At 40.9% G+C, this 144,179-nt stretch overlaps 1 protein-coding gene across 1 annotated transcript; it reads right to left on the reverse strand.

Annotated features, from left to right (window-relative positions):
- Positions 1-60,385: 60,385 nt before the first annotated feature.
- IRS1 (insulin receptor substrate 1) lies at positions 60,386-119,687 on the reverse strand. Its single transcript, XM_089672581.1, has 2 exons — positions 115,656-119,687; positions 60,386-61,451 (listed from the first exon to the last, which is right to left on the reverse strand). Exons 1-2 carry the CDS (start codon positions 118,912-118,914, stop codon positions 61,447-61,449), a joined length of 3,264 nt encoding a protein of 1,087 aa, XP_089528707.1. The 5' UTR covers positions 118,915-119,687; the 3' UTR covers positions 60,386-61,446.
- Between the last annotated feature and the right edge of the window lie 24,492 nt (positions 119,688-144,179).

Raw genomic sequence — 144,179 nt, forward strand, 5'->3', positions numbered from 1 at the left:
AATACAATGATCAGGAAAAACCCAGCAAGCTGGCTGTGCAGAAGTTGATCAGTAGATTGACTTCTATAGAACCAGGATGCCCATACATGGATCAAAATTCCTCTGATCCCTGCTGAACCGGCTGAATTTCGATCCATAAATGACTGGTAAATCAAGGACAGGCAGCAGGTACATAAGTAGGGGTCTGTGCTGTGGACAGAAGTTGCCAGCGTAGAGCAGCAGTGTAGGGAACTTTCAACCTTAAGGCTCCATGCACACCGGGCATTTTGATAACGCTGGTAACATTAGCCGTGTAAAGTCACGTTAAAAACATGAGTTTTTTTGTGTTTTTGCATTAGCGTTTTTGCTGCGATTAGTGGTTTTTCCACGTTTGCGTTTTTTTGGTTAAAAAAATTTTGAAAAATGCCGGTTTGCTGCATTTTACTGCGTTTTGCCACGTTTTTCAGCGTTAGAGCGTTTTTACAGCTAAAAAAGTCCTCTAGAAACCAACTAGTTCTGGGGGTTTTTCCAGCCAAAAAACATTGATTACAGTCAATGTGTGCATGGACACATAGGATAACATGCTGGGGGGTTTACTGCCTGTTGAAAAAAAAACATCAAAAGCCAAAAACAGCAGCTGTAAAAACATCCAGTGTGCATGAGGACTAAACATCAACTGATCTTCCTGGGAGCATAAAATAGAGGTTTGGTGTCATTTCTAAGCCTTCCCACCCTTTTTACTACCTCAACCAGAAAGTTCTGTAGATTGTGGTTTAGTAGTCAGTAAACTAAATGTTATATTATTACATAATTGTTGGTACTCCTATGCAACATGTGAGTGCATTTCCTTTGGGTCTTATTCTATTCATCTCATTAAAGTGTTTAACTGTGCAAGATCATGCGCTTCCCTGTTTTTTCTTTCTTTACCCTCCATTCACATCAAACCCGACTTTGAAATTGTGCGACTTACAGTGAAGTCGCACGATTTCAAAGTCAGGGGACATGCCGATTTCAAGTGCAGTTTGCAAGACATCTGATACAGATGTCTCTGCAAATCACACCAAAAGTAGTGCATGTACTACTTTTGAAATCGGTGCGGCTCCGACCAAGTCGGAACCACACCAATATGACCGCTCCAATTGCGGACAATAGGGTGCGAATTGGCATGCAATTTTCAAGTTGCAGGGCATGCCAAGTCACATCCATTGTGAACCAGGGCTTAGATAAGTAAATCACAGATGCAAAAGAGGTCTGTAGCTAGCAACGGCATGATCCCAAATAATGATCCTGTGCCTCTGACTCAGCCTTCCTGAGACTCATCGGACAACCTCCCTGGTGGGGTCCTCTTCCCATTTTTGGGCCCCATTGCAGCCAAGCGGGCTGATATGACTATAGTTACGCCACAGCTTTACTGCAAATAGTGCCCTTTTAAACAGCAGATTGCTTTTTGTTATTGTTACAAAAACCTAGTGAGCCGCTGAGACCAATAGAGCGTCCTGGTAATGTATAGGTAAGAACCAAAAGGTGTCTCTATGTAAAAATTAAAGCTGGAATAGTTGTTGAACGTCAAGATCATACTGTGTACCAGCACAGAGATTAGGCTTCTAATCTGGAACAGATGACAAAATACTAAAGCACTCACACTAAAATGTAATGAAGGAGAGAGATTTCTAATAGAATTCTTAGATGTTGTGCATGCTAATGCAACAGAAGCAGTGAATCCACACAGGGAAAGACCTAGATGATCAAAATTCTGAAGAACAATTAGCATTCATGTTCTGTTACTAATGGCCTTGTCCTCAGCTGAACTTGATTCTTTAAAACGGCACATGGAAACCCTACTATAATTTAAAGGGCCCCACCGCCCATCTGTATTTTGACATCTGTTCTGAACTTGCTAGCCTAAGGGTTTGGCTGACTGAACACTTCCGTTCCTAAAAATCGTAAAAGTCTGTTTTTTTTTTTCTTTTTAATTATTTAAAGGTATAATCTTTTCTCAGCAATTTCATGAACAAGACTTTCTTTCTTTGGTTGCACATTTGCAGGGTGCACGCAAGTTTCCATTCTATGCCTACATGCTATTGAGATGCATGTCACAAAAAAAATCTCATTTTAATTACGAACATATCAATGTACTTTATAACCTAACACAACCCAGATGTTGAATACCATATTATGTCATAGTTAGCCCTTTAGAAATCCTTTTCTTGTTTTGAGTATACAAAATGAATAGTTCTGGTTGTTTAATAGGACAGAGAATACGCAGATTTGTACTACTATGTTTAATCTATAATGCCAGTAATTCGATGGAAAAATCAACTGCTGTATATATTTATGTTAACATAAATACAAGTTTCCTTTAATCAAACCAGAAAACATTTGAACACAATTAAAACAGAAATATGGTTTCCCTTTAAAAATATGCACTGCAGTACTGAAAGCAGAGCTAAATTTACCTTTCCTTCAACGGTCTCCATCCCTCGCTTCATTGCCTCCATTGTCTGGCACAGGATGACATCACTCTTGCGCATACACACGTGTCGGTCATCCACAGCACACAGGAACCATGCCGGTGATGTAAGCTGAGCTGCGCATGCACACTAAAAGGTCAATATTGTGACAGAGAGGTTATCAAAAAAAGATCCTGTGTTAGTGCAGCACCCTTCTAGTTTAGCTAGGGGGGGCTACATCCTAATGGTTAGTCAGGAACTGATAAAGCAGTTCAGGTGAGATAGCCAGGGGGGTCCAATTCTGGTCCGGGCTGAGAGACTTTGCAGGCCAGCCCCTCTGGAATTTGCCCCCACTCTGAGGCTTTCGGGGAAGAGCCTTGGAGGCAGTGGGTGGATCTGATGAGTTGCAGGCTAAACTCTTGAGGGACCTAAGCCAATCCCCAACAGTAGGCTTGACAAGGGGCTGGAACACCCTTAAAAGTGTAAGAGCCTGCTCAGTGGCAGGAGTGTGGTGGTGGAGAGAGGAGTGTAGAGCATGAAGATGGCGGAGAAGGCTGCCAGAAGGCCTAGCGGGATGGGGCCTGCCCGCGAGCCTGGAGTTAGAAACGAGGAAAACTCAGGTCTCACTGGCCCCTTGAGCGAGGATCACCTATATGGCAGGGAAGTTGCAGCCCAGCTGATAGGCCTGGTAGCAGCAGCCATCCCAAAAGCAGTACAGGAGAGGATCTGAGTGAGTACACCTGCACCTCCTGGGCGGATAGGGGAAGGAGCACCTTATTTAAAGGAACAGGAGCTAGATCCCCTGTTCAGGAAGAAAGTCTCCAGATTGCTGGGTGAAGAGGATTTCATCAAGCATCTGGGGGGGGGGGTACAACTAGCAGCTGCTGGCTAGCACTCCAACAGAGACTGTAACAGAGAAAAGAAGCTTGTGAATAGTTCAGGAAGTTGTCCTCAGCTATCGGTTCCCTTGGGCATCCTATACACCCCTTACCCTATCCAAGTTTTAATCCCCGCAATAAAATAACAAAACAAACACTCAAGAACTGAGTTCTGTCTATGGATGAGAGTTTGTGTGAAGAAGTGCTAAATGACTGGATGTGCAGGACTATAGGGGGACCCAAATTCATCAGCAACATTTGGTTACCACAAGCAATGGTGCAAAAGTATATTATGCACAGGCCCTTTCTTTGGACATCACAAGCCCATTGTAGAATGGGTCATTCGATCCTCAACAGGAATTACTGCTTAAAAGTTAGAATATAACTTTTATAACTTTATGCAGAGCCATACAAAGCAGTGTGCAGGAGCTGACAGGGGAGAGATCTGTATTGTATACATAGAGGTCTCTCCCCTGTCGGTGATACACAACGATGGCCGGGCACCAGCAGGGAATCACCGCCCGGGACCCAGTGATTGACAAATAGCAACGCGTTAGGGCGCACGTAGTGTGTGCGCGCCCCCTACCCAGAACTGTAAAATCACATATATACGTGATTTTGCGCACCCGTTCCGCCCTGTAGCAGTATTTCTGCTATAGGGCGGCACGGAAGTGGTTAATCATATTATGCGCAAGATGGGCAATGAATCAAACCAACTTGGTAAAGTGAAAGAGTATGCACACAGCAATTATTTTATTGCTACGCTAATATATAGCGGTATGTACTGTGTATACATGATATCTGAAGAGTAAGCTTGTGGGTGGTATACTATTCCTTTATGGCAGAATAAAATAAAGTACCCACTGCCTCTCATCTTTAAACAGTTACTTTTCACTGCTCACAGTTTTTTACTAGCTTATGGAAAAAACACACATTAGGCTTCTATGCACAGGTGCAGGGAATATCTTGGCATCAAAAGACGTTTTATGAGTCACTTGGCTGACTTTCCTCTAAATGTTTGAAATAATGTTTCATACTCGGGAGGAAGAGATCAGTGTGACCTTGTGTGAAGAGAAATTCTAAGGTAACACTTTGTCTCTTACCTGCTTGTTTTAATTATGATGGCAAGGCTACATATGACTTAGAGACAATGCCAAAGAATATTACAAGAAACCTGTCATCAAATAAAAATGTAAAAGCTGCCATTGCTGGCTCTTTTTTGAAAACACTGGGTGTCTGGCTTTTTCTGGCAAAACTGGATCACTGTCAGGCTCGGTTCACACTACTGCGAGCTGAAAGTCATGTGACTTTGTCAGGTGACTTCCTGGCAATTTGCTGGCGATTTGAGTATGACTTTGATGCGACTTGATGCGCGACATTCATGCCATGCAACTTTGCCTGTATCTTCCTGTAAGGTTGGATCCAAATCACATCAATATTCTGTAGATGAGCATCTCACTTGGAGGCAACTTCCATTAAAGTCTATGGGCACAAGTCGGATAGAAGTCGCCTTGAAGTAGTATAGGAACCTTTTCTATAGTCGAAGCAACTTCAGTAGTGCTAATTAAGACAGCTCTCATTAGCTAACATGGGATTTCACATGTCAACCAACTTGGGGTCTCACAAGTTCGATCCCAAGTCTCAGTACAGTTGCTGAAGTCAAAGGGGAATCAGAACTTATTTCTGGTAAGTGAACCAGCCAGCCAGGGAATAAGCATTTCCAAAGGACTATGGTATCATTATGGAAGATATAAATGTAATCAGTCAAATCAAATAAAAGCTTTAGCATGCCAATATTATATCAAATGGTATTTTTGTTTATCATTTTAAATCTGCAGCTTTCATTAAAATAGTCTCTGGTCATTCTACAATAAAACCACTTGTTCTTTTAGGATGACAACGCTCTGCCACTGCCCTATTTGTGGTCCTGTGTTGTCACCCTGTCACATGAGTTCCCAATGGAGACTACATGTGGCTGTTTCAACACACGTTATGCAGGTATGGTCCACTTCTGTCACCGTCAGGAAGCCTACCCTGAGGAGATCCATGCAGCCATCACTGTAGTACATTTATGAAGGCAGAAGGTAGCTGGAAAGAGGCTGCAGGAGATCAGCAGCTCTGAAATGCAACCAAGGTTATTTATATTTAAGATTTAGATACACTAACAAATCGAAGCCAAACTCCAGCTATTACTTTATAAACAGTTACAACAAATAGTTTTTCTTTCCTTTTGGGATAAATATTTTACATAAATAAATACAATGTGATCATTGTATGCACTTCTGTTAGTGATAAATGGTTTGTCTCATCCCTCTAACTGCTACATCTGCAAGAGAACTTTTTGTTTTAAAAGACAACAGACTTACTGGCCAGATCACGATGTGAAAACAAGGGAAAGGAAGAAAACTTATGCAAGGAACACATCAAAGAATTGGTAATCTGCAAAATAAGAAACATTTGCTTTTGGATATAATACTGCTTTAAGCTCTTTTATTTTCATTTTCTTAAAAAAATATCTTCACCTACTCTATGCCCTCGACCCGCTTTGTATGGGCATACAGGTATGTAATTCTAGTAGTTTTTTCAGGGAAATGGGCAATATTTTTTATGTAAATCGTTCCTATGGTGGAACTGTACATATATATATAAAACATTTTATCTACTATATACTGTATATATACTACATATATATCTACATATACTTAACTTCATATCTAGGAAAACATCATTTAGAATTTTATAAATGTAGACAGCTGTCAATATTTTTTCCATGGAAATGAGCAAAATCTGAAAGGCAGTATAAAAAATATTAAACTAATAACAAAGTTTATTAGTCATACCCTTTAGATATGTGGACTGGAAAAATTGTCCCTGCGTACACACTTGAAAAACAAAATGACTATAACATGACCACATGATCATTCTGGAAACACTGCCACACTTTCTGTGAAAATAAGCAAAGTAAATGTAAACCTGGTCACTAAAATCTCATATACAGTAACCTTTATTTTCTATCAATTCAGCTGTTATTTTAGTAGTCAATGGGCCTTGCTCAGGCGCTTCATGTTATAGGGTGAAAAATATGCAAATTGAAAATAAATGGCGAGCACTACAGAGTTGGGAGCAGGTTGCACAAAAAGAATGTGATAAAAATCTGAATACATACATAAATAACAAAACGGTGCAGCGCATAAATATATGTCCAAATAAATGATATTCCAAATCAATAAGTGAAAATATACAAATAAATATTGTGCAAAAGTGCCTAGTGCAAAACAACAATAAAAATTATATATAATAGTCCTTCCAATATGAATATGTATGCTTGCAATGCCAACCAAGACAGACTGTGTTCAGTCCCACCAAGTGCTCCTTTCCAGTGCGGGGTCCTCCACCACCATGCACTCACCAGAAAGCTACTTGGTCAGTAGCATGTAACTCCTCACCAGAAGATCCTAATCATCCACTCTCCAGTGCTGTTACAGACCTGGCTCGGATTTTGGAAAAAGATGCTCACCACAAGGAGCCCCAGAATTTGTATATAGTGTAGTAATTTAATGATCATAAAAGTATTACATATAAAATATTCTAGGTGGAACAATTGCAATTACACATACCAAAATGGCCACCGCTCCAATTCACGGACACGGAGGCGTGACAACAGCACGTAGGCTCCACCCAATGTGTTTCGTGCACTCACACGTCCTCAGGGGCAATGGCCGTGCTTGCCCTCAGAAGTACCACACAGTCATTGCTGGAATGCATGCATGTAGACAGAAGGGGGTTGATTTTCTAAAACTGAAGGGTGCAAAATCTGGTGCAGCTCTGCATAGAAACCAATCAGCTTCCAGGTTTTATTGTCAAAGCCTAATTGGCCAAGCTGAAGTTAGAAGCTGATTGGATACCATGCAAGGCTACACCAGATTTTGCATTCTGCTGTTTTAGTAAATTAACCCCAAAGTGTCTGCAAAGAGGCTGCAGGAAATAAAAAACATCAAGTTGCAGCAAAAGACAGTGAAATAAGTAATTTATTTTTTTTAAAAACAGCAATAGTTTAGGTTACAAAGTGATTAAGCAAACTAAATGTTAGTTGGGTTTACATATACTTAAAACCATTTCTACACCCAATACAAAATATAATATACTGCAGTTTACCAGTCTGGTGTGGTGGCTCCATAAGACTTCTTTTCTTCAGTCTCCTTTTAGCTTAACCCCTTCACGTCAACACCTCCTGGACCTTTAAGAGCTTCTAGATGCCAGGTGGTGATGGGCATTCAGGTCATGTGATTTCCAGTGCCCCAACTACCCCGAGTGGTCTTATTAAATGAACCAGTGGAGGGACAGCCCCATTCGAAACGAAGCTTAATCCTCTTTGTGTTACCAGCTGCCAAACTTATCCTAGCTCACTCATGGAAAAAGTCCTCTGTATCAGTCTCTGCATTTAATAATGCTCAATGAGCAACTTGCCAACAAGCTCAATGATACCTCTAAGCATACTGAGTACATATGGGGCCCTTGGGTGGAATATGTCCATGCTGACCTTTAGTGCAAACTATGTACCTTAGTGCTTTTACTCTACTCTGTGAGGCTTTTAGGCTTCATTGCCGCTGCTCCAGGTCTTCCTCCCCTTTCTTCTTCTTCTCTCCTTTTCATCCTTTCTTTTTCTCCATTCCTCTTTCTCATGAAAATTTTATAATTTATCTTATTGTTAAGGTCTCTTAGTTGAGCTCCCATACTTTATGTTATGAGGGGGCAAAGAGCTCTGGTTTGGTTCACTTCTGATCTGACTATACAGAAATAAGTGTGCCATCTGACATACTCCTCATTGGTGCAGAGCCCTTCCCTAGTTGGTAGCCTATGTAATTTAGATTGCCATGCTGATTTTGTACTTTTGGAACTATATACAGCTTACTGAGACCTTTTTCTATAATGTTTTGCCAATGTGTTGGCCTATTTTTGTATGTCTATTGTGATTGTACTCCCCTTGAGGGTTAGGGACTGATGTGAATGTACAATATATATGTAAAGCACTGCGCAACTTGACAGCGCTATATAAGAACCTGAAATAAATAAACGATACTCTGAAAATAATAACAAGATTGAAAGAAAAAAAAAGGACAAGGAATGATGCTAGACGAGAGGTGGTTCAATTTTAAACTGCATAAGGGGACCTTTACTGTTGAGCGGTAAGGATGTGGAACTCCCCTCCACAGTTGGTGGTGTCAGCAAAGAGTGTGGATACATTCAAAAAACTTTTAGATGTGTCTCTCAGTGAGCACAAAATACAGGGATATGGAAATTGGTAGCGACACACACACACATACTGAGGCTGAACTGGATGGACCAGTGCCTTTATTTAACCTTACCAAATATGACACTATGCAACTGTAGCACACCCTTGGGTGGAACTTGGCTAGATATATAGGTTCAGCTCTCACCTGAATCTGGTGACACCTCTGATTATACCCAGAACACTCCGACACTCTGAAAATATTTTATATGGGTTTTATTGAAGAAACAAACCCTGAAAAAGAATCAGCTGATTTAACACAGGTAATGTACATAAACCACAGATACCACTTTGCATAACACAGTTAGTAAGAAATCACTCTTCACTCGCCAAAGACTCCAAAAACTGACTAGTATCACACTGACTAGGGTGGCACATGAGAGTGACATTGACACATGAAACAATAACCGTTAATGAGGTTAAGCAGCTTATTGACATTTGCTATAGCAGTACTATCTAGAGCAGAAATGTCCTACCTAACCACTGGCCAGTGGAATGAAACTTAAAGTCTCTCAACATTGGGGCCCTTTAATCAATGAAAGAATGCTCATTCTCTGCATGGGAGAGTATTTGTAATCCAGGGGTAGCAGGATAGCACAGTCTCCTTTAAGCAGAATCTTCCAGTGAACAATGCAATAGAAAACAACACTTCAACAAAGTCTTTGTTGATGTATTAACACTTGCTCAGTATATTTAAAACAGCAAGCTTTTGTGGAGACTTGAAACTAACCACACTCTTCAGCCACAGCACAAATCTTGAGGAGACAATCACCAGTAATATACAGAGATAGAGTTCTCTCCAATCAGCAGCAGGAATAGCTAATGCTGAGCAGCTTGGGCCTTCCAAGATCTGTGTCACTCTGAGAATTAGAGAGCAGGCTTTCTCATGACCATTCTCCAGAGATGAACAGCAAATGCAGCAATTTGAAATCCCCTTTCATCACAGAGTACTCACTGTTTCTGGATTGTCCTCTAGATAGCATTAGACAGCAGTAGAAATCCTCTCTCTTTCAGCAGCTCCAGACTTTGAGAGACACATGCACTTGAGTGGCTGTAATCCTCAGTGTCAGGCAGGACAATCCTTGATTTGCACACTGTCCTCCTGAAATAATTCCTCTGCTACACACTCCCAGCCTATGGCCTCTAGCAGCACAGAGAGTGAGACTCTGTGACTTTACACCAGGAGCCCTTGCTCCATGCAGTCCCCTGAAAATGTCTTTCCTCCCCACATGTGCTTCTTCTTCCTTTTTCCTCTCTCCTTTCCTTTACAGCCAATCATAAGTTCAGCTGCAAGAGTGCTGCTATGGGTGGATCCTTCTCAGCTGTAGCAACAACCAATCAGAGCACAATCCTGCTTTCCCTGTCTGTCACTCACAAAGAGGAAAAAGAAAAAAAAAATGCTTTGCAACTGCTGTTTAAGATTTAAAGCAAACAGCACATCTCTACACAACCCTTATATCTGTGGGGTTTGGGCCACTTCTTTGAAAAGCTGAGTAAGTATAAATCAGGGCAAAAAACTCAAGTGCCATGATACACACAAACCACCTCTTTACAATATGTACACCTGCCATGAAACACTGTAGTGGAGGTGTGGTGGGCACAGACACAACATTTTTTAGGGTATCCAAATCTGAACTGCAAATTGGTTGCTTTGTTATGTTTGTGATCTTGCCCTGCCTTTCACTTAGACTAGAATTCTTTATTAAGCAGTTCTTCAATATTTGATACCTGCATTAAAGAAAGACAACTTTTATTTCTGTTTACTTTTTCCTCTTAAGATGGCTGATGTACCTATACTGAAATAGATCTGACCGAGTGAAGGAACAACTGCTAGCTTCCCAACAACTAGTCTTTGGCAATACCTGGCATGAGGTCAGCTGTGAGTACAGTTAATCCTACCTAAACAAATACCTGCTTTTGGAATACAGCTGTTAGAGACAAATATTTACTCTAAACTGATGTACAAACCTGCATTTACCTTGCTCACATCTGGAAATACTACTTTGTATGTAAGTAAAAGTTGCAATCCCACAGCACAGACTTTTTTTTATTATAGAAGCCCTAGTTTAAGTCCTATTTTATTATGCATTAAATTGTACTTCCTTCACTTCAACCTTAATAAATTACTTTACATTCATTTTGTTTGTTAAATTGTGGAGGTTAACCACTTAAGCTCTGGAAGATTATACCCCCTTCATGACCAGACCATTTTATGCTATTTAGCACTGCGCAATTTTAACTGGCAATTGCGCAGTCATGCAACGATGTACCCAAAAGAAAGTTATATTATTTTTTGCACACAAATAAAGCTTTTTGGTGGTATTTGTGTTTTTTCTTTTTTGCGATATAAACAAAAAAAGACCGAAAATTTTGAAGAAGAAAAACAGTATTTTTTACTTTCTGCTACAAAACATATCCAGTAAAAAAATGTTAAAAATCACATTTTGTCTTTGATGTCTTTGTCTTTGTGACATGTCTTTGATAAAGAAAAATCCAAATAAGTGTATATTGTTTGGTTTGCGTGAAAGTTATAGCATCTGCAATCTATGGTATATACTGTATACTGGAATTTTCTTTTATACTAAAAATTCCGGTGATCAGCAACTTATAATGGTACTGCGGTGGGCAATCTGACACTAACTGAAGCTGGGGGAACTGATTAACTGCTACTGAAATTACCAGTGACTTTAATACAGGGATCAGAAATAACACTATACACTGTCACTGTATTAATGACACTGGCTGGGAAGGGGTTAATATGGTGATCCCCCTATTTGACAACCCCCGCTCTTCCTTAGGGGTTGGGCTCTTCTACCATTGGTACCTTTACATGCTCCTCCTCTCGAGACTTTATTTGCCCCCAATCGGGTCTTCCACTCCTTCAGGGTGGGCCTAAGGACTGGTTGACCACTTTACATTTATCCTCATTTTGCAAACACTTCCTCCTACACTCATTGTCCATTCTCTGAGTTTGAGCGGTTGTGCTCCCTCTCTGAACCGCCAAGACATGTCCTAGCCTCCCTCTATAAAGTGTTACACAATGCTCTTCTTTCCGATCTCCCTCCCTACACCAAGGCGTGGGCTTGAGACCTAGGTAAAGACATATCGGCTGAAGACTTCACTCATAAACCATATATTTCTTGTTATTCACAAGAAAAGAACTTTAAGCTTCTTTCTCGATGGTACAGAGACCACCTCTCTCTACACAAAATATTTCCTTTAACAACTAATCTCTGCTGGTGCTGTACTAAAGCTGTTGGTACACAGCTCCACATTTGGTGGGATTGTGACCTAATACAACCCTTCTGGCGACAGGTGTTTGTTGTATGTGACAGGATCTATGGTGAGTCCTTGGCCCCTTCACCAGAAATTGCTCTCCTCTCTATTTTACTGGGCTCGCTGGCTGCGCAGAAGAAAAATTTGTTGCGTTTCTATCCGTGGCCCGCCAATTGATACCTCTCTTTTTGAAAACGGCCACTCCCCCTCCTCTTCCGATGTGGGTTTCTGTGCTTAATGATACCATGCGTATGGAGGAAATGCTTGCATTTGCCAATGATACCTATGATAAACATAAGTTACTGTGATCGGTCTGGCTCCATTTCTCCTCCTCTTTGACTCTCCGAGATCTGTGTTCCCCTGTCGTGCCTTAAAGGAATTTAGCCTTGCTCCCCTGATTCTTTTTCATTCTGGCATGTTCCCTGGTTTGGTCCCGTGGCCCGTACCAGAATGCCGGCAGCAGGTCACTCCGATGGGATACTGGTGGGTGGGGGGGCCACCTTGACTCTGCTTTTTGTCGTATCCGTTTCCTGACCCTCTCTCTCTTCTTCTCCTTCACTATCTTTACAACTGGCTACACTTTTTTCTCTTCTCTTTAGACTATTTTCTCTCTTTTTTCTCTGTTTCGGTTTATATTCTTGGTTATACAGAGTTATCTCATTTTTGTTTAATACATCTCGCCTGGGGATTCTCCCCTTTCATGTTTTTTCATATCTCTGTAATATGTGTTATCGATCCCTCCATCCTGCTGTTGTTTAGAATCATTTTCATTCATCCACATGGATCATAATCACACCTGTGATGTTTTTCTGTCCACTTACTTGTCTATGTTATCATTATTTTCATGCTCTGTACTGTTAAATTTGATACAAAATATAATAAAGACAAATTTCCATTTAATATCTAAGGTGATCAAGGATTTAAATGTGTTTCTAACATCCTTTCTTTGCAGAAGGTTGGTTCCTCTGTACAGAGCTCTGTGTTGATCGTCAACACAGAGCTCTGGGCTGTGATTGTACACAATTGATCAGCAGGTCACGGCCGTGAATCATTGGCGACAGGCTGTATAAGCATGCACCTCTCCCAAACCCCGAAGCAGGCAGTGATGTATGGGTACATTGCTTTGCCTGTGGGGACCGCCAATCTGCAGTACATTGCGGGCAGGTGGTCCGCAAGTGGTTAAAGAATGCAATAACATAGTTTAACAATCAGTGTTTAAGACTTTGTTTAGCATGGCCTTCTTTTCCTGCAAAATATCATGCTCAGGTGCTGGGATTTCAGAGCTGTACAATTTCCGTATAGGGCAAGTGGAGTCTGGGGTAAAATAGGAGTTCATTTTTAAGGAGATCTTAAGTGTTAGTTGCTCTCTGGGGTTAGGTTAAGTGTTATGGTCATCTGACCATAACACCTTTTCCCATGTGATCTCAGAATCTTCAAGATGCGTTTTGGCAAAGCTCAGTAGTGAATGAATGTGGCCTTTCGTGAGGAGTGGCTTTTTTCTTGCAACCCTCCCATACAAGCCACATTTGTGGAGAATGTGTGGTATTGTCACATGCACACAATGACCACTTTTTGTCATCAATTCCTGCAACTGCTTCAGAGTTGCTGTTGGTCTTTTGGTAGCCTCTCTGACCAGTTTCCTCCTGGCACTTTCATCCACTTTGGAGCGACATCCTGATCCATGGAGGGTCTGTGTTGTACTAAATACATTCCATTTCTTAATCATATACTTCACTGTGCTTCTAGGCATTGATAAAGCCTTTGAAATGTTTTTTTATGCATCTCCTGATTTGTCCTGTCCACAATTTTATCCCGGAGATCTTTTGACAGTGCCTTGTCACCCATAGTTGATTATTTGCTTCAGTTGCACTATCAGGGACTGAAATGCTCCAGGAAAGCTTTTTTCATGCTGAACACAGCTGATCACAGTTCAAACTCAAATGGCTTTGTGTGTCATTGAGAAAGTGATTAGCTACACCTGATTGAGTTTACAAGTCATTTTTAGGAGGGGGTGATCCTTTTTCCAACTTAGTGATTCTGGTTTTTTTTATGACATTGGTGTTATATCTTTTCACTAAGATGTTACAAGATGCACTGAGTAAATACAGCTGGATAAAACAAAACTGTGTCTGTCTTCATTTCAGGCTGCAAAGCAACAAAATGTGATTATTGTAAAGGGGGGTGATTCTTTTCTATACCCACTGTATATTTGAAAATTAATCAATCCTGATGTACTGGCAGCTTATCTCATTTCTCAAGGCCCTTAAAATGCCAGGAAATCACAAACACCCACCAAATTATCCCTTTTTGGAATGTAGACAGTTTGAATTATTTAGTAATAGGCATGGCAAGTGTTTTTGAAGTTGTAATTTTTTGTCACAATTTTGGGAAAATCACATTTTAGCATATTATGAAAGACTTACCTTAAAACAAAGTCCTCTCACAGTGTGCTGTGACCACTGACAGGGCTTCCATCTTGACCCCTTCTTTCTGGGTTCGCAGGCTCCAGCCATTTGAATGGTCGAGCTGCGATACCGTCATTCCCTCGCATTCACACAGGAGTTACGGCTGTGGCACAGAGCTCTGAAGGAACGGTATACTCGGGCAGTTAAAGAAGCACAGAAGGATGAGGTTATGTATTTTTTTTAAAGTATGAAATGTATGTTTAAATGCAACTAGTGTAAATACCTAAATGTGAGCAGATGTTAGCCTCTTGTAACCCCTATACAGCAGATTTCTGATTGGGAGAGGGGAGAGCAGGGAGGTCACCTAGCTGTGCTGTTTAACTGCAGTACAAAAAAGTCAGGTCACCCCATGCAGTCTCAGTTTTTTGGTAGCAATGTGTAATCCCAGGACTGGATGAACATATATACATATCCTTTGGCAGATAACACAGTTCCTATAATGTAAACTTGTGTATTTAGTGGTTTGCTTTGACTTCAGATTTAAGGAATAGGTTAAAAGTTTGGAGGTTTAAAGTGCAAGAAAAGACTATAACTATTCTTAAAAGTAATCCCTCCCCCCTCCCCACCCATTTATCCTGTCTAACTTGTATAAAAAAGATCTGTGTACTTACCCAGGGGCGGACTGACAACTCATGGGGCCCCCGGGCAATAGGGATCATGGGGCCCCTGTGTCCTTGCCCAAACTCAAAAAAGCCTATGAAAAAGGTACCAGGGGCATCTCATGGGGCCCCCCACTGACCCCGGGCCCTCGGGCAGTGCCCGAGTTTCCAAATGGTCAGTCCGCCCCTGTACTTACCTATTTTAGTTTGGTCATGATCTTGCAGCTCTGGCTCCCCTGTGTCTGTGAGTGGCTGCTCCAGGGGCAAGGAGGGAGTGCTGCATGTTGAGTGCTCTCTTATATGGAGCTACAGGATCACGTGACCAACCCAGAGTGGATTAAAAATAGATAAGTATACAGATCTATTTCATACAGGTTACACAAGTGTAGCAGGCTCCTTGTACAAGAGGATTCAGAAGGAATCACATGGTGAGCAGTCAGTCCTTCCTCTCTCTCCCCTATTTGTAAAACCTGGGCATTCTGCCAAGTTGATGACTCATCCACTACACAGCAAAGAATGCTGGGAAGGGGAGGAAGCAGGAAGTGAAGGGGAGAACAGAGAGACAGGAGGCTGGAGAAAAGACAGGGACACGTGGAGCCCGTCCAAGCAGAGGAGGAGGCACTACAGCACTCAGCGCAGATAGAGGGACCCTGCTGTGTGTTCAGAGTCTGGTGAGCTGTCCCACTGGAGAAAGTAAGACACACCATTTACACTTTGCATATAGACTGGGACATCCGCACCCCACTGCTGGGATCTCACCCATCCGGGGCCCTGTGCAAGCCACAGATCCCTCTGCCTGCTTTGTCCCTCACCACCAGTGTAATTGAGACTGTCTGCCCCGGGGACTGACACATACTGGGAGATTGTATCCTGCGACTGCCCCTGGTCTTGGGGTGCTTTGTGTTGCTCTAGACACTGAGATTGGATTCTCTCAGCCCAGAAACCTAGTGAAATCTGATGTAACCCACACCAGCTGAAACTCCAAAGAAGCCTTCAGCTACTATTTACTTCATTGTAAGGACTAAACGTGCACCAACTAGAGCTCCACCGTTACAAGGACTAGAGTGGGGAATCTGGCTTAGTAGCATTATTAGAGGTACCTCTTTATTGCATTCTGTTCTGACTCTGATGTGATTTTTGGCTAACGCCCCTCAGAAGCAGAATCATACACTGGTGTGGGTAATACATTTCATTGATAGAGTATAAGTAAGTTTATTTGTTTGATATCAGTTGTATTCTGCTTAAAGTGCAACTCTGCTATCCGGAGACTCTTGGCTGTGAAGCCCTCTAGTGGCAGACCAAATTTACTGCATTGCATAAAAGAAGAAAAGTAGGTTTTGAAGTTGAAAGGGGAACCCCACCCCTCTACACTGCATTTCATTCTCCATAAAATTGTTCTTGTTTCATTTAACCCTGTGTCAGCAAATTTCTTGGCGGGGTATTTGCTATTCATTACCAGTTGTGCCAGAGGGATTGGGTTTGCTTAGGGTTGGATCTATTGAGCGCAGGACCCATAATATATTCCAGCTTGTCCCAAGGGGCAGTGCTACACGTGGGGGCTCGTCCGGGATTCTTGCTGCTCAATTACCCAACAACCACTCAAGCAGTGCCCTATACCAACTACTAAGATGGACGTTGTCAGGCTCCGCCCAACGGGATCTCTAGTGGTCCACGGCACGGGGTTTCCCAGGACGCGGAGTCTAAGTCCCAGTCTGCCTTTTCACCAGGGCCCCTGATGATGGGGATGGACTTGGTGCAAGACTGAAACCAGGTCGCGTTCCTGGGCACCCCCGGCGGCGGCAGAGGGGTCCCGCTGAGGGTATGTGCCCGGGTTGAGCCTGCTGTGAAGGGGACGACAGATCCCGATCCGAGCGGGATGGATGGGATGACAGATCCCGATCCGAGCGGGATGGATGGGCGACTGTCAGGAGTAGGCGAGGTCAGACTAGCCGGGTCGGTATTGTGCGAGCAGCGTGGTACAGGGGGAGTAAGCGGAGAATGGTCGGGGTCACAAGCCAGGTTCAGCAGGTAGCGGGCAGCGTGGTACCGAGGGTCAGGCAGAGGGATGGTCAGGAACGAGCCGGGATCAGAGCAGGAGAAGGTCAGCATAAACAGAACTGGCAGAGTTTGGCAACAAGGAAGCGTACTTACAGGACAGGAAACAAGACCTTGCGGCAACTTGGAGATGCACAGGGCAGCTTTAAATAGAGCGACCTGCTCTCCCATTGGTGCGGCCGCGAACGCTACTGTGCATGCGCGGCCGCCGCGATCGCTACTGCGCATGCGCGGCCGCCGCGATCGCCAAGGACTCTGCGCTCACTGGCTGGGATGGATCGGCGGTCTGCGCATGCGCGCGCCGCCGAGGACCCGGGATCCCTGACATTGCCCCCCCCCTACGGGCAACCTCCGGATGCCCAACCGACCCCTACTCAACGGCTGGTTCCGAAAAAATTCCCGCACGAGCCTAGGGGCGTGCACATTTTGGGCCGGCTCCCATGAATTTTCCTCCTCCCCATATCCTTTCCATTTAACCAGAAACTGAGTTTGGCCTCCCCTCTTCCTGCAATCTAAGATAGCTTCAACTTCAAATTCCTCCTCCCCATCCACGTCTACTGCCTCCGGTGGTTTAGACCTTCGACGGGAAGGGGTCTGGAGTTGCTGGTTTCAACAGGGACACATGGAAGACCCGATGAACCTTCATAGATTCGGGCAGTGCCAGCTTGTATGCCACCTCGTTGATCTTACGTTTGACCCGGAAAGGCCCCAAGAACTTGGGAGCCAATTTCTTCGAAGGGCAGGACATTTTTAAATTTGCGGTGGACAACCAAACCTGGTCCTCTGGCCGCAAACTCAATTCCCCTCTTCTTTTCCTATCAAATGCCCTCTTATTGTCATCCTGGGCCTTTGCCATTGCTTCCTGCAATACCTTGCTATTGGTTGACAGAAAGGTCAACATATCCTGCGTGGCTGGGACTGCGACCTCCGGGATTAGATCTGGCAGGAATACAGGGTGGAACCCATAGTTTGCGAAAAACGGGGACTGTCTAGTAGCAGAGTGACTTGCATTATTATATGCGAATTCCGCAAGCGGCAGGAGAGTAACCCAGTCATCATGGAGGAAGGTGGTATAGCACCTGAGGTACTGCTCTAGGGTTTGGTTTGTACGCTCCGTCTGGCCATTGGTCTGTGGGTGATAAGCTGAGGAGAACGATAACTTAATTCCCAGGGTTTCACATAGAGCTTTCCAGAACCTGGACGTAAACTGAACCCCTCTGTCAGATACAATGTCCCTGGGAATTCCGTGGAGTCTTACCACTTCCTTAATAAACACACGTGCTGTCTCAAGGGCCGTAGGTGTGTCCTTTAGAGGTACAAAATGGGCCATCTTGGACAGGCGGTCTACAATCACGAAGATTGCTGTGTGGTCCTGAGAGGGTGGAAGTTCCACGATAAAGTCAATGGAAATCATGGTCCATGGCCTGTCGGGTATGGGTAATGGGCGCAAGAGACCCCAAGCTTCAGGTTGCTTTTACTGCTGTCTTTGGAGGACCAAAACTTCTCTGGTGGGGGGAGTGTGTAGCAGGCTCCTTGTACAAGAGGATTCAGAAGGAATCACATGGTGAGCAGTCAGTCCTTCCTCTCTCTCCCCTATTTGTAAAACCTGGGCATTCTGCCAAGTTGATGACTCATCCACTACACAGCAAAGAATGCAGGGAAGGGGAGGAAGCAGGAAGTGAAGGGGAGAACAGAGAGACACGAGGCTGGAGAAAATACAGGGACACGTGGAGCCCGTCCAAGCAGAGGAGGAGGCACTACAGCACTCAGCGCGGATAGAGGGACCCTGCTGTGTGTTCAGAGTCTGGTGAGCTGTCCCCCTGGAGAGAGTAAGACACACCATTCACACTTTGCATATAGACTGGGACATCCGCACCCCACTGCTGGGATCTCACCCATCCGGGGCCCTGTGCAAGCCACAGATCCCTCTGCCTGCTTTGCCCCTCACCACCAGTGTAATTGAGACTGTCTGCCCCGGGGACTGACACATACTGGGAGATTGCATCCTGCGACTGCCCCTGGTCTTGGGGTGCTTTGTGTTGCTCTAGACACTGAGATTGGATTCTCTCAGCCCAGAAACCTAGTGAAATCTGATGTAACCCACACCAGCTGAAACTCCAAAGAAGCCTTCAGCTACTATTTACTTCATTGTAAGGACTAAACGTACACCAACTAGAGCTCCACCGTTACAAGGACTAGAGTGGGGGAATCTGGCTTAGTAGCATTATTAGAGGTACCTCTTTATTGCATTCTGTTCTGACTCTGATGTGATTTTTTTGGCTAACGCCCCTCAGAAGCAGAATCATACACCGGAGTGGGTAATACATTTCATTGATAGAGTATAAGTAAGTTTATTTGTTTGATATCAGTTGTATTCTGCTTAAAGTGCAACTCTGCTATCCGGAGACTCTTGGCTGTGAAGCCCTCTAGTGGCAGACCAAATTTACTGCATTGCATAAAAGAAGAAAAGTAAGTTTTGAAGTTGAAAGGGGAACCCCACCCCTCTACACTGCATTTCATTCTCCATAAAATTGTTCTTGTTTCATTTAGCCCTGTGTCAGCAAATTTCTTGGCGGGGTATTTGCTATTCATTACCAGTTGTGCCAGAGGGATTGGGTTTGCTTAGGGTTGGATCTATTGAGCGCAGGACCCATAATATATTCCAGCTTGTCCCAAGGGGCAGTGCTACACAAGATAGGTAGAAGGAGGGGGAGGGAACATTTTTAATATTAAAGTTAGACTTTTCTTCCATTTTAAGAGCTTATTTTAGAGATTATATTTTTAGTGTTTGGGTGGGGGAAGAATCACTACTTGGTGGTACTTTAGTGTAAGGGTACTTTTTATCTTACTTTTAGGGGAGCTGTAGAGTTTTCCCTTGTGCAAATAATCAGTGCTGGGCTGCAGTGGCTGAGACCAAATACAGTATATTGTCTCTTTTCTACTGATTTATCCAGTTCAGGTATTGCTAGTAAAGATGCACAACTTACCCTGTGGCCAGGTATTCAAACCACAGAGATAAATGGATTTTCACCATCCTACTTGTTTATGTCTTTTCCAGTATGCAGAATCCGTGAAGGACTCACTGATGACCTGCTTCATCAGCTGCTGTTTCTAAATCATGAATTAATTAGCTCAACCTATTCCTTAATAAGAAGTGCTCAGTGCAAGGGTTAAGGAATTAATGACAATGAGTATTCATGAGAGGAGAACATCAAGATCTTCCCTCTTGCTAGAAAATGGTATATTGATGTAGAGGTCAAAAACAAATTAGCTCAAGATGGCAATAAGAAGTTTGGGTGGGTGGTGATCTTGATAAGGAATGACAAGTTTTTTCACCACTTATATCTCCATCTTAAGGGTTCCTCCACAATTCAAAAGAAGCCATGTTTATCCTTGTTTATATAGTAAGCCTATCACACCTACTCTTGGTGGTGTGATAGGCTTGGTGGTGCCATCTGACCTATCCCTGAATTGCCCATGGCCTAGAACAGGGGCAGGCAACCTGCGGCTCTCCAGCTGTTGCAGGATTACAAGTTCCATCATGCCTCTGCAAGTCATTGCTGTAACTGTCAGTTTTGTAATGTTGCAATGCCTCATGGGAAATGCAGTTCCACAACTGCTAGAGAGCTGCAGGTTGCCTACCCCTGGCCTAGAACAATACTTGTGTGGGACTGTTTAGGTGCTTTTTTACCCTCAATAACTTTACTCAAGGTATATATAACAACACATTTGATTTTATTACAAAAAATCATTACAATTTAGGGATATACCCATAAAAACAGTACATTGATGATATTACACACAGTAAATTCAGTACAGTGAACCCCAAAACACCTTCCTATGTCATAAATGTCTGTATATTGTGTAATAATTGTAAGAATAACATACTGCTTTGTAAGATTCAAGAGGAAGGTGCTGTCAGGGTTAAGGAATTAATGACAATGAGTATTCATGAGAGGAGAACATCAAGATGTTCCCTCTTGCTAGAAAATGGTATATTGATTTAGAGGTCAAAAACAAATTAGCTCAAGATGGCAATAAAAAGTTTGGATGGGTGGTGATCTTGATAAGGAATGACAGATCTCAGGAACAAACTATGTCAAGTTTTTTCACCACTTATATCTCCATCTTAAGGGTTTGATATACTGTACCTTTCCTCCACAATTCAAAAGAAGCCATGTTTATCCTTGTTTATATAGTAAACCTATCACACATACTCTTGGTGGTGCCATCTGACCTATCCCTGAATTGCCCATGGCCTAGAACAATACTTGTGTGGGACTGTTTAGGTGCTTTTTTACCCTCAGGAAAAATAACTTTACTCAAGGTATATATAACAACACATTCAATTTTATTACAAAAATTCATTACAATTTAGGGATATACCCATAAAAACAGTACATGGATGATATTACACACAGTAAATTTAGTACAGTGAACCCCAAAACACCTTCCTATGTCAGAAATTTCTGTATATTGTGTAATAATTGTAAGAATAACATATTGATTTGTAAGAATCAAGAGGAAGGTGCTGTCACCCGATGCGCTTTTACCAGAGAGGCTTCTTCAGGGTTTGGAAAGGATGCACTGTTGATGTAAAACATACATTAAAATATGTGTATCACCCCAATTTAGTGAATACAAGTGGCGCATACACTTCAATGTGTTATAATTGAAACATTAGTGATACATTTCCAATCATCACCCATGCATTTTATATCCTTCACTAATACATATCCTAAGTATTATCTCTGTGAAAAAAATAAATTGTGTGTAGAAATTAACAAACACAGCACATGATGTGATATCTCAAAATAAAAGTCCTGTGACATAAAATATATATATATATAACAAATGATAAAAATAGTCCTGTGATAAAAGATGAAAAACATATTAAAGTCCAGTGAAATAACTTCGTGTGAAGAAAAGCTTTAAGGTATAGAAAGCCTTGTGCAGTGCCCATGCACCCCCACTCAGGTGTGCACTCACCAGATATTGCCTTTATTGAAGCATATTCAAGAGGATATCCACTAATATGACCAGGAGGTTCCTCCAAGGACAGCCAACTTAATGATTGATTGCCAGGATAAATCAAAACTCCATTCCACCATATCATGAAAAGAGAAGAACAAAGAATCCACTCCAATAGTATATTACCCAAGATAGATAGATTTATTTACTCCAAGTAATGCACTTACAATGTTAAAAACATAAGCAAGCCCAAATAGTGTGTATCTGTGACCAGCAGATACCGCATGGTGCTCTCACCACCACCGGAACTGTCGGATAGAACGCTGCCATGTCACTTCCGGTTATGGATCTGTGTCACTTCCGGTCTGCCGCACTGTCACGCCCTTCTTCACAGGTTTGGAAAGGATGTACTGTTGATGCAAAACATACATTGTAGTTTGACAGATAACTAATTTTGCCTTCACGTTACAGCTAATGCTTTAGATTTACAATAGAATTAAAGAAATATATATAAGTTTTAACCTTGCTGACGATCATCCCAGCATTGCATGACCATATATGGAGAGGAACGCGTAAATGGAGGCCATCACAGGGCCCCACCCAGGAGATTAGAAGACACCAATGAGTGGGGGAACTGCTACAAATGGATATACTAACTCAATCAATAGTATATACTATAAGCTGAACAAACAGGCACCATATAGAGGTAATTTTATTAAATGATGATGCACGGCTCAAAAGGCAGGGGGCAGGGGATATACAACATATCAACATATATAACACATAAAAGACACATAAGTGGAAAAGAAACACCATTTCATAACTACCATAATATCATTGTCCCCTCCTCATGACCAATCAATAGCTATGCATGGCAGGATAAAATAAAATATCTAATGTATGCTTAATGTATCTTATGTTTGAGACCATGGCCAGCCCATAGATGGTTAACAAACACACATATGGCAGTGTAGCCAGGTACCTTTTGGTAAAATAATCCAAACTTAAAATATTAACTTCCTATGTCCTTTAAATGCCTAGCCCCTCATAGAGACATACACCTAACAAAACATTACACTACCTTGTAGGGCTGGTCTACTTGTTAAAGCTTATGATGGTAAATAGTATTTTGGCTAAATTGCCAAACTCCAAATAGTAAATGGTACTATTACTTCAACCAAACAGGTTAACCTAAATCAAACAGCCAAACAAATACATGGAGTTAGCTGTTTGATAACATTAACCAGTTCAGTTTTGGACACCAATTCACAAAAATAACATTGGGAAATGGAGAAAGTACAGTGAAGGGCAACCAAACTGATACGAGGCATGGAGGAGCTCAGCTATGAGGAAAGATTAGAGGAACTGAATTCATTCTCTATTGAGAAGTGGAGATTAAGGGGGGATATGATCAACATGTATAAACACATCAGTGTTTCATATAGTGAACTCGGTATAGAGTTATTCACCCTGAGGTCATCACAGAGGACAAGGGGGCACTCTTTACCTCTGGAGGAAAATAAATTTAATTTCCAAACACGGAAAGGTTTCTTCACAGTAAGAGCTGTGAAAATGTGGAATACACTCTCTCAAGAGTTGGTTCTGGCCAGCTCAGTGGATTGCTTTAAAAAAGGCCTGGATTCTTTCTTAGATACACAGAATATAATTGGATACTAACATGTATAGGTAAAGTTGATCCAGGGAATATCCAATTGCCTCTCGGGGGATCAGGAAGGAATTTGTTTCCCCGCAGGAGCAAATTGGATAATGCTTTGCTGGGTTTTTCTGCCTTCCTCTGGATCAACTGTGGGTATAGGTATACATTTTCTTAAAGGTTGAACTGGATGGAATTTTGTCCTTTTTCAGCCAGATAAACTATGTAATAAGCTAAGCAAGCCAAGAGTGTAAATTCTAGCTACATACCACAATATGCCAGCCACAATGACATCTCCTTCAACCAAAATGGACAGCACATTGAGTGTGATTACCTGTGGGTTATATATGGGCAAGATGGCATCCATTTCCCCTCCTCACGCTGCATTCGGCGTGTATGGCCGGAAATCCATGGTGCAATAGATGTGCCACTACGAACATACCACACTCCAATGCGCAGTGTGTTAATATAGATCACATATGGGCAAGATGGCACCCACCTCCCAACCCCCTGCTGCTATCCAAAAGTTAGCAGATGCGAATTAATGTGCCACTGTGCATGTGGTGGTGTGCGGGGCGGGCAGGACCATACATTACGCTCCCATTTATGGGGGCACCTAAAATGTCCCACACATCTTGATTCTTTTTTTCCTTGAATATATGCTAATAGGGATGTGGTGCTAATGGATCAGCCAGTCCTTCTATTACTATAACAGTACTTTCTGTTTTGGTCACAAATTCATACAACCTACAGTCAAATGATTTACTAGAATATAAAACTATTTTACAGATATTAGGCTATTAAAAGCAATTCACCTGGCATGCTACATGCAAAGGATGAGATGGCTTATAGACATAGAAAGACTACCAACATTTTTAGCAGCAAGCAACTTGTCTCTTGATAGAAACAATCAACACTGCATTCCTTCACCATAAATACTGTACTCAGAACATAATTCACTGAGATGTTGTCATAGGGCAATTTTATGGCACTGCCTTGTGACCACAGATCTTTATGTCCACAGAATTCCATAAACTATACATCAGTGCATATTCTATGTAATGAAATATTAATTGCTTATGACCCCACAGGTGTTACAAGGAAGATGAGAGGGAGACCTATCACTCTTACTAGGTAGTAGGATTTCTGTGTAAATGTGTTTTCCTTTAAGCTGGCTCTATGTGGACTGATGCAACTACTACGTATTAAAGCAATTGCAAATGTATTTTTTAAAAATAACAAATATGGTATACTTACCTGCTCTGTGCAAAACCCAATCCTCCTCTTCTTGGGTCCCCAGCCAGCACTCCTGGCTCCCCTCCACTGAGTCAATAGAAAACCACTTGCTATGGAGGCACTCCTGTGGGCTGGCTCCCGAGCTGTGTTGAGTGAGCAATGACAAATACAGCGAGGTTCAGCCCCACTTCCTCCTCACTGGCTGTGATTGACAGCAGCAGGAGCCAATTGCTTCCTCTGCTGCTTCTGTGAGGAGAGAGAGCAGTGATGCTGCCCTTGTGCGCAGCGCTGGATCAGGTAAGTATAAGGGGAGGAGGGGCTGGGGGGGTGGAGCTGCACACCAAAGGTTTTTTACCTTGATGCAGAGAATGCATTAAGATGGAAAAAAACTTTTACCTTCATAACCACTTTCAAGTAAACTAATGGAACACATAAATGTCAGGCCACTTAAAAAGACTAGAACATTGGGCAGACCTGCCTTGGAGGTTAGAATTAGTGCTGGTTGTAAAAGCCCTAAACATTTGCTATATTTTCTGTTTTCTATTGTAAAAAATATGGGTTTATAAGATTTGCAAATCATTGCATTCTGTTTTTATGTAGTGTTTACATAGTGACTCAATTTTTTGGAGATTGGTGTTCTATCACATAGTACTTTACTGTGCCAGCCCCTTTTACTACTTCTTTACTGATTAACACCGCAGTTCAGGAATTAGGAATGACAAGGACAAATCCAACTGGATTATGGGAAATCATTTTTGGTTCAACCTTCTATACTGAGGATGAGAAGTGACCACACACTAGAACAAAAGTATGTGCATGTCCTTGTAACTAGCTTTTAGAAGAATAAAGAGGATTAGCAAGTGTGCTTTAATTAAAGAAAGACTTTCGGGGTCGTAAACTTTCTTTTATTATAGAGTGTTATTGTTACATGGCAACTTTAGACAAGTTGATTTTTTTTTGTGTATGTTCTTTAAACAATGCAGCTAATCTTTGAGCATTTAAAAACAAAGAAAATGTAAACACATTTACAGGGCCTCTTTATATCAGCATTGGGTGAAGTTCAGTTTTATCATACTGTATTGTATTAAATGTGCTAAGTTGCTGTCTAGGTGCGTCAATGGTTTTGCCCTTCGACTCCACAATCATTAGGCGGCTCTTAAGTGAGTAACATTTTTATCACTGATACAAGTAATGACAAGACTGGAATTCTTCCAGGAAGCAGTGTTTCATGATTGCTTTGAAAAAAAATACTGCCTTCCAAATTAGCCCCATATCTTTCATAAAACTGTCCAGGATTCAAGCCATGTAACTTTTCTAAGAAAATGACTCTCACAATGTTCTGCGTAATGTCTTGGATAATTATTTAACAGAAGGGTGATATAGGAAGATGCATACTTGTGTCATGTATGCACCATGCTGATTTTGCCTAAAGGAACAGAAAAACAGCTAAGTACTGTATACATACATAATGGAAAAAGGAAGAAGGAGGGACCCATGACACTCAGCTGAGTTATGAGTAAAACATGTGTATGATTGTTTACCATGGATATTAAAAGAAAGAACAGAAGGTGTAAAGAAAGGATGCCTGTGCCATTTAGAGGAGCAGGTGGCACATGAAAATTGCCAAGAAAAAAAACAACAAATATAACTTTTATTTTTTTTCCATATTTACATAAGCATCAATATATTACACAGTACTTAATATATTTTTATGCCACTTTTGCACTTTCACAACCACAAATCTCTACACCATCTTTTATACAGGGAATAAGTGCACTCTCCTAGTAATGAAATATTAATTCCTTATTCCTGCTGTTGCTTACAGGGAGAACAGGCCAGGGAGGGGGGAACTCTCACTATATACCATTTTGTAGATAGAAACTGGAAGGGAATCGTTTGCAGTGAACTTGAAATGGAAAAAAGTGCTGTCACTACACAGCAAGCACCTCCAGGTTGGCACACATCAGGTTCATTATCCATTATAGCAGCCTGGGTTCCCTAGACCACTGGGCAACCGGATAGATTTGCCCCACCCCATTCATCCTCCTCAACCTATATATCTGTGAGAACCCCTGTATAAGCAGTAAGGGGGCAGACTCTAAAACTAGGTATTGGGATTGATCTATGTATATCAGAGTGCCCAGGGTTTCAGGGTACCAGATGCATTGAATTGGCTAAGAGATATGACCTGCAGAAAGCTAGAGGTGCTGCATGCTGCAAATGGATTTTTTTTAAGCTGACCCTGCACAGACTGATCTGGTTCCCCCACTTGATCTGAACATTAAGCTGTCTTCATTAATGGATTACATAGCTCTTTGGCCAGATTTAAAGATAGAATGTCCTGGCAATTATGAAGGTGTGGCTGGATTAATGCTGACCTAACAGGAGGCAATCTTCTTTTGATTTTAATCAGTTTGGATCAAGCCTTAAAGGATAAGTTCACCTTTAAAAAAAATTATAAATGCACATCTCTTTGCAGGTAAAAATAATATGCATTTATTGTTTTTTCATTTATTAGGAGCCTGGAAAGCACTGCACCTGCGATCAGCAGATCGCAGGTGCAATACAAGGCTCTTGCAGACTGCCAGCATAAGCTGTCTGCTCATACCTCTTAAAAGCAGCCAGCTACACACTGATAGGAAGCATAAATGAAATACTTAGAGCACTCAACAGTGCCCGGTAGTCCACTGAGAACTGCAAGTCAACAGCCGCAAAGACTATTTGTATTTGTAGTTCAGTCATTCACAGAACTCTGAATGATGTGGCCATGTGGGTGGAGCCACGCAGGCTGCTCTCTTTTAAAACAGTGACAGCAGTTACAGGAAGAAGATCGCTGACCTGCTGTCACAGGGAGTGCAGGGATCAGGGAGCACTTGCAGGAGCAGGAACATGTTACATGTTCCACCCTAAAAACGGGTGGAACATGTATCATGTTCCCAGTGGTGAATTTATCTGTTAATTGAAAAAAATGATTGTAAGTGAATTATCGAACCAGGGAAATCGACATACACAATTGTAAACAAAGTGAAAAGAGAACTGAAAGATCATAATTCTAGGGAGAATTGCACAGTATTTCACAAACCATATTCTCCTGGACAATCTGCCATTCTATTTACTACATCGTTACACATTCCCCAAATAGCCATATATAAAATCCATCCTACCCCACCTATTCATTGCCCCCAGAAGCTGCATTCCAAAACTATGGAAACAACTCCTCTCCTCTTCCCTTGCAGTATGGATGGCTAAGGTAAATTAAATCCACAGACTGGAAGACCTTATTGCCTCTGCCAAAAACACCCAATAGACCGAGTTTACCACTGCAGCAGATCATGACACCTTTTGCATTAAATTCAAATAGAAAGGAGACAAGCACTGGCTGAAAGGAGATTTCAGGAGATTGAGGAATCCTACACATTTCCTATCCCGTTACCCGCTCTACCTTACCCTATACTCTGCACCCCCTACACCCTTTCTCTCTTCCTAGACAACAACTGTTACCTTACTTGAAATCAGACAGATCATCACGTTACATGTACCTTTAAGATTAGCTTGATGCTAACAAAGACTAGTAACAACATGCACAAATGTTTTTGACACATTTCAAATATGTACAAAATGGCAGCTTTTTCCTGCTTCGATGTGCTTTGGTAGAGACTAGCAGGCTGGCTTCTCCCTGTCCAACCATTATTTTCTTCCCTATAGAGGGCAGCACCAGGGATGATTGTAGAAAGTTAATTTCCCCTCTTTGTATTCATGTCTGCTCAATAAAACACTTTCCTTTCAGCATCCAGATCCTTGGAAGGCTACCATCTCAAATATATAGACTTCTTTACATCTTTACAACAGTAATCAGAAATCACTGATCAGCTGACAATTTTCCACCTAGTTCTTTTGATTTTGAAATCAACTTTTGTCGAGCCAGGTGGTGCTAACAGAGCCATACACGGATTGAATTCAGCCGGAATCTACCAAAATTCTATATGTTTATGCCAAGCTTAGCAGTTGTTGATAGTTTGCTATTGGAGATGTGCCAATAATTGCACTGTCCTAAAGGCGTACACACTGCTCTTCACCCTTTTCATATATGCTCCAATATATAAAAACACTCCTAAGAAATATGCTAGAAAAATATTTCCGTATGTCAATGTAAACTTTCCAGAACAGTAGATCACAGCACAGTAAGTCTTCCTAACATGAAAGGTATGTACAGTTGTGTTCAAAATAATAGCAGTCAGACATCACTAACCTGATCAATCACTGTTTTTGGTAGAAATGATATTTCTACATGGCAAATAATTTACTAGCAGGTGTAGTAGAGTAATAGAAATCCAACAGATCCAACAGGCATGACATGCATGCTGCTGATTCTGTGTAATTGAATCACTAATTGAAAGGGGCATGTTCAAAATAATAGCAGTGTGGAGTACTGTTACAATTAGAAGATGCCTATGTGAAGCCAAGCTATCTGCAAGAAGCCCCCGCAAAGTCCCACTGTTGAAAAAAAGACATGTGCTGAAGAGGTTACAATTTGCAAAGAGCACATTGACTGGCCTAAAGAAAAAATGGCGCAACATTTTGTGGACTGATAAAAGTAAGATTGTTCTTTTTGGGTCTAGTGGCCGAAGACAGTTTGTCAGACTACCCCCAAACACTGAATTCAAGCCACAGTACACTGTGAAGACAGTGAAGCATGGTTATCCAAGCATCATGATATGGGAATGTTTCTCATACTACGGTGTTGGGCCTATTTATCGCATACCAGGGATCATGGATCAGTTTGAATACATCAGAATACTTGAAGAGGTCATGCTGCCTTATGCTGAAGAGGAAATGCCCTTGAAATGGGTGTTCCAACAAGACAATGACCCCAAACACACCAGTAAACATGCAACATCTTGGTTCCAGACCAACAAGATTATGGAGTGGCCTGCCAAATCCCCGGATCTTAATCCAATAGAAAACCTGTGGGGTGACATCAAAAATGCAGTTTCTGAGGCTAAACCAAGAAATAGAGAAGAACTGTGGAATGTAGTCCAATCATCCTGGGCTGGAATACCTGTTCACAGGTGCCAGAAGTTGGTTGACTCCATGCAACACAGATGTACAGCAGTTCTCAGAAACATTGCTTATACAACTAAATATTAATTAAGTGATTCAAAGGAAAGCAAAATCTTCAAACATTTTTCAGTTTATATAGTGAATGTTTGAGTTTGTAAAGAAGAATACAAACACTGCTATTTTTTTTTTTGAACAGTCTAATATTCACTTTTCTTCAATTTTTTTAGAGGAACAACACAAATTTGATCTATTTTTCTTCATGTTTTGATTTGGAATAGAATGTGTCGTGTTCCCAATGCATTTGTGTGTATGGAAATAAAAGCTATTAGAAGGATTTTGAGCTTTATTCACTTTTTTCAACACACTGCTATTATTTTGAACACAACTGTACATGTTTGCACTTAGTAGACAAATTAAAAAACACAGTGCATGTACTTTACAGTGCTTTAGAGGAAAAGGTGTTTGAATCCTATTGGTCTGTCATTCCATAGGCTAACCTGCTATCCCAATAACATCAGATCAAAGTGAAATTAACTATTTTTTTTTATGATAAGGCATGCAGCTCACTGGTAGAGATAATTACTAATTCAAAAACGCCTTCTATGTCATAACAGCTTAACTAATAGATACTCAATAGTGACAGCGGCAGCTGTGCAGAATGATATAGTAAAACTTCTGATCCTCTGGCTACATTCACTAATTTTGAGCGCTGTTTCCTGAAGCTGTATATTATATCTAATTGAAGGTGTTACTTCAATTGAAGACTAGAGATGAATGTACTCCATGATTATAAAGATAAAAGTAATAAAAAAAGTAAATCAATAGGGTTCTAAAAACTTCTCTTGGGCTATCTGCACACCTCTGCATGAGAGGTGTTGTGCATTTTAGGTGTAGTATGTTTTGGGTGTGTTTTACAGACATTACAATTTATCCTTATCAAAGGGATGTGTAGATAGAAATTAAACCACATATGTAGCAAAAGCATACAAAAACTCCAAATCTGGGCTGTAAATTCATCTTTGGCCATTTAAGCAAGTGACAAAGTGCAGTGCAAGCCAACACATATTTAACAGACAATCCACCAATTGAGGCCCATCCCTGTCCCTGACATCATCATGACGTCATAAGCCTGCCATTACTCCCAGTTTAAATTAGTAATGGCGGGCTTATGACATCATGATGATGTCAGGGGGCGGGGTTGGGCCTCAATTGTCTTCAATGATTGGTGAATTGTCTGTTAAATATGTGTTGGCTTGCACTGCACTTTGTCACTTGATTAACAAAGGGGCCCTTCGTGGCTCCAAAACATTGCCTTGTGTTTACCATGTGACCAAAATAAACCCATTTTGAGGAATCCTTTTGGTCACTACAGCACCCAACAATACCGAACAGCCATTCTGAAGAACATGTACGTTGGGAATATTGTGTTTGGCTATTTAGGATCTCCACATAAATTGCAAACAATTCACCAAAGTGGATACAATAATGCCAGAAGGGGCAGCCCTGTTGACATCGATTTCCAGCTCCAATCCAACAAATACTGTCTACATGAATCTTTTAGGATCACCTTGTGTTTGCTCACAGAGTTTACTACCTTCTGCCCATCTCTGCATGAGTGTGTGATTTTTGTGTGTGTGATACAGAGAGGAAAATATTACACAAATAAATCTAAATAACATACATGACATAACATCCCATCTTACTTTCCTCACCCTTCTTCTCCTAATCTCTGGGGATATTTCCCCCAATCCTGGCCCGCCATTTTCTAACTGCAAACCCCATATTCAGCATCCTTCCTCCTTTGGCAACAGATGCAATCTACTCAGTTTAATTTCTATCCGCCTGCTCCAAAAAACCAGACCCCCAATCTCACTTGCCCTCTGGAATGCCAAGTTAGTCTGTAATACGTTCACATTTGTGCACAACCTTTTTATCTCCCATTACTTTAACACACTTTTCATAACTGAAACTTGGCTTCAAGATTCTGACTCAGCTCTACCTGCTGCCCTCTCCCATGGTGGCCTACACTGAACCTACTCACCCAGACCTAGTGGACGGAAAGGAGGTAGAGTTGGATTCTTTCCAAAACTGAACTCTTAGTATTCCCCCCAGCCCGTGCCACCTCCACTGACTTCACCATAAATATTGATAATACAATCATCAGTCCATCCCCTCATGCCAGGGTACTAGGTAGAATCCTAGACTACCATCTGTCCTTACAGCCCCAGATCCAATCGCTGACAAAATCATGTAGACTTCACCGTCGCAACATCTCCAAGATACAACCGTTCCTAACCCCGGAAACCACTAAGCAACTTATTCACTCCCTTGTCATATCACGCCTCGACTATTGTAACTCCCTCCTCATTGGCCTACCTCATCGCAGGCTATCCCCACTCCATTCTATCATGAATGCTGCTGCCAGACTCATTCACCTTACTAACCGTTCTGTATCTGCCACCCCTCTCTGCCAATCCCTCCACTGGCTCCCAGTTGCCAAACGGATAAAATTCAAAACACTAACAATGACATATAAAGCCGTCCACAACACTGCCCCAAATTACATAACATATCTTATCTCTAAATATCACCCAAACCGTACTCTCCGCTCCTCACAAGACCTCCCACTCTCTAGCTCCCTTATCACCTCCTCCCATGCTCATCTCCAGGACTTCTCCAGGGCGTCACCCATCCTCAGGAGCTCCCTACCCCAATCTATCAGACTATCACCTACTCTACTTACTTTTAGGCGATCACTGAAAACCTATCTCTTCAGGGAAGCCTATCCCGCCCTCTGCTAATACTGGAATCCTCTACTTTTCCAACCATTCCATCCCCCACAGTTATTACCTATTGTACCATTAACCCCTCCCTCCTAGATTGTAAGGTCCAAGGAGCAGGGCCCTCAAATCCCTCTTGTATTGAACTGTATTGTTACTGTACTGTCTCCCACTATAATGTAAAGCGCTGAGCAAACCGTTGGCGCTATATAAATCCTATATAATAATAATAATTCCTTCTATCCCCACAGAGCACATTCCAAGTCCTTCCTATCCTCCCTCTCATTCCCTCCCTTCTTTCGAGACGCATTGTGCTCCTGGACCAGTACCACGCTTTTTGACGACTTCTCTGCCTGCCCACCCTACTTTCTGTCACCTGAAATACCCACTATTATTCTTGGTGACTTTAACATCCCTGTTAATGTTAACAGCCCACTACTGCTCAACTTCTCAACTTAACATCATCACAATGGATACACACTTCCACTCACTCCAATGGTAATACTCTTGACCTTATATTCTCCCACCTCGGCACTCTTGGCAACCTTACCAACACCCCCTTTCCTCTCTCTGATCAGAATCTCACCACTTTCACAGTATCCTTGTCTTCAACCACTTATCCCTCCAAGCAGAAAATGATTACTTGTAGAAACCTTCACCAGTTTAAGCCTTCCCTTCTCTCTTCTGCTACTGATCCCCTCTATGACAAAATCTCTCCCGTTTCCTGTCCTAACCTGGCCACCTCAGTCTACAACAGTTCAATTTCATCATCACTGGACACACTTACTCCTCTAACTACGGGAAGAATCAGCCCCGACCGTTAAAACACAGGCAAACTGACAACACCAGAAAACTCAAGAGATATTGTCATGCTCTTAAATGCCTGTGACGTAAGATCAAATCCCTGCAGTACTTCACCCTATATAAATCTGCCCTCCTAAAATACCATTCCTCTCTCCATGCTGCCAAACAAACCTACTTTGCCTCTCTTATTAACACCTTGTCATCCAATCCACGTTGGCTCTGCACTACCTTTAACTCTCTGCTTTGTTCCCCACCTACTTTACCCACTAACTCAATCACTGCCCAAGAGATTGCCAATCACTTAAATGACAAGATTGATGCAATACGCAAGGACACATCCATTGTACAGATACTGTATCTTCCCCACATAATGTACCTTGTCCAACAGCACAGTCAACACTTTCCTCTTTTGACCCAGCTACTACTGAAGAGGTTACCAAACTGTTCTCAGATGCCCACCTAACCAATTGTCCCATGGATCCTGTTCCCTCACAATTACTATGGTCACCCTCCTCTTCTATCCTATGCTCTCTCACTCACATTTTCCTTTAGGGGGAGCACCTTCTCTTCCCCCCTAAAGCATGCAAAGATCATTCCCATACTTAAAAGCCCTCACTGAACCCCACCAACCTGAATAACTGAAGATCTATCTCCTTGCTCTCATTCACCTCTAAACTAGAATGCTTAGTCTACAACTGTCTTAGCACCTACATCCCTGTAAACAACCAACTGATTGCTTACAGTCTGGCTTTCGCTTGTAGCACTCCACAGAAACTGCCCTACTAAAACTCACTAAAAATTTACTGACTGCTAAAACCAATGGCCACTACTCCTCACCTCACCTCACCTCACTCCTTCAGTCTCCTCTCGCATTACTGACTTACTGACATATCAGCATGGATGTCTCACCACTTCCTTATATTAAATATCTCTAAAACCAAGCTGAATATTCTCTCCTCCTCGTGCACTCCTACATGACTTTTCCATTAAAATAAATAATACACTTATCAGTCCCTCCCCTCAAGCCAGGGTACTAGGTGTAATCCTAGACTCTGACCTATCCTTTCAGCCCCAAATCCAATTGCTGTCAAAAGCCTTTAGACTTCACCTCCGTTAACATCTCTAAAATGTGCCCCTTTTTAACCAATGAAACCACCAAGCTACTTGTTCACTCCCTTGTTATCTCTCACCTTGACTATTGCAACTCCCTTCTCATTGGCCTACCTCTCCGTAGGCTATCCAATCTTCATTCTATCATGATTGCTGCTGCCAGGATCATCTACCTTACCAACTGCTCAGTGTCTGCCACTCCTCTCTGCCAATCCCTCCACTGACTTCCATTTGCCCAGCAAATTAAATTCAAAATACTAACAACAACATACATAGCCATCCACAACTCTGCCTCTAGCTACATCCCCAATGTTGTCTCCAAATATCACCCAAACCATCCTTTCTGCTTCTCTCATGACCTCCAGGTGTCAAGCTCCCTTGTCTCCTCCTCCCATACTAGTCTCTAGGACTTTGCCAGGGCCTCTCTCATCCTCTGGAACTCTCTACCTCAATCTGTCTTACTATGCCCTACTCTGGCTGCCTTTAGACGATCTCTGAAAACTCATCTCTTCAGGGAAGCCTATCATGCCTCTGAATAGACATTTATCACTTCCATCTGTTTATCCCCCACAGTTATAACCTTTTGTACCACATTCCCCACCCTATTAGATTGTAAGCTCTTCTGAGTAGGGCCCTCTTAATCCTCTTGTTTTGACTATTGTAGCTGTACTGTCTTGCTTTATATTGTTAAGCGCTGCTCAAACTGTTGGTGCTATACATGTCCTGTATAATATTAATCATATAATTTTAAATATTGGATCATACTGTATGTAATGAGACAATAGTTAAACATACCCTTTGAAATCATTATACAATTTATAGTAAACTTCAACTGTATAAACAGCATACTCTGATGTCAGATGTCTGACACCTGTCAAATATACAAATTTGGCCCTGCTCACACTATAGTAGATTACAATCCCTGTCATAGCAAGCCCTGTCCACTCCTAAACCCCACTAATTTCTCATCAAATATCTTGAAAGCAGGCAAAAGTTTAAGAAGTATGTATAACTTATACTACTGACAGTGCCTAACTTTATATAATTTACCTTGATTGATTTACATTTATTTTTACAATATTTAACTGGTATTTCCCTGACATTTAATAAATACCCACATATCCTTTTAATTAGTCATACTTACTTTATATTATACATGTTTTATGGAGTTCTGGATTCATCTATGTATATGTACAAAAATTCAAAGCAGAGGAACATCCAAAGAACCTATGTGATACTCACACATAAACATGGTGACTGTTTATATTTACATTGTTTAGCAGAACCTAGTGAATATATCTAAAACGTAATTGATTTTACAGAACAATGTAAAAAATGATAAGATTACACTCTTATGCAGGCCATAGACGGGCCGAACATCAGCTGTTTAAAAAAAAAAAAAAACGAAAAATCAGTCGTTTGATCGGCCGACGTTACCACCAACGTTAAAAAAATTGGCCGATTTTCGTCCCGTCTATGGCCAGCATTAACCCCATAACTTCTGTCCCTTGCGGAGACAGAGGAGCGCACCATACAATGTGACAGCAAGAAGAATAAGAATTCCAGTCCGCTATTATATTTGATATGAAAAAGTCTTGCGGTTGCAACAAATGTATCCATACCGATGGTTTTTATTTGGATACAAATGGATACATTTGTTGCAACCGCAAGACATTTTCATATAAAATATAATAGCAGACTTTAGAATAAAGAACAGAGCCGCCGTTCAGTGACGCCTGTACATTCCATAGCGCAGTACAGAGCAGTCACAGGGCAGTCTTTTTCTTCTTTTTCTTCTTCTTTTTCTGCTTCTTCTTTTTTCTTCTCCTTCTTCTCCTTTTGCATGTGTAGTCCGATACGTAACTAGACCCTCCCTCTGCTCCATTCATAAAAGCTGTACTATCCCTTCCCACAATGAAAAACACTCTATGAATGGTGGAGGCAGACCTTTCATTCATTTGCCCATGTTCATTCAGAAAGCACTTTTCATTGTGGGAATCATTAGTACAACTTCTATGAATGGAATAGGATGACAGAAAGGGCAACAGGTCCAATGGCTCATTTTAACCCTTGCAGCACTGGAATATCACAGCTGTGGGGATATCCAGGAGGGAAAAGAATGAAGATTTCAATAAACACAGCAACCACCAGCACAAGGGACACATTCATTGTAAATACTGCCCCCCGAGCTGATTTAAAAAGAATAACCAAAGATTTAAAATGCAGTCCAAAAAAAAGTCCCTGTCTGCTGAGCCCGTCTGTTCCACACTGGTGGCTCACCCTGCCTTTAACCCGTGCCATGCCAGAGCCCACACACACAACTTGCTCAGCCATTCAGACTGATTATCATTAAAGAATGGAGTTAAAATCATTTTTATTTTAATAAATAAAATGCAGTATTCCAGTATGTATGTCCTGCAGACACATTCATCAAAAGAGAACATTCCATTTGTGAATGGGGATCAAATAATTATTTTCTTATCTTGTATTTAGTTTTGGTTTAATAACAATATCCAGGTTTTTTTAATTCTTCTTCTTCTTCACGGCTCATGCGCAGATTTTTTATCGGTAAAAACGATCGGCCGATTTGCCCATCATTGCCGGGTAAATTGTCCGATCGTCAAAATCGCCTGCGAATTTTCCAACATGACTGATAAAAAAAATGTGCCAAAACCCAGAAAAACGTCCGACCACATAACCCACTAACGGTGCGAAAATCGGACGATTTTTTTTCGGCTGAAAAATCGGCCAATTTTTTTTTCGGCTGAAAAATCGACCGATTTTCAAACCGACTATGGCCGGCATTAGGCTGGCCAAACATGGATTATTCCTTTTTTGATCAACCAGCAACCTGATCCAATTAAAATGGATAGCTTCCTCCATCCACATAAGTGAGCTAGATAGAGGAATCCTCCCCGCTGTGCTATTGTCTTCTGAACCTCCAGCATGCTTCATTGTTGCCTGCAGACGTCATTATTGTAGAGCTCACCAGCCCTTAAATGAAAGAATTGCATCCTGCAACAGACAAATATTTAAAGTTTTGACTCATTGGTCCAGAGCACCTGCTGCAATTTTTTCTATACCAAAGTTCATATGTTTTCGTGCAAAGTTGAGTATCTTAGCCTTGTTTCCACATTGGAGGAATTACATGTTAGCTGCAAGACTTCTCTGGACAGTAGATGGGTGTACCTGAGTCCCACTGCTTCCTGCCAGCTCTGTACTGATGGCAATGCTGGACATCTTCCGATGTCAAAGGGAAGTAAGCATGATGTGTCTTTCATTTGCTGCTTTAAATTTCCTTTTCTGACCACTGTGTCTATGGTTCTCAACATTGCTCATTTTTTGTGCTTCTTCAAAAGAGCTTGAACTGCACATCTTGAAACCCCAGTCTGCTTTGAAAACTTTATCTGGGAGAGGCCTTGCTGATGCAGTGTAATTACTTTGGGTCTTGTTGCTGTGCTCGCTCTTGCCATGGTGTATGTCCTGTTACATGAAACTGTCTTCCAAAACCTCACCTTAATAGCAAAGTCTGGCTGTTCCTGACTTTGTGCAAGTGTAAAAAGTGTGCGAGTGTAAGAACTGATACTGGTTTGAAGCCAAACGGTAGACACATCACAAATTGATTTTGATTTTTCTTCTGTCTGCTCACTTTGCATTTTGTAAATTGATAAAAATATACAATTAAAATATATATTTTTACATTCTTTATGGCATTTCTTCACACCTTCCTAAAACATTTTCACAGTGCTGAATACTATGGCCACATTGCATTAACAGTAGGCTGGGCTTAAAAGGGTATGTTTAAATAAAAGCTGAACTTAGTCTGCTATGGGTCAAGGTGCACAGAATTCAAGAGTCAGGATTAGGTTCAAGGGTCAGCAGAAAGAAACAGAGCATTCAAGGATCAGGATTAAAGTGTTACTAAACCCACAACAGTAAAATCAGTCTTTATATGCAGTAAAGCATGCTTGTTATGCTCACTGTTGAACCTAAGGGGTTATTCCTCTGCATTGTGTAAAAAGGATGTTTGATCCTGTCTTCTCTGATCCTTCCCTTCTTCCACAGTCCCCAATCCATCTGCTGATGGAACAATGCCTTGGGGGCAAGCTGCACATGCTCAGTTTGGTGTGTATTGCTCAAGAGTTTTTCTTTTGCTTGGCAAAGTGCATGTGATCAGCACAGGGCCAATCAGCGCTGTCCAGATAGAGCAGTGGTTCTCAACCTGTGGGTCGTGACCCCTTTGAGGGTCGAACGACCCTTTCACAGGGGTCACCTAAGACCATCGGGAAAACACATATTTCCGATGTGTAATGAGCAGCTATTGTGCAGAAAGCAGCTACTGTGCAGAAAGCAGCTACTATGTTGAAAGTAGCTACTCTGTTGAAAGCAGCTACTGTGTTGAAAGCAGCTACTGTGTTGAAAGCAGCAGTATTGGAGGTAAAAAGACACTTCATGAATTATAATTACTGGGTAAATAATTTTATGGTTGGGGGTCACCACAACATGAGGAACTGTATTAAAGGGTCACAGCATTAGGAAGGTTGAGAACCAATGAGATAGAGGGTCAGCCTCATAGGACAATCTGGGTAGACTGAAAACTCCTCCTACAAGCTTTACCATTGCTCTGCTGGACACTGAAAGAAGTCACAAGACTGCTCTAACTGCTAATGAGAAAAGGTATTTAGCAGTTTATATTTACTAAAATAATTACATTTCCATGCTTTGTGTACTGTGGGAGACAATATATAGTGAATGCAGGGCCATGGGTCTAGTAACACTTTAAGTAATGCAGAGTTCAGTGGTCAGAAGTAGGTAACACAAGGGGTTTATGGGTTAGGATTATGTAACACACAGAGTTCAGAGGCCAGGAATAAGTAACACATATAATTTAGGCCCCGAACACTGTGTGTTACCTAATCCTGACCCCTGAACTCTCTGCATTATTTAATTCTGAACCCTGAACTTCAGGGTTCAGGGCTAAGTATCGCAGAGAGTTCAGAGATTCCATATTAAGAGTTCAGGAATCATACAGTTAAAAATTGCGTTTATTTTGTCTCTCAACCCTAGGAATTGATTCCCCTGCAGGAGCAAGTTGAATCATGCTTTGCTGGGGAATTTTTGGCTTCCTCTGGATCAACTGTGGGTGTAGGATTATAACTGTTTTTTTTTTTTTAATGGTTGGCTGAAAAAAGACAAAAGTCCATCCAGTTCAAACTAACTATGTAACCCTAGTGTCCAGCATCATTTTGGGAAGCCTAGTAGACTGTAAAATTCACAATGCATAGTCTCCAAATCATCACACTGTGCAAAACATCATTAAAAAACAGCACTGCTGGAGTGGTCTGCCGCAGCATGAATTGCTACACATGCATAGACCATTCTACTGGCACCATTTTTGAACTGATACTTGTGCAGTGTTATAAGTTGGAGCCTGTGCACTGTAAATTTTATGAAGATTACAGTTTCAGCTCCCAGGGACAAATCTAGGATCACTTGTTTCATAGAGACAGACCCTTCACAACAGGGATGGATGGTAACCCTATACTATCCAAGGTGCCCATGACATGGGAACAGTTGGGAGCTATCAAAAACCATACATGGTTAAAGTAGAACTCCCATTTTGAGGACAAAGTAAAAAAACAAAAAAAAAAGAAAGTCATCTAGGTGCACTCTATACATTGCAGAGCTTACGCTCCATGCCAACTTCTGGTACAAGTAGTGATGGAATGACACTAGCACTCTGTGAGCACTCTGTGTACACTAAAGTGCCAAGAGGGAAATACTGCAGCTGAATAGTCCCATGTGCAAGAGGCCTGAAGGTTAAGAGTACACAAGTTTAAGGCACACAGGACATTTTAAAAGTGCTACTCTTTTGGCAGCAGCGTTTTTACGCCTGATGCTTGTAAAAGTAAGAATTTAGGCACATTTACAGGCGTCAAACGCTTGAGTGTTAATTCATTTAAATGGCCAGAATAATAATTTATTCTGGCCATTGAAATTGATTTATTATTTATTTATTACAGGTACTTATATTGTGCCGTCAATTTACGCATCGCTTTACATCAGTCCCTTGTGCATTCACATCAGTCCCTAACTCTCAATGAGCGTACAATCTAAGGTCCCTAAATCACATTCACACATACACAGACTAGGGCCAATTTAGACAGGATCCAATTAACCTACCAGCATGTCTTTGGAGTATGGGAGAAAACCGGAGTTCCCAGGGGAAACCCACGCAAGCACAGGGAGAACATGCAAACTCCAGGCAGGTGGTGCCATGGTTGGGATTTAAACCAACAACCCTAGTACTGCCAGCAAAAGTGCTAACCATTTAGCCACTGTGCTGCCCATTTAATGCTTAAGCGCTAAATGCATCTAACGCACCTAACACGTTTAGGCACATTTACACATTTTGTATATTTTTCTGCCAAAACGCTGCTGCTCCTGGATGCACTGGCCCTGGGTTTTTTTCCTGCCTGTAAACGCCCCTGCCACTAAAAGCTTCTAAAAGCCTATACAGTATGTGCATGGGACACATAGGATAACGTGGAGGGGCATTTACAAGCAGTGAAAAAACAAGCCTGACGCCCCTAAAAGTGACTGTAAAAACACCCTGTGTGCATGAGGCCTTAAACTCAAAAACAAAGTCAAACAGTAAAATGGCTTGTAGTTGATGAAAATGTTGAGTTAAGTTTGAAATGAATTTGGGACACGCTTAACGAGCATTCACTATGGTTTGTAGGCAGAAATAAAAGCCAAGCAATGCCATGCATTGCAAAAGCAACAGTGAACACAAGTGAACACTGCTCTCTAAAACCTCATTTAAAATTCAAACACTGCATTATGTGTCCATCAAAAAGGCTTCAAACTGATATCAGAAGTAAAATGTAAATACCACTGTACATTAGCCTTTCGAAGAGCATAGCTGGCTACAGACCAACATTTAATAACATTTCATGTACTTTTTAATAACATAAAAGTAGAAAAATGACCTGTACAAAGTGTAGCTTTTATATACTGTATGTTAAACCAATTTTATTAGCAGAAGTGGGCTTTATTTTTGTGGACTTCAGACTGTGGCCATTAAGAGTACAGAAAAAAATGCCCAGCACCAAAGGTCAGTGGGTGTAATAAATGCCCCCACATCATTACTCAGTAAGAGTAATAAATGCCTTGTTGTCATTGGTCAGTAGGAAAAATAAATTCTCTCCCCTTTCATCAGTGGGAGTAAAGCTAATAGATTGCTAACAAATACCTCTATTCACATAAATAATATTGATGTACAAATCTCCTCTGCAGGGGTATTGTATTCTCACCCAAAATATACCAAAACAGTGTCTGCAGTCGATTGACTGAAGGCATTTTTCAGGCTAACAATTTTCAGCCCTGCTCATTCAACAAAAATTGATTGAGTAATCTACATTTGTTAAGCCAGCAGAGCCACCCATTGTTAGATTCAGTGGAATTGGCCAAAATTCCAACAGTTTATGACCAGCTTAATAAATGCCTGAGCATCAGTGATAGTAATAAATACCTCAGCATCATCAGGAGGAATGATGCCCCATCATTGGTGGTCTATTGTACTTTGTAATATGCTGGTAAGACACCATGACTTTATACATAAGGAATAACAAAGTAATACTTGACAAATGCAAATTACCCCTTCTGTCTGTCCCCCATCTTCTATTAACTGCACATATACAATAATTCTTCAGGGCATGTTCATATCAACAAGCCTGGGATAAATATACGATTGTAAGCTCGAAAGAGTAGGGCCCTCTAACCCCTCGTGTACTGTTGTTATTGCTGTTCTGTTTCTTGTATTGTCCCCCCCTATATTGTACAGCGCTGAGTAAACACTTTGGCGCTATATAAACTCGATATAATAATAATAATAATGTTAAAATGTGTTGCATTTTTTTAAAGACTCAATTTAAATGGATTTGAATGGTAAACTGCAGATCAGTGTATCCAAAATGCAAAATTTAGAACTTTATTCCAATGCAATGCAGTAGTGGGAACAGAAACCTGAAAACAGTACATTTTCTCATTTCTGTGCATTTTTCATTTGCCACACAATGCATGAACATATACATCCAGTAAAAAAATCACAATGGCTAGGTAGTTAGCACTTCTGTCTGGCAACGCTAGGGTCATCGGCTCAAATTCCAACCACGGCATTACCTGCCTGGAAATCACGTGTTCTCCCTGTGACTGCATTGGTTTCCTCCCACAGTCCAAAGACATGCTGGTAAGTTAATTGGCCCTAGTATGTGTATGTATGAATGTGAGTTAGGGACCTTAGTTTGTAGGCTCCCTGAGGGCAGGGACTGATGTGAATATACAATATATATGTAAAGCACAGTAAAAATTGGTGCTATATAAGTACCTGCAATAAAGAAAATGAGCCTTCAATGAAGTATCACTTGAAAAAATGCAGTAAACATCTTATGACCATCATGAATGATCAATGAACATCAGCTAACGTGAAAATGTCAGTGATGACATGCATACGGAATATCTGTTCCTGAACACAGAAATAAAGATTACATAGCATACAATAGTTTCTTGTAAACTGTGAAAAGGAAAGAAAGCATCAACTAAATGAAGAGTTCAATGAATGAGTACTTTGTTACCATAGTATGGTCAGTATTCATCAGGTCCAGGTTTGGGAAGCAGGAAAAACAACATGGAATAATCTGACTAGTTAGTGAAGGCATGATTTCAGCCTGGTCTGAAGGATGTTGCTCCCCACGCATGGGCCTCTCCTGAATATCTAGTCTTGTAGCTGATCACATACAGTATGCCTTCCTCTGCAAAGTGCTGCAACAACCAAAAGAAAGATATATGTAGACCTTCAAGAAAGACATGAGTAGATTCAGAGTTAGTTCACACCATAGAAACGCAGTCCGGATGCATTTCGGCATGTGCGTTTTTGACACATTCCGGTGCATTTTTTATGCGTTTTTGATGTGCTCTGGTGAATTTTCCCCCTCTTTTTTTCTTCACCATAAATAAGGACATGTGCATTCCAGTGCAATTTTGGTGTGTTTCGGTGTGTTTTTGATTAATTTTACCACGTTCCAGGACAGTTCAATGCAGAAAAAATGCAGCATATTTTACTTTTTTTTCTGGAACACACTGGAACTGACTGCACTGGTGTGAACTATGCCATTGGAAACCATATAACCAACTATCCATGAGTTTTTGATGCAGAAAAAAATGCGCTGGACTGCATGTGGTATGAACCAGCCCTCAATCAGAAAAAGAGAAGGGCGGTGGGGGGTGAGAGAGAGGGGGGGCAATGAGAGAGGGGGTTGAGAGAAAAGCAGAGAGAGAGGGGGGTAAAAGAGAGAGAGAAGGGGCGATGAGAGAGAAAGGGGGTTGAGAGGGGGGGCGAGAGAGAGGGTGGGGTGAGAGAAAAGGGGGTGGGAGAGAAAGAGGGGGATGAGAGAGAAAGGGAGGGTGAGAGAGACTCCTAGCTCTGCCCGTCTGCAGTCCCTCCTGTGCCCCCATGTCCCAGTCCCTGTCTGTGCGTAGGTCTGTTTGATACCTAGTACCTACCTCCCACCCGTCCTCATGCTCTGGGCCCTGGTCAGCCTGTCCTACTGTTGATGTTGGAGCTGAGAGCAGACAGGAGGTTAAAGGAGTCCACCAGGCTCTGGGAGGCACCACTGATGCTGTATCTGCTGCTGCTCACCTCTTTGGGGGTCAGGGAGGCAGCGGAGGTCTTCTCCCTCCCAAACTCTCGGTTCTAACCAGCCTTGCCCTTCTCCGTGGCCTTGTCCCCAGGGCCACCCGCTCACCGTGTAATGATATACAGAGCAAGGAGCTATCATCCTTCCTGCTCCCCGAGGATGCCGCTCTTAGCCCTGCTGCGCGCGACCACCAGACTGGGACTCTCTATGACAAGGGGCTCAAGGGGCAGTCACTTTGTGCCCCACAACAATAACTGGGCCCGAGACAGCTGACCCTTTTGCCCTGCGTTAAAGGCCATTAGAAATCTAGGTTTAGAATTTTGGAAGGAATTCACTTCCCATTTTAATGCATGTAACTCAAAGGTGTTCTGCAGAAGTTCTGTAGAAAATACAAAGAAAACAAATGTAATATGCTCACGTACCCTGTTATCTGGGACCTGCATTTTCTGAGAATATAAAATAGCACCAACAGTTTGCACAACACTTTAAAAAATAAAGGGAGACATCTACAGTTACAAGACAAGAGGGTTAGGGAAGTCCTGGTTTACTTATTCTTCACAAGGATAGATGTTTTTCTTTCCTCATACATTCACTGAAATAATCTTGGCTAAAGCATATTTAAAAATCACTATTAGTAACACTGACACAAACAGGATTAGACTGACACTTTGGGGTTGATTTACTAAAACTGGAGAGTACAAAATCTGGTGCAGGTCTGCATAGAAACCAATCAGCTTCCAGGTTTTTTTTTAAACAAAGCTTAATTGAACAAGCTGAAGTTAGAAGCTACCAAGCACAGCTGCAGCAGATTTTGCATTCTCCAGTGTTAGAAAATCAACCCCTTTGTATATCAGGTCCTCCAGCACCTTGCCACCAAGCCCTTTGCGATAATCGGTGATCTCATTATCATGTAAGGCACACAAGGCGAGACCAGAGCCAGTAATCGAGGAAGGTTGTCACTACTTGCAACAGAAAGCACCCCATGTCTAAGGGCTGCTCTACAGGGGATCAGATTAATATAAAACCACAACCCTGCTCAAAAGTCTACTTTTTTCAAAACCAGTCAACTGCACAATATAAGACTAAGAGACAGTCGTGTTATAGACCATGACCACAATAGGCAACTGAGGACTGCTTTATGTCTTATGTCAGTCTTATGTTCTATTGCAGATTTTTGCTTTTACTTCCTGTCCCAGAGAAAAATAAATAAGAAATCAGAAACTACTTCCAAGTGAAGGGACATTCCTCTTAGCACTTAACATAAACACAATATAAGGTCTATAAGTCTGTCCACATTCTTCCTTCTCAGCTGGAAAGCTTTTTAACAACCTGAGAACTTGAGTCCCAGGTTGTTACAGTTGAATTGCATTTAAAAGATATTCTAGGTTACATCAAGCAAACCACTAGAATTGCTCTTCTTTGGACCCTTTTATGTTTGTCCTGGCCAAACCTAAGCTAGATCTAACCACACCCCAGTCACAATAAATTATCTTCTCTCAGGAGCATGTTGTTCCATCTCAGCCAGTTGGAAAACCCCATAATTTCTGGACAACTCAGAAAACAAAGGAAAGGTTTGTTTTGACTGATCCAAATAACTTTTTCGATTTCTATAAAGAACATTTGTAATGCAAATGTGTTCTGTGAGAAATACAGGTGCTGCTATTGCTGACTTCCTTCTAAAAATTATAGCTGCATGATTGCCATGCTGATCACTTGACTTTAATATGCCTAATACAGGCATGTGACAAGAGCTCACATATGCCATTGGTATTTTTGGAATAATACCCCAAGACACATTCTGCTACTTCTCCCAAGTATGGGGATACCACATATGAGAGACTTTTTTTGGCAGCCTAGCCACATACAGGCCCCCAAAATCCAATGACTACCTTCAGGATTTTAAAGGGCATATTTCCTCATGTCACTGCCTCACTTCCTATCATAGTTTTGGAGGCCCTGAAATGCCAGGATAGGAACCCCCCCCCCCCCCCCCGCCCCAAATGACCCCATTTTGGAATGTAGACACCACAAGAAATTGAATAAGAGTTTTTGCAGATATTTTTTCTCACAAGGTTTTCAAAAATAAAAAAGAGAAGGAAAAAATACATTTTTGTTTTCTTTCTTCATTTTCCTAAAACTTGTGGGGACAAATGAGATCTGCAAAATACTCACCATGCCAGTTAGCAAATACCTTGGAGTGTCTACTATCCAAAAAGGGGTCATTTGGGGGGTGTTTGAACTGTCCTGGCAATTTATGCTCAACATTAGAAGCTTATGCCACACATCACCCATTCACTCTTCAAACCACTTAAATATTAAGCCTTTTCTGACCCTTTTTTAACATGAAAAAGCTGTGATTTTTGCTAGAAAATAACTTTAAACCCCCAAACATTTTATATTTTTTAAAGAAGAGGTCCTAGAGAATAAAATGGTGGATGTTGCATTTTTTATTTCACACAGTATTTGTGCAGCAATTTTTCAAATGCTATTTTTTTTTGGAAAAAATACACTTTATTTCATTGAAATGCACAAAAACACAATCTAGTGCCCATTGCTTGGAGCTTCCAGTTTCTTAGACCATAGAGATAATTGGAGCCATCCTGGTCTCTGACCAGCTCTATGAACTACCAGCTACATTCTGGGTAAGAATGTAGCTGGTAGTTCAGAAAGCCGGGGAAGGCAGTGGGTGGGGGGATAGAATAAACAGATCAGTGGTGCAACTGATTGGTGTTCCTGCAAAGCAAGCAACAGTTAACAATAAAACAGCAACGATAGAACAATAACTCAATAAAACAACTTTTTTTTAATTGAAATCTGTGCAAACATTTTTTAAATATATATGCCGAAGTATAGGAGCGATCCGCCCACTGACCACCCCAGGTCCCATGCTTGGGCATATACGTTTTTTTTTAGCTGCAGATGAGAAATCTCCTCCAGCAACGCACTGACGTATATTTTATAGAGCAACACCCTGTTGCTGTCACAATAAACAGATCGGTGCCACAGCTGCATGGTGTTCCTGTACAGCAAACAACAATTGTTAACAATAGAACATTAACTCAATAAAATGACACCTTTTTGGGGTTTTTTTCATTGACTTTTTTATTTTTACTTTTTTTTTTTAATCTTTTTTGTAACTTTGAAAAGCAGCCTCTGATTTTAGGGTCTCTCAAAATGCAATAGACACTTTCCTGACTATCTAACATCTTTCAAGACCGTTGTGTGAGAATTGTGAATATGTTCCCTGAACTGTGCCATGCTGTACCGTATATTAATACTCCACTATTGTGTGGTAGCGACGGAAGCAGTCCTTGATGCAGAGACCAGGTTGGTCAGGACAGGAGGGACAAAAAAAGCGAGTGCCGTGTCTTACTCTGTGTCTGCTACAGACACAACATCTTTTTAGGGGGACCTTTGGGTTGAAGTACCAGAGAGGACATCCGGAAAATGCCTCTTATCCAGCCGGCTCAGTGCATCTGGAGATTGGGCCACAGCACCTTCTGGATACAAAATTTAGGAAGGATCCACTTTGTCCAGTTGCTTTGTAAATTATAAAAGTGTTCTATACTCACCGGCCACTTTATTAGGTACACCTGTTCAATTGCTTGGTAACACAAATTGCTAATCAGCCAATCACATGGCAGTAACTCAATACATTTAGGCATCTAGACATGGTGAAGACAACTTGCTGAAGTTCAAACTGAGCATCAGAATTGGGAAAAAAGGGGATTTAAGTGATTTTGAACATGGCAAGGTTGTTGGTGCCAGACGGGTTGGTCTGAGTATTTAAAAAACTGCTGATCTACTGGGATTTTCATGTACAACCATCTCTAGGGTTTAAAGAGAATGGTCCAAAAAAGAGAAAATATCCAGTGAGCAGCAGTTGTGTGGATGAAAATTCCTTGTTGATGTCAGAGGAGAATGGGCATACTGGTTTGAGATGATATAAAGGCAACAGTAACTCAAATAACCACTTGTTACAACCAAGGTATGCAAAATACCATTTCTGAATGCACAACATGGAAAACCTTGAAGCAGATGGGCTACAGCAGCAGAAGACAACACCAGATGCCACTCTTGTCAGCTAAGAATAGGAAAAAGAGGTTACAATTCGCAGAGGCTTACCAAAATTGGAGAAAAGATTGGAAAAATATTGCCTGGTCTGATGAGTCTTCATTTCAGCTACGACATTTAGATGGTAGGGACAGAATTAGGCATAAACAACATGAAAGCATTGATCCATCCTGCCTTGTATCAATGGTTTATGGATGTACAGCCGACAAATCTGCAGCAACTGTGTGATGCTATCATGTCAATATGGACCAGTCTCTGAGGAATGTTTCCAATACGTTTTTGAATCTATGCCACGAAGAATTAAGACAGTTTTAAAAGAAAAAGGGGTCCAACCCGGTATTAGCAAGGTGTACCTAATACCCGGTGAGTGTTGTCGCAAACGCGCGCATCCGAGATGGACGCGGTTCAACCATTTTGGTTTCAGACTGATTCTTGCTAAGGGTATCCATTTCTCCCTCATCCTTCTCCTTCCCCCTCCCTTCCTGAGAGGCACAGTGCCAGATGTGTGTGTAATGGTTATGGGTCAATGACAGGCCAAGGCACCTAGTTCAGTGCCTAACAGTCTGTGGAAGTGTAGCCTTTCTCACCTAGGCCAGGATAACTCAGCTGTCCTAAGAGAATTGGAGACTCACTGTCCCAGAAGCTGTAACGTTTCACACCTCGTAAGGAGATAAGGCAGCTCTCCCAGGAATTGAAAGAATTGTAACCTCATAAACCTAGCTCAGCGTAGGTGGCAGGATCAGATAACTTCTGGTAAAATCAGTTTTTCCCCTATGTTTCATATCTTGAAATATGGAAGACTTACATAGAAACCGGGCACCTCGTCAGATGGCCAATGCGCAGACGAATATTTTGATGGGTCACTCGTCCACCTCAGATCATCAGGGGAGCCAAAACATAGAACTTGTACACCGTGTAACGTACAATTTCATAATTCATATCTACATGATCCTTAGACTTATTTGCATAATAAAATACCCGCGGAGAGATTGTCGCTTGTGCAGCTGGGAAGTTATAGGCCAGAATATGAATTATGAAAGATGCTTGTTCTTATTTTTGGGTTCCGCCTGCCAATCCCTCCCTAAACAGAGTATTGGTCAGTTACTCAGAGCCACCCCCCTGCTGGGGGACTTTAAAAAACAGGCTAGCAGGCCTAAAGAAGTAAGTTGAAGACATCTCTTATCTTTCCATCGTAACATATGGAGATCAAATCCAGGTTCTGCTCTGCAGCTTGGATCGGCTGACCCAGGACTTTGGCAAGTACTTTAACTCTTCCCTTTCTCTCTGATATCTCTTTGCTGTGCTGTTATTCTTTGTGTGTGTGTATATATATATATATATATATATATATATATATCTTAGTTACATCTTTTTTCTGTAAGTATTTTTATTGCACCGTTTGACCTTTTAGTAATAAATCTTCCTTTATGAAAGTGTTGAACTGTTTCTATAGCTTTTAATTGCAATTTACGAATCCCTTCCTTTAAAGAGACGCTACTGTTTGTTTAACTCTCTTTATAAAAGACCTGTGTTATGATCGTTTTATACAGACGATTATATCGACCATTATAGTGTCATAGCTGAAGCTGAGTTTCCTCTTGCTCTGTACCAAAAAGGAGGTGGTGGCAGTGAATGGTTAATTGCGTGATTAACCTGAACCAGTAACAAGCGCATTCAGGCTGCAGGCACAGATTGTAGTCCATTAGCTGGAAAATCGCTGTGCAGGGTGCAGCTGGGTACGTTACGTACGTCACATCACGTTTTCCGATTAACCAGTCCTTCGGTCACGAGTTTGGTGAGAAGGTCTGGGTTCTGACGCCGCGATCGTGACAAGTGTATATTACCAATTGAAATAATTAGACACCTTTATGTACCAGAGTCGAACTTTGCAGGAAATTAGGTACAGATTCCTTATTTGGTTGTTGAAGTCCACCCCTCCCATGTTAAGGTTATAGTCATGGACACAGAGGGGTTTCTCAACAATGCCAGATGCCGTGCTAATTTGGGCCATCGTGTCTGCGTGAATGGAAGACAAGATGAAAACATGCTGTTTGTCCTTCCACTTCACTGCAAGCAATTCATCATTTCTAAAGCAGGGTTTCTCCCCCTTTCTAAGTCGGGTGTTTACAAGGCATTGGGGAAGCCCTGGTGATTAGGTCGCACTGTGCTATATAAGCCAATTCCAGCATTGTGTAAATGTATAAATAGTGGCATGCTTGTATAGAAGTTGTTCACATATAAGTGGTACCCCTTGAGATACAAGGACTACACCAAGTCCCTTACTATCTTGCCACTGCTTCCCATGTAGTTTGGGCAGTCGGAGGGCTCTACTTCACTGTCTTATCCCTCATAAACCCTAAAATTACATGTATAGCCTGTGGCCTTCTCACAGAACTTATACAGTTTGACCCCAAATCTGGCATGCTTACTGGAGAGGTACTGGTTGAATGCAAGGCGGCCAGTAAAATGCATGAGAGACTCATCCACGCAGTGTTTTATCACTTAAATGTTTGAATCGCATTATCGTCTCATATTTATGCCTAGCCATTGCAGCAGAGAACATGGGCATATGATGAATTGGGTCTGTGGACCAGTATGACCGCAACTTATTCTTTTTTGTAATGCCCATGTTGAGGGTTAGGTCCAAAAAAGGTTGGTCACAGGACATGGTTCCAGTAATCCATGTCCTTAGTCTGCAGCAAACTGGTTGCGGGCTTTCTTGTGCATCATCTTTAGAAGAGGCTTCCTTCGGAGACGACAGCCATGCAAACCAATTTGATGTAGTGTGCGGCATATGGTCTGAGCACTGATAGGCTGACCCCCCCACCCCTTCAACCTCTGCAGCAATGCTGGCAGCACTCATACATCTATTTCCCAAAGACAACCTCTGGATAGGACGCTGAGCACATGCACTAAACTTCTTTGGTTGACCATGGCAAGGCCTGTTCTGAGTGGAACCTGTCCTGGTAAACTGCTGTATGGTCTTGGCCACCGTGCTGCAGCTCAGTTTCAGGGTCTTGGCAATCTTCTTATAGTCTAGGCCATCTTTGTGTAGAGCAACAATTCTTTTTTTCAGATCCTCAGAGAGTTCTTTGCCATGAGGTGCCATGTTGAACTTCCAGTGACTAGTATGAGAGAGTGAGAGCGATAACACCAAATTTAACACACCTGCTCCCCATTCACACCTGAGACCTTGTAACACTAATGAGTCACATGACACCAGGGAGGGAAAATGGCTAATTGGGCCCAATTTGGACATTTTCACTTAGGGGTGTACTCACTTTTGTTGCCAGCGGTTTAGACATTAATGGCTGTGTGTTGAGTTATTTTGAGGGGACAGCAAATTTACACTATTATACAAGCTGTACACTCACTACTTTACATTGTAGCAAAGTGTCATTTCTTCAGTGTTGTCACATGAAAAGATATAATAAACCATTTACAAAAATGTGAGGGGTGTACTCACTTCTGTGAGATACTGCAACTACACTGCACAAAAAAAATTAAAGCAGTACTTTTAAATTATAGTATATCATCAAGTCAGTTAAACTCCTAGGATATTGATCTGGTCAGTTAAGTGCAGAGAGGGTTGTTAAGCAGCGTCACCTGCTTTGGTGTTAATGAAATTAACAACAGATGCACTAGATGGGCATAAATTAGAAGACCCCCAAAACAGGAATGGTTTTACAGGTGGAGGCCACTGACATTTTTTTCCCTACTCATCTTCTCTGTTTTTTTACTAGTTTTGCATTTGGCTAGGGTCAGTGTCACTAACGGAAGCATGAGGCAATACCTGGATCCTGCAGACATTGCACAGGCAGTCCAACTCCTCCAGGATGGCATATCAATACGTGTCATTACCAGAAGTTTTGCTCTGTCTCCCAGCACAGTCTCAAGAGCATGGAGGAGAATCCAGGAGACAGTTACTCTAGGAGAGCTGGACAGGGCCGTAGAAGGTCCTTAACCCATCAGCAGGACTGGTATCTGCTCCTTTGTGCAAGGAGGAACAGGATGAGCACTGTCAGAGCCCTACAAGATGACCTCCAGCAGGCCACTGGTGTGAATGTTTATAACCAATCAGAAACCGACTTCATGAGGGTGGCCTGAGGACCTGACATCCTGTAGTGGGCCCTGTGCTCACTGCTCAGTACCATAGAGCTCGATTGGCATTTGCCATTGAACGTCAGAATTGGCAGGTCTGCCACTGGCGTTCTATGCATTTCACAGATGAGAGCAGGTTCACCCTGAGCACATGTGAAAGACATGAAAGGTTCTGGAGAAGCTGTGGAGAACATTAGGCTGCCTGTAACATCGTTCAGCATGACCATTTTGGTAGTGGGTCAGTGATGGACTGGAGAGGCATATCCATGGAGGGATGCACAGACCTCTACAGGCTAGACCAGGGGTCTGCAACCTTTAAGACATAAAGAGCCACTTGGACCCGTTTCCGAGAGGGAAAAAAAGACTGGGAGCCGCAAAACCATTGCAACATTTTAAACAAATCCGACACTGCATATATTGCAAAAAACGCTCTGGTCATGAAGGGGGTTTAAGGGCCCAGTAAGCAAAGGGTTAATCAGGGCCACAGTGTATCGTCATAATCACAATCCTAGCCTTAGGTCAGTGGTGGGCAACCTTTTTTTTCGACTGAGCCAAATCTCGCCAAAACCACGATTGAAATTTATTTTGAGAGAAACATTTTTAAAACTGAAAATACATCCCCCATATAGTAATTCATCCCCCATATAGTAATTCATCCCCCCTATAGTAATTCATCCCCCGTAGTAATTCATCCCCTATAGTAATTCATCCCCCCTATAGTAATTCATCCCCCATATAGTAATTCATCCCCCCTATAGTAATTCATCCCCCATAGTAATTCATTCCCCATATTGTGTGAATTCACTTACCTTTGCTCCGCGCGTTCCTCTAGCTGGGTTCCCGCGCCGTTCTGGTCTTCAGGGCGGACTGTGAGAGGAGAGGAGTTCGTCACGCTGCCCCGCCTACATCCGGGCTGCCCCGCCTACATCCTGACAGCCAATGTTTGCCAGCGGGCGCCCGGCACACAGAAGATCTGCATTAAAAGAGCCGCGGCTTGCCGACCCTATTGCCTGTCACCTGGTGGGCAGTGTGCTCCGGAGCCGCAGGAAAGGTGAAAAAGAGCCGCGGGTTGCCGACACCCGGGCTAGACAATGGCACCCTGACTGTTATTAGATATTGGGATGAAATCCCATTGTCAGACCCTACGCTGGTGCAGTGGGTCCTGGGTTCCTCCTGGTGCACGACAATGCCTGGCCTCATGTGGCGTGAGTATGCAGGCAGTTCCTGGAGGATGAAGAAATTGATACCATTGAATGCCCCTACGCTCGACTGACCTAAATCCAATAGAACATATCTGAGATGTTTCGAGCCAACTGACTCTGCCAGGTTGCACCTCAGACTGTCCAGGAGCTCAGTGATGCCCTGGTCCAGATCTGGGAGGAAATACCCCCAGGACACCATCCGTTGTCTCATTAGGAGCATGTCCCAACAGTGTCAGGAATGCATCCAAGCATGTGGGGACCATACAAACTACTGAGTACCATTTTGAGTTGCTGCAATGAAATTTCAGCAAAATGGACTAGCCTGCTACATAATTTTATTCACTTTGATTTTTGGGGTGTCTTTGAATTCAGTCCTCTGTAGACTGATAATTTCCATCAAACTATGGGACATCCTTACGTTCCTAACACATTATGCAGGCCATATCAGTATAGATATCCAGCGTGGTATTTTTCCACATTGAGATTCAATGTGTTTTCATAGTGTCCCTTACATTTTTTGGAGCAGTGTATAATGACCATCAGATAGGATATTTGCCAGCACAATGATATTTTTCCCTTTGCTTTGCTGCACAATTTGTCAAAGCCAGGTGAAGAGATGTATTTTTGACATTTGATTATCATAAACCTTTGTCTGTAAACTAGGCAGATAAGTTAGAAGCTGATGCATGCTATACTGGACAATCTTCTATAAGTTAGTCACCACCTGGCCAATACCATCCCTACAGTGAAGCATGGTGGTGGCAGCATCATGATGTGGGGATGCAGGAACTGGGAGACTAGTCAGGATCAAAGGAAAGATGAATGCAGCAATGTACAGAGACATCCTTGATGAAAACCTGTTCCAGAGCGCTCTGGACCTTCGACTGGGGCGATGGTTCATCTTTCAACAGGACAATGACCCTAAGCACACAGCCCACATAACAAAGGAGTGTCTACGGGCCAACTCTGTGAATGTCCTGGAGTTGCCCAGATTTGAACCCAATTGAACATCTCTGGAGATCTGAAAATGGCTGTGCACCGATGCTCACCATCCAACCTGATGGAGCTTGAGAGGTACTGCAAAGAATGGGAGAAATTGCCCAAAAATAGGTGTGCCAAGCTTGTAGCATCATACTCAAAACTACATGAGGCTGTAATTGGTGCTAAAGGTGCTTCAACAAAGTATTGAGCAATGGCTGTGAATACTTATGTACATGTGGTTTTTTTTTTTTGTTTTATATTTTTAATAAATTGCAAAGATTTCAAAACAAACTTCTTTCACATTGTAATTATGGGGTATTGTTTGTAGAATGTTGAAGGGAAAAAATTAATTTAATCCATTTTGGAATAAGGCTGTAACACACAAATAACAAAATATGGCAAAAGTTAAGCGCTGTGAATACTTTCTGGATGCGTGTGAGTCTGCAACTGTTCAGTGCTGAATAATAGACATGTGACAGCCTAGGTTCAAACCCTCTGAGAAACATAATCTACCAGAACTATCAGAGGGTCCAAACCACTAATGCAGTTCCATTGAAGGATGGTCATAAGACTGAGTGTTGAACAGGCTGCAGGTACAATCTTCTCACACATAACATGCAATCAATACAAATAAATGGTATAGACTGTCATGAAAATGAAAAATGTAGTTGTACAGACAGTGGATAAGTCAGTATATTTGAAAATTGATCAATCCTGATGTACTGACTGCCTATCTAATTTCTTGAGGCCCTAAAATGCCAGAACAGTACAAATACCCTCCAAACAACTCCTTTTTTGGAAAGTAGACCATCTGAGGTATTTAGTAAGAGGCATGGTGAGTTTGTAATTTTTTGGAAAATTAAGAAATTAATTTTTGTTTTTCTACATACTGGCACCAGAGCAGTATAGCATTATCATATGACTGGTGACAGTATGTTAAAAAAATATATATATTTTTTTTTTTTACATACTATGACCAGAACAGTGCAGTAGTACCATGGTGACATCTCTAGAGATCAGGATTTTTATTTTTACACTAGGATTGCTTATAACAGGGATAATCACTGTTATAAGCAATCATTTTTATGAATGGCATCCATTCATAGACAGTGAGGTTTATTTACTAAAGCTGGAGAGTGCAAAATCTGGTGCCACTCTGCACACAAACCAATGAGCTTCCCAGTTTATTTGTCAAAGCTTAACTGAACAAGCTGAAGTTAGAAGCCAAGTGGCTACTTTGCACAGCTGCACCAGTTTTAGTAAATTTATCCCAGTATGTACTATTGTGAGAGCTAATTGGCCACAGTCATCACATAGTACATATGCTTTGTAACTGGTCCTGTCTGTACCATGTGATCAATTTCAGAGATTACCACAATAGAACACAATGAATGAAAGCCGTTCATGGTGTACAAACATCATGTTATCGTTGTAATTGGTCCCGTGGACACAGTGTGTGACAAACCATGCCGCTGTATGGCTGCTAGGGCGCACGCCTGGGAGAACATCATATGACGTCTTCCTCTAAACAAGAAAGCTCCTGCTGAGCCGTCATTTGTCAATAGGCCAGAAGGGAAGTGGTTAAAAAAAATAGAAAATATTAACTTTTTTCTAATTTTTAGTTATTTTCTCAGCCTATAATAAAAAACAAGACATGTTAATGGTGCTAAATTTGGCCTGGGCATCTAGGCATCAATGACCTTTAGTCGTAAAGGTATTAAAAAGAGACCCTGTCAGGTTTCTACAGAAATCAAACTGTCAAGTCTTTGGAAGAAAGAAGCCATTACGCTCACCTCTCTGTGTCCTATATCCAACTTAGTTGCAGGAACTGCAGCTGTCTTTTCTTTGGAATTTTACACTTCTTGAAATGATGGATGCCTCTGTTCTCTGCCATGGTCAGAGAAAGATGCTGTGGCAGGTCACACAGGATAACAATACTTTCAGGAGTGCTGAATGTTAAAGACATGGATGGAGGCTGCAGCGCTAGAAGCCTGAGAAGGTAGAATACACAGACTGCCTCTTCTCTTTCAGGGACCAAATGGTTTACTAGCTTTGGAGTCGCTTTAAAGTCGATGTAAGCAATCAGGAGACATGAACAGAAAGTTGTTACCCTTTAACAAAAAGTGCCTGCACAAGGACCTTTATGGCAGGATCAGCATTTTTTTTTTTTATAAACACCTATTTAAAAATAGTCAAAAATTACTTTTAAAATGAAATTAACATGGTAAAGCTTATATGCAATTGTAGTGACTTGGTTTACATATACTTAAATTTTTTTTTTAAATTAAACTGAAATGATTTTCTAGTAAGTGGTAGAGTTGCTGTTCAAAAAAAAAAAAAAACCACAGGGTGACTGTAGAGCTCAAAATAACCAAAGAAACAATTCTGTAATTATCTTTTGATACTTGCACAATTTGTCTTGATCAGGCTCTCTCCTCCTGCTCTGTTGCTATGGAGCAAGTCCTCTTCATTGCTGCATCCATCCGGGAATCATTTTAGTGGTAGAATCCAAATAACCGAATCAGTGTTCTCTGAAATGCCCACCCCAACTTACAGAACTACACACAGCTCTGATGTCCATGTTAAAATATGTATACGTAATCAAGTTTCCCAAGCATGTCTTCAAGTCTCACCAACATTTTAGGTTCTGTGCATATCCAAACGGCTGAAGTGTCTTGCCAATACTAATTGTCCTATCTGTCTATAAGAAAACAGGCACTGTTGGTGAAACATGATGACTGGGTTGGAAAACACTCATCTAATGGCTAGTAGATGGAAGCAGGCATCATTACAGTCTTACATTCACTGTGAATGTGGCAGCTGGTTTTCTGCTCCTCTATGCCAAGTCCCAGTGTTGATGCGTACCACCAGTGGTCTCTAGGAAACCATCTACTTAGCCCTTATGCATAAAAAAGGAATCAGGATCAAGGACACAAGAATGAAGTGTTTGTGGTACTTCAGCACAACAATTTCCCAACTGAATTGGAGCTTTTCTAAGCATACATGAAAGGTCAACCGATAAGCTGAAGGGAAGGTGAGGCAAAAGGCATGGCCTCTTCCAGACAAACCATAACCCAAATTTCCTGTAGTGTCATGGTGAATGAAAAAGCAAATACTTGCACCAAGTAAATATTTGTACCTATCTAATTACATTGAAGCACACTTAGGAGTCGATTTACTAAAACTTGAGAGTGCAAAATCTGGTGCAGCTTTGCACAGGAACCAGTCAGCTTCCAGGTTCTATTGTCAACACTTAAACAAACTGAAGTTAGAAGCTGACTGGCTATCATGTACAGCTGCACTAGATTTTGCGCTCTCCATTTTTAGTAAATCAACCCCTTAAAGTCTAATTCCAGGTTTACCACGACTCCTTTACTAAACAGATGCATCTGAAGAAGGGAAGGCTGTAAAAACTGTATTAGCTGCATACAGTATACTATGCTGTGATTTAGCAACAGGACAGAGATTCCTGTCCCATTTCCAGAACAAAAATCAAGTCAGACTGAGTGCCGCTCAGCCATTCAAAAGGAAGGTTTGTATTTAATAAATACTAGGTTTCCTGTGATTGACAGAGTGAAGATTGTGACATCATCTGCCCACCCCTCCACCTCCAGTGTCAATCACAGGAATCTTGTATGCAATCATAAAATTACAACGCTTCCCAAGTAGCACTCAGCTTGACTCAATTTTGTTCCAGGAATGGGATTGTCCCACTGCTGCATATTGTATGCAGCTGATGCTACATACAACGTATGCTGTGCCTCCAGCCGGTTAGTGAAAGAAAGTTAGTTTGGGGCAGCTCAGCCCAAACAAAATATTTAAAGTCATAGTAAATCTGGTCACAAAAAAACAAAACAACAAACGGTGCTCAACCCAGCCAGACCCAATATCTGTGTGTAATAAGCGGTGCTGTGGTGAAGGCTCCTGTATGACTTATATGTCTGTTTTACGGGTACACCGGCACTTGTTCTAGGTTTGTAAGTCTTTATTAAACCACTGGGTAAAAGTCACAGATGCAACAGTGCCTCTACTATGGGGGCTCTCAAAATTTGTAGAGTTAGGAACTACAGAATATCAGGGTGCCGTGACGAGGCATGTATTTGCAAATATGTGTCAACTAAAACCCTGTTTTTAATGCATACTGTTAGACAGGTTAATTCAGTTTGTTTGCAGGCTGGTTGGCAAGCTGAGCTGGGAATTTTTCTCTTGTTGCTTGACATGCGTCACTCTTCCAAGTGCTTCTTGCTGTGAAGGCCAGTTAGAGACTGGGGCAGTGGCCATTGTTTATACAGATGCAACAGTGACTACATCTTTGACTTTTACTTGGGTGTTTAATAAACACAAGCCCAGGCCAAGTGCCGGTATTTACTCTTCAAAACAGTAAACCTGGAGTTAGGCTTTAAAGTGTATCTCAACCCAATAATAAAATCGAATATAATATATTTATTCAGGCCTTTTCACTTTAACTTCACCTGTTAATAGCACACTATCATAGGGTGAAAACACTCACTCACTGTACCTATGCTAAAGGAGCATTGTTACCCTAGGCCCCCAATGCCTGTTGTAGGCTACAGAACACCTCCCCTCTCTTCAATATCAAGGCAGGGTGTTCTGTAGTTCACATATATGAACTAGGCAGGGCTGATGACACTGCTCGAAATTTAAATTGTAGCAGAGGAAGAGTGCACAAGCTATTACATGTTCACTGGATTTCTCTCAGATAAGTGCAAAAAAAACAAAAACCTATTGATCCTAACAGATACAACAACAAAATACATGCAGTGGTGTATTGCTGCATGAGGAGCCACAGTGCATCTGGAAATGTGAATCATCTTGAAGGAATATCATCATTCAGAGAAACATCCAAATAAGAAGGCAAGCTTCTCTCAGTAGAGAAATGAGATCCATTACCTAAGAACAGCATATAAAAAAAAAAAAAAAAAAAAAAAACTAGCTGGGAGTGGGAGGGGGGATGTCCCTGAAGCCTTCCATTTTTGCCAATCCCCTGAAGGCAGTTGCGTATAATTCAGTCATAATGATTAAATAGCCCATGTTCTGTACTGTATGGACTAGGAAATATTTTACAGTGGGAAAAGGGAGCAAATATAGGATTTATATATAATTTAATCTGTGTCGACAAGATTTTAAAACTGATCAAAATTTTTAAATAAATTATGGTATCATTGGTTTCCCCTCAAGAGACACTCACTTTATCCATAGAGAGTCTGCACATAGTCCAATTCCCCTAGACAACATATACCCAAACAAACTTCCTTGACACCGTCCCACACTGTTGGAGCCCTTGGTGGGGTTTCTGGATATTGGGGAGCATGTGACCTCCTATATGTGACAGTGCTCATGCTTGAGTAGCCATTCACCATCACATGGGAGTGTGCATGACATCCTCCCCATCTAGGAGAACACTGGAGCTTAGACAAGTGGGGGACGCAGCAGCTAGGGGCAGCATGGTGTTGTGGTTGGGTAACATTACCTGCCTTGGGGTTGTGTACTATGTGCAGACACTGTCACTTTACCTTGAAATGACACAGTGAAAGCATCTTTCTAAAGACCCAAACAGATAGGACTTCAAGGATACCATGCACTTCAATGAAAAGTATAGCAAAATCTATTTCATACAAATATGCGGACAACTGTTATGTTGAAAATGTGAACACCCTTGTGTGGGATAATCATAACATACAACACGCTTGCCAGAAAAAAAAAAATTAAACGGTATCTAGTTTATTACATATAGAAAGATTTTCCAGAATTTACAAACAACCACATTGTTCATTCCAGGGTGTTTTCATTTTTAAAGTTCAGCCAAGTTTCACTTTCTTCTCTTTAATTTTTTTTTTTCACACTTTTTTGCCTTTTTCTTATACACTATATACATTGGAAGACTTGAATCAATATATTTTTTTTACTTTTTACCTGTGCAATGAAAAGATCTGTGTTTATTCTAAAACCTGTGAGTATCATGTATTATGGGACTTTCAGTTCCGATAATGCTTTTAGTGAAAACTGCAGCCCTATCTGGCACAGAAGAAGTTAAAGCACAACACAGCCAGGAGTGCAGAGCTGATGTGTTATTATCAACGCTCATATTACAGCCTCCACTAAATAGCACTGAAAAGTAGAGTCCTAGTAATCTAGGACCCTTTTTTAGGTCTTCTTACCTTAGAAAGGAGAATAGTACCCTACCCTTTAAATTTTATTAATCTTATTTAGCAATTACCCAAAGTCTGTTTACAACAGAATACCTCATAGCCCCATGTAAAAATATGGGCTCCAGCAGGAGGGAAGAAAATAATAAAAGTACATGTATAAATCAAAAACCTATGTTAAATATTTAATTCTCACCAATCATTATTAACAGTTTGTCGTACTTAATAATTTACACCATTGATTTGTAATACAGTTCTTTTTCTTGTAAATTTCAGCAGCAACTTAAATAGAGTTGTGAACAATGTGCGGGTTAAGCGAGTCCATGGGCACCATGGCGTGGTGCTGGGAGTACCAGGTCACTGAGGTTGACTCCAACCATGAAGTAGAGCAGACTGTCTGTCATCACAGTGCTTTTTGCTTGGCACAACAGGGAAGGTGCAGTTCAGTCAGCTGACTCCTGAGGTTTGCGTGTATAGTAAACAATGTGAAGTGGATGCAGCGTACCATCTATTGAAGAGGAGGATGTGAGGTCCTAGTTGTGATGTGTGAAGGCTACTGAGAGTCCATAATCCCTTGAGCTTGAAGGGGTGATTTGTTGAGGTTGTGGAGGTTGTTTATTCTGGAAAGAACATAAAAAAAAAAATCAATTAAGTATACAAAATATGTAAAATGGCGATAATAGTCAAACATACCATAAAAACTACCATAAACATGCAAACCATAATAGTGCCAGCAAACAAATAGAAAATATCTTTACACAACAGATTCACATTTACACTGGTAAACAAGTAGACCATTCTAAAGCTTTGCCATGTAGCCTGTTGTAAACCCTGGGTGCCCTTTTATTGGTTCATACATGTATCAGGTGTAGTCCTCATCTTCTAACAGTGGAATTGATTTACTAAAACCAGACCGTGCAAACTCTGGTGCAGCTCTGCACAGAAACCAAATCAGCTTCCAGGTTTTAATGTCAAAGCTTAATTGAACAAGCTGAAGTTAGAAGCGGATTGGCTGTCATATACAGCTGCACCAGATTTTGCACTCTCCAGTTTTAGTAAATCATCCCCAGTGTCTGGGGAACCTGCAACTCTCTAAGGCAATTACAGTGGAGGGTAAAATGGACTGCAGCCTGCCTGCTGCAGAGAACAAGAAGTGTTGGATTAGAGTGGTATTCTGAAACATGAAAATCCATTATTAGGGGGGAAATTATCAACACTGGGAGGACCAATCAGCTTCTAACTTCAGCTTGTTCAGCTTGAGTCCGCACTTTACTGCTATATTTTAATGCCTAGTTGATCCCTCAGAAAACATTTACCCAAATCATCATTGTGCAGTATAATCATGCACAAGCAGAACATCTGAAGTCCAGTTCTGCTGCATGATGGCATGGGATAGTGTTAACTATGGCTGTGGGCTGCTTTACCATCTAAACGAATGGCAAGCATCTGCTCACCTAATGTTCCAACACACAAGGAGGCTACTAGAATAATTTTTATAAGGTTCCATTGGCTTTCAATACATGTTTTAAAAAGCATGCAAATGGTTTAGTAGTGTTCTGCAACATCATTACACAATCCAACTTGTAAATTCCTTTTGTTGCGCGTTCACAATAGCAAATATATGGCCAGTGGCATTGACAGATTTAGTGGGATGTAACTACAATGCAGAAAGATAAAAGCACAGACCCTTCAATACATTTTGCTAAATATACAGACTTGAGCAACAGATTCAATCTTCTGCCTAAATTTAGGACTGGGGCTGTTCATACATCAGTTTGAGGCTATAGTGCCTTCCCCAATCCCCACACTCCTGCATGTAGCCATTTGGATGAACTATACATTGGGCTCATGATAAATGTCCTTGTATGACACCTTATCACTGTATTGAAACTGCACTATTAAAACAGTTGGTTATCTGGATCTATAGTTTTCAGCACAGAACTGTAAAAAGGCCAACATTTCTCAAAGCAGACAAGATGAGAGCATAAAAAAAAAAAAAGAGAAAAAGGGCAGTCTCCATATATTCTGAAGAGATTATAAAACTGAATCATGCGGCTTTGATGTCTGCAAATTCCAATCTTTTGTGTAGAATCGCTAAATGACTTCATAAACTGCCTCTCAGTCTTGCGAAGCAGCATTACAACGTTCACATAATCTACTGCCATGAATCCCACTGGTTATGCCTAAACGGTTCATTACAGCCATGTCAAAGGTTTCAGAAACCATGGCTGAAGAGACTGGGAGAGCTAAAAAATCTGTGCTTAGATCACAGTCTGGACTCACCATTGTTTCTCATCAACAACAGTCAGTATTTCCTTAACAACCTATAAAACAGCTCACTACACAACTGGCTTAGAGCAGGGGATCTCGGGCTACACTGAGCTCAGCGTAGGATCATTTAATGTCACTGACATCACTGCTGGCAGCTCCAGAACAGGGAAAACCTGTGTTTAATCTATTTCCTACTTACCGCCAGCATTAGCTGGAGTCCCCGATAATACAGCTTTGTGGTTGGGGCTGAACATTTTTGCTAGATTACTCAATCCTTCCTGGCAAGTAAAACATGTAACTGAAGGCTACATGGGGTACATTTTATGCAATGGTGTATGTTTCACATCTGCTGTGAGGTGTGTTTTAAGGAGACTGAACCTACCTTTCAATTCTTTCACAAAAAGGCCAGTTCTGTACATAAGACACAAACAATATGTACACAGCGGGACTACTGCAATTCTTTTAAATAGTGTATTATATTTCATCCTTACTAGTTTCATAAAAGCAAGTCTTTCACTTAAAAAAAACAAAAACACTCAGTCTAATTCTATATTTCAGTAAGACTAGGGGCACTACAAGCAGATTAAGGTTCCAGCACTACCATACACATTAGGTGGTCTTACAGAATGCTGTAGACAAACCTATTGAATCTACGATGGAACCTTCAACATCTTTTAAGCTTCTCACATAAATGAGCAGTTATCAATGTTTAGTTTGCAGTTCAAATGCTACAGCTGGCTTGGTAGGTGACTGTAGTCACACTTCAAGATCTATAGCCTGCACGTTTTATTAGTGACATAACATGCTTCAGTCACTCAAACCAGCAAAGAACGGACTTTACTGAGTTATATCGCAGGGGGCTTTAAACTCCACAGTACTGGTATGCATTTTTGGAAAGGTACAAGGAAAACTTGCCAAACTTTAAAATGATGTACCAAAGCTTGTGACAACATGAACGTATAAAAACAAAAACCTGAAACTTGCAGTATATACACAAATGACATCTAACATTTAAACATGGCTGCCCTCTTTGTGTAAGTAAGGCAATAGATTACTAGGATCTTGCATTTTACTCCTAAACAAGGTCTACATTATTAACCCTTTTAGTAAAAACTAAACGTATTTTGCTGGCGATTGTCATAAATAAGAAAAAAATGGAGGCTGTCCCTGCTGACTGAGGTAAAATGAATATCTCCTTAAACATGCACGGTTTAGGAGATATTCGTTATTTATGACAGCCGGAGCATGCATGCTAAAGGAATGGCATACCCATGCTGTTCCTTCAGAGCACTGTGCCGTGGCCCGAGACTCCCTGGAGCATGCGCAGAAGTGACATTATGGCGGCTCAACCAGTAACACAGCCAGAGCTCACAAACCAGGAAGGAAGATCAGGTGAAGATGGAAGCCTTGTCAGCGGTGACAGCACGCCGCTGGAGAGCTTTAAGGAAAGTCTTTCATAATGTGCCAGCATGTGATGCATACTAGCACATTACCTTCCAGGGGATCGATTTTATTTTAAAGTGGAACTGAACTCAAAAAACTGAAGGTTTACTATGTTATAGGACAAATTCTTCTTGTTATCACCGTTGCTGGAGGCTCAGACATGACAAAGTAAATGCCCTGCTTCTACCATAGAGATACAGTGCAGAAGGCACAGCAAATTGGTAATGGGGAAAAGATCTAGTTTTTCATATTTTTTCAGCTACTACTTTAAAAACAGGTCAGAGTTCACAGCCTAGTGTACTATAGAATTTGGTATTATGCAAAATAATTACATTTTAAAAACGCAGTGTAAAAAAACTAATTTCAAATTCTGATGGAAGCAGAATTTACTTGTTGTTAAAGTGGAACTAAACCCATTAATTTAAAGCGGAACTAAACTATTGTTTTCAAGAAGTTGACATCATGGCCTCAGTTTGATCTTCAACTGCCATGGTGCTGCACATGTGATCAGGTATGACACCATCCATTTGATGGTTTGACAATTTAGTTGAGAGCACAAGCAAATGTGACAGTTAGTATTCCCGACACGTGTTGGGAATATAACTTTTTTGAAACTCAAACTGATGGGTTTAGTTCCGCTTTAACAGAATCCCAAAACCATTACATTCAAGGCATGCCATGAATGATAACGGTCACAGTTGCCTGTGCTCTCAGCCAAGCTGTTAAGCAATCGAATTACTGGCGTCATAGATGATCACATGTGCAACTCCATGGCAATTGCAGCTCAAAACACAGGCTAAGATGGCAGCTTCCTTGGTTGTAAAGAACAGAAGGGTTTAGTTTCACTTTAAGACAGTCTCAAAAGCAACCTACTGCCAATAGCAATCTGACTCTAGCTCACCTTAGAAGAGCAGCAAGAGTTAGAAAACGTTCTCAGTTCTGCTATACTGAACAGTATTGGGTTTATGTATATGACAAAACAACAGAACACATAGTGATCCTAACACAAAGCAATGTCTAGATGTGCAGTTAGCGGTTTCTATGAGAAACACAATCAGCATACTTGCACATAAAATCTGGGTTTCAGCTCTGCCTATAATTCTGAGAAAGAACTAATGAGGCCGAGAAAAGACGTCATGTCTGGTTTCATCTAACCATCTTTAGAAGTCTTGCAAAAGTGATCATTAAAGTTACGTTTCCATATGTGGAAGCCTTGTTCTGGGCATTGCCTAATAATTTAGCCATTACAGCATTCAAAGACTTGAAAAACCGTACACTGTCAAAAGGGTACGATTAAGATTTTGGTCAGAGCCTTCCAGACAGAGCGAGCCTAGCAAAAGACTTTCCAGAAAAGCAGACTAAAATTACTCAAACTTACTTTCAGAAAAAAAAACTGTTGCAGCCTTTTTGATGAACACGTACTGATGAATCTGATCAATGGTTTTAAAATAATGCACAATGGCTGTGCCTACGCATGCCACCAAAGATGTAGAATCCATCAGACTTGTGAATGGCTGCATATACTAAAAGAAAACCACAACCAATCTGCATATACTGAAAGAAAACCACAACCAATCTGCTTTCTAACATATCTATCCCTTATGCTAAGTTTTCTCTTCCTTCCACATACAAGATAGAAGGTATGAGCTGAGGAGGTTAGGGGAGCTGTAGTTGCTTGAGCACCTGCACATTACCTCTGCTTCATATATTTTCCTATTTCTTACAGAACTACTGAAAGCAAGTTTAACCACTAGCCTACATGGCACTTATACCCCCTTCCTGCCCAGGCCAATTTCCAGCTTTCAGCGATGTTTCACTTTGAATGACAATTGCGCGGTCATGCAACACTGTACCCATATGACATTTTTATAATTTTTTTGTGACAGATAGAGCTTTATTTTGGTGGTATTTAATCACCTCTGGGTATTTTATGTTTTCTTAAACCAAAAACCACTGAAAAATTTTTTGGGAAAAAAAAAGTTTTAGTTTTTGTTATAAAATTTTGTAAATAAGTGATTTTTCTCCTTCACTGATGTGCGCTAATGAGGCTGCAGTGATGGGCACTGATAGGCGGCACTGGTAGGTGGCACTGATGGGCATTGACAGGCAGCACTGACTGGCACTGATGGCTGATACTGAAAGGCAGCTCAGATGGGCACTGATATGTGGCATTGATGTGGCACTGACACAAGGCGCTGATGAGCACTGACACAAGGCACTGATGGACACTGACAGGTGTCACTGCTGGGGCTACACTGATCCTCAGGGTACACTGATCATCAGTGCCCTGATGATCAGTGTATATGTCCCCTCTGCGGAAAGCCGATTACCGGCTCTCCTCTCGAGCTGTCAGCGTGACAGCTCAAGCGGAGAGAAATGCCAATAATCGGCATTTCCCTGTTTACATGTGATCAGCTGTGATTGGACACAGCTGATCACATGACCGAGCCAACATATTTGGCTCTTTCCGTGATCCGCTGTGTCTGAGGGACACAGCGCACCGATCGCTGCACGCTCCCTGAGCCGCGCATGCGTGGTGAGAATGGGAGGACGTCATATGACGTCCTCCCAGAACGAGAGAACCACCTTGTGTCCATCATATTACTATATGGCGGGCAGGAGGTGGTTATAGTGGCATTAAGTGCAAAAACAAACATTATTTTGCAGCTTACCAATTCATAGATGTTATTGTTGCATTAGTTTATTTTTAGGCTTTCCTACCTTTATTTTCATCCGGTGGTCCAGCCAGTAAATTTGTTTTTCAAAATAGGAAGCTCTCCAGCAGAATATATCAGTTACAGAGATGAGCCAAACCATTTAACACTGACAGGACTACTTACAATGATCCGCTTTTATATAAATTTATACATGTAAAACAATATATATATATATATATATATATATATATATATATATATATATATATATAAATAAATGACACACATACATACAGTGGGGATCGAAAGTTTGGGCACCCCAGCTAAAAAGTTGTATTAATGTGCATAAAGAAGCCAAGGAAAGATGGAAAAATCTCCAAAAGGCATCAAATTACAGATTAGACATTCTTATAATATGTCAACAAAAGTTAGATTTTATTTCCATCATTTACAGTTTCAAAATAACAGAAAACAAAAAAATGGCGTCTGCAAAAGTTTGGGCACCCTGCAGAGTTAATATCTTGTACTGCCCCCTTTGGCAAGTATCACAGCTTGTAAACGCTTTTTGTAGCCAGCCAAGAGTCTTTCAATTCTTGTTTGAGGTATCTTTGCCCATTCTTCCTTACAAAAGTCTTCCAGTTCTTTGAGATTTCTGGGCTGTCTGTCACGCACTGCTCTTTTAAGGTCTATCCATAGATTTTCAATTATGTTGAGGTCAGGAGATTGTGAAGGCCATGGCAAAACCTTCAGTTTACGCCTCTTGATGCAATCCCCCATGAATTTCGAGGTGTGTTTAGGATCATTATCCATTTGTAAAAGCCATCCTCTCTTTAACTTCAGCTTTTTCACAGATGGCATCAAGTTACCATCCAAAATTTGCTGAAATTTTATTGAATCCATTTTTCCTTCTACTCGTGAGATGTTCCCTGTGCCACTGGCTGCAACACAACCCCAAAGCATGATTGATCCAACCCCATGCTTAACAGTTGGACAGAGGTTCTTTTCATTAAATTCTGTGCCCCTTCTTCTCCAAACGTACCTTTGCTCATTCCGGCCAAAAAGTTCAATTTTAACCTCATCGGTCCACAGAACTTGTTTCCAAAATGCATCAGGCTTGTCTATATGTTCATTTGCAAAGTTCAAACGATGATTTTTGTGGTGAGGACGTAGAAGAGGTTTTCTTCTGATGACTCTTCCATGAAGACCATATTTGTACAAGTATCTCTTTATAGTGGAATAGTGTACCACAACTCCAGTGTCTGCCAGATCTTTCTGGAGGGATCGTGCAGTCAAACGTGGGTTTTGAATTGTTTTTCTCACAATCCTGCGAGCTGTTCTGTCTGATATTTTTCTTGGTCTTCCAGATCTTGCTTTAACTTCCACTGTTCCTGATGACTGCCATTTTTTAATTACATTCCGAACAGAGGATATTGACATCTGAAAACGCTTTGCTATCTTCTTATAGCCTTCTCCAGCTTTGTGAGCGTCAACTGTTTTCAGTTTCAGTTTTCTAGACAACTGCTTAGAAGAAGCCATGGTGCTGATTGTTGGGGCAAGGTCAGATGAGTCTGGGCATTTAAAACCTTTGAGATTGACATCACCTGGTCTTCCCAGATGATGATTGAGAACAATCCATGACACTGGCAGGTCTCAGCTTTGCAAAGGGGGCAGTGCATGCTATAAATTCTGCAGGGTGCCCAAACTTTTGCAGGCGCCATTTTTTTGTTTTCTGTTATTTTGAAAGTGTAAATGATGGAAATAAAATCTAACTTTTGTTGACATATTATAAAACAGTCTAATCTCTAATTTGATGCCTTTTGGAGATTTTTCCATCTTTCCTTGGCTTCTTTATGCACATTAATACAAATTTTTAGCTGGGGTGCCCAAACTTTCGATCCCCACTGTACATACATACACACAGTACCTGTAAACGGATTCTAAATTATTAGCTGGAGCTCGGCTTCAATTAGTTAGTGTATTTAAATCTACTAGTACATTTAACCCCCCCCCCCCGACAATGCCGTCCGAAAGGTGTCTCATGTGCTCCCTCATTCAGAGTGGGGGCACTCTAATACAGTAGGTGCGTTACTGACCAGATCACCGGGTGAAAACTGGGGAAGAAATCTTAAAAAAAAAAAAAAATCCCTGATGAAACCACTACATTTAATGATAGGTAAGCTGCAATATATTAAATTTTTGCTTTTGGGTTTAATATAGCTTTAACTACATGTGTTTGGCAGTGAAGTTTGACAGCAGAGTGGTCCTGTCCCCAGCATCTCTATGCCATTATGTACTTACTAATTACCTGCTATAAGATAGGGACTCCCAGCATACTCATGCCAGTCAGCTTCATCTAGTACTGCCATTACTTCTTCAGGGACAATGCTGGACTAAATGCCTTTTGAACACCGTTGTGAACAGGCCAATAACCAGAAAACACAACAGTATAAGGAGAATGTGACGGCAATAACTAGGGAAGGGTAAAGAGGTGACCAGATACAGCATTGTGGAACACATGACTAGCACGAAACAATTTTGACTGGAGGGAACAAAATGTGGCCAGCAGGGGGGCAGGATGCTACTGGAGGGGAAAGAAGAATGTGGACTGTGCTTATTGCCAGACAGCAATGTACTTACATTTCTGGTATAGACACAGTAAGTGTGCAAAGCCCTACTGCTTCTTCTGTACATATACTACGGTGACGAAGGCAGACACTAACATTATCGCACAAGAAACACTACGGGCATCTCTTCAACTCTACCAATATGAATGTACAGTACCTTTGGCAAAAACACTGACAATTAAAGTATAACTAAAAGCAAAGCTTCTTTTTTTTAGTTTTAAATAAAGTGGAGAAGGATTCAAACACCTGTCATTTTTATTTCATTTCTATCTCCCGGTAGAGGGGTTCACTATGTTTGTGCAGTTTACCCATATCACCAAGACTGAAAGTAAAAGAAAATCTTAAATTTGGCTCTGTAACCAGAACCAGGAACAGAGGGAAACATTTTTCAATGACGACACTAGTTATAATGACATTGGTGACAGCCAAGGATTCTCCCACTTTGGAGGGATTTCCTCTCCTTTCCAGTTTTGGCTATGGGACATAAACTGAAGGAAAATAACACCAATGGGATAAAGATGACAGTAAGCCCTTCCTTGCCCTGGAGAAATCGCAGAACATCCCTGTATTTATAATAAGAAAAAGTGGTTTTCTGTTTTTCCTATCCAAGTCAAAATTCCCAGAGGACTACCATAACAGCCAGAAAACCACCATTTTTAGAAGGTGGTGAGCAATGACAAACACCTTATCTTTTTCATGACAGGTTTACTATAACAAGACATTTTTATAGTGAGGAAATGTCTCATTTGAGTTCTGATTTTAAACATCCCAATGCAATGTTCCCTTTGCTATGGGGAAATTAGAAACCCTCAGTGTATGCCAGGGCAAAACAAGCACAGTAGTGGAAACAAGTATTATAAAAGGTTTGTAAAAAGGTGGCAGGGACGTCTAAATGTCCATCAAATTTACCTTTATTATGGTCATAAAATCTGGTGATCTCGGTTTTTACAGAGGAACTCCATAGAGCAAAGTACATCCATCTCACAATATCTCAATAGCACAGTTAATGCAAAGATTTGTGCAGCTGCTATCACAATATATTACACAAAAGCTGAAAAGATTGCTACAAAGCTTGAAGCTAGAACATTCACAGGCTCTGCTCAAATGAAGCCATCTTACTTGTTTAAACTAGAGGGATACACCATCTATATATAGAAGTGATGCCTCAGCACCAACGCTTTGTAGCATGCAGCATCTTCAGAGCCAGGAAATGCCAGGATAAACCCTCAGAAGAATCCTCTGCTAAAGAGATGCGGCATAAACACAAAACAAAAAATGGCACAGATTTCAAAGTCCTCATTATTTCTGATTTATCAACATAACCATTTGATCAGCTAAAACAGGATTGTAAAGGAAAAAAAAAAAAAAAAAAAAAAAAAAAAAAAAGGGAAGGTGTAGGGTCAGACTACTATATCAATCACAAATCTAATACCAAAGTGCCTCATTAATTAACACCCTGGAACCAGAGCAGCCAGGCAGAAAATGCACCAACATCATGGCAAAGGTTTACTGGTAAATAACAGCTAGAATAATATCTCAAAACAGTACCATTATTCTGATTCTAACACATACATGCAGCAGCATTTCAATCAGAATTAGCAACATAAGCATCATATGCATATACTAATCGAAGTGCAAAAAAAAAAAAAAGGAGGAAGGAGGGAGGGACAAAGCATATTAATGACTATGGCTTTGGGTAAACAAGTTTTAAATGATTGCTAAATGAAGGTGAAGATAAAATCAGGTGTGGAGTTGAAGAGCCAGTGCACTTGGCTTGTAGGCAGCCAGAATCAACTGGCTCCATGTGGTACCTGCTGTTTAGGAGGGGTTTTTGTTTAGCTTTTGGTTGGAGTAGGGAATGGCGTTTTAAATTCTGAATACTGCAACACACTAAACCAGCGGACAACCACACCACAGTACAGAACAAAAACACAGTAACACGTAACCATGCATTGTGGTATGCTGCTTCCTTTACAAAAAAGGTACAGGTCCAGTTTTGGGTTTGTTGGCCCAGATGCAGTGCGTCTTCACTGACACATGACAATGGACGACTTGTGATGAGTCCCAGGTGGGAAAACTTTCCTTCATTTTCTGTGGATAGGCGCAGCAGAAAGTGTAAGAAAAAAATCTCTCTAAAATGAGGGCCAGTTCTCCCAGACAACTTTTGTCGGAAGAGGTGCCCCTTTAAAGCACAATTTCTGCATTCTGGATGTATTTCTGCAAAATGCCTTCCAGTGCGTTTTAGCCCCATCTTTTTTTTCTTTATCTCAATTAAGGATGTGTGCATTTCTGTGTGTTTTTAATGCATTTTGCCATGTTCCATACATAAAATGTTCTTCTACTTTTGTTGGCTGCACTAGAATGCACTACAATGGTGTGAACTAGGGCCATTGGAATCCATGTTAAACACGATAATGGAGTTTTTGATGCAGAATGAAAAATTCACTGGACTGCATCTGGTGTGAACCCGCCCTAGAAGATTTTCCGTGTCTGTTCTGGTGATCGCTGCAAAAGTGTGGATCACTTTCTCTGGTAGAGACAACTGCCACCTGGACAGCAAGAGAGTGTGAACCTTCCCTATCAGCTGGAGCAGTGCCACAGATATCCCCAAGCATCACTTTGATTGCTATATAAATAGCTGTTCCCTGCCAAAGGATTACATTATATTTAAATTATGAGCAGCAGTAAAATATCGAGTCAACCTGTCTTGAATGAACTTCAACACAAAGAAAATAATTCTAATCCTGTATATGGAGAAAAACAGTGACATCACAGCAGATATAAACTTGCTCCTGTTATTTGTCACTCATCATTTACAGATACTGTATACACAGCTCCAAGTATCCCTGAATGCCACTGGTGTTTGATGAATTCACATCTGTAAGATATTTGCATGGAGAACAAAATATGCAAGGAAAAGTACATTGTGAGCAATTCAAATTATTCAGCAGTCTCAAGACTATAGTAAAACAATGAAACTTTCCCATGATCCAAGTATTTCATGTAGCCATGCCCCTCTCACAAGAACACCAAAATGCCAACGGCTCTAAAACAAGCCCTCAACACGAGGTACTGCGTGCTCCTCTAATGGCAGAGTTAATGTGGCAAGACTAAAATCCATATTCAAGAGCAGCTTTGGCAGGCCACAAGTATGTGTATGCAATCACATGTTCACAGACACATTATACTCCCCCAGGCAGGTATTTCTTACTGGGCCAAATGTGTATACAACACATTTAAACCTGGGAAGAACTAGTTTTTCTTGGTTGAGACATACAGTATATCTATATTACTTCAGATGTAAGCGGTTTAACTCCAGTAAAAGCCATTATTCCTGGGTGCACACATTAGCCAACAAAGCTAGAATGCTTACCAGACACAATGATGTTCAGCCCAGTTTTATGATGGTTACATTCATGCAACTGAAACAACTCTTTGCCTAGAGCTCTGCCCTTCTGGAACTTACCAATGTTACTATGAGAAACAAGATACATACGTTTGTGGCTTTCACCTTCATTCCTTAAACCCTGGTTCACATATATGTGAATTGGATGCATTTTGAACCACACCCGATTTGCATGACAGGTGAGCCAAAAGGCTCACAAAAAAGGCATATGTGGAGCCGACCAAAGTGCGATTTCAAAAAGAGAGTCTGGTACGATTTTCAGTCAGGTTCAGGTGTGATTTCCAATGTCATACACTTTAACAATTGTCACCTATATCACTGAATGAAGTCGCACCAGACAGGGCTTAAAATCTTGCCGCAAACCAATCCCGCACATATGTGAGCCCAGGTTGAACGGATTTCACTTCATTTGATCTCACAAGGCAAGGCATATTTGTCCTCTACAATTCTTGCACATTGCTAAGATCTACAAACCAGAATTCTAACAAATTAAGCTGGCTTTGAACGTATGCATTGGGGTTAAACAAGTGTTTTACTGCGATGCTGCAATGCTCAATCAGCAATGCCATGCATTTGGAATGGTATTCCTCTGCAATTTGCAAACACACTTCAATGCACGTGTTTCAGTACACAACACACATGACAGACATCTGCATTGAATACAATTTTTTTAGCTGCTTCTAGAAGAGTTTAGCATTTTGCCTGAAAAATCAGTTATGTGTCCATGCACATTAGAGGCATATGTGTAGGCTCAGAGTTTAGAGGCAAAAAATTTAAAAAACACCACGCTTCTGTTTACAGTCAGAGAAGATTGCTGGTAGAAAAAAAATTCTATACGTCCATAAACTTTCCTAAATTTCTGTACAAAAAAAAAAAAAACAAAAAAACAAAAAACCCAACACCACACTATATGAGCAATTTTTGCCATTTTAAGCCCAATGTGCATGGACCCTTAGGTCAGTTTTAATGAATTGGTTTCCAATCATTCTTAGCAAGGAAAACGTGAAGCTGTCCCGAAACTGGCGCTGCCCATAGATGAATAGAATTTTGATCAAATTTGTATGAAAATTCTCAGAACATTCAAATCTCACTTGAAAGATTGTTTACTTTTAAACACTTGATTTTGGAACGGAGTTTTCTGAATGAAAACCACATACATGCACCTTCAAAATTTCTCATCACTGCAGTCGAAACGACTGTCAATTTGAACTACTAATGACTAGGAAAAAAAGGAAGGAACTTTCTTAGAACATTTCTTTTCCTAAGAATTTTCATTTGAAAATTCTACCCATCTATGGCCAGCGTAAAGAAATAAATTAGTGTGTAGTGAGGGTATGGTCAGTTGACTGAACATCTTGATCCTCCCCTTCTTTTACTGTCCCCAATCCATCTGCTGATAGAACAGAGCCTTGGGGGCAAGCTGCACATACTCAGTTTGGTATGTATTGTTAGAGATATTTTTTTCTCTTTGGAGAGTGCATGTGATTAACAAAGGGCCAATCAGCATTGTCCAAAGGGTCAGGGGTTATGCAGCCTCACAGGACAATCAGGGTAGAATGAAAACTCCTCCTACAATATTTAACCAGTGCTCTGCTGGACACTGAAAGCAGTCACAAGACTGCTATATACTACTGATGAGAAACGGCATTTAGCATTTTATATTTACTAAAATAATTGCATTTCCATGTTGTGTGTACTGTGGGAGACCAGATATAGTGAAAGCAGGGTCCTGGGTCTAGCAACACTTTAATGTTGCAGCCTGCAGAGAAATTATGTAGAAATTAAAAAACACCTTTATTAGTAAACACTGTTTAAGCCTAATAAAAACACAAAACTTAGTTTCTCAAGGCTTGAGAATGAAGTCCTTCTGCGTAGGATCAATAACGCCAGAGAGAATACATATTTATGAACAACCACTAAGGAAGTTATTTGAACACTTGACATCTCCAACTCTGTTTAGCACTTGCACATCACAAGAGTCCTTTCCTAGGTTTGACTTTGAATGGTGCTGAAGTGCTCTTGGGGTAAGGTTACGCATAAAGTAAGGCAAGAAGCAAAGAGGGAGTGTACCAGCCAATACTTCCCCTGGATTCTCACAGGACTGATTCAAAGCACTCTGCTCCTGGAATGCTGCCAGCTGGGGAACATGACGCACTCACTAGCATCAAAACGCATGTGGGCCAGCATGTGTGACAGATGCATTATTTTTAAACCACTCCTAAGGAGGGGGAAAAGGAAATGGCCTATAACTGTTCATTAATTATACTTAAGGACTGAGGACAAAAGAGAACCATCTGCAACATACATGGAGTGGTCATGGTACAATCGATTATTTATTGCATAACACTTGTGCAAGTGATTAGCCTCTATCGTGCAGACTGCATTAGGTAGCACTAAATACCGCAATGGCAATAGTCAAAATGTTTTACAGATGCTTATCCAACAATCCAAAGAAATGTATATTAACAACCTTTACATAGGATTGATCCAAGACCTGAACATGCCCAATCTTCCAGCTCCAGATATTAAATCCACTTTATGTACTAAATGCCCTTGCAAACCCAGTTACTGCCTTGTAAAAGCAGCAGTAACATCATTACCGTGCTGTACATAGCCAGTGCAGGGAGCAGAGCTGTGGGAGGTACTCAGCAGACTCCAGACCCTCTACAAGCTGAATGCAGAAAACTATAGTAGGGTGCGGAAACAAGACCAGTCACCCTGCACAAGACAAGGGAGGGGGAGATAGTAGCAGTGAGTGGTCATTTTAAGATGAAGCTCCAGCACAGAAGGAAGGAAAAAGGCAAAGACTACTACACAGGACTAGAAGAAATACACAAAAAAAAAAAAAGGAAAAATACACATTCCTTTTGCATTTACACAAGATTTGCTTTTTCTGAAGTGGGGTTTGAATAAAGCAAAATTATAACTTGGCTGTCTTCTGGGAAAACATTCATTTTTACCATACAATTGTAAAGAAAAAAGTCAGTGCTAGTTGATATGTAGAATTGTCCAGAATCAACTGTGCCTGGAATGACGCTAGCAGCAGGAGGATAAAATCTTGCTTGGTGCGATGGGAACGCCTGAAGAAAAAAAAAAAAAAAAAAAAACCACAAGGCACTGCAGGTCTTCTGAGGTGACTTTGACACTGCTCAGGAAACACCTTGTCTGGTCTGGGCTTAGGACATAAAACAGTAAAAACCAATGATCAGGCAGTCAGTCAATTGACTAAATAGAAATCTTTTGATGTTAGGACTACTAGTAACATTCTGACTGGCTTTTCAGCTTGCACCATTTTGCATTGCATTATTGTTCTTTTCATTCCCCATTAAATTAGCTTAAATGTGTATCAAACAATAGACTATAATAGTGATTTGATAAACTAGGGAAAAAAGGCAAAAAGAACTGTAATGAGGAACATACGTGCACAATGGCTTTTCTACCAAAAGTACAGCAGATGCTGCACGTTTTGAGACATTAAACACTAATTAGAAAATGCTTCCTATTGCGCCCAGATCCTGCAGAACCCCCCCAAGTTCCATGAAGTTGTAGCATGCAGAATCATTGACACACCAAACCATACTGAATAGAGAAGTGCAAGCTAAGCAGGCGCATGAGCAGCGCTCTACACAACATAGCTGTATGCTTCAAAAGCAGCCACTCTTCAGAGCTGCCATGGCACAGCAAGGGACATCAGATTTGCCTGGGGTACAACCCACTAATGGCTTTTACATGTCAAGCATTTATTTTCATCGTATTGTCACAAAAATAATTTTTAAAATAATCTGTTAGCAAGACAAAAAGGGAACACAATCAGTTTTGGGACTCATTATGTACTCCATACAAGGGTAGATGGAAATCACGAGAAGAATAAAAGAAAAAAAAAACAAAAAGAAAAAAAAAATTAAAGTAGAACTATAGGCAAAACATTGTTTTTTCATTTTGGACAGAGAGTAAGGGAGGGTTTTAACCACTGTCAGGTTTTTTTTTTTCGCCATCTGTGTCCCATTATGGAAATTTCCCTTCACTTAAAATCCCATAGCCAAACAGGTAGTGAGAGGAAACCCTGCAAATTAAGAACTAGTGTCCCCACTGGAAGACGATAATGGTAAACAGGACAAATAAAGAGGGTGAATCTCCTAAACAGGGGCACAGACCGCAATAATTGCTGGCAGTTGTTCGAAACCCTCACCACTATCCAAAACTAAAAGAAGGTTTTGCCCTAATTTATACTTTAAAGGCCACATGTACATGTTTACCTCCCCTAGCAGCAGAAAACCACTATACGCATTAATGCGTGTAAAGGCAGCACCGCGTTTAGCACATTTATTCATTTGATTGGCCAAAGTATTTTCCATCGACATGAATAAAAGCCCAAGCACTAAATGCGGCTAGGCAAAAAACCCCCCCCAAAAAAAAAAAAAAACACACAACACGTTCCTCTCCTGAACGTGATTCCTCCGTGTTCAGGAGAGGAACGTTTAACTGCTCCTAAACACTGGTAAAAGCCTATGTGTACATGGACACATAGGCTTTTATTGAGTTGAGCTCAGCGGCTTTGGCAAAAAACCCCCCCCCCAAAAAAAAAAAAAAAAAAAAACACGCCAAATGCTCCCAAACTCACATTTAGAATCAGCAGTGTACATGAGGCCTTATTTGCTCACTGCTAGAACACTGCTGACATCAAAGAAAGGAAACATTAATGTGTATCTACAGTATATCTGTGCATACTAGAAATCAAAGATACATTGTTTGTGTAGAACCCAATAATTTTTTGGAAGGAGTAAAAAAAAAAAAAAAAAAAAAAAAAAAAAAATTACAGAAATGAATCCATGTACATTTTGTATGTTAACCATTTCAATACATATGAAAATCATAGGTGTCATTTGTAAACCTAAGATAGAACGTATATTTCTTGCTCTATGACAAGCTATCAAGACTTAATTATAAATGTAATATCTTAAGGCAAATATGCGTGAATAAAATGGTATGAAGACTAGCATTGGGATTTCAGCTTATGGAGGCAAAAGAGAAGGTAAAATATAGCACATTTCACAGCAGAAAGCAATTTCCTAGAGAATCAACCCTCAATTGACCCCAAAGCCAGTCAACCTTTTCACTACACAGTAATGAAATAGTCAGCTTTACAAATAGAAATAGAACCATGAAAAATACACATTACAGTTTCACTGCATCAGATTACTCTTGTATCATTTTTTAGTACGATTTACAAAGATTGTATACACAACCATTTCCTTCTCCGCTATGTACATGGCTTCTGTCTCCTACAGCTTCCAGTCAAACAAACTCTTGCAATGCATGCAGCTCATTCCTTGACAACTGCAACCAAGGTACAATCATAGAATGACTTTTTTCTTTTTTGAACTGGCATGTCGGATGATTGTCAGACAAGAGAAAGTGGTTGTGAAAGGAACAACTTGAGCTTGTGCCAAGAAATGATCCAAACAGAACAGAAGGAAACTAGTAGTTGGCGTCCCAACCATAGCAAAACCATAGCTCATATATGAGCACAAAAGCTGCAATCTCATTAAGCAACACAGAGCTGCAAAGCAGGGAAGGGAGCACTGTTCTCATCTTCAATTACAGTACAACATTCACTGCTGCCTCCATGAAAACCAACACCTCCAAGCTGCACTGTGTGTTGTTTACGTGCAGCTAAAGTTAGCAGCTGAAACAGGCACCAAAGAAGATAAATCAAAACTGTATGCTGGGTTGATCTACATATGTTCTGCAGAAAGATATGACAGTGGAAGGGGAGAAGAAAAAAAAAAATTCTACAAAACATGTTCATGTCAACGTGTATATAGAATATTGCTGGTTATATGTAGGTCTCTTGCTATATGTAATAAATGTGATTAGACCAGGAACAAAGTTAGATTAGCAGTACAGCAAAATAGCTGATCAACCTAGGAATGCTTTTCATCCACATTCAGGTGAACCAACTTCATAAACAGACCCAAATTTGTGCTCTTGGCATTTCGTATGCACAGACTGTTTGCTAAATAAACACAGAATTACATTTCAAGAGAAGCTGTAATGGGTTGGAAAAAAAAAAAACACAAACAACCCAGTTTTGGCAATTTATGGAAATAAAGTGGTTTGCCACTACTGTAGGTCCTAGTTGCAGAACAAAAATGATCCCACTTTCTGAAAACAAGGAATTCTTTGAAGAACATTCACAGGCAATTCAAATGGATTGTAAGGCAGGCAAAGACAAAAGGTCTCCAAAACCAAGACATCCAGGCCAAATATTACTATGACCCCATAAGAGATAATCTCTCTTATTAAAGCGTTTGTAAGGTCAGCGCAGTTTCACATGTGCGGATTGGCTGCGGTTTGAATCGCATCCAATCCGCATGACACGTAAAACATTGCTTCCTATGGTGCCTGTACAAATATATGTCTAGTGCACTGGTGGAGCGGATTGAAAGAGTCCTGTGATTTCTGAGCAGTGCAGTCTGGTTCAGGTGCAGATTACAGTCTATTGACTTCTATGGGAACTGGTTCTAAACTGCATGTGTGAGAACAGGATAAAATCCTGACCTAATCCTGTACTGAACCTGATGTAAACCTGACATGAACTGCTGAACAACTACTGTAGGAACCCGCTTCCTATGGTGACACACATGTGGGCTAGCTCCCACGGACACACAAAATACATCTCCGTTTCACCTCCAACTCTCTGCTCACTAGATATCACTGACAGCAGCAGGAGCCAATGGCTCCCACTGCTTTCAGCCAAGCCTGTAAAAGTGTAGAAAAGACCTGCAGACGATTACAGCACTGGATCGATACAGGACTCAAGTATTTAGGTATGGGGAGAGAAACTGCTACGGAAAAGGTTTTTTACCTTAATACATTAAAGGTAAAACAATGATTTGACTTTAGAACCACTTTAAAAAACTGTAGTAAGGGCTATAATTGTTTTTAAATAAACAGGTTATACTTACCAGCTCTGTGCAATGGTATTGCACAGAGCACCCCCAAACCTCCTCCCTTTGGGGTCCCCCGATGGCACTGTCCACTCCTCCCCTTCTGCGTCTGCCCCATAGCAAGACACTTGCTATGGGAGCAGATGTGTGAACTTGTTTCTAAGCTGGACTGTGTGCGTCCAGCATGTCTCAGCCCTGCCCCCTACTCACAGGATTGGATTGAAAGCTGCAAGAACCAATGGCTCTCACTGCTGTCTCTGAGTCTGTGAGAGGGGACAGAAAGAGCCAGTAATGCTGCAGACAGGCACAGCGCTGGATCAATACAGAACCCAAGTAAGTATTTAGGGAGGGGGATGGGTGGAACAACTAGTGAAAGGTTATATACCTTTATGCAAGTAGGTTAGAAAAAAAAAAAAACAAAAAAAAAAAAAACCAAACACTTTTGGCTTTAGAACCACTTTATTACATTTATTGAAAATAGCATAGAAGGAAGAAAAAAAAACAAACAAAAAAAAAAACAAACAGTATTAGAGGAATCTAATTTACATATTTTTTCCTGGAAATGTATTTTGATGGCAACTCTACACAAATATATAATAGTCTCCTAGATTGCAAGCTGGAAAGAGCAGGGCCCTTGAACCCCTCGTGTTTTGTTACTGTATTGTCTCATGTTCTGTCCCCCACTATAATGTACAGCGCTGAGCAAACCTTTTAGCGCTATATACTGTATAATAAGTCAAAACCCTTTAAAGTGTTAGATGTCATACCCCCTCCCCCCTTCCCGGCCAGCCAATCAATTATGTTGGCCATAAGCGGACCTAGAGAAGGCAAGCCAACCAGCCATGCACAAAAAACTAAAGCTTAGGTTAACACTTGTCCTGCTGCATGCATAATCATGCGCTTTGGACTGCATTTTCTGCTTCATAGAGGAGGAGACTGGTTAAAAAAATGCACTATGCTGCACCAAAAGAAGCACCTGCACCTTTTCAAAAATTACACTGCACCATGTTGCATTGATGTGAACAGACACAATAGAATATCAAGTTATTTCCACTGTCGTGCATTGCAGCACAATGGCAGACACGGGAAAGCTCTCTAGTGTGAACTGGGTGGGCCTCTAAGAGTTCATTCACATAAGTCTTGAGCTCCACAACGAAGGTTCAAAGTAAGAACACGAAGAAAAAAAAACATTGTTTTCATAAGTTCCCTGTTCACACTATTTAAAGTGTGTTGGTGTTAAATAAGGTTTAATAAAAAAAAAATAAAAAAGGTAAAAAACACTGCAATGTGTTCAATTCACCGCATTGTATCTATGCAGGGGTATTGTTGCCACCCCGGAGAAGGACTACAAAATCCCCCCTCTCCCAGGAACAATGGTAACAGCTAACTGTCAGTAAATGCACAGAGAACAGAGTTTTCAGCTCAAAATTCTGGCAGGGTCAACAACAGGTATTTATTTTAAAACTTATCAAACAGATTAAATATACTATTGAAAGTTTTTTGTTTTAAAGTGAAACTTCACTATCTCAATCAACATTGACTATTTTTAATCCTTATGCTGTTAGCATTAGTAAATAGATAATATATCTTCACTTGTTTTATACCTTTTTTATATTTTAGTTACTTCTTGGTTTCCATGCCTAGGCAAATATCATCATACATCCCATGAATCTTCTAAGCACACTCTCTTGCCTGAAGTAAGGGCAGATGGATTCCAGGAAGTAGATGCTACACAAATCATCTGTCCCTACTCAAGATGGCTACAGCCAGAAATGCTAGAGGGGTGTTCTCAAAGTGATTTCTCAGCAAAATAAAGCATTGAGAAATGGATGGATAGGGAAGTTTGCTTTGAATATTAAACATGAATTAAAATAGTGCTTTTGTTTTGTGGTGCTCATATGCAGCGTAGTTCCAATGTAAGGGTTTACATACACTTTCACTCTAAACACAGGGCCTAGTGTTCTGTGAGGTGGGACAAAGGTGTAGCCAAACTGTCAAAAAAAAAAAAAAGTGGCTATTCAAACAAAACATTCTAGAAGCACCAAAATTACAGTAGACTTCTTTGGAGGAACAAGTTTGGAATGATGAAATAGCTGACACTATTCCTCCCCAAAACAAGCAGTGAATCACCCAATGCAACAAGCAGAAACCAAAAAAGCTTCCACAGCAGCCGGGCAGATATCAGAATCAGCCAGGTGGAGCACCCAGTAATAATTGCCTAGAGAGAACACTACGTTCTCTCCAAAATTGGCTCTCCATCTGAGATGCTTCTGACATAACCAGATCAGCCAGTCCCATTCAGTTCAGCACAAAGTAAAAAATGTAACGAAATTTGTAATAGCTCTGTTCTTTGGGACTACAAAACATTTATGTTTGGCTCTCAAATCTGAGCAGCTTTGTAGCAGTTGTTACTTTAATACAAAATACAATGAAATGGTATGAACCCAAGCACTTGACAATATTAGCTCTTAAATGGCATTTAGAAGGCGAAGGCTCCATGCACATCCTATGTGTTCATGCACACTACTTTAGGCTATTGGCAGTTTTTGAGCTTCTAGGAGCAGAAAAAAATTTTTTTTTTGGAGCGTTGTTACAATAGAAATAGAAAACCCTGCTAAAACGTTACTAAAACACTACTAACAGATTTTTTTTCTGTATGTACTGTTAAAAAAAAAAAAATTTTGCTAAACGCTCCCAAACACTTCTTAAAAAAAAAAAAAAAAAAAAAAGAAACACTATTACCAGTGTTTTTATCCAGCATTTTTTTAGCTTTAAGAAAAAAAACAAAAAAACAAACAAAAAAAAAAAAAAACACCACGCTAGTGTGCATGGAGCCTAATACTGTACATTTCCATGCAAGGTTAAATATGCTTCTGTTTATCTAAATTTCTTAGCAGTTAAATAGGAAAAATGGCACCTCAACATAACTTGAATTTAAAAAGAAAAAAAAATTATATATATTATATAAAACATTATGAGTTTTGTTTAAAATACAGGGTCAGTCACATTGCATTCCAAAGCATTTTGTTTTGCTCTAGTTGTGACTATTTTTAGTCCTTTTCATTGCAATTGCTGCATTTTCTCAGCGCCTTCCTTTTATATCTCCTTGTGGTTTTACAGACTTCACAAGTATGCAGAGCTCTAAGAGTTTCTTTCCCTGGGAAGAATAAAGCATAAAGCCATGCCAAAAAAATTACAAGCAAAACCGCATAACAGAACCATTTGTGCCACGCGTCAGATACCCGTGGTTACAGAACTTCAACTCGCCACAAAGATAAAAAATAAATAAATTGAAATTCAAATTTGTTCAACCTTAATGTGTATTTTATGGTCTGCCAGGGACAGATCAAGTCACAAGTATCAGAACCCTTGCTGTCATCCTGCACAAAAACCACATTTACCAGCACCTTTAGGAACTTAACTTTGTTTACATGGCCAGAAAAACAGACTAAAGTCAGCCATACATGGATTGAAATTTGTCCATTCAGCAGGGTCCAGAGGCTGTCAGGTTTTTCCCCGAATGATCAGTGCCACCAGCTACAGCCAGCAACACTGATCATTGTATTCTGCTGGCCAGGAAGGCTCCCCGCTGTCAGGATACAATAACTCAGCAGGAAAGATTCCCCCAACCACATTGATTACATCGATAAGTCAAAATCAGCTTATTTTTTTCCCCGTTCGTCCCACTGGTTGGGCGGAAAAAAAAAAAAAAAACCAGACACAAATTCTTTCCTCCACGATAAACGATTCTAACAGTGTCCATAACATTAAATGACAGTTTAAAAAAACCAAAACAAAAAAACACCACAATATGCATTCTAATAAACACATAATAACACACACACTATATTGCCAAAAGTATCGGGACGCCTGCCTTTTCACGCACATGAACCTTAATGGCATCCCAGTCTTAGTCTGTAGGGTCCAATATTGAGTTGGCCCACCCTTTGCAGCTATAACAGCTTCAACTCTTCTGGGAAGGCTGTCCACAAGGTTTAGGAGTGTGTCTATAGGAATGTTAGACCATTCTTCCAGAAGTGCATTTGTGAGGTCAAGCACTGATGTTGGACAAGAAGGCCTGGCTAGCAGTCTCTGGTCTAATTCATCCCAAAGGTGTTCTAAGTGAAGTCAGGACTCTGTGCAGGCCAGTCAAGTTCCTCCACCCCAAACTCGCTCATCCATGTCTTTATGGACCTTGCTTTGTGCACTAGTGCACAGTCATGTTGGAACATTAAGGGGCCATCCCCAAACTGTTCTCACAAAGTTGGAAGCATGAAATTGTCCAAAATGTCTTGGTATGCTGATGCCTTAAGAGTTCCCTGCACTGGAACGAGGGGGCCAAGCCCCACCCTTGAAAAACCACCCCATACCATAATCCCACCTCGAGAAAAAGGAGAGAAGCGCCTCTAAGTGCAATAAGTCTTTTAATTCAAGTCTAAATGTAGAAACACTCACATGTGTGAAGTAATCATAAGCATAAAAACCGTGGTTAACAATAGTTAACGGTGGGGTGGTAACCCGGGTGAAGAACCGTCATCTCTCTGCGATGTGGGGAGGTCAGCTCTCGGCTGGAACAGCGTGGTGGCTGGAGGGGGAACAGTGGTGAGGCCAGCCTTCATGCACGTCCTCCCTCAAAGCCGGATGGAACGCACGCTGGAACGTAGATTATCCAAATCAATCTATATCCAATCAAGCAGGCCCTTGCACTACAACAGGGGTATCCTGGGGGCTGCATGTGGCCCCAGAAGTCTAGCATGTAGAGACGCTGGGGTGGCCAAGTAAATGCACGTGGGGAGAAATGCTAGGGATGCAGTGAAAAAAAAAAAAAAAAAAAAGTTGATGGGTGAGGTCAGCACAGGATGGGTGTGCTAATGAGATCAGCTGGTAATCTGTTTCCAGGTCTTACTGGCTACTCTGACCTCTGGTAAATTTCTTAGCTTTTTCACTTCCTGGAATGTAGACAAAGGCTAAGGTAAGGCCTTGTTCTCTAGATATTTTTGCAACCGAGGTACATTATTGATATATTGGTGCATAGGGGAGCTGGATTTTCGAGGAAAAAAAAAAAAAAAAAAAAAAAAAAAAGGAGAACTTAGCCTTTACGCTATATTAGTAGATCATCTTTAAAAAGAGAATACTTTTGTTTACTTGGTCCTGTCTACATGTTCATTTACAAGTAGAAGGGACTAAGTAATCCCTGCCTAACGCTTGACCTCACCTGCCACCAATGAGAAACCCCTGCATGGAGACCATTACCACATTTGTATGGGGTTTTTCAATTTTTTCCTACATTCCACAACATTGACAGTAATACAACTAGCTTACCCAAAAACTAGCTCTACCGTGCAGGTTTTTGCGAGGGCCTTTATATTGTAAAGCTTCATCGGGGGTAGGCATGCAATGTGAATGGTTTTACTTTCTCTGTAAAACACTGCAGGAAAAAATACAGTACGCAACAGATTCACAAATACCTATCGCCTGTATTGGAAAATTTACCGGCACATGCTGCAGATTCAGGTAGTTCCTAATAATTCTACCTAAAGTGGCACTATTAATGTGCCAAATTAAAAAATGGTTACCTGCAGTTCATAGTTAAACTGGAGGTAAGCAAAATCAACAGTAAGTTGGTGTACAGGGATAGCCTCTTCTCCATGTCTCTGATCTTATTCACCTCCAGTTTAGCTACGAACTGCAGGTAATTAGCGTAGCAGTTACATTTTTTTTATCTCCTCTACATTCTCCCTGTCACTGACTATAAAAAGATGTTGCCAACCTCACAGCCAACAACCAGTGACACTGAAGTGGCAAAGCCTAATGCAAAAGCTAAGACACGGATTCCTTACCTGGTCCACTCTTTACTTGTGATTTAAAGCAGGCAGTGGATTCTACAGCCAATAACAGGCTGTCTACTTACTAAGGAACTGCCCAATGCCTGCTGTCAATCACAAGGAGAGCAGTCTTGATGGGGAACAAGTGTTTCTGAATTTCCATCAGGGTATGCCCATCCTGCTCTGGTGTCATTGCTTCTAAACACTCAAGTTTACAAGACTGTCGCCCGCACCACCATTTGTCATGTAGAGGCACATCAAAATGATATAAAAAAAAAAAAAAAAAAAAAAAAAAAAGGGAGTGTTGTAGACACTCTTTATGGATTTCCCTTAATATCTGCGTGATGTATCTGTGTAAATGTAAATTCTGATAAACAGAGGTTACTGAACAGAAACAGTACAAATCATGGTAATAAAAAATTAAGAACACAAAAAGATCAATTTCATGGGAGAGAACATGCAGTCACCCAAAAAATTAGTACTATGCACAATACAAAATCAGACTAATTACGATTTCTCCAAGAGCAATTATAATGGTTTTACAACAATGTGACTTAAGCAGTTAGATACTGTAGCTGTTTTTTTTCCACACTATGTATACAATCTTACAAGTAAACACCCGAAATGAGAAAGAATCCCCAGTGCACTGTGGCTTATTTCAGAAGACAGCAGAGCAGGAGCTGCCTTAACCCCCTTTGCCTGTCTGAAGTCTAAAGTCTGGTACACATATTTTGTTTTTCCTTTTTCATTCAACCTAGTAGGCTGCATGAACAAAAAAAAAAAAAAAAAAAAAAAAAAAAAAACACAAACGCAGAGCTCAGGAGAAGTCACTGTACTAAAAATCCAATGTTAGTACAGCAATCTTCCCCCGAGATATTGTGTTCTGTACTCCCGCGATCTCCCCCACTGAGCTATTGTGTTCTGTACTCCCTCCTCCCCTTCACTAGAACACACCAGTCAGCGCTCTCAGCCACTGCCTGAGAGCGCCGATCGGCAGACCTTTTTCAGTTAGGACCCTTCGACAGAAGCCAGCTGAATGGCTGGCTTCTATTGGACCAGCCGCCATACACACAGGCCAAATGTCGACCTGTTTTTATTGAAGTGGCCGGTGCTACCCGACGTTTAGGACCGTGTGCACTAGGCTTTGCAAAGAACCCTGTGATAAGGAATGACCAACTCCCTGATAGGCCAGCCCTCTGTCATTTGGATCTGAAGATTACATCTTGAGCTACTGATCTGTGTTAGAACAAGGCAGAGTAATATGAAAAGAAACCAAAAGCTCCACCTGTTAGCCAGATAGGACTACATAATATTCGTGACATTTCATATTATCCTCCTATTCAAAACATAGAAAAAGAAACGGTGCAAAATTAAGGTTTGTTATTCTGGCTGTGATTTCCAGGATGCAAAATGTTTAGTATACATTCACCCTTTTACATGCATACAAAATGGCCATCATCTAGAACAGGGGTCCCTAAACTTTCTAAATAAAGCGTCAGTTTACGGTCTTGACTTTAGCTGGGCCAGAATGGCCAGTGGGAGTAGAAAATGCCCCAGCATCAGTGGGACTAGACAATGTCTCAGGCTTGGTAGTCAGTGGGAGTAAAAATATTACATAGTGCCTGTATTCAATAGAGAGAAATAGTGCCCCACCACTGTTAGTGTGAAAGCATAGTGCCCCATCTTTGGTTTCAGTGTGAATCAATAGTGCGCCATCATGGTATCAGCAGGGGAATAGTGCCTTTTGTTTATATCAGTGGGGGAAGTATGCCCCACTGCTGGTGTCAGTGGGAGGAATAGTGCCGCATCATTGGTGTCAGTGAAAGGAAAAATGTCCCATTGTTGGTATCAATGAGAGGAATGGTTCCCCACTTTTGGTGTTAAATGGAAGGAATGGTGCCTCCTTGTTGGTGTCAGTGAAATTAATAGTACCCCAAGGGTCAGATAAAGGCAAGCAAATGACGGGATTTGGAGTATAGGTCACACACAGTTTGGAGATCACTGATCTAGAAAAAAACATTTGGGAGTATTCATGTAGTAAAGAGGGAGCAGTCTGCTTATAGGTACAGTGAATGTGCCATGTACTTCCAACAACAGAAGGCCAACATCAAAATTCAACAAAGAACTAACCCAACTTTTAACACTAGTTACAAATTATATGCCAGATCTTTTACACACACACACACACACACACACACACACACACACACTTTCTACAATCCTGAAGGAGTATGAACACAGCAGCGAGCAAAGTCAATAAGAAGCACGCAGTTAAAGCAGACTCAAAAGAGGCAAAAGATATTTTGCCTCTGCAGGCATTTGCAAGATCTTTCTCCAGAAGATCCAGTTTATGCTAAAACCTCCAGCTTTGTGGGGGCGGAGAGAGCTATCAGATAGCTGTGAGCTGTGGCCCAAGGCCATTAAATTCTTTGCTGCTCCCTGCTTTCCCTGCGTATCGTTTTCCGATCGCACAGAGTTTCCATCAGCTGCGTGACCTCACGTTTGAGGACACATTTTGAAAGTAAAGCCCTCTTGGGGTTTCCAGCTCACAGCCATCGTGGCTATGCACAGAGCCAAACGTGCTCTCCAGAAAGATGTTTACAGTCAAAATTCCAGTACAGTTCAACTGTATTACATTATACACCATCTGATCACAAGTTTCTTAGAAGTAAAAAAAAAAAAAAAAAGGAGGGAAGAAGAAATAGATGGCTTTTGTAGCCTGGACAGTTTGATTTGACAAAAAGGCACTATTTGTTTGTCATCTTTTCTTGCCTAGACAGGACTAGTCTATGTATATCAAGCTGTTTATTATTAAAAAGTGACTGTAAACACTGGTTTAAAAGAAAGATCTATTCAAGTATAATTTCTTAATGCAAACTACCTGCAATTGTTCTATGCCTCTTAAATTTCTTTAAGAGGGTGGCTACATTTGTTCTTCATAGTGATCAAGGTCAATGGCCCTTGATACATTATCACTGTCAAATTACACTGATAATGTATCAAGGCTGTGATCACCAACTGGAAGCCAATGTATACAGTTACCAACTGCTGAAAATATATACACCAAGGGTGGTGAATAAGTTTAAATGAGGGGTCTGTCCTTTCTGAATGTACATTGTGCTAGAGAAAGCCAGAGGGAGACCATTCAGAACTAGTACAAATAATTTGTGCAGAAGATCACCTTTTCCCTTTTATAGGATCGTATCTTCCTGACAACACTAACTAGATATGCTTTCCATATACAGATCTACAGTTGCAGCCCATTACAGCCTGCAGTGGACATGGATTACCTGCCTGCTGCAGCAGACCAGGGGTGACATTTACCAGCCTGGCAAACAAAAAACTTGTGCAAGATCCCAGCTACTGCTTACATGAACCTGAGCATGAGGAGCCACATCTGTATAATTGTAATTAGACATTTCTTTGTTTTTTGTACAGACTCATTTGTGACACAATGAGAAGGAGCTGCCACACACATTTTTTCCCCATTTGACTGTTAGAGGCACAAGAATTCCATAAACAAGGACTGTTTTTCAGCAAAAGGTTGTATTTTCATTAAATTGCACTAGGGTTAAGTCTTGAAGCCAGTTTAGATTCAAACCATGCCAAGATCTTTTCTTAAGCTATATTAACTGGGTGATTATTCTTTATTAGCCCACCAGCCTGATGGCCCACTTGTGAAAGCATGGCATAGCCAGTGGAATGCAAAGTGATCATTATAATCCTTGTTAAGTCAAAAGGAAACTTGTAAAAACATAACATAAATGCTGGCACTTGTGACGCTTGCTCTACACAGCAACACTGCAGTCATCATGTCTTCAGTGAGAAGGGAGAGAAGACCTTGGCTGCATCATTTAAAATGCTAACAGCTGTTTAAATACTTTCTAGGTGAGAAAATGACAGGCATTGCAGGCACTCCTAAAGAGCCTCAAAAACCTTTTCAGAGTGACAGGAATATTTTTCCCTTTAAATAAAAACCTGCTAAACACAACAACATGCTTTAAACATACAGGTTTCCTAAAGCACATGATCTGCTCATGCACCCTACAGTTTAAATAAAATAAAAAAAAAAAAATGCCACACATCAGGTCCCGCAATTGTTCATAAAGCTTTTGACAACACAAGATGAATGATTTTTTTTTTTTTGTGGGCATCTTGGCACCTTTCACACTGGCAATCCAATCAGGTCCACCTGTCAGTTTTATATGCATTCCTATGGACAGGTGGGTGTAGATGGACTTTACACCCACCTACCTCCATGTCCAATCCAGTCCACTAAAAAACACCATACACTAAAAGGATCCAACCCCTCCAGTTTAGGCAGAACGGATCGGAGGATAGTCGGGTGTAAACGTACAGAGTCCATTTACTCCTGGTCACCCAGAGCAGTTTGTGGAAACCACCAATGTCTCCATATAACTCCTAGTTAAAGATGAAGCATATTTTACCATCCTTTTCCTATTGAGTATATAAAATTGTTAAAAAAATACACTATGTCAAGAACTGAATAAAACTGAAACGCTGCTTAAAGCAGTGTTTTAACTGGTTGATGAGCTGCTAAAAGCACTCCTCCTGAATTTGCCCTTCCTTACTGCAACAGGGAAGTATGTCCAAAGCTTATTTGGCCATACTTCTATTTAGATCACAGGAGTGCACATTTACATATGACAAAAAAAAAAAACCAAAACACACCTGACAACCGGGACATCCTGTTTATCAACATCACTAGACTAGGGCACTGGCTACCAAGCCATTATTGGTGATACAGTTTTTAAGAACTACTTCTAAGCAGTCATCGATCTGACAAAAGTTAGCAAGTCAGAGCTTTTTAAATATTAACCAGTACTATGTCCGACAGCTGAAAATCACTGCGTGAAAATTAAAACTGTATTTATTAAAAAATTTGTGCCTCCACTGATGTCAAAGAGCCAAAAAATAGAGCTGTTTATTGTCTAGAACTGCATTATAAAGCTTAGGTAGGAGGGGGCTGAAAGGGAGAACCCTATAGAATATGGCTATGGGAGCCGAAATCTGCATTTCATCTACAGGAAGATTTGTACAGGCTTGGCTTTCAGTTTCCTAAAAGTAAACATGCTCATATTATTAAATTTTATATAAGATCTTCATCTGTGAAGCTCTGCATTTTCTGAAATAATGAAAAGTTAACAGCCAATGGGGCCTTCAAACCTGTTTACACATTTACTTTAATTATATCTTATTCAGTGGCAAAGGATTAGGAATCTGTCAGTCCACAACCTGTTCCTGGGGCCTTGCAAAGTCAAAGAGTTAGGTTGATACTTCATTAATTTCATTGCAATATCCTGGATCTAATCACACCCTTGTGTGTGTCTGAGCTTGCCTGGACTAGACTGCCTTCTGCCAAAAGTGTGGAATCTAGAGGAATTGAGGACACGAATGAGAAAATGTCTAATACCGTCTAGGAATTCAAGGTCAGACTGTTTAGAAATGGTGGAGGGTAGTAAAACTATTTCATAGTGAATGAATTTTAAAAAAGGAAAAAAAAAAAAAAAGGAGGTTAAACAAAATATAGAAAGTCATGTTTGAACATTAGGAATGCAAAAATGTCCAAATACAACCCTTCCCCATACATTGACTGCTTGTGTGATCCAAAACACACAAAAAAAATTAATAAAAAATGCATTTATATGCATCACAAATGGAAATTCTTACTGCCTTCACTAACTGGTGAGTCTGTCAAGAGTTTGGGGGGCTCCCATGTGATCCCTTGTGTCTTTCCATTTTACTATTATAATAGGGCTAAACATAACAGAGCTGGTCCAGGCTCTGAAAAAATCCCAGCTATAAATGTTGAGATCCATCCAGAAACCTAGACCAGTGCTCCATTGAGTCTGGAGAGGCAGAGCAAAGAGCCAGTGATTCTCTGCTTAAAGCGGAGGGGACAACTGAGCGATCGCAACATTTAGTCACTCGATTCTAAATGCAGAGCCAGCAGGTGACAGATGCAGTCACCTAGGGGAGTATGATGTGCATTTATTTATTTTGAAATACTTCATGCTTGTGTAAGCTTTTCGCCCATTTAAAATACAAAAATGTGTTTTTGGGTGTCCATTAGAATGATCTCCCCAAATTAAAATCTTTAAAAAAAAAACCCCCAAAAAAAAAACACACACACACTTCTCTACCTCTTCCCCACGCTATCCAAAATATACACTATATTGCCAAAAGTATTGGGACACCCCTCCAAATCATTGGATTCTGGTGTTCCAATCACCTCCATGGCCACAGGTGTATAAAATCAAGCACCTAGGCATGTAGACTGCTTCTACAAACATTTGTGAAAGAATGGGTCACTAAAGGAACTCAGTGAATTCAAGCGCAGTACCATGATAGGTTGCCACCTGTGCAATAAGTCCATCTGTGAAATTTCCTTGCTACTAAAAAGTCCATGGTCAATTGTTAGTGGTATTATAACAAAGTGGAAGCAACTGGGAACAACAGCAATTCAGCCACAAAGTGGTAGGCCACGTAAAATGACAGGGCAGAGAAGTCAGCACACGCTGAAGTGTACAGTGCGCAGAAGTCGCCAACTGTCTGCAGAGTCAAAAGCTTAAGACCTCCAAACTTCATGTGACCTTCAGATTAGCACAACAGTGCATATGGAGCTTCATTGAATGGGTTTCCATGGCCAAGCAGCTGCACCCAAGCCTTACACAAGTAATTGCAATGCAAAGAACCGGATGCAGTGGTGTAAAGCATGCCACCACTAGACTCTAGAGCAGTGGAGACGTATTCTCTGAAGTGACGAATCACGCTTCTGTCTGGAAATCCAATGGGCGTGTTTGGGTTTGGTGGTTGCCAGGAGAAAAAAAAAAAAAAAAAAGTACCTGCCTGACTGCATTATTACCAAGTGTAAAGTTTAGTGGAGGGGAGATTATGGTTTGGGGTTGTTTTTCAGGGGTTGGGCTTGGCCCCTTACTTCCAAGTAAAGGGAACTCTTCAGGCGTCAGCATACCAAGACATTTTGGACAATTTTCATGTTCCCAACTTTGTAGGAACAGTTTGGGGATGGCCCATTTCTGTTCCAACATGACGGTGCACTAGTGCACAAAGCAAGGTCCATAAAGACATGGATGAGAGAATTTGTGCAGGCCAGTCAAGTTCCCCCACCCCAGAGTCCTGACCTCAACCTGACAGAACACCTTTGGGATGAATTAAGCGGAGACTCTGAGCCAGGCCTTCGCATCCAACATCAGTGCCTGACCTCACAAATGTGCTTCTGGAAGAATGGTCAAACCTTCCCATAGACACACTCCTAAACCTTGTGGACAGCCTTCCCAGAAGAACTGAAGCGGTTATAGCTGCAAAGGGTGGGCCAATTCACTATTGAACCCTACGGATTAAGACTGATGCCACTAAAGTTCACGTGCGCGTAAACGCAGGTGTACCCAATTATTGGCAGTCTGCACCACAGGACTTCAATGTGATGCTTCAGACGGAACTATTACAAAGATAATATATTGCTCAGCAGAAAGTTAAAATAGCCTGAGCAATTTAGCTCTAAAATGTTGTAGGCAAGTACATACAACTTTCTTTTTAAAATTAGTTATGAGAGGTTGCCATGTGTCATCACGACAAAAAATGCTAAAACGCAGTACAGACTTCCATCTTTCAGAACTTAAAAGTGGTAATACACAGCATTTAGCACCAAAAATGCAAATTTAATTCATCATCACTGTCACGTCTGTGTCTCTATGCTTTATATTGCTGAGAAATCCCTTTGAACCCCCCCCCAGCATTTCTAGTTCTGATCATCTTGAGTAAGGACAGATGATTCATGTAGCATTTGCTTTCTGAAATCCATCTGCCTTTACCTCAGGCATGCAGGCAGGAAGGTGTATTTAGCAAGTAAAACCCCCTCCTCTTCTGATGACTCCTGGGATGTATGACATCATCTGCCTAGGCCTGGAAACCAGGATGTAACTTAAGAAATGTAAACTAAAACTGTAAACAAAAAAAACAAACAAGTTAATACGATATACTTTCCTATTTACTAATGCTAGCAGCAGAAGGATTAAAAATATTTAGTGTTGATCGATAGAGTGAATTTCTGCTTTAAAAAACACAACACACTTCAAAAAAGAAAAAAAAAAAAAAAGTGTAGGTAGCCACTGACTTTACAAAGCAATGTATGTAAAGCCTGTCATACATGGCTCAAATTTCTGCCACATCCTGCTGAATCACTTGAAATTAGAGCTTTGGGTGGCCTTGATGCCACCACCGCTTTTGTTGAAGAAAGCAGATGGAAAAAATGGTCAAACAAGCAGTGGCTGAATCCAATCAGAGGAGTTCTGCATTGAGGATGTAGAAAACTTAAAATATTGCTTTCATTGCCCCTCATATATGGAAGGCTGGTACTTACTGATAATGACAATTATTATACAGGATTTATATATCGCAAACAGTTTGCGCAGCGCTTTACAAAATGAAGGTAGACATTACAGCTACAATACAATTTGGTAGAAGAGGAAACAGAGGTCCCTGCTCGTTAGAGCGTACAATCTAAGAGGATTGGTCATTTGTGGCATGTGCACTGGTTAGTTAGATGGGTGGTTAGGCCTTTTCCAGACTGGTCTAAAACTTTGTATTTGAGTGGACACAGTATAAAAGGGTCAATAGTTGGGCCTCAGTAGCTTACAAGATTCGGGTCAATTAAAAAAAAAAAAATCATATTAGAGATCTCTCTCTCTCGCTCTCTCTCTCTCGCTCTCTCTCTCTCGCTCTCTCTCTCTCGCTCTCTCTCTCTCGCTCTCTCTCTCTCGCTCTCTCTCTCTCGCTCTCTCTCTCTCGCTCTCTCTCTCTCGCTCTCTCTCTCTCGCTCTCTCTCTCTCGCTCTCTCTCTCTCGCTCTCTCTCTCTCGCTCTCTCTCTCTCGCTCTCTCTCTCTCTCTCTCGTTCATGAGGTGTTGTTCAGCATAAAGTGACCTGTCAAGAAATACTATGAACTGCAGATGCAATAAAAAAAAAAACAGCATTATACAAAACAAAAAAACAGGTGACAAAGTTCTCTGGAATGTGGTGTTTATTCCCAAGTGTGCCTTTACCATAGCTAAGAAAAAGAAGACAAGCTGTGTATTCATTCATAATACAATTTTTCAGCACAACCCTTCAAGGTTCAAGCAGTCCTGAAAAATGTTAGTGCAAATAAAGAAAGTATTACGGACAGTACTCAATTGTTTGTCGCAAGTGCACCAATATGGCTACAATCACCTCAAACACCAAGTACAGTGGCCAGATGCCAGTTCTGCAGATAATCAGTGACTCAACAGTGATCTGATAGACTACGTTGACAACTGCACTGATGTCCATTGCAAAAGTAATTATTTCTTACAGCAAGTTACCTATATGAAAAAGCCCAACAGCTAACCAAGCCAATACATTGAATTACTGCCACACAACTAGTAAGGGGCACAGACATCAGCAAATAGTCACTTCAATTGGAACAAATCAGAAAGGTGTTTTTGCTTTGTTGTATACAGTCTCTTTAAAAAGATACAATGGCAAAATTACATACAGCTGTGAACGCTCTGCTTTAACTGACACAGCAGACTGAATATGCACAATATTTTCCTTTATGTAATGAATAATCACAGCATTACGCCAAACCTCCAGCTCCAAAGACGTGGCTGTAAGACAAACAGGCTTGGCTATGTTTAATGAAAAAGAACCACATCAGATGTTTACTGCACTTTAACCAAAAGCTTTTCACATAGACAGAATGATAAAATTGTTCACTTAGAGGTTTTACCCAACTATGAATTTTTTTTGGGAAAAAAAAAAAAAAAAGGGAAGAAAAAACTATTCATTTAAAAAACAAAAACATAAGAATGATTGTTACTTTTCAAAGACTGCTCACTAAAATCAGATTCCAATGCAATGTTCTACTCAATAAAACACTGAAGCCCCAAGGATGAATAGACATCGCCACCCAATTAGATCAGAATGGGAAGGCTTGAGGGGCTTTGTGAGAACCTAATAATAGCAAGCCTCTGCCCCACAGATCCGGCCCAATAAAGGCCTGTGTGAAACAAGCTTTGAAGACACAATGACATTCCGCTGTTAAATTTCAAGCCTCACAGGCTCAGCCACACCAAAAACAGCTACTCTCTTCCATATGAAGCACATTCCTAACCAGAAGTTCAAAGGCCTACAAGATAACATGCCAGAGCTGCACCTTTCTGCTAGGGATGATTAACCTGTTCACTGCAGCACCACATCATTTTAATGCATTGTGGAACACCGACATTGGGATCCTTTCCTGCAGATGACAAAGTAAACACTAACCTACTCCAGAAGATAGAAAGTGATCATCTACCTTTTATACAAACTCTGCCACTAATTTTTTCTCTGATTGCCAATAGGCAATTCATATTTACAGGCCACAATGACATTTTAATTATATCTTGTTTTACTCTAAAACTACCTCACATTTACAGTCCTCCTGTTTTCAGGAGACAGATATATCTTGCTTGGCTGAAGTTATTTAACATACAGGGAATCTTGACAGGCTGTATATTGCTTGCCCTTTGGCTGCATGAGAGATTAGGCAAGACTAAGTGGAGATACAGCATCAAGACAAAAACACATCACACAGGTTAAATAAATAAAAAAAAAAAAAGTCTAATGAATTCTTTTAATATGGTGACAACTAAAAAGTGACACTATAAATACATTGTTACTAAACTTAGACTTTAAATCTAACAAAGTATAAATGATACTCTTGCAGACACTTTTTTTTTTTTTTTATTGTTAAACAGTATCATGCGGGCTTAAAGAGGTTGTAAACTTCTCTTTATCTTGTACATACAGGTAAGCCTATAATAAGGGTTAGCCCTTTGTACAGTGAATATCTCCTAAACAAAAAAAACTCTATGGACAGCTTACTGAAGTATGCCCTCCACAGAGAGCTGTACCATGACAGTAACTCCCGCACACATATGAGGAAGCAACATCATCGCAGCCATTCAAACAGCCAAAGCCCACGAACCCAGAGGCAAGACTGGGTGAATATGGCATCCCTGTCAGCAGTGGCAGTGCAGTGCTGGAGGGATCCATTTTCTAGGCATGTCTGTCATGATGTACTAGTATGCGGTGCACATTAGGACATGAGCCTGCGGTTTACTACTACTTTAAGGAACCTTCATGCAAATAGCAAAATACCCAATTGAAGTACGCATGTAGATGGTCTTACAGGAGTGAGGGGAAAATATTTTGAGGAGACAAACATCCAAACCTAAAAAATAAAGACAAACTAAAAAAAAAAAAATTAAAAAAAAAATAAAAACCCACAAGCAACAACTGAAATCACCAAGTGACTAAGCCAACAATCTCTGCCGTGGTGTTAAAGCCCACTCCATTTATTTTAAGGGCTGGGGTTAGCAGTTAAAGGATAAGTTTGTCTTTGGGAACATGTAGCATGTTCCCACTCCTTCAGCCCCCCCCTCCATCCTGTGACAGCTGGCCGGGGACCTTCTTCCTGCACCCACTGTCACCATTTGGAAAAAAGTAGTTCTGTAAAGGATTGCCTACAAGTACAATCAGCCTTTGCGGCTGATGGCTTGAAGTGGTCAATGAACTGCGAGGATGCTGGGGAGTGCTCTCAGACCATTGAGCAACTGCCTACCCATATCAGGAGGTATGGGCAGACAGCTACACTGACAGTCTGCAGAAGCCCAACACTGCACCCTCAATCTACTAATAGTAGATGCAATGCTTTACAGGCTCTTTGGGGGAAAAAAAAAAAAAATTAGCAAATGGACATTAATAAATGCACATATTGTGCAACATAAAGGTGACCTTATCCTTTAAGCTTCTTCTAAACACAAACTTAACACTTGCTTCACCTAATAAATGCACAAGTTTTTGCAGGGGAAAAAAAAAAAAAAAAAAAAGTGCATATATTAGGAGTCTGAAAAGTATTGCACACACGATCAGTGATCATGTGTGCAACATCAGGCTACTGTAGGCTCTTACTTGAGCTCCCTGCCCAAACCTTTGTACAGGATTTCAATTGGAGATCCGGAGGAAGTGCAAAATGGACTGCAAAACGCGCCGATTACCTCACTCATATTCCAACTTGGGTACATTCAGCCTGCACATACATGATTCGAATCTTGGCCGATTCCTGCTGAACAGGCCAAGATTCTTCCCGTCTATGTCCAGCTTAAGGAAAATAGCTGGACTACCACTGCTGGCATCTTTTCAAAAAATGTATGTATTCTGACCTTTTCTAGCTTCAGGACTTTGGATCACTGACCCATGGCAAGCAAGTGAAGTTAGAACGAGCAGAACTCCTAACTTGTACACTTCTTCTGGGCTACCGACTCAAAAAAAACGTTCTGCAGCCATCAGATGACCATAACAGTGAGTCAAACAATTTTATTGGAATGACGGGGTCAGCAATGGCAGATAACACTTTTCCCTCGCAAGTGGTTGTCTTGTCCTGCAATGGGTTTTCATGGTTTAGCTGCTATTCTGCATGATTCATGTTACACTCCTATCAATAATAGATAAAAGTACTATCTGCAGTAAATTTGTTCACAATCAATTTTTCCAATTTGGCTTACAACTATTGTGTTTTCTAAGGAAGATCTTTTCCAGCAAAAGGGGAGGCAGGTCATAGGTCCTTTTAAGTAGCTTATTGGGAGTTGCTCTAAAAGATTCCAGAAGAGAAATGTCTTCATTATTACTGCCTGGAGACCAGTTTGAAAATTTGCTTTGTCTAGAAAGAGGGAAAAAAAAAAACCAAAAAAAAACCCCACACACGGAAATGCAGCAACGTTTCATTTCAAAGGTGCATAGCTGCAGACTCCCATTGTCGACCTTAAGTGATCCTCCTCCCAGCAGATTAATTATTAAGAGATTAAATCTTTTCATCATATCTGTGGCAGTAGGTAGTGGCGCTGTCTGCCTGACGAACTCTTTGCAGCAATAAGGGATTTTCTCAGACGTCTCAGACATCGTGCTAATTAGGACACTGCAGGTGGGATGCAAATCTGCAGCTGGCTGTCAATGTTGTAAAGTGGTGATAAAAACTAGAGATGCTTGGCAAACACAACAAACACAGTCTGGCACAATGACTGAGCAAGTCCGACATGTTGGCGTCTAGAAGATCAAAAACTATACCAGAGAGCCTATTTATTATAAAATTTGCTGTGCAAATGTATCAGCATTCGCACATAAGTTGTGAATAATTCCCTTGCAAACATTGTTAATGTGCCAAATGATATTTTCTGTAATGTAAGTTGGTCTTTCACAGGGCAAATATAACTCTAAAAAAAGCTCTACAAAAATGGATTTGCGTTTAGTGCAAAAAAAAAAAAAAAAAAAAAAGTGCTGCTCCCAAAAAAGTCAAAATAATAACCTTATAACAAATAAAAACATTATTATACAGTATTTATAAAGCGCCAATAGTTCGCTCAGCGCTGTACATTACAAAGGGGGACAGAACAATATTACAATATAATGCAATAATGCAAAACATGAGGGGATCGAGGGCTCTGCTCTTTCGAGCTTACAATCTAGGAGATCTCTTATAAAGCAATACAATATACACTTGTGAAACCTTCTGAATAGAAAAGGCTAACAAAACACAACTTCAGGGGTATGGAACAAATATAACAATCATTTGATGAATCCAGTTTGTTCCAATGATATCAAATCAATTGTAATTAGACTATTAACCATTATACTTGTTATTGTATGGCATTCTCTGGCAACTACAACATTCTAATATGCAACATACTGTATTCTAAAACATTATATCCTCAGAGAAATACCCCAAGAACATTAGATCAGGAGAGGAAACACTGCAAGACAAATCTGTTTTTCCCCACTTTCTGCCAGAGCTTTATACAGCAAAAGAAAAAATGAATACACACACACACACACACACACACACACACACACAGGTAGCTCCCACACTGTAGGGGAAGTTTAGGTCTGGTTGGTGCAAAAAGCAATTTTACTTAACCAATCCTTCACTCAACCAATCCTTCACTCATACAGGCTCGCTCCAGGCTAGAAGACCTTCCCTCTCTTCCCCTAAATCTGGTGGTTATATATTCTCCATCATCAACATGCCCAATGCAGCGCTCATAGCCCTGCATTGGACACAGGGACACCAAGGAGCAGTCCACCACCAAAACATAAAGGGAGAAGAGGAGGAGCATGATGGCTGCCCAGACAGAGGATCTGGAAAGTAAAACTCCTTTAGCAGCCCTCTAGACCTAAATAGGCATTTAACCCTTGCAGTGCAGGGGAGAATTCTTCCTTTCCTCCAAGATGGACTTTAAGCAATTTACAGAACCACAATTGTGTAAAAGGTATGTGAGATTTTTACCAGTAGAGATTATAGCCCCATTTCAGTTTAAGAGATCTTCTATTCCTTTTGAGGTTACATCACAACATGCACAAGTGAAAAGAATCTGGGTGTATACACTTAGGATCAAAAAGATTTACATGAACAAGAAACTGTATGAATGCATCGTTTTTATATTTTAGGTTTGTCATCACAAAAATGCTGAATGACACACTGCATCTGAAGCTCTTGTAACAAGAGTAAATTCACCTGTTTTGCTTTGTTACTACTTCAGCAATGGCTTCTGGAGAAAATAGGAATGGCAGAGGAGAACCAGCGGAATTACTCACAGACCTACACTGCATCAATACATTATATAAGGGTGCCCTTACGCAGTGCTCTGCAACAGCAGCAGAGGTCCAGGAGCTCACTATGTCCCAGGTGCCACAACAGCCAGTACTACAGTTTTTGTTTAGCAGAACAGCTAGTGCCAGTACCAGTGCTCCTGGGTGCTATACCAGTCAGTGACATAATTAGTGTGGCTGAGATTAGCATCTACTGTTAAAAGCTATCATGGTGGAGAGGGCAAATGGGTTGGGGGAGGAAGGGGTGTGGGAGGCTTGAGAAAAGAAAAAAATAAAATTTCCATTTTACCATAATAGTAAAATTACATAAATTATTCAGATTAGAAAATGACATTAGTGGGTATTGAAAGCAACACTAAATACAACTTGGGGGGAACAAAACCACCTTCATGGGGACTTTTATTTGTTTGTGACCTTAGGAATGAACCGACACTCACTATGTTGAAATATATTTTACTCCATTGACCACAAAAAAAAAAAAAAAAAAAAATTAATATTGTATGAAGCTAATATATATTTATTAATTTGTATTGTTTTTATAGCAAGTGTTGGTTCATTCCTGAGGTTACAATCACCTTAAAAGTCCCATCAAGTTTTAGATTTTGTTCTAAACGTCATAAAATCAGACACTTAGGGTTCGTTCACACTTGATTGTTTTTCCAACTCTTGTCAAACGCCCAATCAGCATTTGACAAGCGTTGGTCCGGCGTTTGCGGAGCGTTTAACGCTTCGCAAACGCCGCATGCGCAGTTTAGCGGAGGGTTGCTAGGCATTTGCAAAGCGTTAAAAACTCCCCACAAACGCCTATAATGAAGTTTGAATGGTGCTACAGCTCCGCAAACGCCCCGCAACCGCGTCGCAACCGCACACGCCGGCAGGGCGTTCGTGGAGCGGCACCATAGACTTGAATAGGAGGCTTCAACTACTCCTGACTTGACCAGAGGTGTCCGTTTTGCTGCGACGCAACGTTAACACTCCCGTGTGAACAGCACCATGTGCTGCAATGTGCAGAATTTTCCCAGGCGTTTGGGAAGCGGTAAAAACGCTTCCCAAACGCCTGTCTGCCGCTTGCTAACAAGGCTAGTGTGAACGTAGCCTTACCTCATCAGCAACAAAATTATCCTGTAATAAATCCTAACAGCCTGTGTGGAATCATACAGCACCAATATTTTTTTTTTTTAAGTTAAAACACCCGCACACCACCACTAAATTTCTCCATTTCATCAATTAGAGGCAAGGTATTATTTTACCTTTGGATATACTCAGCTCTTACAATTTATGCATCAATATTGAAAAGCATTAATTTTGGCACTAAACAAAACACAGAATATCTGTCAGCAAGCTACATCATTAGTAAGCCATGACTACTATTCTTTTCAAAAGTGGATCTCTGCATATTGCCGAACCAACACTGTTAAAAAGGGATTTTTTAAAAAAAAAAACAAAAAAAAAAAAAACAAAAAAAAACACACATGCTATTAAAAAAGGTGAAACCTTCACTTAAAGGAGGTCATTAAAAAGCTAAAAATTTCCCACACCACTGAAAATTTCTAGCGCATCAAAACATTGCTGTGAAATATTACATGCAAAGAGAACATCTTCTAGCTACTTTAAGGATAAATCTCTATAGACATCTTCTGAGGAGTTGACCCAGATATGTCAAGCTATATCAGAAAATTGTGCATCATTACATCTCTGAGCTTTCCAGCAAATAAGATAAACAAGTGCAAACACTCATTCCCATCTTACGAAAAATTAGATATTTACATAGCAAAAAAGGGCAGTTTCTAGAGACGTGGCATTAAATCATCCAGTTTATGTTAAACACACTTTTCCTAAATGCACTTTAATTGTGAATAGAAAGCCAGATTTACAGAGAATAAAATCAGCAGCAACTGGAGTGTAATGGTGAAGTGTAGAGTTATACAAGTATTATGGAACACACCCACATAGAGGGTGGCTATATTAGAGAGAAACGGGACTTTCATTAAATAGCTAAATAATATCCTATTGGCCTTTAACACATTGCACTGGAATGCTAGGCATGTAGGGCCATTCATTTCCTATAAAAATTGGTAGACATTAATGAATAGTGTACTAAGAGGAAAGTGGAAGACATACAAACAGCTGTCAGGAGCTCTCAGCGAGGGGAAGCAATTTTATAATTGCTTTATTAATCCTAGAACTGTTTTACCTTCTCTTAGCAAAATGCTCCAATGAGACATGCCCCACAAAATAAGCGCCCAAAGTCCACCGAAACAAAAAAAAATAATAAATACATTTTTTAGTTGAATTATACATGAAGTAACACAGACGGCTCAGGTGGAATGCTGGACATTGGTATTCTGTGGATAGACAGCACACTAGCACAGCAGCTATTTAGGCCTATTGCACACTGCAGCTTGAAAATGCCCAGCACAGCGTTTTGTTTTATTTTTTCCCTGATCTAAAATGCAGCTCATTGTTTACAAATGAGCCTGTACAGACAGGCAAGTAAATAAGCCCTGCAAATTCATGAGTTAAAAAGAAAAAAAATAAATGTTAGAAAAATCTGTGTTTCCAGTCTGGTTTTTTTTCTGCAGCTTTATTTGCAAAATACACACGAATATGTGCAAATGACATGCCTCCTGCTTGTGTGTGCATACTCTCAACATATGCACAAGTGATATACAGCCCATCCTGACATTTCTTCTACCAGGAATGTTTGATGCTCATACATCAGTACAATGTGGTGTGCAAGAGGCCTTAAAACAGTTTCCCTTCATGAACTACAAAACACAGGTAAAGGTTACACAGAACAGAGCAATGTTGCTGTCCCAGAACTAGTATGCAGGGCAGGATTCCACAAGCCTCCATTTGTCGCTTCTCATTTAGGTATTTTTCTTCATGACAGATTACCTTTAAGAGGATCCTCACAGGATAGCCATATGGACAGACTAGTTCTTTTTAATGGTGTAGACTCTGAAGGCTGTAATCCTGACCGTGACTTCACTGACCTGACATGCAGGACAGGAGCTCAAACTTTCCAGACTTCACTGGCTCCATCTTTTTTCTTATGCTTATTCACTATGCAGAGAAGCAAGGATAAAGATGACAGCCTTGGAGCCTGTTTAAAAATATAGATGTCCGCTTATGACACAGAGAATAGCTGCAATTCAGAGGATCGCAGCTACTCTCTGGTCATTCACAGTTTATGACATTCAGGAGATCAGCGAGGAGCGATGTCAGCCCTTCACTGGAGATCTAGTGTTCTCCCTCCAGATTCTCCAGCCCAGAGCTGGAGAATCGGAGGAACCGCAAACTAAGCAGAGATAATTTACCTCTGCTTAGTAAACTGATCTTTTACTGTAATCTCGCGAGATTATAGTAAAAGCAGCCGGTTTCCAGCGTTTGCAGATCGTTCTCCCTTCGTTCGGAGAACTGATCTACAACGCTTCATAAAAGGCATTCACAGGAGAACTGTGTTGTCCGAGAATGCCGGAGAACTGAGCAGCGATCATTTACCGCTGGTTCACAAACGGACACCAAAGTCAGTGATGGCCATTTCCATATTTTTCCATACTCAGAAATTCTTTTAGACACTGTTTTCAGAAAAAAAAAAAAAAAAACCACTTGATTGTAGGCAGAGTTATCCACTGAGACTAGAACAAACGTGGATGGAACTTCTCTGCTGCTTCTAAATCAGGAATTATATTCACAAAAGGTACACTTTTCTACCCATTGTTTTGTCATTTTGCCATTGTTTTGACTATTAAATAGTGTTACTTGAGATTTTAAGCATGGGTCCGCTCTCAGTAATACTAATGGCTTGTGATCTGTAGACAAGTATAAAGCAGAGGTGAGCAAGTAACATAGGATTCTACTGTGTTGCCTATTAGCAGCTGTTAAATGTTAGAAAATATGATAGCTGACATCTAAACACTGAAAACCTCCCACCCCCACTTTCTCTTTCTCAGAGTAGTCCCATTATACATCTTTAGGCTAGATTCACACTATTTTGGCTTTAAGGGCCACATTTGTGTGGGTACATCAGCCCATGTATTTGAATTTGCTGCTGTGCCTGCGTTTCACATATCTGAAGAACAGTACTAAAATGTTAGAAAAATGCATGTAACAAAATAATCACTTAAACAATTATTCAGTAGCAAGATCAAAAGAAGAATTCCTTGTCTGCACAGGATATAAACAAATCCATAGATGTGTTGCTTTAACAATATAAAATAGAAATCTGGGAATAGAATTGCATTCCTCTGGTTTAATTAAGTAAGAAATACTCCAGTAGATTGGCCAGAACATGGGAAACTGATATACCATTCTCAGCAGTCAATCACTTCTTCAGTCTTTTGCTGGTTTGGAAAGAGAAAACAGCCTGGCCTGAGAACAAAAACTATAAAAGAGTATTTCAAAACACACAAACACAAAACAAGAAGGAAAACAGCATGTGACAGGTTTAGATCAATCTAATGCTTGCCAGCAAAAAAGAGAAAATAAGATGCATCAGCATCTTTGCAGCCACTTAAAAATGAAAAGCCACAAGCAATACGATTGAAGAGTATACAGCTAGAGCAACACTATCATTCACAATCAATGTTACCCTCTGTCACTTTTCAAGCATCTCCATTTGTATACTTTATATTTACAAAAGTGTATACTTTTTTTTTATTTTAGGTAAGAATATTGCAAGGAAGACTAAAACCCACATCAGGGTTGTATTGCCGTTTCCCAGTTGTGCCTGTGTTTGATTCACCAAGGGTTCTTGTCTGTAATTCATCAAAACTGAACTTGGTGGCGAACCATGTTGTTAAACTGGTCATATATGGATCGAAATTCCGCTGGTTCAGCAGACGTTTGGATGTGCTGATCATAGCCTACGTGAACATCTGAGTGTACTGTTTAGGTACCAAAATTTTGCAGAACCAAGCGTTTGGTGACCTGTGTTTTGTAGCATGGAAACCATACGACAAGATGCACAACTGCTATCTGCATTTGGGGTGCCATTAAATAATAGAACCGCAAACGCAGGATGCATTTCCGCTAGGCTTAGACATTAACGATGACTTTTTTGCAAACTGGCACGTGCACAGTGTGCTTTCCCTCCCCCTGTTACAGCAGCAGGTTCTTTGTACCCTCCTTAACCTCTCATTTAAATATATTCCTCCACTTTATGTACCAAATGCTTTTGCAAACTCTGCATAATCTACAATGGCATCATAACCTGTGCATAAAGCAGAGCTGTTAGAAGGATCCAGTAGGCCACACCACTACAGATGCCCCTGCTGAAAGGTGTTGGGCAGAGCCGTACGCTATGACATCACCGTGAATCCACGCCTTGCCAAGAATTCTGGGTACTGTAGTTTTGAAAGCCATGTTACTAACCATACCTATGTGTTTTTAACAAAAATGCATCGGATTCACATTATTTGAAGCTTTTTTATGTATTTTCATGCAGTCTATTGTCACTATTGTGGGGATGGAGAGCAGATGGTGAAGCCATCCAGGGAGCATGCACAGCAGTCCATTAAATCCTTCCATAAGCACATTTTGACTTCTCATATTGGAGTCACACTTTGGTAAGCCTCAGTGTTTATTGTTGAGGACATAGTGATTTATTATTCATGAAGAGGATCACAGTGCACTTATTACTTTGCTGCAACTTACATTTTGCATAAATTGTGGACTGTATCACTTTGTGGGACTTTTTATTATTATAGTATTCATTTTTTTGTATAGAGCGCTGCACTTGTTTATGAGCTTATCCAGTAGAAAGCGTATCCTATATTTATGTGCTGACTGCTCTCCATTTATGATCAGGTTTTGTCTATAGTGCAGTGGTTATATACAAGCAAGTACTGAAACCACTACATGCTGCCTTCAAAACACTAAGGCTCCCTGCACAGTGGGCGTTTTGGTCACGCTGGTAATGTTAGCCGTGTAAAGTCACGTTAACGTGAGTTTTTCAGCCTTTTTCAGGGTTTTTGCATTAGCTTTAGCAGTGTTTTTGGTAAAAAAAAAAAAGCCGCTTGTTTTTCGGCCTTAGAGCATTTTTACAGCTAAAAAACTCCACTAGAAACCAACTAGTCTTGGGTTTTTTTCCCCCAGCCAAAAATCGTTGAGTATTATTACTATTATACAGTTTTTATATAGCGCCAAAGGGTTTGCTCAGCGCTGTACAATAGCGAGGGGGACAGAACATGAGACAATACAGTAACAATACAATACACGAGGGGTTCGAGGGCCCCGCTCTTTCAAGCTTACAATCTAGGAAGTACAGTCTATGTGCGCATGGACACATAGGATAACATGCTGCGGGGGTTACTAGCTGAAGAAAAGGGCCCTCCTATCCCTCTTGTATTGAACTGTATTGTTGCTGTATTGTCTCCCGTTATATTGTAAAGCGCTGACCAAACAGTTGGCGCTATATAAATCCTGTATAATAAGAATAGAAAAAAGCCAAAAATAGCAGCTGTAAAAACATCCAGTGTGCATGAGGACTAAAAGGTGCGGATACAAGAGCAGTCACCCTGTACAAGGAGAGATAGCAGCACTGCCTAGACTTGATAAAGGAAGCTCCTGCATAAAAGAAATGTTTCACACTGGATTACTAGCACAAGTTGGGAAAAATACATAACACAACAATAAAGTAAGAATACACAACTCTCATACTGTAGGTTTCTGGGTTTCAATAAGTTTTAAAATAAAATACTAACTAATTCATGTTGTGTTAGCTCTTAGACTGCAAACAGTATCTATAGAAATAAATGGTGAAGGGCAAAAAAAAAAAAAAAAAAATTCCTATACTATATTCCAAAATTAATGTTCCCAACGTAACTGGAAAAAAATCAGCTACAAGGCAAACAGCTACTTCTTAAAAGGATAAGTTCACCTTTTAACAAAAAATGCACATTTTTTGTTCAGGTAAAAAAATGTTTTTGTTGCATGAGCCTGTAAAGCATTGTAACAGCGATCAGCAGATCGCTGATGCCATGCAGGTCTTCTGCAGATCTGTCAGTATATCTGCTGCCCAGACAGGATGTACGGGCAAGCAGATCTACTGACAGGAAGAATCAATGAACTACCATAGCACTCCACAGTGCCATGGTAGTTCATTGAGAACTATAAGCCAACAGCCATTAAAATCGGGCAGCGGCTGCAGCACTCAGAACATGTTGCATGTTCCACCCTAAAAACAGGTGGAACATGTTCCCAAAGGTGAACTTATCCTTAATAAAACAGCCAGTCTCAATAGATTATGTCAGCCATTAAAAAAAATACTGTTTTTATTTGGGGGCATAGGATTTCATTTAAGTAAACCTTTCATGAAGAAAATAAAAGTTGTCATTACCAGCTTCTAAATGTTGACCTGTCCCCAACAGTTATGTTTATCTTCTAGTTACACTGCTTAACAAAGTCTCTGATACATCAATATGAAGGCTTAGAATTCCCACTAGACTGGCTGCTTTTGTTTTTAGCCATGTCACATTGATGACCCCACTGATGGCGGCAAATGGCTGAGTGAACACTGCAGGCTGTCACCACCAGTGAGGGAGCAGTGCCACATGACTAGTACAGCCAGCAAGGGGGCAAATCTGTATGAGCAGGGTTGTATTCTGTTATTAGCCAGTTGACATTGCTTTAAATAGTAAAGCTGGAGGGTAAGAATGCCATTAAATATGTATGGCAATTAAAATTATCTATTGTAATTAAGAACTTCACTCCTGCTGGTTTAATTTTAATCTTAACCCCTTCCTACTTGCTGGAGTGGGCAAAAATTACACTTAACCACCCAGCAAATCCAGTGCTGCCCCAGTGTCATCCAACAAAAGCTGCCACACAGCCAGGTCCAACACCACCATCTTCTTTATGACATTTTTTTTCTGGGTCCTAGCAGAAGGCCTCCAAATGAGGCTACACAACACATGTGCAGTAGGTTATACACAGCCAAAATCCTTCTGTTATCCATGACATGGGCATCCCAGGAGACTTCGGAGAGAGGGAAAGGAACAAAATTCAAAAAAAAAAAAAAAAAAAAAAAAAAAAAAAGGTGCAATTTCCTGAAGGGGCAGAGAAGGCACTTTGGCCCATTTGAACCAAAAAAAAAAAAACCCACACACAAGTTCTGCTCTCAGACATTAGGAAATTCCTGTGACGAACAACAGCAACCTATGGCCAAGAATCGTGATAAGAATTACCTAAAATTGCTAATAAATGGTCGAAAGACAGCAACTGTTTTACCTACCAAAGGATTTGTAGAAATGTTCAGCCAGTCATCTGATCCAGACACCACTACCAGACTGCACAGCCAGATCCTCAACTACCACTACAGCACAGTCTGTTGAAGAACATATCCTTATCCTGCTGTCTGGGCAATGAAGGAGTAGCAGCACAATGATAAACCATCACTGCTGTTCCTGTCAGCAGCTAATTCTTAGTGCTAACCTCTCCCAGCCTGAGTGATACAATTCTGGGCATTTCTAAAATAAAAAGGTAGATATTAGGACAAATACAGGTACTTAAACCAGTTAAATCTGACTGCACCAACTAGTTAAACGGCTAATTCAAACAAAAAACCTCACCGATTATTGTAACTGTACATTGCCCAATGCTGTCTTGGAAATATTGCTGCTGTACTAAAACCAGAATCCTCACTCATTGTACCAAAGTCTAAGTTTTGTTCTAAAATTTTATGCAGCCATATTCTAGAGAGCTCCTCTGACAGTTGGTGAATCTGACTCTTAAATATGTGTCAGTTTCAAGCAGGTCTTAAAATCAGGTGGCTGCGCTAAGGCAGGCCCATAGATGATGCAAAATCACTTGATTCCCTCATCAACACAGTCAGTGTTGATGAGGGAATCCCGCCCGTGGAGCTATTGTGTTCTCCATGGGAGGGGGATAATCACAAGAAAAATCCAATGGTCTGGTTGTACCCAAGTCATACAGTCGAATTGAGTACAATCAGCCTGCCAAAAGATGGTTCAAAGTCCCTGCAAGTGGCCGAGATTCGAACGATCTCTGAGTAGCTTAAAGCCCTGAGCAGACAGGGTGTGATCCCCAATAGTAAAGAAAGCCAAGATAAAACCTAGGAAAAAAAAAAAACAAAAAAACACTTTATCAGAGAAAAAAAAACCACCACCTTGAAATTGAGGGCCAACATGTCCTGGAAACATTGTAATTATTAAAATATTGGACTTTAGGAACTTTTCTGGCTCTTACATTGCTTGTTGGTTTTCTCTGCGATTGGTGTTATTGTGTAAATCCAATTAGCCATGTACCCACCCTTACACCGAGGGGTCTGCAAGAAGTCTGTGCACTATGCTTTGATGTACTTTGAGGCAAAGATCCTTGTCAGCATTTCAATTTTTTTTTTAAGTTGGCAATGCAATGTTAATGTATAAATAACTTTGACTGGTTTAGTTTTTAGCCATCATTTTCACTTTGAAAAAGGGACATGGAAAAATGAAGCTGCTCTCCACTGTTTCAGCAGACTTTAAAAGGAAGATAGTACAAAAATCACAGAAAATAGCAAAGTAAAACTCTGTTGTTTTATTAATCATAATTAAAAGAGGAAATTGGGTGTGATAGAAAAAAAACAAAAAACATCCAGTTCCTGCAAAGTACTTTGTACAGACCTAACTCCCACACACAAGTACTCCCTTCAGGAGTTTGGGATCACGTTACCTTGTGTGACTTCAGTTCATCAAGCACACTCATCTCTGATAGCAAGCACATAGTCATGCCAAGCAACTGGACCAAACTCCTTCCACAGTTGTAGATTTATTTATCCAGATTACATTACTCATGATAAAAAGCGATAGCCCTTATGGTGTAATGTGACAGGATACATTATCAGGTATTATAAAGTCCACTCACATTGCAATAAACATTGACACTTTCACAAGAAGTTCAAGCTGTAGAACATTTAGTGACAGTGATTCACAAATAACCCTATAGAAGATGTAAATGCCAAGTGCTATCAAAATAAGAAGAGAAGGGAAAAAAAAAAATATAATAATAAAGGTGGATTAAGAAATTGCTGCTGCAACATGGCATACTGGGACCTGGAAGGGTTTTACGTTATTCACCTCTGCTCTACAGAACAGCATCTTCATTGACTTATGAAACTCAAATAAAAATTGTATGTTTGCCAAGAAAAAAATATAACTAAACCGTTAAAAAAAAAAAAAAAAAAAAAAAAAAAAAAAGGAACCACAGTCTGTCATTGCTGATCTCTGCATCTGGAAATGCTAGCTGATCCAATGGATTCAGTACTTGGCCTCACTGCCTTATCACATGTATTCTGATCAGGAGTTCTGACTTTAGTAGCTGCACTAGTTTTAGGTCATTGATTTTAAATGTTTTAAGCCAAAGACAGCAAGGAAACTTGCATTTTCAGTAAGAACTTAAGCAGCATACTTCTTACCAGATAGTTACATATATAATTTTTTTTTATTTTTTATTTTTTTTTTAGGAAGCAGAATGATAGAAACACACTGATGCTATCACTCCATCCTACACAGTGAAAATTCATACAATACCTGGAAGGATATGATGTCAATTAATAAGAACTGTATAGAAATAGTGAATGGGGCATCTAAAGGATGTGGCTGTGATGCCCTGAAGTGGGATTTCTGTGAGAAATGCTGCTTCAAACAGGCAAGCAGAAGGTGGCATATTACCTCCTCGTTGACTGATAACCATGGACCAGCCGCTGATGACTAAACAATCCACTACAGATCGCTGGTCAGCAGCATTGCCTATGTTAGGGTTGAGAGAAACCATTCAACACTGAAAGGGGTGCTCACGATGGTCAGCTTCATTCATGTAACACAATTATTCCAAAAGATTATGTAACTGCAAAAAGGAGGGAAAGGTTAGCTGGAGTTCAGCTTTAATCTAAATCCATTAGTGAATCAAACACTACCCACATTGACAATGTTGCTATCCAAGGGTAGCTCCATTTCTCCTCCATCCAGTGTGGAGACGCACTAAGGCCAGCCACAGGCAGATCAAAATTTCAATCCATCTATGGGCAGGCTGGCTGTACTAAAGGCGACCCAATCAACTTCAATACAACCAGCCTATCAGTTTTTTTTTTGCCGAAACACTGCTGGTGGCTATAGCCAGCAGCAGTAATCATTGTATTCGGCTAGTGGGGAAGGCTCACCGCTGGCAGAACATAATAGCGCTGCAGAAGGAATTCCCCCCATCAGCACTGACTATGTTAATGGGGGAATCAAGCAATTTTCTTTTCTTCAGACCATGGTCGAAGGAAAGAAAATTGCATAATTTATGGTCTGCCTAAGACAGGAAGTGGGTTACTGGACAGATCCCCAGTTAAAAAAATAAAAATAAATAATAATACCAAAATGCAACCACTATATTTAAGATTAGTAAGCTGTAATTTTTGTTTTGGGGTTTAACACCAATTTAAATTATGATAAACATTAATGCCTTAGGCCCACCTTAAAGTGTTACTAAACCCAGGACCCTGCATTCACTATATCTGGTCTCCCACAGTACACACAACATGGAAGTGCAATTATTTTAGTAAATATAAACTGCTAAATACCTTTTCTCATCAGCAGTTACAGCAGTCGTGCGACTTAAGCTGAGCGCTGGTTAAAGCTTGGAGGAGTTTTCTTTCTGCTCTAGGAGGATGTAAAACCCATGATCTATGTCTTGATTGGCCATGTGCAGATCACATGCACTCTCCCACGGGAAAAAAAAAAAAACAAACTCTAGCAATACACACTAAACTGAGCATGTGCCAAAGGGCACAGGTTCAGGCTGTCTTATCACTGTGGACATTTGAGCAACAGGAAGGGCAGAGAAGGCAGGTTCAAACATACTTTTTATACAATGCAAAGTATTAACCCCTTTAGGCTCCACAGTGAATATAACAAGCATGCTTTACTGCATATACAGACTGATTTAAGGCTACGTTCACATTAGCCTTGTTAGCAAGCGGCAGACAGGCATTTGGGAAACGTTTTTACAGTTTCCCAACGCCTGGGAAAATTCTGCACATTGCAGCACATGGTGCTGTGCAAACAGGATCGTTAGCGTCGCGGCAAAAAACGGACGCCTCTGGTCGAATCAGGAGGAGTTGAAGCCTCCTATTCAAGCCTATGGTGCCGCTCCGCAAACGCTGCAGAGCGTTAACACCATTCAAACTTCATTATAGGCGTTTTAACGCTTGGCAAACACCTAGCAACTGCCGCTAAACCACGTATGCTGTGTTTGTGGAGCATTAAAAACGCTCCACAAAAGCCAGACCAACGCTTGTCAAACACTATAGGGGCGTTTGGCAAGAGTTGGAAAAACAGTCAAGTGTGAATGTGCCCTTACTGTTGTGGGTTTAGGATCACTTTAACATTGCATAAGAAAAGAAAGCTAGGTCGGATTTTCAAGTTAAAAAGTAAGCAGCATTTTTTTCGCCAATTAAAACTAAAATGAAATTCATAAAAAAATAAAAAATAAAAACACACACAACTGGACTAGCATCTTTTTGCAGAAAATGTCACTCGTGTTAGTTGTTTATTTTTTACTACCCGTCTTGCAATTAGCCCTCAGAAAACTGGCTGCACAGCAATATACAGGTGTGGATTGGAGGGAGGGAATCAGGAAGACAAACTGGTCAATCAACAACCATTACATGGTCTCGAATTGCAATGTTGTTGCTTGAGTGGCTACAGATCAGATTGAAAATGGACACAAAAATGCAAAGGCTAAAAGAAAATCAGCTTGAAGTTTGAATAAACATATATACCTATATAAACAGACACAAAAAGCAGACAGAGTGTCTCCTGAATCCAAGCAGTAAAAGCACACACCTGCCCACAAGTTAGGCATGTAGCAGCCAGGATCTTCAATGTCTTCCAAAGTAGAAAGTGATGTGTTTATCTAGTAATAGTTATCTGCAAATGGGGAGGGGGAGGAAGGCTTCCAACAGTTTACAGAGGCAAGTAAACAATTATACCAATACAATCAGAAATGCAGGTAAAACAACTTTAAAAGAGAAATAGTGCATCTAAAGATAAAGTAGTTTTTGTTTTCAATTGTTAGTTCTTGCTTTGGATTAAAGAGTAAGATGGCATAATAAGCAGCTGATAACTGCTTAAACACAACGTATGGACTATGAAAACATACAAGCAAACAGCAAACAGTGTTGATTCAGGAAGAAAAGTAAACAATCAGATGCACAGAAGGGTGTCCTCCTGCCAAATGGTTATGTAGAGGCTTGGGGGTTAAGCGGATGTGTGCTAATAAGAAGGAAGAGAGGGCGGGATAGAAGCAATGAGCCCATGAAATGATAGATTCCCACGCTCTAATTTGTTCATTCATGAAGCACTGAGCTAGTCATGTTAGTCCACATGGAAAAGGTGAACACAAGCAAAGCATTTAAAAACGAGACCATCACACCCTGAACAAGATATAGGACTATACATAAAAACACAAACATTTAATACCAACTGAACCCAAGCATTTCTGACTACTAACATGCAAGGAAAAAGAAATAATGTTCAAATTCAGGAAAGAATACATGCAAAGTTTTAAAACTGAGTACTTTTTTGGCAATGTACTTCATGAAAGCATAAAACTGTAAAGAGGTAAGTGAAAAAGTATTAATTAAAAATAATAATTGGATATCGTGGAAAAACAACATGACAAGTTTTGAGCTGAATGCATCTAATTGCATTTTCAACATGCAATTAAACTTGTAAAGAGCACTGATATGATTTCAAGCAAAACCCGTTAGGATTTCATTTTGTTATTAAGTTTCTGAAGCATCAATAAACACTGGATCTTAAGGGAGTTGTTTTGAAGGCGTGAAAATGAGCATTCGGGGATTTGTGAAGCCAAGCATCTTCAATTGCTTGAAAAAGAAAAAAAAAAAAAATCCGTGGCAAGTATTCTAAATTATTTTTGCTTATGTAATAGATGCTCAGTTCATTCATGCAGTTAGCTTCTCAAATTACTTCTAGATAAAAATGTTTTAAATGAATAGACAATTCAAAAAAAGGAGGAGCTAAACAGAACACCCTAAACATCTAAAAAAAAACAAAAAAAAAAAAAAAAAAAACCAACAACAACACCACCACACACACTGTATTAAGTGATAACAATTAAGTTGTACAAAAACAGAACTTTTAGTGACTCTTCAATGACTTCTACACATCTGTTCCCAAATACAGCACAGACCATATAGACTTCAGAGGAAAACAACCATGTGGCTTTTCATTCCAAGCTCCTACAAGGTAACATTCCAAGTATGATATAATAAAGCTCTGGAAGCTGCTGCAAAGTATGTTATGGGATTACAACTACATTTGCTCACACTAACCTATTTTTAAATGTTACATAGTTACAACAATTCACAACTTTCCTGAAAAAAAAAAAAAAACCCCACACAAACAACTGTCAATTTTAATTAGTGCCTAAAAAGATGGCAAATCCGGAAAGATATGTAGAAGTGCTTAATACTGCATCTGCAAAGTTTTTGGCTATATCATTTGAACATTGAAGTTTACATTTAAAAATCGACCAAGATACTATTTAATTTTCCCCCATGCCAGGATACCAATCGATCTCACTGCTAAATCAGTAAAATTATAATACAAAACTGCACATCTAAAGCAGATCGAAATAAAAGTGATAACGCATAGATTCAATGAACTAGTATACCCTGATCAGAGGTTTTCAGGCACTACACAGACAGCTCAAATCTGACATTTGTACAGAATATGAATTCTAGAGTGTTTTTGAGGACATGAACAAATTAATTTTTAATGTAAGACAGACGGCTTAGGATTTACAGTGGGCACATTTAAGGATGGATTTGACACCTAATAACCTAGACAATGCAAACATAAGATAACTACACTGCATCTAGAGCTAGCAAAAGGCTCTACTTAAACTGGAGGAAAAAAAAAAAACAGAGAAACCTACCTTCTGTTTCTGCCTGGCTCCTGTGTTCTTCCAACTTATGGAAAGTGATGCTAGCATAAGCACTTAGTTCCTCTGATGGGTGAGTGATCCCAGGTTGATGAGAGTTACAATGTTCCAGTCCACTCAGATCCTTGACAAGATCCAGGTCAATGTAATTGAGGCCATTATGATGGTGGTCTGCCAGCTGCAAAGATTCTCTCCTTGTAGCATCACCTGGCCTCAACCAAACATTCTCAAACGAAGCAGAACTGTGTCTTTTTACATCATCCCCAGAAACAGGGCCAGCATTTACCCGGGCTGTGGTAGGGGTAGAAGAAAAGGTCTCTGAGCTGTGTCGCCTCCTGCCCTGTGGGTCACCAGCCCTGACAACTTTGGCACTCTGGTTGCGGTTAGGACTTAGGCTGACTCGAGTAAATGCACTGGGACCAGAGCCCTGGCCCAGAAGAGAAGAGCAAGACGTTTCAGTCAAGGTTGTATTTCCGGAAGGAGGTGAAGCAGGCAGGTTATCAGGATTCCCACCAATTGACATTTCAGCATAATTACTTTTACAAGAAGGAGAAATTGGCTTGGCAGTGGTCCTGGCAGTTGGTACCTGGCTGTAATCTGAACATATGGTACCTTGCTGCATGCTCATATAGTCCCTTGTAATTGGCTTTCCTCGTACAGGTGGACGACTACTGCATATGTCAGAAGCGCACACTGCATTTGCAGGTTTACATGACTGTTTATATGATGGTGTACAGGAGGCATAAGAGGTTTTCGCCTTCCAGTGCCTAAGATCCATGTTCATATATTCGGATATATTCTCTCTCTGTGGTACCACTCGACTCTGCACATAAGGTGGTGAATGCATGGAAGATACAAAACCCCCAGGGAAGGCCTTCTCACTAAATTCAATGTTGACATATTCACCAGGACTCTTAGGCTCTGGGGGTAAAGCAGGCTCCCGTGCCCTTGGCAAAGTGCTTGCCTTAGTACTGCTTTCCAATGATAGTCGTGTGGGTCTGGTCAATCTGCTCTTTACCTGAGCACAAGATTCTCCTTTCCTGCAGTGCAGGGTTTCTTGCCCTCCTAAACTATCACTACTTGTGGAGGAAGAAGAGGACTCTTCATTGTATAATGGATGATCAGAATTAACAGAAACCCGCAAATGGCCATCTTCATTTTTCCTGTGTGCATGCTTAAAAGACCTTGGCAATGAGAAGTATGAATAAACTGGTTTAGAGGGCTCATCAACAGAATTCAGAAAGCAGTCAGGTGGTGTGCTAGTAGTGGAGCCGCTGGCTGGAGACATATTTATATAGTCACTACAAGGCAATTTGCCATCATTGCTCTCTATGGACAACTTTGGGTTGGTTCCATTTGTCCAAATCTTACTGTAGGCACAGCTGTCTGGGGAACAGCTACCACTTGGAGACATCATCATATAACCATTTGAATCCATCTGTGAATGTCGTCTTGGATTAATTATCTGCTGTGGAGCAGACACACTCTTAGGACTCATGGGCATATAGTCACTATTTTTAGTAGGCACAGGGGCAACACCAGGTGACATAGGCATGTAACCATCATCACTGTGGTTTGGTCTATTATTTTCCAGGTGGAGATCCAGGCACTCTTCTGGATATGAATAAGTGGGCACAAAAGCAGAGTGTCTAAAAGAGGCGAGGCGCACAGGATAAGAAGGCATCATTTCGGTATATTCCTCAATTGATGACTGGGATGGGGTCTTCTGGTGGGAAATAGTAGGAGGGGATGTGCCAGATGAATGTGTCCTCTTCCTGAAAATTTTGTCAAGGTCAGAAGTCTCCTCACCTCTACTTGACTGGCATCTTTGCTGCGTGCCTCTTTGAAGGAGACTACTGGATTTGCCCATGCTGATGTAATTGAGGTCTTCTTCCCGAGCTGGTGGTGTATGCCCCAAAGAATCTGGTGTCACACTCCGAAAAGAACTTCTGAAATCACAAGGACTGGATCCATATTCATCAGAAGAGATAAAGCCACCATCACTAGGGGAACCAGATACAGAGGCACTGGATCTTCGAGGGCACAAGCAGTCAGAAGTAGAGCCATGCCCACTGGTGCTACTAGAGGATAAACTGACTGGACTTGTGGCTGAGGGTGAGCAGCGTGTTGTGGGCATGGGAATGGAGCGACTGTGGTTAAGAGGTGGATGGAGTCGAGAACTGCCAGTGCGCCGATGAGACTGAGCCCTACTTGCGCTAGGGCTTACAGGGCTGCCATCCATTGAGGCAGGTCTTGACATTGTGCCCTCTCCATCACTTGAGGCCCGAACTCTGAATGAAGAGGAAGAGCCATGCTTAGCATTTCCTCCAGCAGGAGATGTGGCTGTGACACTCTCTGTGCGCGCTCTACGATTTAGCCCCACCTGGCTGGGTGGCGGATGGTTGAGGTGATGTCTTCTAAGAGGAACAGAAATTGGATTGGAACAATTAGATGAAGACTGGCTTTTACTCCGGGGTCGAAACTCATCACTCAGCGCTTTCATAGCTTCTAGGATGGTCTCATGCATATTCTGCGCCACCACAGAATCATCCACTTGCATCCAGAACTCACCAGCCCCTGTGACAGCAGAGCGACCAACCTCAATGAAGAAGAAGTTCTCTGAATGACCACATCTCCGGATGTTCATGAGCTGCAGTACCACAGCTGCTGCATCAGAGTTGAGCTTTACCAAACTAATTGTTCGGTGGGTCAGGCACAGTCGGTAGATTCCAACAAGATTCTTGAGCTGTCCCAAACCCTTAGGCTTCATGATCACCTGCCACACTTCCTTAAAGGCCAGGCCAGGAGGGCTGACCTCCCCATAAACGTCCTCCCCATTTATTCCATCGTGCGTCCCATTGGAAGCCCCTTCAATGTAATGATGGTGGTGAGTTTTACCTCGGTTATGCAATTCCACCAAAGCCTGGTACCATCCTTCCTGTTCTTGTTCACAGTCAGCAGCAATGGCAAAGCACTCATCTTTCGTGTACAGAGCCACCAGATGTTTGTTCTTTGAATCCGCCCTCTTGTTGATATTAAAGCAGCTCTCGAGTGGAATGGACCTCTTTGGGGCCCCTGACTTGTGCCTCCACTTCTTCTCATTCTCGTAATACTCCAGCCGGGCTAAGCCCGACTCACTGGCGACCCTGAGCACGAAGAATCTTTTATGCATGCTCTTAGGTTTCCTAAGGTAGCCCACCTTCTTGACGTCGGAGAAGTTGTCCTGAGGCGGAGGGTCTGTAGGGCTGGCCATGGTACCAAAAACAAAAAAAAAGTATAAATACAATTTCAAATCCTATAAATAGTCCTTGTAAAACAAAAGTCCAGGTACGCTACGCAAATTCACAGATCATTCAGCACCACTTGTGAGCAAAAAAAAATGCAGTCCTAAAAAATGTATATAGAGAGAGATCGTGCCTTTAGTGAGATAGATCCACTGTGCAGAGTTCCATCAAAAGATCCAGAGAGGAGCGGATCCTGCCGGCAGTGAGTCCAGTATTGTCAGGGTGTGTAGGGGGCAGACTGGTGCTACGCAGCCGGGCATGTTGGTTGGCATGTGTGTGCAGAGCCCCCGGTGCTCCAAGTTTGGCTGTGTGCATGCAGTGCTGTGCACGGTGTGTGTCTGGGGAATGGCTCAGTCCACCCAGCGGCCAGACACCCCTCTCCAAAAACCAGCCGCCTTATCACTGCCGCCTGTCTACTGTGTCCTCATTCAGTCCCATCGCGTTGCAGAAAGTGGCATCTGATGGGAAGAGGAGGGCAGGTAGCTGCTGCACTCTCCCACCCCCGGCTGCCAACTGGAGAGACTTGTCCCCCTGTCACCCCTCCTCCCCCTCACTCCGGGGCGCACGGACTCTGGCCGGCCAAACTGCAGCAGTGAGGTGCAATGAGAACTAGCCGCCCGGGGAGGAGAAGGTGGTCCTCGCCGCTCGCAAAGTTGCCGGAGTTGTGTGCCAGGCTTCCTCTCTCCCCCCACCTTTCCTTGCGAAATAAACCAAAACAAGCTGTGTCTGTGTCTGAGTTCCCGGGAGCCCGCACTGCCCCCGCCCCCTCCACTGCTCCCGCCACCGCCTCCTCCTCCTCCTCTTCAGTCTCCCTCACAGCGACACGTGACCACCGCCACACACACTATACAGTACACTGCGTGGAGCCGCCAGACCCTCAGCCTAACCTGCTACCTCTCCATCCTGCAGCAAATCAACACCCCCTCCCTGTTACCGCTACGGAGCAATGCGAAGGCGTTGGAGGCGAATGCTGCGTTGTGATTGGTGCTCAGCCCTTGTCTATTTGTTTAGTATCCTTCCCCGCCCTGCACTGGAAGCTTGGTTGAGGGAGAGCGTAGTAAAAAGGCGTAGACGCATTAGAGAGCTGTGTTATGTATGAAACGTGAGGCGGCTGTGTGCTGGTTCACCTCAGTGCAAGGTGCCGCTTTTCCTAATACACGAGGCTGTAGCCCTCTGTAGTATACAGAGCCCGCATGGGAAAGTGTTTATACAGAACGTTTTGTAATACAGGGCACACTGTGCCGGCTGCTCCAGGCTTGCTGGGTATTGTAGTACCTCAGAAACTGAAGAGGCATGGGCTTCGTGCGACCTTCCAGAGTGCCCCCTGGTTGGTATGCAGTGAATGCACAACGTGGTGCCTGTACAGTTCATAAAATGTCCCGTGTCGTCCCTGCACTGAGGCAGATGTCACATTCCCCTATTAGTATACTGCAGAGGATGGCCGTTAGACGGGAGCTTCAGCTTACCTGAGGAAACCAACAATGGCCCTTATGTGATCATTCAAAAATCTATATTAGTCTGTGGAGTCCAGTGTCGTCGTCCTCGCAGCCCTGCACTGCTCTCCTTTTACCTCATGAAACCTATACCTCATGGCACCGCTGCAAGCACCGGCAAGTGAGAAGAGGGGAGCCTGAGTCCGAATGATCCAATAAAAGTGAAGGGATAGACACTGCTCAGCCAACTCCAGGACTCCAATGTTGAGGAATGGCCTCAGCAGCTGACTCATTTTGCCCTAGGCACTGGGGCTTGGTCACAGGTATCTCTGTGAAAAAGCCTCGGTGGGTGGGGCGAAACGCATCAGTCCGTGGTTGAGGCCATTCCTCAACATTGGAGAACTGGGGTCAGTTGAGCAGCATCCATCCCTTCACTTGGCTCTCTCCTTTTATACCGCCATCTTGAAACTCCATTCACATTCACACCATTGGTCTCTGTCATGTATTCAGGACCTTACAGTGTCTGAACGCACAAGTTCCCATGCATGCGCCAACATATTGTAGGTGTGCAGTGTGCACATGTATATGCAGGATCACAATTGCGGGATAAATTGTCCCTGAGTGGAATGCGGCTTTCTGGGTTGTTTGAGGTGGACATCCCAGGAGGCCCACGTGGTGGACCCCTACATCATGGGCTCATAGACAGCAGGCTAATCACTGACTTGCCAACCGCCTAACTGGGACAATATGTCACAATTTCGACATTTATACCAGGGTCTTGGCTGCAGCTAGATGTCATGACCCCGGTATTTACATTTTCCTCAGGCACCCAGGGGCGGACTGACAACTCATGGGGCCCCCAGGCAATAGGAAAGCATGGGGCCCCTGTGTCCTTGCTCACATTCAAACCATACCCAAAAAAGCCTATGAAAGGTACCAGGGGCATCTCATGGGGCCCCCTACTGACCCTGGGCCCTCAGGCAGTGCCCAGGTGCCCAAATGGTCAGTCCACCCCCGCAGGCACCGGTATTTCTGATAAAAGCAGCTGCTTAGCCACTGGATCGCTTAGAAACGGCAGGAGGGGTCTGAAAGATGGCCTCCACTCATCTGTATGGCCTAGGAGGACTGGAGCTTCGCAATTACGTCACTTCCGGTTTTGGTCCGAAATAAACCTATGCCAGTTGTTTAAAGCATAAGATCAATGGGGTTTTTTTTTTAATCTAATGCTTTCCATTGTAGAGGAGAGATGTGGGGTCTTATTGATCCAACATCTCACCATAAAGAGGACCTGTCACTGCTTATTTCTATGTTTGTAATCTTTATGATAGGGATAAAAGCGGTCAAAAATATTTTTTTAAGGGACAGTATAGCAATAAAAAATGTAACAAAATAAATAATTTAATAAAAATGTTTAAAGCGCCCCCGTCCTGTGCAGAGTTGAACACATATGTAGGTCACACCACACATGTGTAGTAAAGCTGCAAACGTCAAAGGGAGAGAAATAATTCTAGGTCCAGACCTCCTATGTAACTCTAAACGGGTAACCTGTAAGCGTTTTTAAAGCGTCACCTTTGGAGATTTGTAACTACTGTTTGGCGCCATTCCACGAGCGTTTGTAATTTTAAAGCGTGACATGTTAGGTACTCAGCCTAACATCTTTCATATTTTATTTTAAAAAAATGGGTTATATAGTGGGGTTTTTTTTCAATTCATTAAAGTGTATTTTTTCCAAAAAAAATTGGAAAAAAGTTTGGAAATACCATTGGACATAAAAAATTTAATTGACCGTCATTTTATTTTTTAAGGCCTCTGCTAAAAAAAAAAATATATATATATATATATATTATATATATATATATAATGTCTGGAGGATTCTAAGTAATTTTCTAGCCAAAAAAAAACAGATTTTTACTTGTAGGAGAGAAATGTCAGAATAGGCCTGGTCCTTACGTACTAAAAACTAGATTAATGGCCTTATTCATTGGTTTTATAATGCATCTAAAATTGACAGATCATTAAGAACAAGAATTATTCATTTATTCATCAAATCCATCAACAGTTCAGCCACTGAGACTCAAGCTACCATATCATTTATCTTAAAATTATAATAAAATTATAATGACTGGCATTGTGGGACTGAAGGCAAACTGTTTTTTGTTTAACCACTTGCCCTCCAGAGGATTTATCCCTCCCCTTCCTGACCAGGCCATTTTTTGCCATACTGCACTTCGTTACTTTGGCTGACAAATGCGCAGTCATGCAACGCTGCACCCAAATGAAATTTATGTCCTTTTTTTCCCACAAAATGGAGCTTTCTTTTGGTGGTATTTGATTGGCTGTTTTTTTTTTATTTTTATGCTATAAAAAAGACAATTTTGAGAAAAAAAACAATATTTTTGAATTTTTGCTATAAAACATGTCCAATAAAAAAATTTGAAAAATCAAATTTTATCATAAATTTAGGCCAAAATGTATTCTGATACATGTCTTTGCTTAAAAAAAAACCCTATACATATAAATTAATTGGTTTACATGAAAGTTATAACATTTACAAATGGTGGTATATATACTGGAATTTTTTTTTTTTTTTTTACAAGTAATGGCGGCAATCAGCGACTTATAGTGAGACTGCAACGGGCATTCCGGCACTGGGGGAAACTGACTTGGTGTCACTGAAGTAGGAAGGGGGCATTCAAGGGGTTAACTGTGTGCTGTTTTACTATGTGGGCTGTGTGTGTGCTTCACTACAAGCACACTGCTATGCAGAGCCATACAAAGCAGTGTGCAGGAGCTGACAGGGGAGAGATCTGTATTGTTTACATACAGATCACTCCCCTGTCGGAGATACTCAGCGATCACCAGGTGCCGACGAATAATCACTGGCCGGGACCCGTTGAATGACAGCCTGGAACTGCGAAATCACGTATATATACATGATTTTGCACACCCGTGCTGCCCTGTAGCAGTATTTATGCTACAGGGCAGTGCAGAACTGGTTAATAATATCGAATAGGATCAGGTACCAATAGCACCCCTGTCAGTGTTTTTTGCCATCTATCTGTGTGTTATTGGGGAGATTTCCCATCACTTCCTATCCTATAGCCACAACAGGAAGTGAGAGGAAATCCCAAAGTGAACGACATCTTGGTAGTCACCAAAACTATTGTCCCCCATTGGAGGATTTCCCTCTGTTGCTATTCTGATAACCCCTAAAATGTGTGATTTTCTTTCACTTTCAATGATAATGGTCACCAGGACAAATAGTGTGAATCTCCGTAATGGGGAAACAGACAGCAAAAAAATCTATCTGGGGCTCTAATCCATTTCCCTCCTATCCAAAACGAAAAAAATGCCTTTTATTATATTTTAATTTCATCTAATTATCTTGCCTTGATCTCATCTTTGCAAATACTTGCACAATCATCCAACACAGTGAAAATCATAGAAAAGATTCTGCCTGCGTGAAGCTTACAAGGCATAGTCTATTTGCATTGATCTTTGCACAAAACAAGAGCATTGAGGCTATGTGCATGGTATGAGAAAGGAAATTTCAGTTCCCAGTCACACCAGAAGGGGCAATGCAGTACGCTTTTCCAATGCATTACTATGTTTCCTTTTTTTTAACATTTTTGAAATGTCACAAATTGACAACTTTATACACTGAAGAGCATTGTGATAAGGTGTAGTGCATCACAAAGCACATGAAAATGTATCCTGTCTGACTTTTTTTGAGCACACGCCAACACATGCAGCATGTTAGTGTGAACTGAAATACTAGGACATAAGACAAACTGTCTATGCGTTAGAACTTCATGGGCCGATGCCACCCAACACATCCCAACATACAGTATATGGTGTGAATGGGCCCTGAAATTTTGTATACATCCTTAGTTTTTAATGCGGAAAGGTTGACCTAGTTTTTTCAGACTTTCACTCTACAACGCACCTTTCAAGAAGCAAAGAAAATGTACTTTAATCTATGTGTGTCACCGTCTGTTTAGGAATGTCAGCATGACTTTTGTACTAAAAAAATATTTCTACATTGTGTAAGCTTAAGAAATGAATTGAATGCGAAGGAACACCCTTTCACAGTGACACGTCCTCCTACAAGTACATGGAAAACCAGTTTGAAAACATATTGCACAACACATTGTACAAGACAAATGAAAAAAAAGGTTCATTCACGATTTCACCGAAGCTATGAATGGGTGAATCAACTGACATATTCCAGGAGTTTGAAGCATTTTCATCGAAATCATAATTAAGTGTAGGCAGAAATAGACCCGCCTTCTACTTACATCTGCCACAGTCTGAAACTAAAAATTGGAATGATATTACTGAAAAATTAGAATTATTAGAAACGTATTGATTGTATAAGGCCTTGTTCACACAGGTACTAGATGTTATGCTTCAGGGCTAGTTCGTAGATACGGCAGCTCTTGCTGACCCCCTGAAAAGCGATTTGCAGTGGATTGCTTTTCAGAGGCAATTACCATGCTATATGCGTTTTAACCCTGAAAATGCTGACTCACTGCAACCATTAACTTAAATGTGTCGGTCTCTGTGGCAGTACTGCTAGCCGAATGCAACATGATGTTTCATTTGTGCTGCGTCCCCAAAGCATCGTGTCTATCAGCATATGTACAGCACTGAGAGGTTGCTTTTCCATGTGCAGATAAATGGTCGGGGGCAGTAAAAAAAAGCCCTTGAGATGATGGGACAAGTAATGAGAGTTGATGGACATCTGGTAGCATTCAGAGAATTAGGAAAACACCTAGATCTCTTTTAGCGTAAACTAAGCCCGCATGTAAATGTTCTATTTTTTTAACAAGACAAGTTTTAGATACACCTGAACCTTCAGATCATCTGTAGTGCTTGTTGTAGGGCCCGCATTATGCTGAAAGTGCTGTGTTGATTTTTCACTACTCAAACACGTCTTGTAAAATTAATAACGTCTTTGTGTAATGGCAGCATTAGTGTTTGCAAATCCTTTTCCTATAAGATACTGCCATGGAGTACGCGCCCATTGATAAATCACTGGGAAAAACAGGCTCTGGGATGTGGAAACAAACACAATGCTGCCATCTCTTGGCCACTTTAATATTACGTACTGCTTTCAGATGGAAGATAGCATGAACAATGTGTAATTTTTTATTTATAACAGATACTTATATAGCACCGTCAATTTACGCAGTACTGTACATATATATTGTACATTCACATTAGTCCCTAACCCTCAAGGGGCGTACAATCACATTCATACAGACACACACTAGGGCCAATTTAGACAGGAGCCAATTCACCTACCAGCATGTCTTTGGAGTAATATTCCATTTACTTGGCACTAAGGGCATTATTTCTCAAGCTTAGAAGAAACAACAGCGATTTCAGTTTGCTAGAGTTTGCTGAAATTTCACTATACTTTGATTGTTGCTTTTAGTGTAAAGTGGTACTAAACCCAAAACCAAAAATGGTGGGGGCAGGGCAGAGGCATAGCTAGGATATTTTGCACCTGGGGATGAACGGCCACCTCATGACACCCCCTCATATGGTCCCTGTAGACACCCCCCCATCCCAACCACATTGCCCCCCCCCCTTCATCCATGGCACTACTCACCCAGCTCTGCTCTCCCCTCGTCCCCTCCGGCACATGCCCTCCTCTTCCGGCCGGCCCCTCTCTTCTCTCATAACGCACTGTGGATGGAAGATGTATCAGATGACATGTCTGCTGCAGCCGCTGCAGTGATCTTGTGACCTCATTTTGGCGCCCCTGTACCTTGGCGCCCGGGTACACATGTACCCCCCTGCCCCCCCTAGCTATGCCTCTGGGGCAGGGCCCTCCTAACCCTCTTGTATTGCACTGTATCATTGCTGTATTATCTCCCCTTTTATTGTAAAGCGCTGAGCAAACTGTTGGCACTATATAAATCCTGTATAATAATAATTATATTGCAGTTTACCAATTATTAGAGGTAGTGGTTGTATTCGTTTTCCTTTTTTTAAGCTTTTTCGTCTGTTTTCACCTGGTGATCTGGACAGTAACACACCTGCTGTATTAAAGTGCCTCCACTTTGGATGAAGGAGCACAGGGGGCACAGCAGACAGCAGCATTGTCAATCTGGGGGGAGAAGAGTGTTTAACGTACTAGGACATTTCGATATGCTAACAAATTGCAGCCAAACTCCAGCTCACACTGCAGTTACACAAGAAGTTACAGCAATTGTGTTTTTCCTTTTGGAATAAAGGTTTTAGATGAATAAATAAACACCCCTGTCAGTAGTAAATGGTTTTCCTCAACACTTTTATCTGATACATTTGCAGGGCAACTTGTTCTGTTGAAAAACAACAGATTTACTGGCTGGAACACCAGGTGAAAACAAAAGAAAGAATCATGAAAAAAAGGAAACTAATACAGCCATCACGTGTAACAAGTGCTAGGCTGCAATGTAAGAAATATTTGCTTTCAGGTTTAATACCGGCTTTAATGAAAAAGCTGCTTTTAAATGGAAAATGAAATCAAAATTAAATATTATGTAATTGCTTCCTCCAGCATAAGCTTGTTCATTAGCTGCATGTTGTCAATGAAACCAGTGAAAATGCAGAGATGTGAACTTATCCCATAGGAAATCATGTTAAATGGACTGTAGTGTGTTTCTGCAAAACGCTGCAGAAAGCGCTTAGGTGTGAACCCAGGGTAAGACTGGCCTATGTTCAATCTGAATCATCCTGAGAAAAAAACATATGTCCTGTCTTCAAGTAAGCACCTACCTCTAATGGTCAAGTGGAGGGCTGAAGGAAATTAACTCTGCACTGGCCCTGTAAAGACCAGCAAAGGCTAAACAGAAGCAAATTGCAGGGATGATGAACACATTAAAAGGTAACTTCATTTTCGTGGAAAAAATATAGCAGAAAAATAATAATAATTAATTTTATAGCATATAAAACTGCAACAGGAGCCATGTTGTAATTAAATTGCTGCTTAACCCAGGACCCTGCAATCACTATATCTGGTCTCCCATGGTACAAGGAACATGAAAATGCAATTACTTTAGTAAATATCAACTGCTAAATCCCTTGTCTCATCAGCTGTTATGGCAGTCTTGTGACTTCTATCAGTGTCCAGCAGAGCACTGGGTAAAGCTTGTAGGAGGTGTTTTCTTTCTGCTGTAGGAGGATGCAGAACCCCTGACCTCTGTCTGGAGAGTACCGATTCGCCCTGTGCTGATCACATTCACTCTCCCATGAAAAAAGCCTCTCTAGCAATACACACCAAACTGGGCATGTGCAGAGTATCTCCACACGATATGTCTTACCAGGAGATAAGAGGGGTACACTGGAAGAAGGGGAGGATCAGAGAAGAGAGGATCAAACAGCTTTTTTACACAATGCAGAGGATTAACCCCTTAAGTTCCACAGTGAGTGTAACAAGCATGCTTTACTGCGTATACAGACTGATTTCACTGTTGTGGGTTTAGTAACACTTTAATTGTTATTTAAATTTAACTTTCCTTTTCACTCTACAGCCTTTGTAAAATTCAGTGCAATATGGTAACCTTGAGGCCTTCTATACACTGATGGTCTACAGAACACACCCAGAAAAATCATGTCCTGCTTTTGTGATTAGCTTACTGATTTTCCCAGAAGTTTGCAGAAAGATACAAGTCAGATTTTAGGCACCCCCTGCAATGGGAATCTCAGTTTTGGTGAGATACTTCCCTAGGTTTACAAACTTCAGCTTTTTTCATTAGCACACAGAGAATGCATCAGGCAAATATAATGAAGCAGACCCTCCCATTCAATTCAGTCAAGGACATGGTGAAGCAAGCAGCCTCTTCTTCAGCACAACAAAAGTTAGGAGTCTGCTACAGAGTTTGTTAAAATCCCTGCAATGTACATTAATCACCCAATGTACATAGAAGTGGAGTATATGGTTAACCTGTCTTCAGGTTGTTTATCAGGTATTTCTAGGTACATGCACACCTCTTAAGATTATTTCCAAAGGGCCCTGGGCTGATCTATTATGCTATTGCTAACCAAAGCTGAAATAGTCACACTCTGGCCTGTCTTTTGTGTCTCCACAATGACCACTAAATGTGGTGGCTGTTATCACTTTTAATGACCACTCTGGAGGTGCCTGCTATACAGTCTGCATGTCTAATTAGATGTGATAGTTTGGTATTCCAACTGAATCAAAACATTGCTCCATCAGAGGATAAGTGGAAGGATGCATATTGTCCCACCAAAAGTGGTTGTAAACCTCAGACATGAAATATGAACAAAGCATATCCCTCTATAGTATGTACTTGTCTCATTCCAGAGCACTAAGTGTCATTTCTGTCTGCTGCCTTATTTCGCTGCTATCAGCATGAGCAGGGGCGCACTGACAACTCATGGGGCCCCCGAGCAATAGGGGATCATGGGGCCCCTGCAGGGGTGGACTGACAACTCACGGGGCCCCCGGGCATTAGGGGACCATGGGGCCCCTGTGTCCTTGCCCAAACTCAATAAAGCCTATGAAAAAGGTACCAGGGCCTCTCATGGGGCCCCCTACTGAACCCGGGCCCTCGGGCAGTGCCCGAGTTTCCAAATGGTCAGTTCGCCCCTGGGCCCCTGTGTCCTCACCCACAATCAAACCACACCCAAAAAAGCCTATGAAAAGTTACTGGGGGCATCTCATGGGGCCCCCTACTGACCCAGGGCCCTCGGGCAGTGCCTGAGTTCCCAAATGGTCAGCCCGCCTTTGAGCATGAGTCACTTCTGACAAGTTTTCCAAGAGAAAAAAGGTGTCAGAGAAGAGACATTCAGCACACTGCCTGTAATTGACAGCCTAAGCTCTGTTCTTATGTGCTGTATGAAGGGGGGGGGGTGTCCCTTCCATCCAATCAGCACACAGAGCTCTCCTCACTATGATCCACAGAGTGTAACCAGCTCCCCACCCACTTTTTCAAAGCTCAGATTTGAATGGCTGTAGAGGAAAGATGGCTACAGGAAAACAGGTACAACTTATGCAGCAGGATTTGTTTCATCTCTGTTTATCACCTGAGGCTAGTCACTTCACTGGGTATATGTAAGGGTTTACAACCACTTTAAAGTAAATGAGCAATAAAGGATTTAGGCAAGAGACAAGAACATAATATTTAGAATTGTCAACATTTAGAATATCTGGAGATAATACAGCCAAGTCATATTCAAATCACAACTTTAAACCGTACAGCAAACCCGAACACTGTACATGTAACAGAACAGCTGAAATATCTACTGCCTGTTTTAGTTCAATACTCACAGATATTTCAGCTGTTCTGTTCCATGTTCAGGTTTGCTGTAGAGTTTAAAGTTGTGGCTTGAATACCTCTTCAATGAGGATGGAATTCCAACATGCCCTGCCAGTCATTAGCTATTGAAACACGCATTCCCTCAGGCCTGGTTCACACCTATGCATGTTTTAGTGATTTTTGTGTTTTGCAGAAAAGCACTACAGTCCATTTAACACGGGTTCCTATTGGACACTTCCACATCTACAGTGGGGAAAAGAATTATTTGATCCACTGCAGAGTTTGTACGTTTGTCCGCTTACAAAGAAAGGAAGGGTCTATAATTTTTATAATAGGTGTAGTTTAACCTCCATAGCGGTCTGATTATGTCAGTATTTCTGTGCTCAAAGCGGTACATTTTTTTTGCATGGAAATATTTTGTTTTTTTTATTGTAGGCCTGTAATTCTTAGGAATAACTCACTGAAATCTGTCCGAACAAGAGTCTAGTAAACATCCCGGGTATGATAAAATTTGAAACATGAAATAATAAATTATAATATAATAGATAATCATAAAAAATAATAATATAATAATAAATTTAATTCAATAATGTAATCAAACAAAAAACATTGAAATTTTAAATAGAGCGCCAAGTTCGCACATCACTAAGCAAAGTCGCAAAATCGTTTTCAGTGTCTGATGACGAATTTCCCCACAAATCATTATCACTCAATTCTGCAAGTGGTTCTAATTCACTATCGCTGTTCTCTAGCTGGTCTAAAACCACTTTTTACATAAAGGGATGCTTTTTGGACGCCATGGACGTTTCTAAGTTTCCAGGCAGAAAGAACAGTAAAAATGCAGGCAGGGCACAGGACGAAGCACTCGGGACAAAATGTATGTGAAATGCTTTGATACAGTAATGTTATACTATGTGATTTTAGTATATTGAGTAAATGTCACTTTTAAAATTTTTTCATTTCCCGCCGTTTCCGTCCCCCGTACGTCCCGACGCTCGCAGGGAACGGAACTCGGAAGACAGATGCTGGCATCGGCCAGAGGAGATGGCTGTGGACACTACAGGGGGGACATCGTGGGAGCGCAGGACAAGTTAGGTGCTGGAGGGAATCGCTGAGCAACGCTGCAGTTAGCCCGGGGTTACCACTTCTGGAACTGAAAGTTAACCCCGAGCTACACTCAGGAATGCCGCCAGGGGGGTTAAATGATAGAGACAGAATATCAACCTAAAATCCAGAAAAAAACACATGATACAAGTGTTATAAATTGAGTTGCTGTTCAGTGAGTAAAATAAGTATTTGATCCCTTACCAACCAATAATAATTCTGGCTCCCACAGGCTGGCTATGTGCTCATGTGGTACAAAGATTAGTCCTTTCAATTTAAGAAGGTGCTCCTAATGATAATTTGTTATGTGTATAAAAGGCATCTGTCCACAGAATCTTAGAGAACTAAGTGTCATTTCTGTCTGCTGCCTCATTCTTCTGCTATAAGCATAGGTCACTTCTGATGAATTTTCCTGACACCAAGAGAAAAATGGTGACAGGGTATGGCACATTCTGTGATTGACAGCCTCAGCTCTGTTTCTGTGCGTTGTGTAAAGGGGGGTTGTCTCTTCCCTCCAATCAGCTCTCAGAGCTCTCCTCACTGATGTAACTTCAGCACCCCACCCCCGATTTTCAGAGCTGAGATATCCTGTGTAACATCTGAATTGATGCAGGAGACAGACGGCTGTGGATAAGCAGGTACAACTTATGTAGGAGGATTTGTTTAATCTCTGTGTATCACCTGAGAACAGTCCCTTCACTGGGTATATGTAAGGGCTTACGACTACTTTAAGCATGCTGCTAACAGGCTTTCAGAAAGCTTCAAGAAGTATTGAAGCCTGCTAGCAACTTGTTTAAAGTGGCAGTCAGCACTCCCATTAGGATCTATGTTCAACATTTACAAATTGCAGCTGAATGGTACTTTAAAAGCTTCAATAAAGTTTGCTGAAAGCCCTTCAAATGCTTTGTCAAAGCTTGCTGTTCACACTGCTCTTATACAGTTTGTATAAGGACTGTGGGAGACTTCTAACCCCTGACTGCATATTTGCAGCAAGAGCAGTATTTTAACATAATTTTTTCTTCCATTTGAAACAAATCTCAAAAGGAAAATGCCGCTTTCACTAAAAATATAAATCATGTATAATTGCTACAAGACCCATGTTGTGATTTAACGGTATTAGCAATGACATTTCATTTGGCAGACAGCTATTATTTTCTGAAACTGACAAAAAAAAATTAAAGTGTTGCTTCCTAGCAATATGGTTAACTAGGGGCATTCTGCACATTGTTAACAGAACATCCCTGAAAATAGAATTCATTGTAAATCTGTACAGAGTTGGAAGTGAAATTACAGACATTACCTGCAATGGAAAATTTATTTTTACATTCTAAGAATTTTCAATGGATAAAGCAGAATGAAAGGCAAAACTATTTTTCATTTTGGGTAGAGTAAAGGAGGGTTATAACTCCTGTAATTTTGTTTTGCCATCTGTGTTTCCCTTAACTACCTGTCCCATAGACAGGAAGTGACAGGAAATCACTCCTGTGATGGCATCCCTGGTTGTCACCAGGGTTCACTGAAACTATTATCCCCTTTGGAACAATTCTGCTATATTTCTGTCCTGGTGACAACCCAAAATTTGGGATTTTAATTTACTTTCTCTTTTGATAATAAAAGGGAACAGGACAAAATAGGAGGATAATTCTCCCTAACGAGGACACTGACAGCAATGAAACCTGACAGTTGTTCTCACCCCCCCCCCCCCCCCTTTATCCAAAATTTAAAAAAATGTTTCCATTAGTTATACTTGTTTTAAGAGGGAGGGGCTAGTGGTACAAAAGGTAATAACTGTGGGGGACGGACTGGTAGGAGTAATAGCAGATTCTATTATTAGCTGAAGGCAGGATAGGATTCCCTGAAGAGATAGGTTTTCAGAGATCGCTGAAAAGTGAGCAGAGTAGGCAATAGTCTGATAAATTGGGGTAGAGAGTTCCAGAGGATGGGGGAAGCTCTGGAGAAGTCCTGGAGACGAGCATGGGAGGAGGAGACAAGGGAGCTAGAGAGCAGGAGGTCATGCAAGGAGCGGAGAGTACGGTTTGGGTGATATTTGGAGACAAGATTGGTGATGTAATTTGGGGCAGAGTTATAAATGGCTTTATATGTTATTGTAAGTGTTTTGAATTTTATCCGTTGGGCAATGGGAAGCCAGTGGAGGGATTGGCAGAGAGGGGTAGCAGATACAGAACGGTTAGTAAGGTGGATGAGTTTGGCAGCAGCATTCATGATAGACTGAAGAGGGGATAGCCTGCGATGAGGTAGGCCAATGAGGAGGGAGTTACAATAGTCAAGACTTTAAAGCGATATTAAACCCTGCTTTGCCCTACAGGTGAGCTTGTTGGAAATGGGCTAAACAGCGCCATTTAGTAGATATTGACATTGGCTCGGATAGAATACAACACTAGAACATGCCCAATATGCTCTGCGTCCAGGTCATGCTGAGTGTGCCATGCTTGCAGAGAGCCGTGCCATAATGGTGACTCCCTTGCCCAAGTGCAAGAGTGATGTCATCGTGGCCCAGTCATTCAAATGGCCAGAGCGTGCAAACCTGGAAGCAGGGGGATCATTTTTAAAAAATACGTTTGCTGAGTTCAATATCACTTTAAGCAGTGCAGATTTTCCTTTTCTTATTACAGAACTGAGAATGGTTAGGTGGTGACAATAGTGGTATGTCTTCTCATTTAGCAGTCAGTCTGAAGAAGTAGATGATGAGATGAGATCATTTTCTTCAGAAAAGAGAAAGATATACAGTTAGTCTTCAATAATTTTGTGACAAATAAAACAAGATATTTTATTTTTTGCAACAAAAAAAGGAACCACAATGAATGATCATCAAAAAAACGTCATGTCAAGTAAGTAAGTAAGTATTGAAAAGGCAAAGCTAAATGTCACTTTTTGAAAAAAAGTTATTTTATTGTAGAACTGAAAAATGTTTAAGTACATTAAATGTGAGACCTTATGTGAATAATAGGGACAGCTGGCAACTGTGCCAAATTTTTCCCATGAGTAACCGGCAACTTTAAATAGCAAATACATGTTCATGGCATTTTTCTTAGGCAGTAGCAGAGAACGATCTCACAACTTGCATGTCAGTCTCACATGCCTCAAATTCCCCCTCTGGCTGACTGCATAACGATTTATCCAGGATCAGTAGCTGTTGTCAAATTTCAAAGATAAAATGAATCAACAGATACCATCTGCCTTAAAGTATTATTACCAGTAATACAGCAGTGCTAAACCAGCCATAGCCCAGAGATGATCTTATATGAGATGATTAACACCTAATCAAGCCACAATTTAGTACAATCAGGGATGATCTCATGTCTGTAGGCACCAGCAGACACACGAGGAAGCAGTGTGTTTGAAAACATTGTCTAGGCGCTGAAGCTTTTCTAGTGGTAAGCTGGCATGAGATGATTGGGGCAAGTCTTATCTCTCTATTATTATTATTATTCTCTTTATTATCTTTATTATTATCTCTATGTATAGGTGTGTTGATGTGATGTGAACATGCATGTTTGTAGGAAAAATGGAAAGTTCTTATGATGCTCATCTCAAAATCCACCTTTAGTCAAGGTTTTAGGTCTAGTTTACAGAGGCAATGTAAATGGTAGTCCGAAGAGCATACTTTACAGCGAGCATTTACAAAGCTTTTTGAAAGTTTCGAGAAGCTTAGCTGATGTCCTTATAGAGTGTCTGTAGTCAAAACTTTTCTTTAAAGACTCGTTCACAAGTGCAGTAAGGAGGAGATATGTTGCCTCATCGCCACCTGATTTAACCTGATAATTGTCAAACAACCACAATTGCATGGTGGCCTAATAGAACTGCATTAGCAAATTTCAGTGGTGGGACAGCCTGCCAAAAGCGAAATGCTGATTATTTTTGCCACGAAGCATAGCATCACACCTGCACCATGTGTGAGCAGCTATATGATCAATGTTCAGGCGGGTGGTCGAGGTGAGGTAAAACCACAGCTCAACCCTTAGACTTAAATAAAGCAAAGGAGGTGAAAAACCATCTGGTTTTTTGTGTGTCTGTTCCCATTGGAGAGATTTTCTTCAATTCTTGTTCTGGAGACGTAGGAGGAAGTGAAAGGAGATTCTCCGAAATGAGTGAAAACTCCCTCTACTCTGTCTCCATTGGATCATTTCTACTCATCAGTTCCAGTGACAACCCTAAACCTTTGGGTTTCCCATTATTATTTGCCCCAATGACAGTGGTCACCAGAACAAATGGACAAATGGAGAGGGTAAATCTCCTCAGCAGTGAGTGTAGGTAAAGCATAAACTATACCACCCCCCCCCCCCCCCACCAAGAAGGCATTCCTCATAACTGCTAAGAATAAAAATTCCACCTCTTAGACACACATCTGATTTTGGCTTCCTCTTTGTCACACACTGTTATTGGCACATTTGCATACAGACTTGTGAGAGACCCACACTGCTGACACTGTTATCCAGGAAACTATGATTTCCAGGAAATCTCTTGATTTTCACCAAAATTTCAGGGATACAAAAGTCTTAGTTTCACTCATTCATATTACCTATCGACTGCTCATCATGTGAATAACAAAGGACATATTTGGCTAGAAGCAGAGGCAAGAAGAGGAGCAAGGGTGGACATCTGTAACTGCAAAAATGTATATCATTGGAAGTCACAGTTTTAAGAATCAGCATACCTAGAAAGAGAACCAGGGCCTAAGGTCCCCACTGGGAGGAAAGCAGAACTTTCAGTGATGTATTGCCAGTCTTTATATCCCACTTGTGTTGCCTGCAAAATCAAAGGTAGTATAACTCAGCACTTCAGTAGTCCATGTCTCCTACCTTTCTTCTTTTCCAGTGCCATAGCCTCCATAAGCCTATGCCACTTTCAACCCTTGTGGGAGTGACTCTCGCTACACGCCATAGTTTCATTCTCTGATATAGGGGCCGGAAGATGGAACCACAGCACAGGCATCCGACACTCTTTGAAGTGTCAAATGCTGAACAGGTCAATGAAAGCTGTGGCATTGGAACAGTGGGCATTTCAGTGGTGAGAGACCCTTTAGCCACTTTTTACTTGCAGCAGACTTGCTGACTGTCCTGGAACTTTGCTGCCATTAGAATAATTTGTCCAGGTCATGTTGGGTAGTTGCCTTGTGGATTACAATTACTCTCACTTTGAGAGTGGGAATTCAAGGGCCCCACCACAGACAGACTGTATGCCTGCTCTCCCACTGGTCAATGGTGCTAGTAGGGACTAAGCCATATACAATAAGCCACCATGCTATTGACACTCTTTGTCAATTTGGGGATTGAATACTGCTAATGTTGCTATTTAAATTGTTCCCTTTATTTAGCCTGCTGTGTTCAGATTGGGCTCTCCACAGGCTATTTGAAGGAACAAGAATGTTCTTGATGTTGTTGTATTGGTGATTACCTTGTTACTCTATAAAATGCCAACCATACTGTGATGATATCTGTGTTGTTATTGTTCTAGATCAGGGGTGGGCAAACTTTTTGACTTGAGGGCCGCAATGGGTTCATATATTGGACCCGGGGGTCGGACCAAGAGTAGATGAATGATGTGTATGTGTCATCCATAGTAAGTATAGTAATATTCCCCCATAGTAAGCATAGTAATTAATCCCCCATATAGTAATTCATCCCCCATAGTAATTCATCCCCCATATAGTAATTCATCCCCCATAGTAATTCATCCCCCATATAGTAATTCATCCCCCATATAGTAATTCATCCCCCATAGTAATTCATCCCCCATAGTAATTAATCCCCCATATAGTAATTCATCCCCCATAGTAATTCATCCCCCATAGCAATTCATCCCCCATAGTAATTCATCCCCCATATAGTAATTTATCCCCCATAGTAATTCATCCCCCATAGTAATTCATCCCCCATAGTAATTCATCCCCAATATAGTAATTCATCCCCCATATAGTAATTCATCCCCCATAGTAATTCATCCCCCATATAGTAATTCATCCCCCCTATAGTAATTCATCCCCCATATAGTAATTCATCCCCCATAGTAATTCATCCCCCATAGTAATTCATCCCCCATAGTAATTCATCCCCCATAGTAATTCATCCCCCATATAGTAATTCATCCCCCATAGTAATTCATCCCCCATATAGTAATTCATCCCCCATAGTAATTCATCCCCCATATAGTAATTCATCCCCCATATAGTAATTCATCCCCCCTATAGTAATTCATCCCCCATAGTAATTCATCCCCCATATAGTAATTCATCCCCCATATAGTAATTCATCCCCCCTATAGTAATTCATCCCCCATAGTAATTCATCCCCCATAGTAATTCATCCCCCATATAGTAATTCATCCCCCCTATAGTAATTCATCCCCCCTATAGTAATTCATTCCCCATATTGTGTCAATTCACTTACCTTTGCTCCGCGCGTTCCTCTCGCCGTGTTCCCGCGCCGTTCCGGTCTTCAGGGCAGACTGTGAGAGGAGCCTAGCTCCCCTGCTGCCCCGCCTCACGCTGCCCCGCTCCTCACGCTGCCCCGCCTACACACATCCTGACAGGCAATGTTTGCCACGCTCCGCGGGCCGGATTAAAAGGTCCGCCGGGCCGTATACGGCCCGCGGGCCGTAGTTTGCCCATTGCTGTTCTAGATGCAGGGCTTGTGCAGGCCCTCATAAAACCACTTTGCATTGCTACTGGTGTATTGGTAAGTATCGAGTTCACTCAATGACGGATCATCATCTGTAGAGGCAGAAGCACCCAACATCTCAGCAGTTTCCTAGGTAATTAGTGCTACAAAGGAAAAATGAAAATGCCCCTTTCAGCTCCATGTGACTAGTCTCTGTAGGAACAAACAATCACCTTGTGAACATTATTAAACCTGTGAGCCTATAAATATCCTAATTAAATCAATACCTTGGCTATACCAACAGTTACTCTACAGAAGAATACTCATCCTCATACAGCTGTTGTGTGCTTTCACAACATTCCAATATAAATGTCTATACAGACAGTTGTTGTGAAAGCACAATGGGAGACGTTACTAAAGCTCGAGCATGCAAAATCTGGTGCAGCTCTGCAGAGAGACCAATCAGCTTCCAGGTTTTATTGTCAAAACTTAATTGAACAAGCTGAAATTAAAAGATGATTGGCTACCATGTGCAGCTGCACCAAATTCTGAGTGCTCCAGTTTTAGTAAATCTACCCCATTGCATGTTATCCCAGTTGGTAGTTACACAGGGCCTTGCAGACCTTAAGTAATCAAGATGCTCATGCATGGCAAGTCTAGACCCTCAAAGAACACTAATAAAAGATTGTAAACATATAACTAATGAAAGACTGCCATGTTTTATGCTTCTTTTTTTAGTGAACAGTAACTTTATTTACTCTGCAATTACTGGCTGAACTGTTATGTGGAACTGGGTAACCTATGTTTAACCATATCATTTATCCAAATTCCTTTTAATAGAGGAGCTACAAATCCATTGAGTGGACATGTTTGTTTTGATTTTTTTTATTTCATTGGTTAATGTTGCATGAATTATTGCAGAATATGGACTAATGTTATTTTGGTGGCTGTAAAGTTTTTAAACAAGGCTGTAAAAACAATTGATGATTAGTTTATAATTTAGTAGCCTATACGCAGGTGTTTTGTATATACAGTATACAGTCTGTATACAGTCCTGCTGGGCTATGGTACTGGTTTGTACTGTGCCATGTTATCATTAAACTAGTCTACCCAACATTAATATGTTTTGAGCATAGTTCTTTATGTCAAATCACAAGCCTCTTACACCAACCAATATCCACCCATGATACTTGAGTTGTGCATGCACTTATATTTTAGGTCCCGTTAGCAATTTGTGTATTACATTTTAGCAGCCTATTCATTATGAAAAAGCTGCAAACACACCACAATGGATTGAAAAATGCACATTGCCCTTTTTTAGCAGCACAGAACACTACAGTGCACTTTGGCGCAGTGCTGTGCATTGGACTTTACTGTACAGTGTGTTGGTGTACCATGGCTAAGCACACATTTCTCTGCACATTGCAACAATGCACAAGTGTGAATGGGCCCTTGCTGTTTGCAGAAATGTTATTTCACCTACACGTTGAAACAAAGCAAGTATCTTTTAATTAGAAAAAATCTTTACATTGACTTTAAAAACATCTTAAAAAAAGCATATTCTGTGGATTATCTTGAGTAATTACTGTATGCATATTATTTTTTATTTTATCATTAAATTTAAATATATAGCAAGAACCTGAAAATATACTGTATATGCATGAAATGCAATGAAATTAGTATTTCAAAATATATAGGCTCAATTCACAAAGCTGTTTTTCTTTTGTTTAGTTATTTTCTTGTATTTTCTCGCCTTACATAGTTTATATGTCTAAAGGCTCAATTCATAAAGATGCATAACACATTATTTATCCTGCTCTGCAAGTAGTGTTGTTTACCATTACAGGTATAACACTGCCAGAATTTTATCAGACCTTATGATAAAATCAATAAAAAAGTAAATTCACAAAGATTACCAAACAAGTTATCAATGCTTAACCACCTCAATACCGGACACTTTCGCCCACTTCCTGCCCAGGCCAATTTTCAGCTTTCAGCGCTGTCAAACTTTGAATTACTTAGTCACGCAACACTGTACCCAAATTACATTTGTATGATTTTTTGGTGCCTTTTTTGGTTGTATTTAATCACCGCTGGGTTTTTACATTTTTTGATAAACAAAAAAAAATTGAAATTTTTGATAAAACATGTTTTTCTTTGTTTTTGTTATACAATTTAGCAAGTAAATAATCTTTTTTCATGCCTTTAAGCCAAAATGTGCACTGCTACTTTTTTGCTAAAAAAAATAACCCAAATCAGTGTATATTATTTAGTCTGTAGGAATGTTATAGAGTCTACAAACTATGGGGTATATATTTAAATATCGATCAGTGTTGATGTACTGACTGCCTATCTCAGTTCTTGAGGCCTGAAAATGCCAGGACAGTACATAAACCCCCCAAATGACCCTTTTTTGGACAGTAGACAGTCCAAGTTATATAATAAGAGGCATGGCAAGCTTTTGAAAGTTGTTATTTTTATTTTTCACAATTTATATTTAGCACATACTGTCACCAGTGCATATTTTTTTTTATTTTTGTAAATATATTATATTGCTTCAGTCAGTGATAACTGAGTTTCAATATTTGCATGCTGAGGAAAGCAGGTAATATAGGTGTCCATTTATGAACCAGCAGTAAATGATCGCTGCTCAGTTCTCCGGAATTCTCGGAAAACACAGTTCTCCTGTGAATTCCTTTTATGAAGTGGTGTAGATCAGTTCTCCGAACGAAGGGAGAACGGTCTACAAACGCTGGAAAACGGCTGCTTTTACTATAATCTCGCGAGATTACAGTAAAAGATCAGTTTACTAAGCAGAGGTAGATTATCGCTGCTTAGTTTTCGGTTCCTCCAATTCTCCAGCTCTAGGCTGGAGAATCTGGAGGGAGAACACAGATCTCCAGTGAAGGGCTGAACATGTTCTCCGCTGATCTGAATGTCATAAACTGTGAATGACCAGAGAATAGCTGCAATCCTCTGAATCGCAGCTATTCTCTATGTCATAAACAGACACCACAGTTTTTTGAGTTGGTGAAAAAAATAAGACTTAAAGAAATGTAATAGATTGCAACATACCAGTTCTTGGTGGCTGAATATTTGCCTTTTTTCCCCTGTTGATATGGTAAGCACGTAAGTAGAGTAAATTAGTTATTGTTCTACTTCCTTTAACAGGCCAAGCTGCCCAGCAAAAAGGGGCAATTAGAGGGTGGATACAAACCATATAACACTGACAGGGTGGTTATAATGGTCAGCTATTATATATTCATGTGAAACTTATATCCCATGAGGAAAATATTTTTTTACTATAGCTGCTATAAAAAAAGATGGAGTTCAGCTTTAATTTATTAGTCAAGTCCATCTAAATTTGCTAATGCATCTAACACTACCCTCTGACAATGCTGCTGTCCAAAGGTGTCTTCTTTGCTCCTCCTTCCAGATTGGAGTCAGCAGGGACCTTCCGAATTTCGATCTAAGTGTGGCTGTCCCTGTAGGGGAAAGTTGGAAAACTCTTCTTGAAAACTCTTCTTGAGCAGTGACTTTAGCCAACTGGTTGCAGTCACTGGTGAATGTATTCTGACAATAGAGAGTCCATCTGTCAGAATACAATATTCCAGCTTGGGGGGATTCCTCCATCCACCTCAGTTGTATTGATCTATTCTTTTTTTAGTTCAGCTAGCTGGCTGAAAAAAAAAAATCATCTATGACCAGCTTAAGACAGGAAGTAAGATATCGGACGGATCAACAGGTGAAAATAAAGGAAAAAAGACTAAAAAGAAAACTAGGTTTTTGGGTTTATATTCAGTTATATACTGTATATGTCTTATACTAGTATCTATCCTGTTTAGTTTCATCAAATCTGAATGTCCAAAAGCTTCTTTTTCTCCTTTTTGTTGTCTGATCCTCAGTAAGAAACATTTAGAGCTTCATTCGGTAGAATTCATCAACTATCAGTGAGCATAGTTTTGGGTATGCACAAGATTTGCTGTAAAAATGGTGACCTCAGTTGCACTGCACACATCTGTTCCTTAGGCTAAGAAAAACACTGAGCACATCTGATATATATTTTCTTTCATTGCAATTTTTTCAATGGTATGTAATGTAAAGAATAGGTATAGAGAGGGCTGGTGTACAAATCCCTGGTGATGCGGATTTTCTGCACATCCTTTATCCTGTCTGTTGGCTTTATCAAATTATTTCAAGAAACTTTGCTGCGAATTTCATAAAGCTCGGATGTGAGGCTTACTTAAGTAAACTGGAGGGAAGGAAAAGTCTGTGTGGCCCACCAGTCAGGTGTCAGCTTTCATTTCCTAATATGGTTAGCTATTATATATATTATAGCTAAAGTAGCTGACTGCATTCAAAGTTCGTTCTGTCACTCATATAACATGAATATTACAATGAAGATTAAGATCAGGATGTACTTCTGAGATAGAGCTTGGCACAGGGTCTATGTGCAGATTTTCCGTTAGCCTGCAGATAAGCAGATGGGGGTTGTATCTTGAGCTGTAAAATATTTTCTGATTCCTTTCTATACTTCCTATGCATGCGCCAACTTTTTGCTGCTCCATTTACCCACACTTTTAAGCACCATAAAGGGGACAATTAGAGTCAACGTGCATTTAAAGCCCTACTTTTCATAATTTCGGATAGCGTAGGGAAGAGGTTTTTTTTCCATCTGTGTCCCATCATTGGAAACCTCTCCAAAGTGAGTGAAGTCTATTGGAGACATTCACTGTATGTATCCATTAGAAGATTTTCCCTTTATTGCTTTTCTGGTTACAACTTAAATTTAGATTTTTTTTCCCATTAGTTCCAATGACAGTGGTCACCAGAAGAAATAGAGATAGTGAATCTCCCTTACTGGGATGCAGACTGGCAGGGGTTCCAATACTTCCCTACTCCACTTAAAATTGAGAACAATGGCTTTAGGTATACGTTAAATATGGCCCTGTGCAATAGTAAAATCACATTTGTAATTTGATTGGTTACTATAGGACATGTAGACAATTTTTTTATAAGTCAACCCAGAGTTTCTGTCTAAAAATAAAGGTAAGCAGGAGTTTTGTAATGTGTGCATTCCATGATGCACCCTGTAAATGTCCCCACTTTAGATGGAATTTCTAAAATTTGAAAGGAATGCTGAAGATAGTGGCAATTAGAGCAGAAACAATGCCTTGAATGTTCTGGCAGGTGCAAAGTTCATCCTGTGTCCAAAAGGCATGTAGGAAGGCTTAAGCACTGGAGACACCACACAATAATTGTACTAGATAAGTTACTCACAGTTAACTGGTCCCAATTAGGCATTCTGTAAGAAAATGAAAATGTGGCCTGGAGGATTGCCTCTGGATGACTCCAATGTGATTTCAGTAAATAGAGTAAAGAACAGAATTGATATAATGGCTGTCCAACAAAAACAGGTAGCGATAGAGAGACTGATTTATTAAGGGATTTGACTCTTTACACAGTAAATTGAGATACGGAGGCTGATTTACTAAAGAAGTCCACAGTCTTCAAACAATAAATTGTGTGAATATTCTTTTTAATTATCCAAAAGTATGAAAAGTTATAAAGTAGCAATACAGAGGCTAATTTACTAAATGACGAGGATCTTTACACTATAAACTTAGATATGGAGGCTGAGTTACTAAAGATTTACTAAAGAAGTTCAGAGTCTCCAAACAATAACCTGTGTGAATATTCACTTCAATTATACAAAAATATGAAAAGCATAAAGTATAACTAAAGGCAAAACTTTTTTTAGTTTTGGTTAGAGCGGAGAGGTTTTAGAACATCTGTCAGTTTTTATTACTGTCTGTGTCCCCATTAGGAGATTCAACCTCTGTGTTTGTCCTGTTTACCATTATCATTGAAAGTGAAAGTAAAAGAAAATTCCAAATTTTGGGTTCTCTCCAGAAAAGTAATAGAGAGGAAATCTTCCAATGGGGACACTAGTTCTGGAGACCTGGGGGTACCCAAAGAATTCCCTTAAAGTGATTCTAAAGGCATTTTTTTTTTTTTAGAAAAAATAACAAACATGTCTTTACTTAATTGCTGTGTGCAGTGGTTTTGCACAAAGCAGTCTGGAGCCTTCTCTTCTCGGGTCCCCCACAGGCTCTCCTGGCCCCTCCCTCCTGATGAGTGCCCCCACAGCAAGCAGCTTGCTATGGGAGCACCCTTTGCTCACTGAGCCGTTCACACACGGAGCCGCGGCTTGGCCCCACCCCTCTCTCTTCTCATTGGCTCACTGGTTGTGATTGACATCAGTGGGAGCCAATGGCTCCCGCTTCTGTCTCAGCTAATGAGGAGAGGGAGTCTTGGGCTAGCTGAGACTCCAGTGCACATCGCTGGATCGAGAGGGGGCTTTAGTGAGCATTAGGGGGGCTGCACACAGAAGGTATTTTAACTCATGCACAGAATGCAATAAAGTAGAGATTTGGAGGCTGATTTACTAAAGAACGCCAGAGTCTTCAAATAATAAATTGTGTGAATATTTACTTAAATTATCAAAAAAGTAAAAAGCTTTAAAGAATGGATTTGGAGGCTGATTTACTAAAGGAGTTGGGAATCTTCAAACAATACATTGTGTGAAAATCCACATCAATTATCCAAAAATGCAAAAAGCAAATTCCTGTAAACTCATTTCATCTGCACATGATTAAATAACCGAAGGGAATATTCATACAATTTACTGTGTAAAGATTCACAACTCCTTTAGTAAATCAGTCCAATACTGCACTGAAAACAGTGGGGTTGATTTGCTAAAGGCAAACTGTGCACTTTGGAAGTGCAGCTGCACTAATTTTTCCCA

This window comes from Staurois parvus, unplaced genomic scaffold, assembly GCF_062004578.1.
Source record: "Staurois parvus isolate SC_StPar_1 unplaced genomic scaffold, SC_StPar_1.0 ptg000131l, whole genome shotgun sequence".
Classification (NCBI taxonomy): domain Eukaryota; kingdom Metazoa; phylum Chordata; class Amphibia; order Anura; family Ranidae; genus Staurois; species Staurois parvus.

Bases quoted from the DNA above. Each gene is read 5' to 3' on its own strand.
- IRS1 (XM_089672581.1), bottom strand. From the start codon at position 118,914: ATGGCCAGCCCTACAGACCCTCCGCCTCAGGACAACTTCTCCGACGTC.